At 47.7% G+C, this 144,179-nt stretch overlaps 3 pseudogenes; all 3 read left to right on the top strand.

Annotated features, from left to right (window-relative positions):
* The first annotated feature begins 22,611 nt into the window (after positions 1–22,611).
* LOC149357875 (uncharacterized) lies at positions 22,612–83,743 on the top strand (annotated as a pseudogene).
* A 3,017-nt stretch (positions 83,744–86,760) lies between these two features.
* LOC149357874 (uncharacterized) lies at positions 86,761–103,038 on the top strand (annotated as a pseudogene).
* Positions 103,039–115,342: 12,304 nt separating this feature from the next.
* Positions 115,343–117,582, top strand: LOC149357873 (uncharacterized; annotated as a pseudogene).
* The last annotated feature ends 26,597 nt before the right edge of the window (positions 117,583–144,179 follow it).

Below are 144,179 nucleotides of genomic sequence, written 5' to 3'. Positions count from 1 at the left end.
TGCATACACTAGAAAAGTATGTGTCGGGAAAAAAAAAACTTTGATAACGACAGTAATGACAAATTGTGAGCGCTTAGTGAAAAAAAAAACGCAAAAAATGTGCAAAGCACATAACAGTTTAGCATCACGAACAGAGCAGCCCGTCAGCAATGGTTCTTAGAGCAATTTTACTCTACTCTGTTAAGCGGAAAAATTACCGAAGACACTTTGGAAATTGTAAACTGTGCTTGGCGAAAGCCTTGCGGTCAACCCACTGCCGCTTCACCGAAGCGCTTGGCGCGGAATCACTGGGCCGCTTCGGAGCCATGCGTTTCACTCACTCGACGGCAACGAGACGACTGGCGAAGGAGCGGCGGTGCAGCTGCCGACGGCGACGCGCGCGCTCTCGTTCTACCCCTACTGTGTGACGTCGGCGTTACTATGGACAGCTGCGCTCCCCACCGGCGCGACGGTTGCTAAGTAGGGGAGGAAGTTGCGCCGCTGCGTGGAGGAAAGGCCACAGTTGACCAATGTCTTATCCGGTGGGAGGAAAACCTTCCGGCTCAACTTGATTTGTAATGCCACATTTGAGAGAGAGAGAGAGCATTTTCCCACACTGGCCCCGATAGCAGCCTCATATCGGACAATGACGCCCATCTCGCCCAACACATGGACAATATGGGCGACGACTCCAGGCCTCAGTATAGAGGAGAGTGAAGACAGTTACTGCGCCTTTCATTTCCCCGAAAACTATTTCAGAGCGCAGCTGTTTGGCGCCCGTTTCTGCGTTTCGCGCCGTCGCCGTTGCCGTCGCCATTGTCCGTTGTAACCAGCAGTGGACACCTTAGTCGCGCTTTAAGCTGCGATACGAATGGAACGGGAGCTTGGAAAGCAGAGGGTAAAATTCGTAAATTGGTTTTTGAGGAACGGAAATGGCGTAGTATCTGTCTCACACATTTCGGTGGAGGGCTGACCAGGGGGAAGGCGCATAACTGCCCTCTTTGAACAGTGAACACCTCAATTGGCACGATTCCAGCGATCGGACGGAGACCGCGAGCATGGACGGACATCGCCAGCATGAACGGACACCGCGAGCATGAGAAATTAAAGGCTTTCGCCTTAATATACGACAGAATTTTTTTTTGCATTGCAGTGCGTAATCGACGTGAAAAATTTGCCACGCAGGCTTAGTTCCGGTTTTGCAAAGAACTTGTCCTCATCGACGCACTGCAATCTTTTTTTACTTTCTTCTGAAAGAGATTCTATCAGCTAGCACACGGAAGACAAGTGTGCAACATTTGCTGATTATTGTCAAGTGTGCTTTCTTCCTGTAATATTGCACGTCATTGAACAGTACTTTCCTGCACCCTATTTTTTTGCGTCAAACTGAAGTTCCGCTTTTCCAAGTGGGTGTTAGCTACACGGGCATTGTTTTTCTCTTCCCCAGGGTTGCAATACACGTGGTCTCGTAATGTGTCTCGTGCAGCCAGCGGCCCAGGCTCGGCTCACCGATGTACGGGGAGATGCGCCTGCAGTGCGCCGCCACACGGATCTCCACCTGCGGCGTGGTGGTTCCGCAGAAAGCAGCGTCGGCTCAGCCGACGACAACGTGCACCTCACGCCTGCAGGTGCACTGGCAGTGAGGACGCTCGGACGCAGCAAGCGGAACAGCGTCCGCGGCTCGCGGCTGCCCTATTGCTGCTGCTGCTCACCTGCGCCTCGGTGAGCTTAGCGTCACGTACGCTCACCTTAATTGATACTGCTTCTCATTGTTTCAATACACACTCGCAGAAATAATGAGAGGGAGCAACCCGACGAAGTGCTTTCCATCCTGCACAACCTATAGGAAGGATACGGAGTAGCTCTTGCGCGATCCCGTTGCCTCGAAGGCACAACAAGTGAATGCGTGTATCTCAAGCACATCCCAAAATGAACGGGATGGTTTATCGGACTGAGCTTCTTTTCTATCCTTTGAACATTGTTTTCGTAGCCTTAAGGTGCACGTTAAAGAACCACAGGTGGTCGAAATTTGTGAAGCCCTTCACTACAGTGTCCCTCATAGCCCGAGTCGCTTTGGGATGTTAAACCCCTACAAACCATAAACCTTAATGTGCATATCGCTTCGTGTTTTAAGGCACCTTGATCATTTTCCAGAGAATAGCGCACTTGTTCATATTTATCATGAAGCGATCTCTTCCTGCATAGTTTTATAGATGTTCAAATTCAACGCCTTTCGCATTGAACTTACTCACTTGGCACCCATGTTTTTGGACCCTACGTTTAACCTTCTTGCACATCCCATTCTGGTTTCCTGGAGACTTACTGCATGCGTTTATTTCTTTTCCTCCTCCGCGAATCAACGCACATATGTTCAAAATGTCCGACGCTTTCAACGCCACTTCCTCAGGGTTTCTTCCCACAATTTTTTTTTTTCGCCGTTAGCTTGCTCAACCCGAGTCAGTTCCTCACCGCCTGCACTGTTTGTTGTTCTGCCTTTAGCACCCAAGCCTGATCTTTCAAACGCTAGTTGGTTTACTCTTTGCTACAATAGGACTTCTATCATTGAGCGAAATATGCCGTGCTCAAAAGTATGCCCTGACGCAATTATTCGTTCCCAGATAATCAGCACTAGTTATAAGGAATTTGAGACAACTGCTACCTAGCGCCGCAAAGTTTTGCAGCCCATGCAGCTTCAAGGGGAATTCGTGCATTTGGTAGAATTATTCATACACATAAAAAATTGGGCTTTGCTCATAATTTATGTTCTAGGTGATCTCCAGTACCTCTTAGAAGCAGCGTCGTATTCATGCCTCAGCTAACGTTTGTTCCAAAACCGTTAAATTTTAAGCATTGGGCTCCTGTGGAAGCGGCTTAAATTTAGAGCCCTTTGAGTTAATAAAGACAGTTTTCCAAGAATACATAGCTCCAGTGGTTTGGTAGTGCGATTGCTTAGTAGGGCCATGGAGCCGAACAGCGTCCGGCGGTGTCTTGTGCGGCGGCATCTGTATGAAGCATCCACCTGCTGGGTGGTGTTTAGGGGAGATTTGTCTCTCTCCGTCTTCCACCTGTCACAGAGTCCCTCTCCTCCTGCCCCTCTACCTTCCCCATTGCCACTTGTATGGGAGATAGCCGCCGCGGTGACTCAGTGGTTATGTTGCTCGGCTACTGACCCGAAAGACGTGGGTTGGATACTTAATTAACACCTTAGAAGCCGTTCAAAACCGAGCAGCCCGTTTTATATCTTCAAATTACAATAGACACAGCAGTATCACCAGTATTAAATCTTCACTTAACATCCCGCCACTAGAGCTCCGACGGAAAATCGCACGACTCTGCCTCTTTCATAAGTTATATTACAATTTTCCTGATCTTCGTGACACATTATTACTAGCTCCCATCAGAACATCGCGCCGACTTTTTAACCTCCTCAGCATTCAACGTATACATGGATCGACCTTGGCATTTAATAAATCTTTTCTTCCAACTGCAATAGAAAATTGGAACCTGCTACCCGACTACATTGTTAACGAGCGCGACGCTACTAAATTTCGACAGGCATTAATTAATCATTGTACTGAATAAAAGACACTGCTCAAACTTCACTCAGTTATACTTATTCTTTTTCTTGTTGTTGTTGTTGTTGTTACCGCCTAATTCAGCCTTGCGCCCTTCATTATTGACCAACGTTGTATTGTGATGTATCGTTTTTCATTTTATTGTATTGCATTATGTTTTGTTGTATTAACGTATTATTCTCAGTTGCATTTGCTTTGTCCCCCCCCCCCCCCCCCCCTTATGTAATGCCTCAACAGAGGCATTTAAGGGTAAAATAAATGATGATGATGATGGATCCTGCCGCGGCGGTTGAATTTCTTTGCAGGAGAAATTCTAGAGGCCCGTGTACTGTGCGATTTCAGTGCACTTTAAAGAACCCCAGGTGGTCTAACTTTTCGGAGCCCTCCACTACGGCGTCTCTCATAGCCTTAGTCGCTTTGGGACGTTAAACCCCATAAACTAACCAACCAACTTGTATGGGAGAGGAGGGAGGCGCCGTATGAAGAATGCCACAGCAAAAATCAAAATGAGTACCAAGGTAATGACTCAGTCAATAGCAGGCCTACGTGCAAAATATGCAGTTTCTTGAACTATCTGTGCAGGAACTAGAGGACTGGTGACACTAATTTTTAGGCTCAAGCTGTTTATCCCATTTTGTTTCGTATCTATATCAGAGCAACTGCGCCAAAAATGAACTTCTTTGGTGCAGCGTACAATAAGTAATGAAATTTTTAAAAGTTACCTGCGCCGTGTGGTAGGATTATCAGTAGCTCGCTCGCATTCCATGACCCTCACGTGCTTCCTCGCGGTTGAGGGCTCAACAATTGAACAGCTCACGGCGCGTAGTCAGCGATGGGGAGTCGGTTGTTCGCTTTTCGAGCTAGGGGTGCGGAGGGGTGAATGGGGTTGACACGAGAGAGGGACAAAGGCAGCAAAGGCGCGTGTTCATCCAGTTTATGTCTAACTTCTGCGTGATTTCGGGGGCTCCACCGCAATGAGCCACGGAAGGCCACTGTACGAGCCTGCGGAAGGCAGTTTTTGAGTAGACGACGGCGCTGTCGGTCTATGACGTCACTCAGGCGGCTTCAGTATGGCCGTCGGTGCCAAGGGAAGGGGCTTGGAGCCGATAACTTCTAAATGCAATTTCTACCTGAAATGCGCGCCTATTGCCTGACTTCTTTTTTTTAAGTACGCATAACATCGTCGTGTCTAGTACCTGCAACGTAAAACCGCCATTTGATGGTAGGTCATGTCATGAGTGCTTTACGCTTGACCGAGCTATTTCTTCTGGCATCGCTCGGCAAGAGAAACCTGCCTCTCACAAGACCCACGGATGGCTCTGTTTGGAACAGCCTGTTGCCAGTGCGATTACGCATCGCTTAGCCACTGCGCCTATGTGCCGGTAGTCGTTTGATGAATCAGAATAAAATAGACGGCTTTGGAAAAGTATCGGACTTGCACTGGATTCGGAAGTTAAAGACAAAGAAGACAGGATTGGAGGAGAATCAGATCTGGAATACACTAGGGAGTGAAAGAAGCATGCTATCGCATTATCTTGGGATCAATCCAATTGATAGCCCGTACATTTTTTCTAGCCTATTTATACCAAGCAGTGACTATGTTGTCTGTTATTTGATGCTCTGCTTTGTGTAAACAACAGAAAATGTCTCCAGAATTCCCATTTTCACAACACGGTTAGTCCCATCTCGTGCTGCAAAGCTATAAGTAGCCATCTCGCTAGCTCTCGTTGTGATGCTCAGTGGCGGTGTATTTTCTTTTTTTTTTCGGACGTTTCCTTTCCTTTTTCGCAATTGCGTGCGCGCGGGTAGCGAAAGTATGATGCGCCACATTTCCTTTCGAGCTGATGCGCGCAAAGGTCTGAAAGGGTGCACCACATTTGAGGCGCTCGTATACCGCTTGCATCTCAGCCCGTTCTTTCCTGCTCCGCGTGCAGCCAGTTGCACATCTACGTTGTCGATACTACTTCGCTACACGCTATTCATACGGCAAAGCATCTGGATTCTTCCCAGATCGCGTATATGTACATAGTGCTTTGACAGTATGCTAGTATACGTTAGCATCTTGCTTAGATAGGCGAGCAGCACGCCTTGCGGGTGTTTTCGATTTAATTGTGTTGAATTGCTTGGAGAGAATAAGAGCGTCCTCAAGGACAATTTAAATTGCCGAGGCTGCTGCTGAATGTTTATTATACAAGGATCTGCTTCGGGTCAACAACGTCAGTATGATTTGAATTCGCATGCATAATGTTTCCCTTCCACGCAGAGTTCCTGAGCTGTTGGCGATGCCGTATTTCATGCGTGCTGTCCAAAGCGGCCTCTAGAATTGAGAGTAACCAATTAGACTTAGGTTTCTCACGTTAGTAGTGTCTAGGCATCACCTTGCCACTAAATGCGTTGTGACAAGCGCATTTTTCTTGTGACAGCTCTGGCCTGAGTTATTCTTAACTCGAAACAGTTCACAAAATGGCCGCGAAGGACTGCGCCGTCCAGAAGGGATCACAGCGCGTAAACATAATGCTATGGAAAACTAATAGCTACTTCAATATTCTTTTTTTTATAATCAGCGCTGGCATATCGTTCAAACGTTGAGTTCACATGCGCAATGGTTGGCAACAGATTTAAGGTATTCGAGACTTTAGTTCCGCACATAAGGGCACGATGCGTTAACGTTCATGGCTCCCTGTAGCGGTTATGGTTCTTGGCTGCTGCACGAAAGACGCGGGATAGAACCCGGCCGCAGGGATCGAAATTCGATGGAGGCGAAATTCCAGAGACTCGTGTGCTGTGTGATGTTATTGCATGTTAAAGAACGCCAGGTGCTCGAAATTTCCGGACCACTCCACTACGGCGTCCTCATAGCCTGAGTCACTTTGAGACGTTAAGCCCCCTAAACAATACTAAACGTTCTTTCCTTAGAACTCTTCCACTCTGCAATTTACGCGCATAATGTACCTTTTGTAGACACACACATGGATTAGTACTCACTACACTATACAGGAATTACAAGGCCACAAAATAGGGTTCCACATTGACGCAGGTTTGCGAGGCTCGCGCGCCCTTTTTTTGGTGCGGTGGGGCACGTCAGATAGCGAAGGTTTTCCGATGGCCGCTGCATGTCGGCGTCGGCATGTCGGCGTGAAGCAAAGACGTTATGAAACGCTAACATGCACTTTGCTTCTCGCTTGATAACTATTCCGTAAGTAGAGCTTCTCTACTTAAACCCATACTTTTTAACAAAGACTCGTAAGATGCCACATTACATGAAAGGCCACACGACATAGTAATGCGACACAAATGTTCTTTTTTTGGCCTAGTCGGTAGCTTGCGTTGCTGGAGTCGGAAGCGTCATGGGTTCGAATCCCAACTGAAATATATGAAGGTTTACTTTACGCGAAGCAAGTTACTTTCTAAATATCCGTCCTTTCACGGATGCGCCGACCCGTAAATAACGTTAAAAGTTCAGTTGTATTGTATTTTTATCTCAGATATCAAGCCTAACTAGCGTTGGGACGTTAAACCCCCATCAGCCATGAATATTTCTCAGGAACAGTTCCACAAAGGGTTCCACCCGCTTCCAGCCGCTTATGATTTTAGGCCGCAAACCAAAATTCACATAGATGATCAATCGGGAGCGCCGCCACCGTGGCTGCTGCGGAAGAAAAAAAAATTGGCTGGGGCTTAGCTAAGGTTAAGCCTGGATATCTCGAAGCGAAAAGCTACGGTGATGCTTATGGTTTAGCTTATGGTTATGCTTTATGATCACTTCTGTATCGGTAGGAACACTCTCGTCTCCTTCCATGTTGAATGCGCACGCCTATTCTCTAGCAAGCGGTTATACCTACAGCCGGCCTCCGCGATAAGCACGCGCATGCGGCGAACGTCACACGATGACGCATAGCGCGCGGCAGCATACGCCTGTTCTAAGGGCAAGCGCCCCTTATATACCCCTCCTTTCAAATGCGCACTGCGCACGGCTACGGCGAAAGGTCAAACGGTGGCTGTCAGGAGAAGCGGCGCCGCACATGCTCAGTAGCCTGTGCCGTGCGTGACGTCACTCGTGCTCCGACCTACGCCGGCGCATGCGAAGCGCGGTGTTGACTAGCGCAGTGAAGATTTTCGCTTCAAAATACAACCCGCTGACAGAAATGTTCCGGAGGAAGACTTATCGACTACGCCGGCTGTTCTAAGGGTCGCAGGCTGTTATTTCCGCGGGTGATTTCAGAATATTCTTTGTGCAACCACAGGGGCATTAACTCTACATGTAACGATGCATGCACCATTCTTGACGGTACTCCGGCAGCCTTTGTAACCTGAGCGGCCTGTGTCTGAATGCTGCGACCTTTGTAAGCCAAGACGCTAATTCAGCAACAAGCCCTCTTCTTTCTTTTGTGTGTATTGCGCAGGAGGTCGATCGCCTGGGCGTTCTGAGAGATCCCGACGGGGCCCGGACTGGCGCCTTTGGTGAAGGCGGTACTCTGGGCGTTTTATTTTATTAATTTTTGCTGCACGTTAAAAAACGCGAGTCTCTAATGGTAACCAAAGCGAATAAAATTTATGTGATCAAGCATTAACAGCTTTTGTACTTTATTTAAGGATGTAACATTTTGTTGAGAATTAACCAACCTTGATTTGATAGGCTAGCATCATTATACTTTAACCCCATTTTTCGGACCTTCGTTTTCGGTAACATAACATCAAAAGTAGTTTTGATAGCTTTGATCCGAACCAGTCGATAAAAAGTGTTTTGCTTTAAAAAAAAACTACACCTACGCCAATTTCTCCACAGAACGTCGCCACTGGCTATTGAGCTACTGGGAGCAAGTACTGCATGAGTCGAGCATGAAATTCTCCGAATTAGGAGATTGCTGCCATTTGCCGAGAGATTTCTCCACTTCTATTTAGACTTCCACATCCATTCCGAGAATTTCAGTTCTACGAATTAGGGAAAACTACTATGGAAAGAAAATACTTAGACGTCACAAGCTGGTATCATTCAAACACTTCGCTGCCGAGCACGATGGCGCCGCCACACCTTGGCTGCGTGCCTTCAGTATATCGCTTAAGAGCTTGCGCTTCCAATCTAAATAAAAAGCTGCTGGCTGTTCCTTGCTGTGAGCCGCGTCATGAACACCAAGGTACGCACCACCGCATGGCCTCTCCAGATGGACGTTAGCGTTTAGGATGTAATCTTCATCACTGGCTTGACACTACTTCTTTTCTGGGACTCAGGACTCAGTTCTGCCCGTCAGCCGTTTTATTATTGAGTTCTTGAGTGCACCTGCAATAATAATAAAATATAAATAAACCCCGCGGTGGCGCAGTGGTTATGCTGCTTGGTTGCTGACCCGAAAGTCGCGGGTGGCAAAATGCTTGAAGCCTGTGTACTGTGCGATGTCAGTGCACGTTAATGAACCTCAGGTGGTCGAAATTTCCTGAGGTCTTTACTACGTCGTCAATCATAGCCTGAGTCGCTTTGGGACGTTAAACCCCGCAAACCACCAATCATGATTAATAAAAAATTTCCCTCATATTAGGCTTATTCCTACTTGAACTGTTGGTCTTTCTTGTAATGATGTCCGCAAAGCACAGCGGTCACGCATATGTGCCCAAGAATCTGTGACGGTAGCTGCTTAACCCACGAGTTTCTTCAGTGAACTGGTTAAAAATGCGAAAAACTTCTGTAGCATTAAATATCGCGTCTCTTTGGTAGGGAGGCGTGTCTTCTACACTATATGGACTGCTCTAAAGAAGAAAGACTGCTCTAAAGAAGAAAGTCCTGGTTCATAGGCTGCAAACGGATAACACATGCTCAGGTTTCAACATTAACTCAACCATCTCATCGCACAACAACGCTCTAATTTCTTGAAATAGAAGCGCCGCCGGAAGTAACAACTTGGCATGCAAAATTCGTCGTTGGGCGGGTCATTTCCGCGCCAGTCGGCCGTGGGATAAAGAACCTCGCTATTTTCTGTTCTTTTGGATTGCTTACCCTTCTTCAACTCAAAAGTTATTCGATAACACTGCTTGCTAAAATGGTAGTGTAGCTCCGTTTATGGCAGTTGCTGCGACGGCAGTCGACCTTTCCTAACTCTCCAGGAACTGGCCGATTAAGGCAAAAAGTCAAAAGATTGGAAAACGAGATCCTTTCAAATTACTGATACCGGAATGCAGTACCACAGACAACGTATTTCGAAGATTGCCTGCAATTCATGTCAAGGAAAAAAAATTGCCGAAGTTTACGTTAATTCCTAATGCGAAATTTGAACGCAGCTCATTAGCTGTTTAAGCTTTTCGATAGATTGAGGCAAGGAATTCGAGCAAGACATGTATGTACAATTACAGACAACTTATTTTTCACACATATTCTTTCTTCAAGAAGTACTCCACTAACAGTTATTGTTTGTCGTGAAGGACGCTTCGTGGTGGGAGAAATAGATGGATAAAAGTTCGACTTGCTGCGTCAATGTCTGGTTTTCAAAGACGAAGTGTACGGAAGTATTTGGTGAGGTTGTCAGCCGTGGGAGGCGTTACGAGTGAGAGGAACGGGGTGCTCTCCCGCATAAGTGGTAAGAAATTCCTGTTTGTCTTTATATGTACATTAAAGTTCCCACCCCTCTGCCACCCAGGCAGGTGGCAGTTAATGGTTGATCGCGAAAGTTCGCGCACCGTTCTCAGGGCTCATGCGTGCAGCCCATATCTCTCTGTCATCACCCCACGTACCTATAAGCGTGATTTAGGCGTCCGCTGAACCAGGGAGCTAGTTACGCGCACTTCCTATCCTTAAAATTATCGGAGCGTAAGGCGTTGTCAACGCCAACGCCAATGAACACAACGAACGCCGAAGGGCTGTGACTTCAGCGCCGCGTTTCTGGCACAAGGTTGTGAATCCCAGCGCATGCAGCGCTCATCTTACTCCACCGCCACGTAGCTTAAAGCACGATTGAGGTGTCCAATGTTTCAAGAGGGCAGTTATGTTCCTTTCCTCTGGTTCAGGTGTCCACCTAGATGTGTGAGACATACTGTGCATTTGCGTTCCTCAAAAACCAATTTACCAATTTTAACCTCTGCTTTGCAAGCTCCCAGTCCATTGGTTTCTCAGCTTAAAGGGTGTCCACTGCTGGTTGCGACGGAAAACGGCGACGGCGACGCCGCGAAACGCAGAAGCGGTCGCCAAAGAGCTGCGCTCTAAAATATTAGGAATTATGGGTATGGAAACATTATCGACTGCGAAAGCTACAACACTCGTAAGTAATGGGCCCACGTGGATAACATGAGCACAGATAGCGCACATGACTGAAGAGAGCAGCCAGTCTGAGTTCATGTAACCCAGGCCCACCTTGAGAGCCCACTTGCTCTAGTTTTATTTATTTATTTACAGATACCTTACAGGCCTCCAGGGAGGCATTGTGTAAGGGGGGAGCAATAAATATGTACAACAGTAGTTAGAAAAAACCAAAAATGCATAGAAACAAACACTGTTACGTTCTAAAAGCTGATTAGAAATTATCACGACTGTACAAAATACATGCAGAGGAACATTGAATAAAAAATAAAAAAAGTTAGAATGTAATTAAGACATAATAGTAACGGGAAAAACAGAACATGAGCAAATACACAGGAAGGCAAGTGGGCTGATATACAGGGTGTGACAAAAAAAAAAGGCATGACTCGGGCAAAGAAGAAAACGTGCTAGGTGTTATCGATATAATGTTTGACCAGATGATTATGAAACGTGCCATGGTTGCGCTGCGATGCAATGCAGTTTGGAAGATCGTTTCATAGAGATATAGCACGTGGGAGCGGAGAAAAGTTAAAGGCGTGTGTAGCTGAGGTTATTGTGCGATCTGGTTGATGGATAAGAGTGTCGTTGCAGGTGCGATAACGGTGACCGAGTGGCATGGATTAATTTGTGAAAAAGAGATAAAGGGGCTATGTCTCGACGAGTTCTTAATGGAAGGAGTGAAAGGTCCAGCTTTATTTGGGTAATACTTGATTTAAAACTATAATTTCGTGAAATAAATCGACTAGCCTTATTTTGGATTGCTTCTAGCATGTCAATTAGGTACTTCTGGTGAGGTGACCAAATGGGCGACGCATACGCGAGCTGAGATCTAACAAAAGTTAAATATGCTTGTTTACGCACATTAGCAGTGGTGCTTTGTAAGTTGCGGCGCAGGAAACCTAATGAACTTGAAGCATTGGCAGTAATGGTGGTTATGTGAGCAGTCCACGAAAGGTTTGTTGAGAAGTGAACACCTAAGTATTTGTATTGAGTAGCCCGACCCAATATGTTGTTATTAATGTGGTAAGGGAAGTAAGAGTTTGCTGATTTTTGAGAAAAATTGATTATTTTACAATTGGAAACATTTAGGGTCATTAGCCATGTTCTACACCAATCATGAATTAAATCCAGGTCAGTTTGAAGTGAAATGTGGTCGTCAGTACTCTTTATGGATCGGTATACAATACAATCGTCAGCAAATATTCGTATGCGGGATGAAATGTTGCACGGCAGGTCGTTTATGTAAATTAAGAAGAGTAAGGGACCAAGGACGCTCCCTTGTGGCACACCTGACGTAACATCAGAAAGAGGAGATAAGTGATTATTAATGACTGTGAACTGTTGCCGATTCGAAAGAAAATTACGGAGCCATGACAAAGTTAGAGCATCTAGTTTAAGCGCCGAAAGCTTAGATATTAGGCGACAGTGAGCTACACGATCAAATGCTTTTGCGAAGTCGAGGAATGCACAATCAGATTGTAAATTGTTGTTCATGTTGGAATGAAGGTCAGTAGTGAATTCGAATAACTGTGATTCACAGGAAAAGCCTTTCCTAAAACCACGCTGATTGGGGAAAAAGAAATGAACAGATTCCAAGTGACCGTAAATATGAGACGCAATAATGTGCTCGAGCATCTTGCAGCAGATGCATGTTAGAGAAATCGGTCGATAATTTTCACGTGCATGTTTATTGCCACTTTTTAAACTGGTACCACTTATTCTATTTTCCAGTCATTCGGAAGCATCCCTGTTAATAATGACTGCCGAAAGATATGAAGTAAGATGTTACTAGACGCGGATATGGTGCTCTTTAATATTTTGGAATTAATTTCATCGACGCCACATGAAGAAGACACTTTCAGGTTAGTGATCAATCGGATTATGCCTTCGAGAGTAATATCAATCGGAGCCATGTACGGGTAGTCAAAATCGTGCACGCAAGGAATGTAGGAACTGTCTTCTCTAGTGAATACAGATGTGAAAAATGAGTTAAATGCTGTTGCGCTGTCAGCATCAGAGTAGGGAATGTTGTTGTTGTCATGTATTGAAATATCGTTACTAATGTTACGCCGACCTATTACCTTCCAGAACTTGCTGGGATTGTTCTTGAGCAGTGCTGGAAGGTCTTGTGAATAATATGTATCTTTAGCGTCGCAAATAGCAGAGCAGTAAGTGTTTAGATAGCTTTTGTAATTATTCCAAGCACTTGGAGAACTCACGCGCTTTGCATTTTTGTACAGCCGTTTTTTCTTATTTCTCATTCTGTGATGGAGTTTCCTGAACCAAGGGTTAGATTTATCATTAGTTATAGTGATGAGCGGGACGTATTTGGCTACTAATTCTGACAGCTTTTCTCGGAAGAGAATCCAGTTATCATTGATTGACCTATCTTGAAAGAAAGGCAGTAGTATTTTGTCGGCAAACTTTTCGAGTTCGGTGTTAATAAGGGCATAATCAGCTCTGTTGTAATCGCGAATTTGCTTTCTTGTGACTCCAGTAAAGGGAAGCGGAATGTTAATAGTCACTTGAAGCAAATCATGGTCACTAAATCCATCTAAGTATGAAATGTTACCGATTGTTTCAGGGGCTGTTGTAAAGATGAGATCTAGTATATTGGAACCACGGGTGGGCTTGGTAACTACTTGAAATAGGGTAAAATCTAAAGTCATGTTTATGAATCTTAATGAGGCATTACAAGGGGATGAGAGCTTTGTCCAGTCAATCTGCGGAAAGTTAAAATCCCCAAACAGATAAGTTATATCGGCTGGAAAGAGTTCAAACGCCTTAGCCATGCTGTCATGAAGTTTATTTAAAAAAGAAATGTCGGAATCCGGGGCTCGGTAGCAGTTACCCATTAAAAGTTTTCTAGAAGAAATCATGCTTGCTGCCCAGATTATTTCGAGGTCCGAATCGGTATCAATGACAAAGGAAGCAACTGATTTCTTTATACCTAATAGGACTCCGCCCCTTCGCCTATGCGGGCGATCACGCCTGTATATGTTGAATGGACTGGAGGCTGAAATAACTTCATGATCACCGATATCGGGGTGCAGCCACGTTTCAGTGAATACGATAACGTCAGGATCACTGTCCTCCAGAAAAGATGTGACAAGAGCGCGCTTTGATAGGATACTTCGGATGTTAGCAAATGAAATTGATAAAGGTGAAGAGACGACGGCTAGTTTAGGTTTTTGACAGTTTTGAGCACACGAGATGGGTAGTGACTACCGATCAGACAGGACGACTGAGTCAGTAACGACGACGTAGACATAGGTTTGTGAATTCATATGTAGCTTGTCAACTGATAGCTTGAATTTCATTTTGTGCGTTTTTGCGAACTGAATCAGCTTTGCCCTGGCTTTTCGTGTTCTAACTGAAAAATCTTCACGAATGGCAAAATTTGTTCCCTTCAGTTTATGCCCAAAAGATAGGATGCGTTACTTGTCCTTAAAATACGGGAGCTTAGCTATAAGAGGCCGCTGCTTTTCAGAATCATATTTGCCTAGTCTGTGAACTCGTTCAAATTGTTGGCCAGTTGTAGCGATACCCAGTTTATCCAAGCAGAGATTAATTACTTTATTTTCAGACATTGCCCAGTCTTCCTGTTTGTCATCATCCACTCCAAAGAAGAGTAGATTGGAGCGTCGCATCCTATTTTCAGTGTCGTCACATCTTGACGTAATGGCTGTCAGACGTTCCGAGACACGAAGCACAGCTTCAGCATCAGCATTTGCCCTGTCTTCTGATGCGCCACTCGAGGATATGGATGCTTCCAATGCCGCCACTTTAGCAGTCAGCAGTCGAACTTCATTTTCAGTTGCTACCTGCTTTTCCTTTGCGTTTTTAATTTTCTCGAGTAATGAAGCATGTTCTTCTTCTAGCTTACGGATAGCATCCAGAGCCTCGACAAATGCTTCAGCCTCAGCCTTTGACATTGGGCCAGGGTTTGACTCTACATCACCCGAGAGCATGAGCAAAATGTCAGACAGTGTGAAACAAATACCCGACAAAGATGCTAACACTCGCTTAAACAAATCATTCAACGCTGGGGGGCACGACTCCGCAAAAAGAGAGTAATGGCTACTTCTAACGCAAGTCGCAGTTAAGTCCTATGAACCGAAATCGTTGCATTAAACAGCAGCTTCAAAAAAGGACTTATTCGCCTCTCTAAATTACAGTGCCAGCTCAGCAGCTTCCGGCGATTCGAGAACGCGACGGAACAAGTACTGGCTGAGTGATCCTGCTAATGAAGATGCCAGTTCTAAGAAGGTGTCAAAGTTAGGTTAAAATAGGACCATGTTGGTACAACGAATTTCTTAAAGAAGTTTTCTTTTTATTTTTCGGTTCTTTTGCAATAGGCCACTGAGAGTATGCTTCGCTATTTGTGCAAGTGCGTTCTCGGTCATCCGCTATTGACGTTTTGGAAAGAATGGCCGTTGTGTACGTGTGTCGATGGTCCGTGACCAATAAGCTACGCTTCCGCCGCATGCAGACAGCGGGGTATCTGCCTTGATAAGCTGTGTACTTCAGTGTTACTTCCTTGTAGTCGTGGCAAATTTATCAAATGCTTTCTGCCCCTGTTATTTCCTTTATTTACGCTTTCAGCCACAGGTGCAGTGCTGAAGACGCTGCTACCTGAACCTTTAGGGAAGTAAACCGTGAGCAATACAAGGTCTTTATTTCATGTTTGCCGTCAGTTTTTAGTTTAATTTATATTTCGTGAACAGGTGTAATAGTCAGGAAACATATTCGTGCTACTCAAAGTCAGAGCGTAGAGATATTGTGTGCCATGATGCACTTCTGTCCATTCGCCTGTTTAGAATTTAGCCGCTCTATACTGAAGCTCACGTGTGGTGTTCAAAGTACTTTGCGCTATTTACGAGGTAATGGGCAGAGGATTGTAGCTGCGCTGTTTATCTTTGGGTTTTCTCAAGGAGTTCATTTCGGGTGATACCTGTGCGGATTTCAAACAATTAGCAGCATATAAAAGCTTTTTTTTTTCACCTGGATATCGAGATATCGAGATGTTCCCACACAGGGATAACATTCCCTGTTTATGGAGTAAGAGCTACAAGGGCGGGGCAACGACTTCCAATGGAAGCCTAGCGCCACGCGCGAATCAGGTCAGTTCAGAAGTCATTGCCACATAATGGCAGCTTCTTTTGCATAGCCACTGCGGGTTGTCTCTAGCGTAGAGAATAAAATAAACACCTCTTTAGAGCGCAAACTGTACCCAGGATAGTTGTGGCCTTCTTTGAACCCTCCTCTATCTACGCAAGAGATCGTGTATAAGTGTGAGCTTGTTTGCGCATGCCTTAGGACTGTTTCGAGTTATAGTTGCGTACAGGTGCCGGGCGATGGCAATTTACCTTTATCCGCACTATTTGGAGGCAGGTAGCGAGGATTTTTGAGAATGAACTATTGATGAAAGAATAGTTTTGTGCCTATCTGCGAAGGGAACATTATGGAAGAACGGAACTTTTTTTTTCCCAAAGAGAGTGAATATTTTCAGTATCCCTGCAAAGTTTCTTTCTGGCATGACAAAGTTCTCTTGTGTATTGGCGGCTGTAATTTAGAGCCAAAATGGCGGCCTCCAGCAGTTGCAACCTCGTCGCGAATCACTCTGTGATTCGTTAGCTGGTTTTGGAGGTAGTAATAGAGAGGGAAGGGAGATCAATATAGGAACAGTAACGGAAAATTTCAGGATTGTGCAGGAGATTCACTGCACAACTTGCTCTATGGTTACGCAGTACGGCATATTCGCTTCTGCCGCTGCACTACTCCCTCTATACACCACACGTATTCTTTAAACAATCGAATGTTGCCAGTCCATGCTTTACTCGCAAGCTCTGTAGAGCACCGAAACAATACGCGCAAACTGCAGAACGATCCCGCATAGGCGCGTGTGCCTCAAAAGAAATCGAAAGGTATACAAGTGCATTAGCTTTTTTTTGGAGTTTAGGCAAATATATTGTCACGTAGTGGTTACTGCAGTCCGGCGAGCAGGAGAACAGCGAGAATGGCTTCTAAACGCAACTCTTTATTTGGGCTGACTTGCGCCCACAAACAGCTGAATGACTCGGCGGCGGCCTAGAAACTGTCGTGCTCGCTGGTCGTCTAAAAAAATGCCCGCCGTTCTTGGCCGTACTCTTTTTAAAGCTGATAGCGGAATTTTGATATAAAGCTTGGAAAGTTACTAGAACATTCTGGAACAACGTGGAATGGGCTCCGCCTGGATGCGATCAGTCGAGAAAAATCTAGGCGCGTCTTGCATCCCAAACCAAGCGTCGCTGGCATGCTGCCATTTGGGCAGGAACGACTATACAGTTCAGTTTACCTAGCCCACGAAGAACGTTGTACGGCCCAAAATAGCGTTGCAAAAGCTTTTCACTCAATTCACGGCGGCGAATCGGCGTCCAAACCCAGACTCGGTCTCCTGGCTTGTACTCCGCTTTGCGTCTTCGTAGGTTGTAGCGTCTGGCGTCGGTCCGCTGCTGGTCTTTTATCCGTAATCGGGTAAGTCTTCGGGCTTCTGTGCGTTTGAGATAGGCAGCGACGTCTACATTATCTTCTTCAGTAACTTTGGGTAGTACAGCGTCCAGCGTGGTCGTGGCCTCCCTGCCATGGACAAGCATAACAGGCGTCATCTGGGGTGGTATTCTCCCGGTGTCGCCTTTTGCGACATGTCTCATTAGGGCGGGGCCTAAAAAAGTGCGTACAGTTACTTGAAGAAAAGCAAAACGCCACCGGCACTTTCGTCGGTGATGCTTTCATTTACTCCGAGGAGCGACAATTTACCACTGCTGATTCACTAGCAGCAGTAGTTGTTAATTATAGCAGAGATGATTCTTTTTTATTTCAAGCAGCATAATGTACACACCACAGTCAATGAGTACTTATAATGCCATCTCGTTGCTGCGGGCAACGCCTGCTTTGTCGTCTGTTTACGACGGTGCAAAGTTCGCATGGCGAGCGGCAGCCCGGCTCAGCAGACGGTAATTTGGCCGCGCCGCAAGAATCCCCGCTTCACTACTGCTCGCTCCCATGGAGTGCGAGGAAAGGAGACCCAGTGTTGTCGTGTGCCGACTCGCACGATAGCCGTGGCGACATCGAAAAGCTTCGTCGGTGTGAGGATTTGGAAGATTACAGGTTGAATTTACACATACACTCAAGGTATAAGCAATAAACGAGGCGGCTTTTATAGGAAAGGAAACCAATTTCAGTATGGGCGTGAAAAGAGGAAAGAGACAAGAGAGCAACGCAACAACACACGGAAAAAACACACGGGAGAACAGAACAAAATCCTCGCGCAAAATACATGAAAGAGAAAGTCAAAAAGGAAAGGCACACTACTTGTCTCTCATACGAGACTCGAGCGGGGAGGACTGGCTGGGTGTCGGGCAGTCAGGCAGTCTCTGGGCGTTCCAGGGTCGATGCACTGTTGCGGGCGTTTTCCACGTTGGCCTTCAACGCTACCGCAGCGTCAGCGTCTGTGGGCTCCCAGCACGGTTCCCAGGTCTGGTAGCCCGGGTGCGCCACGTAGGCGCCAGAGGTGGCCTGTGTGGAGCAGCTGACGGATGGACGGAGAAGAGTGGCGCCTGGACCTGGTGGTTGAAGCTCTCGACGACGGATGTCCGGGTCTGGTGTCCCGGACGTCTGCGGCTGAGGCCCAAGCCCGGAACTCGGGGAGCCAGCAGAACTCGCCCACGTCCGGCGCCCACCGCGCTCTTCTCTTCTCTCCCACGTAATCCTCTTCCACCTGTCCCGGCGTACCCCTCCGCACGCGCTCCTCGTGCTTTTTTGTCTTCTGCCTCACAATCGACGCTGGGTGGCGCTATCTCCTTACAGTCGGTCAAAGCAAACGGGCCGCGGTGCCCGCGCATACGGCACTCTTCTTCGCGGCTCAAAAACCAGGCAAGGAGAGTGGGATCCATAGCGTCTAGTATCAATTTCCTAGCCCGTCGCCCGCACGAATCGCTTCAGCACATTCCGTTGTTCGACTAAGCGTAGTAAATTGGGGCGACGTCACGATGACGTAGCAGGAAGGCGGATCCGTGTCCTCACGCCGCCATCACCGCGGCTCGAGCCAATGACCAAAGAGTGAAGGCGACATGTCGCAAAAGACGACACCGGGAGAATACCACCCCTGGATGATCTCCTGCACTGCGGTGTTGCAGGCGAAGGCGATGTAAGGCAGGATGACTTCCCAGGTTTGTGTTCGGCATCAACATACATGGCGAGCATATCGACGATGGGTTTAGGCGCTCGGTCAGTCGGTTGGTCTGCGGATGGTATGCAGTTGTCCTTCGGCGGCTGGTTTGGATGCAACGCAGGGTGGCTTGCGTCAGTTCCGCCGTGAATGCTGTTGCTCTGTCCGTGATGAGCACATCTGGCGCGCCGTGTCGCAGAAGAATGCACCCCACGAAAAATTTGGGATTCTTCTGCTCCTGTTTCGTTCGGTATGGCGTTTGCCTCGCCACAGCGGGTCAGATAGGCGGTCGCTATAATGATCCACTTAATTCCAGACCGTGATTTCGGGAAAGGGCCAAGCAGGTCCATCCCGATCTGCTGAAAGAGCCTTGAGAGGGGTTCAATGGGGTTCAAAAATCCTGCTGGTCGGGTTTGAGGGGCCTTTCGTCGCTGACAATCTCGGCAGGTTTTCACATAATGTGTGACATCGGCAGATAGTCGAGGCCAGTAATACTTCTCTAGAATGCGGCGGAAGTGGAAGAAAACCCGACATTTCCAGCTGTTTGCTCGTCGAGTCAAGCCTGAAGAACGTCTTGGAGCTGATGGGTCCCAGGAAGGCGTACTCATGGTCGTCCGGCGGCGGAGCATCTACAGGGGCTCCTGAGAGGCAGGTGTCAGGCTCCACCGAGCGGGGCGGCCGGAGGGGTTCTTCAAACTGGCAAGCCAGCACAGTGCGTGGTGATTGCTGACCACCTTGAACGGTCGTTCGTACAGGTAGGGGCAGAATTTCCACGTAGCCCAGATAATGGTAAGGCACTCCTTCTCAGTTGTCGAATAATTAGCCTCAGCCTTGGACAGAGAACGGCTAGCGTATGCGATTACCTTTTACAGTCCGTAAACTTTTCTAACGAGGACAGCGCGGGCCTCGTATGCGATTACCTTTTCCAGTCCGTAAACTTTTCGAACGAGGATAGCGCCTAGGCCCGCGCTGCTTGCATCGGTATGAATTGGAGTCTCTGCGTTTTCATCAAAGTGCGCGAGGATTGGAGGAGGGAGGGGGACTGTAAACGACGCTGAAGTTCTTTGTAGGCTTCTACTTGCGGTGCTTCCCATTTAAACGACATGTCTGACTTTTTCAAATGGTTCATAGGCTCAGCCGCCCCGGTGGCTCAGTGGTTACGGTGCTCGGCTGCTGTCTCGAAAGACGCGGGTTCGATCCCGTCCGCGGCGGCTGAATTTCAATGAATGCGAAATTCTAGAGGCCCGTGTGCTGTGCGATGTCAGTGCACGTTAAGGAACCCCAGGTGGTCGAAATTTCCGGACCCCTTCACTACGGCGTCCCTCATAGCCTGAGTTGCTTCGGGACGTTAAACCCCAATAAATCAAACCAACCGACGGTTCATAGGCTCGGCGATGCATGAAAAGGTCTTGACAAATCGTCGGTAATACGCTCACAGTCCGAGGAATCTGCGCACAGCTTTCTTATCGGCTCGCAGTTGAAATAGTGCGATAGCTGCTGTTTTCTGCGGGTCTTGGTGTACTCCCTCCTTGCTCACGATGTCGCCTAAAAACAACAGCTTTTCAGAGGCAAAGTGGCCCTTCTCTCCTTTCAAGGTTAGGCCGATCGCGTCTAATAGCGCTCGACGCCTTTTTAGGTGCTCTTCAAAGTTCGAAGCAAAGACAACAACGACATCTAAATATACCAGATAAATTTGCCACGTCAGATCTGCCAGCACTGTATCCATTTCTTGCTGAAACGTCGCTGGTGCGGAACTGAGTCCAAATGGCATCACCTTGAACTCGAAGAGGCCATCCGGAGTGATGATTGCGGTCTTCTGGCGATCTCTTTCATCGACTTCAATTTGCCAGTGGCCGCTCTTGAGGTCAGTCGATGAGAAGTACTTGGCGTTGCAGAGCCGATTCAGTGTGTGGGATAGGAGGTAGACGTCCTTCTTTGTTATGTTGTTCAAGCGGCAGTAATCGACGCAGAATCGATGTGCGCCGTCTTTCTCACTAGAACGACCGGTGCCGCCGAGGGGCTATTCGAAGGCTGGATAACGTCGTCGGGAAGCATTTCTTCTACTTGGTCCCGGTTGGCTTGTCATTCATCTGGGGCACATGGTAGGGGCTTTGGCGGAGAGGTTGAACGTTCAGGTCGGTTATAATGCGATGCTTTGGAATCGGCGTTTGTCAGACCTTCGACGATGACGATAAACACTCGCTGTAGCTTTGAAGCAGATTGTGGATCTGGTCTTGTCTGTTCGGGGGCAGGTATTGGTTGATGTTTAAAATGGACGTGTTCTCTTGGTGAGGCGAATCTTGTGCAGATGGGTCGGATAGGGCGAAGGAGTCTCGTGCGTCGGATATTTCTTGGAAGAAAGCAATCATCGTTCCTCTGTTAACGTGCCGGTATTCTTCGTTGAAGTTAGTCAGCAGTACTTCGGCTTGGCCTTTGCGGAAATGTGCAATGCCTCTTGCGATGCCGATTCCTCGGTCGAGAAGCAATTGCATGTTCCCCTCGATGATGGCTTCTGTGTTATTTCCTTCCGTGGCACCTGTAGTGATGATGACGCTTTAGCGGGATAGGACACACTTGTTTCTAGAGGGCACAAAAATGCAACGTGATGTTCTAGAGTGCTCATCGAGCGGAAGGCCTCGTCCGTGGAAAGCGTGATCAGCTTGGATCTCATGTCGATGATCGGCTGATGCTCATTAAGGAAATCTATGTTGATGATCACTTCGCAGGAACATTGCTGTAGCACAACGAAGGTCGCGGGATAGGAATGTCCGTTCAGAGTCACTCACGCTGTGCGTCGTCCTGAAGGCGTAATGAGATGGCCCCTCGCGGAGCTAATCTGTGGGCCGACCCAAGCGGTGGTTACTTTCCTCAGCTCCGCAGCGAATGTTCTATTCAGCACCCAATAATCGGCTCCTGTGCTGACTAGAGCCGTAACTTTCCGGCCATAGACAACTTCTATGTCGGATGCCCTGGCTCTGGCTGTGCATGTTGTCCTCGGCGTCTGGTCTCGGCTTCGTCGGGTATGTGAATCGTGAATGGGGCGTGTGGTCGAAGCTGTTCTGGATGGCGGCGTCGTGTTGAAGGCGTTTCGCGTCGTGATCGAGGTTGTCTTACTATGCGGCGTCGGCATGGTGTGTGCGGCGTCTTCGTATGGCGTGGTCGCTTGAGGATCTTCGTCGTTTCCTCGGTAAGCAACCTGACCTCCACAGGTTGCTTTGCTTAGTTTTCATTACGGGGGCTATGGGACCTTCCTCGGACAGCGGCGGCGTACCTGCGGCCCGGCGAAGCAAAGCATGTGGTGAACAGCGACGGGGATCGGGAGAGACGGCTTGACGGGACGGCTCTGCGCAACGAGTCGTGGTCCCATGGTCGCTGGCCGGGGAGCGGTCGTGGGGCGTCGATAGCGAAACCCCGCAGGCCGTTGAGTCTGTACGGGCAGTGGCGAAGAATGTGACCGATGCGGCCACAATAGAAACACATTGGGCGGTTGTCGGGAGTCCTCCACTCGTCGCATTTCCTAAATCTGTTTCGTCGCTCGTAAGGGGGGCTTGCGGGAGCTAGGGGCCATGGTTCTTGCAGAACTGGTGTCCGTCGAAGAGGGCTTGGGGGGCCTCGTCGAGGTGGAGGACTGGGTAGTGCAGCGGCGTAGGTCATGGCTTCAGCTTCTGTTGGTGTCGTCGGTGACGGGGAGCCAAGTGCATGCTGTACTTCTTCTGGAATGATGTCCGTGAGCGACGCCATCTGAGTCTCTTGCGTCTGCTGTGCTGAGGATGGCAGCAGTCTGCGACGTTCTTCGCGAAGAGTTCGGCAAATTAGATTTCGCAGGTTATCCCCGCTTGCAGTGGTATCTTCTGGGTAGCTTGCCGTCAGCAAGTGGTCGGCTGTAGCGACGGGTCCCGGCGTCAAGGGCCCTTTTTATGGTGGAAGCTGCAACTACAAGCTCGGCGATGGTTTTTGGAGGTTTCCGTATCAGCCCGGCAAAGAGTTGCTGCTTCACACCACGCATCAAGAACTAGAGCTTCTTTTTTTCATTCATGTCACGGTTGGCGCGCATGAAAAGGCGTTTCATATCTTCCACATACGCAGTCACGGTCTCGTTTGGGCGTTGAATTCGTGACTGCAGCAGTACCTCTGCTTTTTCCTTCCGTACCACGCTAGGGAATGTACCAAGTAGCTTCTTCTTGAAGGTCGCCCAGGTCGTGAGGGAAGATTCGTCGTTTTCAAACCACGTTCTGGCGGGGCCGTCTAATGCAAAATAATGTTTCGAAGCTTCGCGCTGTCATCCCAGGTGTTGAGCGCTGCCACATGGTCGTAAATGTCCAGGCAGTACTGTACATCTTCATGTGCTTCTCCGCAGAAAGTTGGTGGCTCACGGGGTTGGCGAAGCACGACGGGCGTTGGCTGTGCACCAGGGTCTATCGTGAGGAGCATAGCCAGGGCTGCCATCGTGTGAAGGAGGTGGATGACCCGAGGGTAATCGGTTTATTTACGTCATGCACATAATCCTGGCTTAAGAGAACGATCCACCAGTTCCCGCATTATTCAATGGCATCTTAAACAGTGGGTGTCTTCTGAGTCCACCGAGGGAGGCGTGGCTTGTTGATGAGAGAGTATTTGATAAAGTTCACACGTGCGCAGAATCTAACCTACTCACATTTGCCAAACACTTTGACGAGGAGGTGATTTTATGGGTTAGAAGCGCGTCGATACGTTGACGCGAAGCTGCTAAATTGCCAAGCGTATACAGCACGCGTAAAAATGAATAGCTCATGGCCCGCACAAAGATGTTGCCCAAAGCCTGATGGCGCCTGCTAGATTTTCTTTCTGTTGAAATGAAAATACATGGTCTGTTCTGAAAGTAGTAGGACTCATTTTTTTAAACAAAATTTATTCAAGAGAATAGTACAAACGATTACAATTTTTCCAAGGTAGCACCCTTCCGCACCTACACGCTACTGCCAATGAGTTTTACAGTTTTCGTACGCCTCCAGGAACGCCTGGACTGGAATGCTGTTTAGCTCCCTCGTCACGGCCTTTTGAACCGACTGTACCGAGCGTCGATTTTATTCTCGGGAATAGAAAAAAGTCTGGCGGGGCCAAGTCGAGGCTGTAGGGGGGCTGAGGTAGCGTTGCCGCCTTGTGCTGGGCAAAAAATTGGGTCCTCATTCACATGATGAAGATCATCCTACCGGTTGGCCTTTTCCTCCTCTGACAACACTCCCGGCACCAACTTCGCGCACGCTTTCCTCATGGATAAGTTTTCTGTCACGATCTCAAAAACTTGGGTTTGAGGAATGCTCAAGTCATCAGCAATCATTCTGATACTCAGTCTGCGATCATTGTTAAGTAAATGTTTCACTCGCTACACATTTTCGTTGGTCTTGCTGGTCGAAGGGCGTCTGGAGCAGTCGTCCTCCTCCACTCTTTTCTTACCTTCTCGGAACAGCTTGTGCCACTCAAAAAACACCTTATCTACCAATGGAAGCGTCACCGTAGGCCTCCTTAATCATGTTTTGAGTCTCTTTGCCCGTTTTACCAAGATTTACTCAAAATTTGATCGCGTATCGCTGATTCAGTAAACGCTCGATGATTCTGCGTGACGAGACGTTTGCACAGAGTTTCAGAGTACAAGCGACCTCCTCTCTTCAACGGCCGAGAGCCGACTGCCGATTTTCCCCAGCATTCCCAATATCCCCCTTCAACGATCCTGCACGCGCAGACCACATCTCGTCCGCCCGTTCGCCAGGAAAAAACCAGTCCTACTACTTTCAGAACAGACCCTGTATATCCATCTATCTCTTCGACCACGAAGCTTCCTTAACGACAAACAATAACTGTTAATGGAGTGCTTCTTGAGGAAGGAATATGTGTGAAAAATAAGTTGTCTTTAATTGTACATACATATCTTGCTCGAATTCCTTGCCTGAGTCTATCCAAAAGCTTAAACAGCTAATGAGCTGCGCTCAAATTTCGCATTAGGAAGTAACGTAATCGTCGGAATTTTTTTCTTTATATGAATTGCAGGCAATCTCCAAAATACGCTGTGTATGGTACTGTACTCCGGGATCAGTAATTTGAAAGGATGTCGTTTTCCAATATCTTGACTTTTTGCCTTAATCGGCCAGTTCCTGGAGAGTTAGGAAAGGTCGACTGCCGTCGCAGCAGGTGCCATAAACGGAGCTAAACTATTATTTTAGCAAGCAGTTTTTTCATATATGTTTTGAATTGATGAGGGGTAACCAATCTAAAAGTGCAGAAAACAGCGGGGTTGTTTCCTCCATGGCAGAGCGACATCGAAATAACTAGCGCAACATCGCATTTTACCTACCAAGCGTTCCTCCCGGCGGAACTTCTGTTTCAAGAAATTACAGCGTTGTTTTGCGATGAAATGGTTGAATTAATGTTGAAAGCTGGAGAGTTATCCGTTTGCAGCCTATGAACCTGTACTTTCCTTCTTTTGTACAGTCCATTTAGTGTTAAAGACACCCCTCCCCACCATAGAGACCTGATAATTGAATCATGCAGAAGTGTTTCACATGTTCAAACAGTTCAGTGAGGCGACTCGTGGGTGAAGCAGCTACCTTCCCAGATTCATGAAAACATATGCGTGACAGTCGGGATTTTAGGACATCATAACAAGAAAAACCAGAAGTGCAAGCCGGAATAAGCATACTAGGAGGGAAATTTTTTATTAATGATTTATGGTTTTGGGGGTTTAACGTCCCAAAGAGACTCAGGCTATGATTGACGACGTAATAAAGACCTCCGGAAATTTCAACCACCTGGGGTTCTTTAAAGTGCCGTTACATCGCACAGTACACAGGCCTCTAGCATTTTGCCTCCACCGATATGCAATCGCCGCGGCCGGGATTGAACTCGCGGCTTTCGGGTCAGCAGCCAAGCAGCATAACCACTGAGCCACCGCGGGGGTAATAACCCCCGCGGTGGCCAGGCGCACTAAGAACACAATAATAAAACGGCTGACGGGCAGAACTGAGTCCTGAGTCCTAGAAAAAAACTAGTATCAAGCCAGTGATGAAGATTACATCCTAAACGCTAACGTCCATCTGCATAGGCTATGCAGTGGTGCGTACCTTGGTGTTCATGACGCGGCTCACAGCAGGAAATAGCCAGCAGCTTTTTCTTTTAGATTGGAAGCGCAATCTCCAAAGCTATATACTGAAGGCACGCAACCATGGTGTCGCGGCGCCATCAAGCTCGCCAGCGAAGTGTTCGAATGATACCAGCTTGTGACGTCTAAGTATTTCTTTCCATAGTCGTTTTCCCTATTCTGTAGAACTGAAATTCTCGGAATGGATGTGGAAGTCTAAACAAAAGTGGAGAAGACTCTCGGCAAATGGCAACAATCTTCTATTGCGGAGAATTTCATACTGGACTTATGCAGTATTTCCGACCCAGTAGCTCAATAGCCAGTGGCGCCGTACTGTGGAGAAATTGGCGTAGGTGTAGTTTACTTTTGAAGCAAATCACTTTTGTGCGAAATTTATTATCGACAGGTTGGGATGGAAGCCTTCAAATCTACTTTGATTTTACTTACCGAAAACAGGAAGGTCGGAAAAATGTAGAAAAAGTATAATGACGTTAGTCTATCAAATCAAGGTTGGTAATTCTCAACAAAATGTTACATCCTTAAATAAAGTAGAAAAGCTGTTAATACCTGATCACATTGATTTTATTCGCTTTGGTTACCATTGGAAACTCGCGTTTTTTAACGTGTAACAAAAATTAATAAAAGAAAACGCCCAGAGTACCGCCTTCACCCAAGGCGCCAGTCCAGGCCCCGTCGGGATCTCTCAGAACGCCCAGGCGATCGACCTCCTGCGCAGTACACAGAAAAGAAAGAAGAGGGCTTGTTGCTGAATTAGCGACTTGGCTTACAAAGATCGCAGCAGTCAGACACAGGCCCCTCAGGTTAGAAAGGCTGCCGGAGTACCGTCAAGAATGGTGCCTGCATCGTTACATGTATAGTCAATGCCCCTGTGGTTGCACAAAGAATATTCTGAAATCACCTGCGGAAATAACACTTCGAACAGCCGGCGTAGTCGATAAGTCTTCCTCTTGAACATTTCTGTCGGCGGGTTGTATTCTGAATCGAAAATTTTCACTACGCTAGTCAACACCGCGCTTCGCGTGAGCCGGCGTATGTCAGAGCACGAATGAGGTATTGACGTAATGACGTATTGACGTAGAGCACGAATGACGAATGACTAGGCGCATTTTGCTAGTAAATTGCAGAGTGGAAGAGTTCTAAGAAAAGATGGTTTAGTATAGTTTAGGGGGCATAACGTCTCAAAGCGACTCAGGCTATGAGAACGCCGTAGTGGAGTGCTCCGTAAATTTCGACCACCTGGCGTTCTTTAACATGCAATGACATCCCACAGCGCACGGATATCTGGAATTTCGCCTCCACCGAAATTCAACCCCTGCGGCTGGGATCTAACCCGCGTCTTTCGAGTCAGCAGCCAAGAACCATAACCGCTACAGGGAGCCATGAACGCTAACGCATCGCGCCCTTATATGCGGAACTTAAGTCTCGAATACCTTAGATACGTTGCCAACCATTGCGCATGTGAACTCAACGTTTGCACGTTATGCCAGCGATGATTATAAAAAAGAATATTGAAGTAGCTATTAGTTTTCCACAGCATTATTTTTACGCGCTGTGATCCCTTCGGGACAGCGCTCTCCTTCGCGGCGATTTCGTGAACTGTTTCGATTTACGAATAACTCAGGCCGGAGCCGTAACAAGCAAAAGGCGCTTGTCATAGCGCATTTAGTGGCAAAGTGAGGCCTAGACACCAGTAACGTGAGAAACCTAAGTCTAATTAAGCAGCCAGCAGCCACAGAAACTAAGGGGCACAGGGGATTTTTAATTTATTTATTTCGTGCTGTTGCTCGATTTAGAATATTACTGAATACGTTATCGCTTAAAGCTAATTTATTAGCAAAGGAGAAGAAAAAACAACCACATGCCGCCGGTGGGATCCGAACCCACGACCTCCGAATTACGCGTCCGGTGCTCTACCGCTGAGCTACGGCGACGGCTGTCAAATCTTCTGCTTTCGGGGGTATTTATGTTTACAAATAACCTAACCTTGAGAGTGTACATCAGCGCCACCCACGTTCTTTTTTAAGCGGCGGACGTAGCACGCCCTGAGTTACCGCTGGTGTGACGTAGAACGTCATTGAACGGCGAGGGTGGAAGCTGCGTGAGAACCCTCTTATGCTTCATATGGCATCAAGGCTGCCAGAACCGAGGCCCTCGCTAAGCAATTAAGCAAACAAGGTAAGGGGAATGAGGGGCTCGTTATAAATATGAGAAAAGCCAATAGCCACAGAAACAAGAGGCACAGGGATTTTTAATTAATTTATTTATGTTGTGCAGTTGCTCGATTTAGAATATTACTGAATATATTATCGCTTAAAGCTAATTGATTAGAAAAGCAGAAGAAAAAACAACCACATGCCGCAGGTGGGATCCGCACCCACGACCTCCGAATTACGCGTCCGGTGCTCTACCGCTGAGCTACGGCGAAGCCTGTCAAATCTTCTGCTTTCGGGGGTATTTATGTTTACAAATAACCTAACCTTGAGAGTGTCCATCAGCGCCACCGACGTTCTTTTTTAAGCGGCGGACGTAGCATGACCTGAGTTATCGCTGATGTGACGTAGAACTTAATCGAACGGCGAGGGTGGAAGCTGTGTGAGAACCCTCTTATGCTTCCTATGGCATCAAGGCTGCCAGAACCGAGGCCCTCGCTAAGCAATTAAGCAAACAAGGTAAGGGGAATGAGGGGCTCGTTATAAATATGAGAGAAGCCAACAGCCACAGAAAGCAAGGGGCACAGAGGATTTTTAATGAATTTGTTTATTTTGTGCTGTTGCTCAATTTAGAATATTACTGAATATGTTATCGCTTAAAGCTAGTTGATCAGAAAAGCAGAAAAAAAAAACAACCACATGCCGCCGGTGGGATCTGAACCTAATCCGAGTCTAATTGGTTACTCTCATTTCTAGAGGCTGCTTTGGACAGCACGCATCAAATACTGCATCGCCAACAGCTCAGGAACTCTGCGTGGAACTGAAAAATTGTGCATGCGAATTCAAATCATACTGACGTCGTTAACGCGAAGCATATACTTGTATAGTGGACACTCAGCAGCAGCCTCGGCAATTTAAGGTGTCATTGAGGACGCTCTTATTCTCTTCAAGCAACCCAAGATAATTAAATCGAAAACACCCGCAAGGCGTGCTGCTCGCCTATCTAAGCAAGATGCTAACGTATACTAACATATTGTCAAAGCACTTTGTGCATATACGCGATCTGGGAAGAATCCATATGCTTTGCCGTATGAATAGCGTGAAGGGGAGTAGTATCGACAACGTAGAGGTGCAACTGGCTGCACGCGGAGCAGGAAAGGATGGGCTGAGATCCAAGCGGTATACGAGCGCTTCAAATGTGGTGCACCCTTTCAGACCTTTCCGCGCATCAGCTGGAAAGGATATGTGGCGCATCATACTTTCGCCATCCCCGCGCACGCAACTGCGAAAAAGAAAAAGGAAACGTGCGAAAAAAAGAAGAAAATAGACCTGCACTGAGCATCACAACGAGAGCTAGCGAGATGCCTGCCTTATAGCTTTGCAGCACGAGATGGGACTCACCGTGTTGTGAAAATGTGAATTCTGGAGAATTTTTCTGTTGCTTAGAGAAAACAGAGCATCAAATAACACAAAACATAGTCACTGCTTGGTATGAATACGCTAGAAAAAATGTACGGGCTATCAATTGGATTGATGCCAAGATAATGCGATAGCATGCTTCTGTCACTCCCCAGTCTATTCCAGCTCTGATTCTCCTCCAATCCTCTGTTCTTTGTCTTTAACTTCCGAATCTAGTGCAAGTCTGATACTATTCCAAATCCGTCTATTTTATTCTGATCCATCAAACCACTACCGGCACATAGGCGCAGTGGTTATGCGATATGTCATTGCTCTGGCAAGTGGCTGTTCCAAACAGAGCCATCCGCGGGTCTTTTGAGACCCAGGTTTCTCTTGCTGAGCGATGCCAGAAGAAATAGCTCGGTCAAGCGTAAAGCACTCATGACATGACCTACCATCAAATGGCGGTTTTTTGTGCAGGTACTAGCCACGACGATGTTTTGCGTACTTAAAAACAAAAGTCGGGCAATAGGCGCGCGTTTGAGGTAGAAAATGCATTTAGAAGTTATCGGCTCTAAGCCCATTCCCTTGGCACCAACGGCCATACTGAAGCAGCCTGAGTGACGTCATAGACCGACAGCGCCGTCTTCTGCTCAAAAACTGCCTTCCGCAGGCTCGGTACAGTGGCCTTCCGTAGCTCATTGCGGTGGAGCCCCCGAAATCACGCAGAAGTTAGACAGAAACTGGATGAACACGCACCTTTGCTACCTTTGTCCCTCTCTCGATACAACCCCATTCACCCCTCTGCACCCCTAGCTCGAACAACGAACAACCCACTCCACATCGCTGACTACGCGCCGTGAGCTGTTCAATTGTTGAGCCCTCAGCCCTGGGGAAGCACGTGAGCGTCATGAAATGCAAGCGAACTATTGTTGATAATCCTACCACACGCCTCAGGGTAACTTTTAAAAATTTCATTACTAATTATTCGCTGCACCAAAGAAGTTCATTTTTGGCGCAGTTGCTCTGAGATACATACCAAACAAAATGCAATGAACAGCTTGAGCCTAAAAATTAGTGTCACCGGTCCTCTAGTTTCTGCACAGATAGTTCTTCAAGAAACTGCATATTTTGTACGCAGGCCTGCTGTTGGCTGAGTCATTTCTTTTGACCCATTTTGATTTTTTCTGTGGCATTCTTCATACGGCGCCTCCCTCCTTTCCCATACAAGTGGCAATGGGGAAGGTAGAGGGGCAGGAGCAGAGGGAGACGGTGACAGGTGGAAAGTGGAGACAGACAAATCTCCCCTAAACACCACGCAGCAGGTGGATGCCTCATACAGATACCGCCGCACAGCACACCGCCGGACGATGATCGGCTCCATGGCGCTACTAAGCAATCGCACTACCAAACCACTGGAGCTATGTATTCTTGAAAAATTGTCTTTATTAACTCAAAGGGCTGTAAAATTAAGCCGTTTCCACAGGAGCCCAATGCTTAAAATTTAACGGTTTTGGAACAAACTTTAGCTGAGGCATGGAGACGACGCTGCTTCTAAGAGGTACTGGAGATCACCTAGAACATAAATTATGAGGAAAGCCCAATTTTTTATGTGTACGAATAATTCTACCAAATGCACGAATTTTCCCTTGAAGCTGCATGGGCTAAAAAACTTTGCGGCGCTACGTAGCAGTTGTCTGAAATTCCTGATAACTAGTGCTGATTATCTGGGAACGAATAATTACGTCAGGGCATACTTTTGAGCACGGCATATTTCGCTCAATGATAGAAGTGCTATTGTAGCAAAAAGTAAACCAACAAGCTTTTGAAAGATCAGGCTTGGGTGCTAAAGGCAGAACAACAAACAGTGCAGGCGGTGAGGAACTGACTCGGGTTGAGCAAGCTAACGGCGAAAAAAAAATTGTGGGAAGAAACCCTGAGGAAGTGGCGTTGAAAGCGTCGGACATTTTGAACATATGTGCGTTGATTCGCAGAGGAGGAAAATAAATAAACGCATGCAGTAAGTCTCCAGGAAACCAGAATGGGATGTGCAAGAAGGTTAAACGTAGGGTCCAAAAACATGGGTGCCAAGTGAGTAAGTTCAATGCGAAAGGCGTTGAATTTGAACATCTATAAAACTATGCAGGAAGAGATCGCTTCATGATAAATATGAACAAGTGCGCTATTCTCTGGAAAATGATCAAGGTGCCTTAAAACACGCAGCGATATGCACATTAAGGTTTATGGTTTGTAGGGGTTTAACATCCCAAAGCGACTTGGGCTATGAGGGACACTGTAGTGAAAGGCTTCAGAAATTTCGACCACCTGTGGTTCTTTAACGTGCACCTTAAGGCTACGAAAGCAATGTTCAAAGGATAGAAAAGAAGCTCAGTCCGATAAACCATCCCGCTCATTTTGGGATGTGCTTGAGATACACGCATTCACTTGTTGTGCCTTCGAGGCAACGGGATCGCGCAAGAGCTACTCCGTATCCTTCCTATAGGTTGTGCAGGATGGAAAGCACTTCGTCGGGTTGCTCCCTCTCATTATTTCTGCGAGTGTGTATTGAAACAATGAGAAGCAGCATCAATTAAGGTGAGCGTACGTGACTCTAAGCTCACCGAGGCGCTGGTGAGCAGCAGCAGCAATAGGGCAGCCGCGAGCCGCGGACGCTGTTCCGCTTGCTGCGTCCGAGCGTCCTCACTGCCAGTGCACCTGCAGGCGTGAGGTGCACGTTGTCGTCGGCTGAGCCGACGCTGCTTTCCGCTGAACCACCACGCCGCAGGTGGAGATCCGTGTGGCGGCGCAGTGCAGGCGCATCTCCCCGTACATCGGTGAGCCGAGCCTGGGCCGCTGGCTGCACGAGACGCATTACGAGACCACGTGTATTGCAACTCTGGGGAAGAAAAAAACAATGCCCGTGTAGCTAACACCCACTTGGAAAAGCGGAACTTCAGTTTGAGGCAAAAAATAGGGTGCAGGAAAGTACTGTTCAATGACGTGCAATATTACAGGAAGAAAGCACACTTGACAATAATCAGCAAATGTTGTACATTTGTCTTCCGTGTGCTAGCTGATTGAATCTCTTTCAGAAGAAAATAAAAAAAGATTGCAGTGCGTCGATGAGGATAAGTTCTTTGCAAAACAGGAACTAAGCCTGCGTGGCAAATTTTTCACCTCGATTACGCACTGCAATGCAAAAAAAATTCTGTCGTATATTAAGGCGAAAGCCTTTAATTTCTCATGCTCGCGGTGTCCGTTCATGCTGGCGATGTCCGTCCATGCTCGCGGTCTCCGTCCGATCGCTGGAATCGTGCAAATTGAGGTGTTCACTGTTCAAAGAGGGCAGTTATGCGCCTTCCCCCTGGTCAGCCCTCCACCGAAATGTGTGAGACAGATACTACGACATTTCCGTTCCTCAAAAACCAATTTACGAATTTTACCCTCTGCTTTCCAAGCTCCCGTTCCATTCGTTTCGTAGCTTAAAGCGCGAATAAGGTGTCCACTGCTGGTTACAACGGACAATGGCGACGGCAACGGCGACGGCGCGAAACGCAGAAACGGGCGCCAAACAGCTGCGCTCTGAAATAGTTTTCGGGGAAATGAAAGGCGCAGTAACTGTCTTCACTCTCCTATATACTGAGGCCAGGAGTCGTCGCCCTTATTGTCCATGTGTTGGGCGAGATGGGCGTAATTGTCCGATATGAGGCTGCTATCGGGGCCAGTGTGGGAAAATGCTCTCTCTCTCTCAAATGTGGCATTACAAATCAAGTTGAGCCGGAAGGTTTTCCTGCCACCGGATAAGACATTGGTCAACTGTGGCCTTTCCTCCACGCAGCGGCGCAACTTCCTCCCCTCCTTAGCAACCGTCGCGCCGGTGGGGAGCGCAGCTGTCCATAGCAACCCTGACGTCACACAGTAGGGGTAGAACGAGAGCGCGCGCGTCGCCGGCGGCAGCTGCACCGCCGCTCCTTCGCCAGTCGTCTCGTTGCCGTCGAGTGAGTGAAACGCATGGCCCCGAAGCGGCCCAGTGATTCCGCGCCAAGCGCTTCGGTGAAGCGGCAGTGGGTTGACCGCAAGGCTTTCGCCAAGCACAGTTTACAATTTCCAAAGTGTCTTCGGTAATTTTTCCGCTTAGCAGAGTAGAGTAAAATTGCACTAAGAACCATTGCTGACAGGCTGCTCTGTTCGTGATGCTAAACTGTTATTATGTGCTTTGCACATTTTTTTGCGTTTTTTTTTCACTAAGCGCTCACAATTTGTCATTACTGTGGTTTTTAAAGTTTTTTTTCCCGACACATACTTTTCTACTGTATGCAACGTCCTCCATTCGCAATGTTGCCAACTTTCACCAAGAAATACCTCTGACAATTCCAACTTTTCTGGCTTCAAGAAATAAAAGTGGGCAAAATAGCTTCTACACTTGGTGCACTACAAAAGCTAGATTTCCTACTATATAATCAGGATGTCAGCTTCGTTGCCGTCGTACAGAATGACATCTTCCCCTATAGTACTGGCCCCGCCGTGGTCGCTCAGTAGTTACGGCGCTTGGCTGCTGACCCGAAAGACGTGGGTTCGATCCCGACCACGGCGGCCGAATTTCAATGGAGGCGAAATTCTAGAGGCCCCTGTACTGTGCGATGTCAGTGTGCGTTGAAGAACCCCAGGTGGTCGATATTTCCGGAGCCCTTCACTACGGCGTCTCTTATACCATGAGTAGCTTTGGTACGTTAAACCCCCATAAACCAAACCAAACTATAGTACTGGGCCAACCCTGGTCCACCTACGGTCGCACATTGCTGCTAAAGAATTGACCGGGTGTGTACGCAATGCTACGTCGCTGAGTTTTTCCAGTCATCCCTCACATGCTAGCATGTAACCACTAGTGGTTAAGCATCGGAATGGGAGCCGACGGTGCCTTGCTTCACGCTGAGGACAGAAAAAAAAAATTCTTAGGGCACTTAAGTCCGCTTACGTGGATAAATGCGAAAAAATGTATTTTGAGGAAAGGAACCGTTTTTGAGGAAAGGAAATTGGGCAGTAGCTGCCAAATCTTGACATCTCGGTGGATACTTCAACCGCGCATTAAAGCATGCAACTAAAGTTGCATACGTCATCGCTGCGAACCCCGGAATTGAGTTAGCCTCCAACTTCACATCTGTACATCTCGGTGAGCACCTCAACCGCACCCTAAGAGAAAATGCACTTTCAAAAAACGTGCAATCGAATTGTGCGTATGTCATAGGTCGGAACCCCTGTCGCAAGTTAGCCTACAAATGGACTAAAACATGTACGCTATATATGCAAAGAGAAATGCCATGACGCCACCCAGAATGCTGAAAGACTGACCGTTGCTCAAAATTTTCATGAATATATTCACGAATACACCCTCCCCATTGAGCTCATCCTGTGGTGACATCACTGGCATTTCTTCGGCACCTGCGATATCTGATGCACAAACCAGCGTCGTCGCTTCGGTGGAGGCATTTTTGGTTGGTTGGAATTTTTCGGCGCACGCATCACTCAGCGGACGCATCACTCGTTCTCTCTCCTGTCTGATGATTTTTATTCTTATTTTTATTCTCCGTGATTTTGGTTCTTAGCGCAGAAAGCACCTCTCCTGAACCCAGCATATGCTTGCATGAGGTTGGCGAGAGATCGCTTCCATACACTTAGAATGGCGAAATGCCTAACATACTTCATGCATGTTGAACAGCTAAGCGGCAGCTTCATATCCAAGTCCTAAACGCGGTAAGGCATCTCTACAGAGCGTGGCTTCTTAATTAGTTTTGAATAACGTATACGCGAGAGCTACATTTGAAAAATAAGCCTATATTCTAAGCGCGTTTGCGTATGCTATACGACTCAAGTGAACCCTTTTACTAATAATTATCCGAGCCGGAGAAAAGCTGCCACAAGCCAAGCTTCATTTCAAAGCGTCAGCGATGGCTTGATTCGCTTCTGGTGTGCACCAAGCCATAGGCATTCAAAGGTTGCCTGCGCAGTGAAAATTCTTAGAACAAATCAGGGTAGGTTGTGCCGCGCATTGAAGAGAACGTTGCGTTCGGTCGGGTTTGTTTTGGCCGACGCCTTCAAGTCGGGAGGCACGCTCTAAGGAAAGGAAGGCTAGAACCGTGGTACAAAACAATCAAAACAAATCTCGATATTTGTCGACAATCGTGACTGTCGGCAAAACTCACCAGAGAAGCTTTCGACGTCAGATCGCCGTGCTGGTAGCTGGAAGGACGCCTCACAGCACTGACAAGTGGGGTGCACTTCCCGTGCATGCGGACTCGGTGGCCGTCAATCTGGAGGGCTGTGCAGGCGGCCGTCATCAGCTCCTTGTCCTCTGAGTTTGCTGTCGTAGCGCCGGACCACGGTGACGGAGCGATGGGCGAGCTCGGCGACCGGCGTCCTTCCAGGTGAACGATTCGCACAGGCTGCAGCATGGCCTCTTTTGCCGTGGCAGCACCCCACTTGCTGTCAAAACGTGCCAAGCCAGGCACGTTGCAGTCGGTAGCCACAGCAGTCCCTCTGTCGCAGCGGGCAGAGGGCCAGTGAGGATGGCTATGAGAGAAACGCAGGGTATGGCCGCAGATCCCAAAAGAACGGCGCTGCAGCGTGCGCGTGCCGGGACGAAAATCCTCGCGGCTATTCTTTATTTTTTCTCCTCTTCTTTCCTCGTGTAGAAGGAACAATGCTGGCTGGACTTCGGAAGGCCAAGTACACGTGAGCAGCTCTATAAACACAACGCCTCAGGCACAAAATATTGAGCGGAGAAAATATTCAACCTGCAGAGTGTACAAGTAAAAAAAAAATGTTTTGATATTTAAATGTGTTCGCGCTCATTTCATTTTTTGTGCACGAAACGCGAACACTTCAAAAACGTACCCCGACCACAAAAAGACTGGAAAAATCCCTCAAACCTTTCACAAGCGGAAAGAATGGAAAGCTTAATGAGCTCCTGTTTCCTTTGACTGAGCTGACTTTCCCGCCTGATTATGAACAACACAAGGTAGCTCAGCTCGACAAAGTAAGCCTACATCATGTCTCATCCATTGCGCTCTCCTTTTCTCTTTCGAAATTAAAGCTTTACCTACAAACATGAAGGCCAACGCTCCCTTTGAGTGGCTACTTGGTGTATAACCTTCAGTCTTCTCTCCTTTCTCCATTTGCTCCTTTCGTGTGGTGATTCGCCGCTCTATGCTTGTTCTGAATTACGCTTAACCACACGGCGTAATTTTGACCACTCAGGTTGCTTTGATGGTTTTGGGGCTCTCATCTCGACAAAGTGACAGGAAAATGCCTCGCGCCGACCAGATTTCTTTTCTTGAATTAAAACAACTACGGTGCCTATGTTTTACCTTTTTCTTGTGTCAAAACTTAATGCCCCCTGATCAATCCTTGTCTTGTTCTTGTTACGTCCTCGAAGCCGTGTGCTCCTTTTTTAATTACTGGTCTATCGCAAAAATTTAATTTTAATTTTGAAGCTGATTACGCCACTCCCTACTCCACCCTATACGCGGTAAATTCTTCAAGCCGGGAAAAGCAACTTTCACTCCTCTGACAAGCAAAAAGTCACTCGAGTATTCTTCTTGTGTCTCGTAGTGCAGCCTTTGGGCGTAATCACATTTATTAGCGACTGATTACCGAACTCCGTTCCACAAAACGGCGCCAAACGAAACCGGTGACACAATAAAGAGAAGAGAAAGAAGTGGCTCTTTTCCGCTTTTATGCTGTAGAAGTCCACAAGATCTTGAAAATAACGGGGCAGATGGAGCTGTCGTGCAAACGAGGCGACCACTTAGCGCTTGACTGCGAATGGCCTCATAGTTATTGTCTTTACGCATGGGTGCTGCAGGCAAATCTGCACGGCGCTGTGCGCTGCCAAGGAACTGTGATCTGGATGCTGCCACCGGACACACAGCAAGTGCAGCAAGAAAAATCTTGGAAGAACTTGATGAAGAAGCAAATGCTGAAGAACACCTCCAGCAGCATCCAGAGAAATAAACTATTTGTCTCAACGCTTAGATTCCCGTTTAGAGCGCCACAAAAAAGTCGCAATAATTCTATGAATTGCATGTACTTTTTTTTGCACAATGCAACACCGACATGACATATATAAGCTTGGAAACCAAGAAGGTACTGCAAACATATGCTCGTGCGAATAGAGACACCTCCCTGTCCAATCAAACCTGGGTTTGTCGGCTAACTAACGATACCTGAGAATCTCAGTCAGACCCAGTATTACGATACTGATGCAAATTAATCCCGAAATACTCTAAAGCTTTGGAATCCAATCTGATACCCTAAAAAAAAAAATCTTGATTTTGTTCCCCAGTGCCTACCCAGAACCCTTCATTTATTAAAATTAACAGACGCACCTGATGAAAAAAAATTCTTCAGTGACACGCAACGCCTCCAGCACTCGCGTTTTATTAGAAAAGAATAGGGCAGCGTCATCAGCTCTAGCAAAAATCGTAATTTCACATTGCGATAGTGACAAGCCACAGGTTGCTGTGTTCTTGATGATACCGCAAGCCTAACTCTGCCGCTCTATAATGACAGTGACCACCAAGTATGTTAAGCGCAGAGTAAACGCTGCAATTCGCACCATCCTTGAACGCCAATCGCAGTACAGCCACACAAATTGTAACGGGTCACAAAAAACGTTCGAGATCACTGCGGTATCCGCACTCGAGTAATGCGAAAGCATTGACGCTTCCGCGGCACCAGTCGCCCTTCTTTGCCTTTCTTTGACACCAATAATTCGCAACCATCACACATTAATTCGCCTATATTTCACCCATAATTAACTTTATATGGTACTTTTCACCCTTATTTCACCTTACTTCACCCTTAATTCACCTTAATTCCCCTAATTCACCTTAATAGATCTTACTTCACCAGTAAGGCGTTGCTTGTTTCATTTGTATTTTTAATTTCTGTAATTAATTCATTTAACCATAATTTCCGCTCTCTACCCATTTCGGGCTTTCAAATTGGCGCTAGGGTTTCGCTACGCTCACACATCCGATCACGCGCTCTCACACTTCCGGCGTTTTCAAATTTGGCGCTACAAGCTGCCCTAACTCCGTCCACTTTTTGGACACTTTGGGCTGTAATTGATGAACCATTCATCTGATTTCAAAAATTATTCTTTTTCGTAGCATGCTTGTATCATCCTCTTTAGAATAAAGCCTCTCGTATAAATTTATCTCTTCAGAGTCTCCACAGCTACTGCCGACACGTTTTGATGACACGCTGTGGAAACACGAGCCCGCGAACATAGTCCAGTAACGCCTTCGCATTAAAAATTGACGTTCAAACGCCCGACTGGTTCGCATGTCTCTTGTGCCTGGGTGAAGTGGACTGAACTGATTCGCGGTGCTCGATGAGTAGTACGAGTTTCTTGAAAATGCATAATTTGGTTGCGAACGGAACACTGGGAATAAAACGAGTTATCACTCTAGTGATAACGGAGCGCCTCTGTAGGCGCTCTTTTAAGAGGTCGTACTTCAGGATCGTTTTGTCGGTGACCGCTTCCCATCTGCTTCATAGACAGCTATCCCAGAGTATTTTTGCCGTGGACGCACGCGCTCATGGGCACGTTCACGCCTCCGTCATTGCCGGCATCGAATCTCATCCGGGTAGAGTTTGGGGCGAACCATCGACGGTCAATCAACCCAGCTTGCAGGCGCCGCTGTTACCGAGCCAACTGAAAGTGAGTCCCATATTTGCCTCTGTCGCCCACCTTCCCTTATATCATCGTGGTCTGTGTGCGTGTCCAGTAATTTGGCGGTGACGTAATAACGAACTCGAAAAGCGGAGAACTCCGACGCGGTCGGCATGCAAGTATGCAGCGCATGCAAGTATGCATATATCTACGTGCTTCCGCTAACTAAATGTAGATTCTCAACATGTTTGTAACGTCACTTGAGTCCCGAGCTGCAAACAATTATACTCGTTTTGACTTTAGGTGTAAAAAACGAAATTTGAATTTAAGCTTGGTTCTAAGCGCCTAAAAACATCAGTCACTTCGTCAGCTCGATGCTTACCAAACTTGCCTCCTGAGGTGAGTATTTTAAGACCAAAGCCTTTAATGCCTCATCTTTGTAAGCAGCAGTTGTTGACAGAAATGTCACGCTTTTCAATTGGTCAAAACGGTCGTGACGTCACAGTGCGCGAATTTCAAACGGGGCCAATTCTACTTTGGCTACTAACCATGCAACCAATTACAGGGACCGTATAGTGATGCTTCAAATAAGTTGGTCTGAGTTTAGATAATTCCTTACTTAACCAATTAGCCTAATTAACCTTTCTAGTCAGACCAGATAAATAAATAAAACAGAGAAGGAAATTGGCCGAGCTCGGGAATCGAACCCGGGTCTCCGGAGTGCGAGACGAGCACGCTACCACTCCGCCGTTCCAGCTCTTTTTTTTTCCTTATTGCATGGAAGAACTTCAGCAAAAAGGGGAAAAACTTCATTCAAACTGGTTCGCGTCTCAAGTTACCGGGCTGCTTAATACGAGCCTGTCATAGCCCTAACTCAACACTGCATCCCCATCAAAACATCAAACTTCAGGGAGGCACACACATGCATCTAGACATGGCAGCCAGCTTGGAGATTCTTCGCGTGCAGCATATACACTCCTCACCAATGCACACTGTTCACGAAACACAGATTTGGACGATCTTGGTGGCTCGGCATGTCTGTCCATCATACGGCTTTTCCAAACACTGAATAGTCCCATCAACACAAACAGATCATAAGGCACAACAGAGTTTTTGCCAACAGGCAGAAATCTAATAGTGTATGGTGTAATTTAAATGTCCTTCTTAAGAGTTCGTTGTAGTATGTCCGAAAAGAACATGGCATCACGGCACAGGATGAAGCAATGATCAATTGTCTCAGGCACGTTACAAAGACGGCAATTATCATTCCAGGGTACAAACATCTCCTTGTCATTAAGAAATGTCTTGACAGGCAGCGTCGCTGTGTGTAGTTTGAAAAAGAACGTTTTAGCGGCTGCCTGAATGCACATCCGCCTAACACGCTTTAGAACACTGATGTCCAAAGACCCCAGATAAGGCTGCCGATACAATGGTGTAGGGAACAAAGACTCAGTGAGAGCCTGGGTCATCTGTTTTCTCGAGAGGCTACAGAGGTAATCTAAAGAGAAGTGCACAGTGAGTAAATTGAAAGTGTCAGCAACCTCCTTAAGGAATTCCCTTATAGTCCCCTCACGAGCCTGCACAGTCGGTGCGAATAAGTAAGGCGAATGAAAACTAAGCCGCCTAATCAGCACAGCTACCAGAAACGGGTGGTTTGCCGATTTGAAAAAGAAAAAACGGGAAACAAGTTGATGCACGAACAGGTGAACAAGGCCCACTCCACCACCCTCTAAGGGAAGGAACAAGTTGTCACGCCTCATGGGCTCCCATTGAGAGCGCCACACGAATGTTGCAAATACGCTGTGTATTGCTTGCACCTTCCTCCTCGCACAATGCAGGACTTGAAGGACATACGCGAGCTTTGCAAACAAAAATATGTTACAGACCTGTGCCCTCGCAAACATTGAGAGTTCCCTACCCATCCAAGCCTGTGTTTGCCGCCGTAGAGTTACAATTTGTGAATCCCAGTAGGCTGTACTGTTGCGAACTTTGTGCAGCGGAACGCCTAGGTGCTCAAGAGGGCTACAGTCCCAGCATATGCCACCGAACTGGCTTGGCCTAGTTCCCCAATGACCCAACCAAAAGCGCTGGCAGCGTTGCAAGAGGCTGTCGCGTTCCGCTCTTTGAAGCGCGTTGGTCGGTTGCGACTGAGAGGAGGACCAAAAGGAAAGTGCACGAGGCCTGCCTGCCAACTGGCTCAAGCCAAGCCACCACCTCTGCCACGTGCAGAAAGAAGAGAGTTGAAAGATAAGAAGAAAGAGAAAAACAGAGAGAGTAAAGACACGCGTCGCAACAACCGCATCCGCCGAAGCGGACGCTGGCTGAAAAAACAGATAAGCGGCCGTAGCCCGAAGGCTGCAACTCCCTCTTAGAGGCGAAGCTTAACGTCTTAACCACACATCAGTGACACAAGCAGCAACACCACGCTTAAGGCTTTCGCCTCACCGCACTTTAGGTCAACGAAGTGCCCCCCTTACTTTTTTTTCTGTTGTTTTCGCTTATGAATGCACTCACGTCAGTACTAACGTGAACAAATTAAACAATTGAAGGGCAATGTTGTATAAATATTTTGCTGTATCACTCCGACACTTAGTACCAGATTTGTGGTACGATGGGATTGTCGTAACTGGGATGCGAGCGGCCCGTCGACTAATAAGTCGGACAAAACAGCACAGCGCCAGCACCGTGCTAGTTTACACTGGACTGCTGCGTGCGTTGACCAGAGACATTCATATCGGTGGTGTTTTAGAGGCACAGAATAATCGGCCGCCTTGAATTGCATTCTTTGTCTATAGGATCGCCGCTGGGCCTAAGCTCCTTTCAACTGTGTACTAAAGACGTATTTCATTTCATGTTTTCTGTTACAGCTGGTTTGGGATCGCAAGAAGAAAGTGGTTTCGACTCAATTTTAAGTACCTACCACACGGCGCTGCAACCCATGCCTGGCCCCAAGAGCAAACATCATTTCAATTCACTGGCGGCTGCTTTATTCTCGATTTTACCATGCTGGTGTTTTTCAGCGGCCAGCAAACGTACACATATATCGCACACATAGACGGTGCTACTCGCAAAGAGCAGGCGCAGGCAAACGGCGCTTCCTGCCTATGTAAAATAAGAGACCTTGTAAATTAATGTTGTACAATGCACTGGTGGTATCTGTCATGCAGTATTGCATTGTGGTGTGGGGCACAACTGGCGTGACAAACTTGCAGAAACTACATTTGCTACAAAAAAGAGCTGTACGTTACATAGCTGATGTCCATTATACATACTCCACAAAACCACTTTTTCCAAAATATGAAATTCTTCCTGTGTTTTGTTTTTATAATTACAGGTTGATGTTGTGCTACAAAGGTTTTGTAAAGTTTGGCATTGATTACGTAACTCATCTGGCAAAACTCCAAGAAAACACAAATATTCGTCAGACCCGACATAAAGAAATGTGGTTTGTACACACCCCGAGAACCTCCTATGATGAACAATCTGTATCTTATACATTACCTTCGCTGTTAAACTTACTAGACCGACAAAATTTTGATCCCTCCAGAAACCGAAACTGTCGCATTAAACGTTTTTGTCAACTTCTTCATTCGCAAGACTAAACCATGCCTTCCTATTCGCCTAATTTTGTTCACTAATGTTGCTTATGTGTGTTGATTTATCTGTATTACCTTTTGTTGCTTCTCCGATTGATTGCCGTCTTGTTTCATTCTGTATTACCCGTTGCTTTGTGATATTTTTTCATTTTTGTGTAAGACTGGCCATCATCCTGTTGTCATGCCAACTAACAAGGGGTCGGGACCTCGTCAAGCTGTTCGAGCTTTTAGTCCCGTACTCCTCCTTTTCTAAGGAAATAAAATGATTGATTGATTGATTGATTGATAATAAAGGCGGTTATGAATAAAATCTTAAATACTTTAAGGCATCCACATCTATGATACATGAGTACACCATGTCTTTGCTTACCGGAGTGTGGAAAAGCTCCAGTGCGCTGCAGTTTTGGTGCACCTTTACGAACCTCTGGCAGTGAACATGACTTTTACGCTTCAACGCGAAACTTATCATTTAATTTCGCATTTGAAAAAAAAAAAAACTCCTTTCAAATGATATTCTTTTCATTTTACTCCTTCCAAGAGGCGTAATTATCACACAGATGCAGATCGTTGTATTAACCATTATTTACGCACATTCATTCGAACACACCTTTAATATTCTCCCAGGTGTCCAATATACTGTAGTTTATCAGAATTACTTTTATTTTGTAAAATCTGCACCGCCGCGGTACCTGAGTGGTTACGGCGCTCGGCTGCTGATCCGAAAGACACGGGTTCGGTCCCGGCCGCGGCGGACGAATTTATATGGAGGCGAAATGGTACAGGCCCGTGTACTGTGAGATGACAACGCACGTTAAAAAACCGGAAGTGGTCGAAATCTCCGAAGTCCTTCACAACGGCGCCTCTCAAAGGTCATGTAGCTTTGGGACGTTAAAACCCGATAATCCAATTTATAAAATTTTGAAGCTATGCTGCGCAGGGTGACCTCAGCAGACTGTTGAATAAACCCATTTTTCTATTTTGACAGAATACATGCTGTTGGTATCCCCGAAGCGAAGGATACCGTGCCCGAAATATGCCAGGAGAAGTTGAAACAAAAATTTAAGGGCGGAGAAAATGTTCCTTAGGACAAAGAAAGTTGCAATTAGTGAGTGTCCAGCGCCGTTTGGATCGACTAAAACCAAGATATATTTCGCCAGTATAATGGGCGCTTCCATGGGTAACATATGTTGCACAATAAATGTGCCTAATGCACTCGTAATTATTTTAGTCCGCTTTCAGTGAAAGTAGTAAGAACGGTGGGTTAATGTACAATGATTATCTGAATAATTCTACATGCGGAAAACTGATGTTCAGTTCGGTTGAGAACCTTCCATGTCAGGACGGTTGTCGGTACTTTCCTCGAACGACAGGTCCCATAGTGGGTGCGCATCTACAAGCTTACACCCCAAATTCTGCCACTCTTTTAGAAACAAGAGGATTCATGCCAGATTAGTCAAATGGTAGAGATATATTTTCCAAATTCCACTCTAGACACGGCGATGTCTGGGGATGGTTATCGGTTATTTCGAGAGTAGAGACCACACATACGGAACAGAGCAAGGAAGAGCCAGATCTGCACGCCGATTGCTCGTGTCCGAATTGCTTCTTGCGGCCACCTTCCGACACGAGACCAAAATATTCAACTAAGAAGAATGAAAAAAAAAAAAACTAGTGGGACACAGTGATCTCATGAAGACAGCCTGCGGAAGCGAAGGTCTCTTCAAGCTTGGTGTGTTTCTCTTTTTCTGACCAGGGCTGCAAACGTTGGCGAAGCATGATGGCCGGCACTCTGTCTTGGCGAACAGAGTGCGCCACGTGCCGTCACAGGGAGCCTGGGAATCTGGGAATCGAACCCAGCTATTTAGGATTTCGTGGTGAGCACGCGTTGAATAGCCTACAGGAGTGATTAAAAATGCCGCCACCGTCTGGAAGACGCTGAAGTAACGAGCGTTAGCTGTTCTGTAGCGCCATCTATCGCCCATGAGATGTATTGCGACGTGATTAGGCTACTTTTCTATTCCTTACAGCGAGTGGATGCCTACCGCCTTGAATTCGGATATTTTTGACCAATTTGGTCCGAAAAAGTTTTTCGACTCTTTAGAGGGCTATTTTTCCATGTGCTGACGGCATGGCCGCCGTGTTAAGCCTAACCATAAGTAAATATTAACTTAATTAGACAATATTAGGTGTCTAACATGTCCTACTCATATAGACGATTCAAAAACTCTGATTTGTTTTATGATCCCTCATCAATTACTGAGTTCAAAGCGAGTAAACATAGACATGTGACTGGTCGGTTATGCAGCCACAAAATCAGTGACGTCACCAATCACAAATTCGATATACTAATGACGTCATGAATAAATCACCAAATGGGTTGCTATATTGATTTACTATGGGGGCCACCCTCCTGATGGTAGCAGATCTTAAGAAATCAAGAAACGGGATGAATACGAGCTAACGCTCTTAAAAATGAACTTATTGAATGCGTTGTGGTCTTTGACTTCGTAATGTGTCTTTGTGCACTGATGTGTGCACGAGTAATCATGTGAACTTTTAAACGGCGCATGATAACAATAGTATTTTACTCCATCAAGTTTTTAAACTAGCTTTCACGTTGTAGAAATTAAAATAACTGCGAAAAGCTTGCGCTCAGCTACGGCAGTTGGTATTCTTACCATGTTATGTTTACGTTTAAATTTTAGGAGTTTACGTTCCTACATGACTCAGGCTATGACGGAGGGACGCTGTAGTGGAGGGCTTCGGTAATTTCGGTGACCCGGGGTACATTATCCTGGACTATACCCGCACAGAGGTTGTGGATTTGAATTGGCAGTATCGGCAGAAAACTTTTGAAGACGCCAACTGATCCGAGCGCAGAGCCCAGTGCTAACACGATGGTCTCGTCCCTGCAGGAGGCAGCCTGGGTGCAACCGTTTGCGACCTATTCGGTCTTCAGACGGGCAAACAGCGGCGACCGGACCTGCGTGCGTCATTTTTGTGCGGATGTCAACAACTGCGATGTCATCGAACCCGTGCCGCCCAAACGCATGTCAAGTACGCGTCTGTGCGTTGTTGTGGTCAACGATTCCGAAGCCAACGGAGATGCATATCTCTATTACGGCCTCTATTCCTGTTTTTTTCTTTTTCACTTCAAACTTCCTCCCTTCTCTTAGAGCGTGGTTGATAGGTCCATCTATATGTGAGAAAGTTACTGCGCCTTTCCTTTCCTATAAAGTTACAATCCCAACGGAGATACACAACGGCCAAATCAGGAAGGAGGAGGAGGAGGAAAACTTTTATTTCTATTTACAGTGAGAGGTCGATGGGGCGAGCCGGAAGGACCCGCCCCTTACAAACACTAGGAGGGATCCCTAGTCCGGGATCCCTGTAGCTTCCGCAGCGGCCCGGGCTCTAGCTACCAATGCCTGTTGGGCATGGAGTTCGGAGCAGCCGCGCAGGGCACCTTCCCAGTCCTCTCGAGTGGGGTGGAGGTGGGGTGGGTAGGCAGGATTGGAAGGGTATGCCCACACCATGTGGTAGGTGTCCGAAAACTCCTCGTCACAGTGTGGGCACGCGCCCGAGAAAGAAGAATTGAAGTGCTTAAGTACTGCCGGGCACAGTACAGTATTGGTATAGAGGCGGAGAAGCTAGCGCTCCTCCACTCTGGTGAGGCCTTTACAGGGAGGGGGATAGAGACCATGAAAATTTTGATAAAGAGAGGTGATCTCTTTAAAGGTGATGGCCGGATTGAAATTGAATTCCGGATCAGGCTGCGGATGAGGCGACGCCCGGTGAGTAAGCGCGCGGGCGGCAGCGTCGGCTGCCTCGTTCCCCTCAAGACCCGCATGAGCCGGAGCCCACACGATGGTACGATGGGTCGGAAACCCCGTGTATTCGCATGCGTGGAGAATTTTGAAAGCACGGTCTGGAATATACCCTTGCTCAATATTGCGGCAGGCGCCCCTGGAGTCCGTAATAATGACTCGGGACTCTGGATCTGCGGCGGCCAGTGCAATGGCGATCTCTTCCGCAAATGTAATGTTTGGGGCACGGAAAGTAAGGCCCTGAACTGTAGTGTTTTGGTGGATGACGGCCGCCGTGTACCAACCCCCATGGTGTGGGCCGGCCGCATCCACATAGAAGACACCTGGCTTATGGCCATATTGTTGAGAAATAGCCTCCGCCCGCGCGAGATGGCGACCATCATGGGTGTCTGCAGTCATGTTCTTCGGAAGGGGTCGCACCTGGAGTGCAAAGCGCCAGGCTTCAGGGATGCGGACCCGTTCTTCTGTATGTGTTGCGTAGGATATGTGTAAGCGGGTCAGAAGGCGGCTCCCCGCAGGTGTTTTGCTTAGGCGCAAGTATTGATTGTTAAGATGAGCTTCTCGTAACTCCCCAAAGGTGTTGGTCATCCCCAGACCGAGGAGACGCTTGTTGGACGTCGTTATGGGGAGGTCGAGCGCTCTCTTATAAATCTTGCGGAGAACTACTTCTAAGGCATTCTCATCGCATTTGCGTAGGTGGAGGTAGGGAGCCGAATATAAAATCCGGCTGGTCACGAATGCATTGGCCAGCCGCAGGGCATCTTTGCATCGTAGTCCCCCCCTTTTATTGGACACCCGGCGGAGCATCCGACCCACCTGGTCCCCCACCTTACGTAGCTTGTTTAGGGTAGTGTCTATCTTGCGCCTATGATGAATGAAAAGCCCCAGTACCCAGATCTCCTCGTGTTCAGGTATCGGTCCGCTAAGTAGGGAAAGGGCAATTTTGGTTGTGCACTTTGAGTTGGGGCGTATGTGCACAAATTCCGATTTGCTCGGGGAGCATTCAAGACCACAGCGACGAGCGTATTCGTCCACAATAGCTGCCGCTTGTTGCAGGTTGGCCTCGATTTCTCCAACCGATTGTTGTGTTGCCCAGAGGGTGATGTCGTCCGCATACAGAGCGTGCTGCACACCGGCGACCTCTGCCAGCTGGGTAGGGAGCTTCATCATGGCCAGATTAAATAGTAATGGCGAGAGGACAGCTCCCTGTGGGGTCCCTCGTGTGCCAAGTTGATATGGGCCATATTCTGTGTCTTGCAGCCGGATATAGGATTGGCGATCTGTAAGGAATTGTTTGATATAATTGAAAGTATTGCGCCCACAGTCTGTTTGCGACAAGTGGGATAGGATGATCTCGTGGGTCACATTGTCGAAAGCCCCCCGCAGGTCAAGTGCGACGACTACTTTATCATTGCTGGGGTGCTCGATGGGGTCGAGAATATCCTTGTGAAGTTGCAACAGGACATCTTGTGCGGACCGGTGTGGGCGGAAACCGTACATGGTGTCTGCGAAAATGTTTTGCTGTTCCAGGAAAGCCGACAATCTGTCGCGGACCATAGTCTCCATCAGCTTCCCCACACACGAAGTGAGGGAGATGGGCCGGAGGTTGTCGGTGTTAATGGCTTTACCTGGCTTGGGAATGAAAGTTACTAGTGCCGTTTTCCAATCTATGGGGAGTGGTGTGCTTCCAATCCAGATAGTGTTGAAGTAATCGAGGAGAGTTTCGTAGGCGGGATCTGGGAGGTTGGCAATAAGCTTTACCGTCACCTTGTCCCGGCCTGGTGCTGTACCTCGCTTCATTTTAGCCAGGGCCGCTTTTAGGTCATGGAGCTGGAACGGTTGATCCAAATCCGCGTTCTCGGAACCTGCATACGAGTACGCCTGACCACGGGGATCCTGGTGTACACTCAAATATTTGTCGCGGAGCGCATCGGCCAGTTTGGCCGTGGCTCCAGTGAAGTTATGTATAGCCCTTTGAAGCTGTTTTTGTGTCTCAGTACGGGTTTGTGCCGGATAAATAAGGGCGCGGAAGAGGCGCCACGTACTCCGACTCGACATTTGCCGAGCTGCAGTGTTGCATCGGTGCACCCAATTGGAGTCGGCGAGTTGGGCCGCGTATTGTGCCGCCTGTTGGGTGATATCCGCGATGCGAATTTTGAGTTTCCGATTGTGTTTTTGACGACGCCAGCGGCGGACTAGGCTGTGTCGTGCCTCCCAGAGGTGGAGGAGGTGGTTTTCCACCGCCGGGCTCGCCTTTGAGAGTTGAACATTTTGCTCGACTGATTTCAAGTGGGATACTAGGTGTTGGGACCACGTTGAGTATCCTTGGTCCATTATCGATTGAGGATTGGTGTAACTGCTCCTAAATTTGGTCCAGTCGGGTAGTTTTGCATTGGCCTGTGGTCTTGTGAGTGGCTTGGTATGGATTGTAGTGGTAATTATGCAGTGGTCGCTACCGAGGGATTCCTCGGTGTTCCTCCAGTCTGCATAGCGAATATTTTTCGTAAAGGATGAGGTCCGGACACGTGTCGCGTGTAACGGAGTTACCTATACGAGTGGGTTGCGCGGGATCCGTGTGAAGAGTAAGGCCCAGTGTGGAAACAAGCTCCGCCAACTTGCGTCCGCGTTTCTCTTCACGTGTGTACCCCCATAAGGTGCTGGGAGCATTAAAGTCCCCAACGATTATGAGGGGATCCCGATTCGCGACCTTCAAAGCTCGGCTGAAGACATCTGCGAATGTAACATTTGGTAGCTTTGGGGGACAGTAAATGTTGAGTATGTGCAATGGGGGGTCCTGTTTGCGTAGCGGAAGGATCGTCACCATTACATAGGAGAAATTAGCGCTAAGATCCAGGTCAACCTGGGAGGCCGTGTAATTTTTATGTACGCAGAGGCAGCTCTGCGCATCCTGCTGGTACACCGTGTAACTGGCAAGGGTGGCGCCATTTCCTGGCTCCTGAGGGCCACCACAGCAGGTAATTCTGGGAAAGTTGTAAGGAAAAGGCATAGATCGGCTCGCTTTGTGCGTGCCTTGAATCCGCGACAGTTCCACTGTACAATTTGAATAGGGATCGAATTGCTTCGCAGATGCTTCCTATTTCTAGGGGCGCCCGCCATGATCAAGGGTAGAGTTGTGAGTTTGGAGAGAGGAGGCTTGAGAGCCAGTGGCTCCAAAGAGAGGAGCGTTCTCTATACTGGGGATGGCACAGGGGACCTCTTCTTCTCCGGCGATTCGACGCCTAGACGCTTTGAACTGCCGGCCTGCGAAGGTTTTGAGCGGGCCAGCGCGCTTGGGAGCGCGGGTGAGTTGAGCGAACTGAGCGGTTATGAGGTTTGGGATAGATGCCGCAAGGAGGCTAATTTTGTTGAGTGCCGCCGTAAGTGTGGCATTGATCTGCGTTTCCAATGCGGATATTCTGTTGTTAACTTGAGTTTCGAGCGCGCTCACTCTCGCCTCGAGTGCCGTGAGGGCATGCGCAGCCTGTCCTGAAGGGGTTGCGTCGCTTTCCATTGCCTCTGCTGCGGGTGAGGCAGAGGTGTGGTTGGGGGAATTTTGGCGGGCCTCCGCTATTGCGAGGCGCTTTTGAAAATTTGCTACCTGCTCGCGGAGAGCAGATATTTCTTTTTGTTCGGCAGAGATTGTCCGTGGTTGGGATTGGGAAGGGGGAGGGAAGGGAGAAGCTGCCCTGCCCGCGCCGCTCACCTGGGAGTGTTGCTTGACAACGTTTGCCCACGTTTTGGAGCCGCCGTTCTGGGGAGGCCCGAGTGGCTTCGCTGCACCGGCTTGAGGCGGCGGTGGCGCAGCTGGAGGTTTTCCCTGGCTCCCGGTAGAGGAATTCACAGGCTGGTCCATGGCTTGGTCGGCAGCCTTGGCCTTCAGCTTGTCCGGGCGACGCTTGCTACGCCTGCGTCGGTTCCGCTTCGATTTACGCCCGCGCTCGGCATGCGGGGGCTGGATAGCGCGATATTTAGCCGTACACGCAGGGCCCGCCGTGGCATGGGCCCCGCCGCACACTGAACACTTTGGGTTGCACTGGTGAGGGGCCCGCACCCCCTCAACGAGTAGAGCCTGCTGTCCGCACAGGCCACACCGTTCCAGCCTCTGGCCGGGGCAGCCGTCCACGCGGTGGCCGACCACACCGCAATGTCGGCAGGCTGGAATGGTTCGCTGGTAAGGCATAACTTGTACAAGTTCTGAGTCGTATAGCACGAAACGTGGCTTCTCTGTTCCGGCGAAAGTCAGTCTCGCTTTGTTGGATGTCCCAAATTTACGCACTTCCACGATGGTGCCGTAGCGCCATTGGAGCCTAGTACGGAGCGAGTCCGTAGTTTCAGAGTTACGGACGGTAATGACGCCGTAGCAGACATCCTTGCCGTCTTGGCGCAGGTGCCCCACAAGGGGGACCCTCCCGTCGGGTCCATTAAGTTCAAATTCGCCGATGATACGGTCGGCTAGCTCAGGTTTCGCAGTCTGAACAATAATGAGGTTTTGATCTCTTACCGGTATTATGGTAAGGTCTGTTGCGGGTTGCGTGCCCAGGAGAGCCGTGAACGCCCGGCCGTAGCCGGTCTCCTGGAAAGTCTCGTACAATGAGACGCGGGTCCGGGGCTTGATGACGACGACGTAGTCGTCTGGAGCAGGCTTGGGAATAACAGGCGGTTTCCACTTCGTGAGCAGTCGCCGACTGCGGCCCGCCGCGCGCGGGGCGGGTGACTGCTGGTTTCCGGCGTGAACGCCGGCCGCGTCTACGGACGCCGGCTTTAAGGCTTCGTCTTGCGCTCGGCGCAGCACTGCGGCGTTCAACGCGGCGCTGCGAAATCTTGCCGAATCTGGGCCTCCGGTTGCCGCTGGGGTAACCGTTGCCGAAACTGGGCCTTCGGTTGCCGCTGGGTTAGCCGTTGTCCAGTGCATGTTTTCGGGGTCGTAGCCTCGGCAGGAGATTTGCCCAGCAGCCATACTGGCGTCAGTGGCCAGAAGCCCCGATGTGCCGGGTGCCGGTTCGGCCGCTAGGCCTAGCCGCGCCACCGGCCCAATCGGGCCATGTGTTGCCCGAAAAAGGGGTTTAACCGGGCCCACCTTGGAAAAAACTGGTGTCCAGATGTTCCCGACAGCTTTCGGTGCACGTTGGGGATGATTTTGCTAGGGTCTGGCGGAAGGAGCGTCACTGCATCCCGTTCCTGATCTCTTCGGGCGGCGAATGGTCTGTTTAAGAGGCCTCCTAGAGGCTCCGAACGATTTGACCAACGGGCAAGGCGTCGCGCCGAGCGGGCGATGGCGTTTAGTGGACTCCCTGGCAGCGCTGCAACACGCTGCCGCGTTCCACGCTTAATGGCGAAGCTGAAGCGTGCTCCAATGTTTTTTTTCTATTTGCCTCAGAAGGCAGAAGACGCCTGTTGTCGCAGCATTTTGCGGCGAAGCTGCTCCTGGCCCGTTTGGAGATTTAGCGGCGACGACGATGGCGCAGGGTGTGGCGCAACCAGATCTCGTGACCAGACAGAAAGGCAAAGCTACTCGCGACTGTCACCGAACAAGGCGCTTTGTCGTGGAGAAGAGAAAGACGAAAAGGGACACTTAATCTGCCTTTTAAGGTAGCGACGCTATGGTGTTAATGGGTTAATGCCCATAAATGCGTAATGGGTCATTTTCCAAGCATTCACTGATCTCTGCCAGTTCTCATACGAATCCTGGCGCACTGGTGCAGTGGTTAATTAAGCGATGTGCCAATATCCTGCGGTGGAAGGTGCTGCCATCAGTGGGGCTTCAAGACCAGAGTTGCAGACAATTTTTCGGCCCTTCATTAAGTTAAGTGCCACCTGCCACGGTGGTCAGTTTTTCGCCTCCATATAAATTCGTCCGCCGCGGCCGGGACCGAACCCGTGTCTTTCGGACCAGCAGCCGAGCGCCGTAACCACTCAGGTACCGCGGCGGTGCAGATTTTTCAAAATAAAAGTAATTCTGATAAACTACAGTATATTGGACACCTGGGAGAATATGAAAGGTGTGTTCGAATGAATGTGCGTAAATAATGATTAATACCACGATCTGCATCTGTGTGATAATTACGCCTCTTGGAAGGAGTAAAATGAAGAGAATATCATTTGAAAGGAGTTTTTTTTGTTTTTCAAATGCGAAATTGAATGATAAGTTTCGCGTCTGAAGCCTAAAAGTCATGTTCACTGCCCGAGGTTCGTAAAGGTGTACCAAAGCTGCAGCGCACTGGAGCTTTTCCACACTCCGGTATGCAAAGACATGGTGTACTCATGTATCATAGATGTGGATGCCTTAAAGTATTTAAGATTTTATTCATAACCGCCTTGATCAGTTTACAAGGTCTCTTATTTTACATAGGCAGGAAGCGCCGTTTGCCTGCGCCTGCTCTTTGCGAGTAGCACCGTCTATGTGTGCGATATATGTGTACGTTTGCTGGCCGCTGAAAAACACCAGCATGGTAAAATCGAGAATAAAGCAGCCGCCAGTGAATTGAAATGATGTTTGCTCTTGGGGCCAGGCATGGGTTGTAGCGCCGTGTGGTAGGTACTTAAAATTGAGTCGAAACCACTTTCTTCTTGCGATCACAAACCAGCTGTAACAGAAAACATGAAATGAAATACGTCTTTAGTACACAGTTGAAAGGAGCATAGGCCCAGCGGCGATCCTATGGACAAAGAATGCAATTCAAGGCGGCCGATTATTCTGTGCCTCTAAAACACCACCGATATGAATGTCTCTGGTCAACGCACGCAGCAGTCCAGTGTAAACTAGCACGGTGCTGGCGCTGTGCTGTTTTGTCCGACTTATTAGTCGACGGGCCGCTCGCATCCCAGTTACGACAATCCCATCGTACCACAAATCTGGTACTAAGTGTCTGAGTGATACAGCAAAATATTTATACAACATTGCCCTTCAATTGTTTAATTTGTTCACGTTAGTACTGACGTGAGTGCATTCATAAGCGAAAACAACAGAAAAAAAAGTAAGGGGGGCACTTCGTTGACCTAAAGTGCGGTGAGGCGAAAGCCTTAAGCGTGGTGTTGCTGCTTGTGTCACTGATGTGTGGTTAAGACGTTAAGCTTCGCCTCTAAGAGGGAGTTGCAGCCTTCGGGCTACGGCCGCTTATCTGTTTTTTTCAGCCAGCGTCCGCTTCGGCGGATGCGGTTGTTGCGACGCGCGTCTTTACTCTCTCTGTTTTTCTCTTTCTTCTTATCTTTCAACTCTCTTCTTTCTGCACGTGGCAGAGGTGGTGGCTTGGCTTGAGCCAGTTGGCAGGCAGGCCTCGTGCACTTTCCTTTTCGTCCTCCTCTCAGTCGCAACCAACCAACGCGCTTCAAAGAGCGGAACGCGACAGCCTCTTGCAACGCTGCCAGCGCTTTTGGTTGGGTCATTGGGGAACTAGGCCAAGCCAGTTCGGTGGCATATGCTGGGACTATAGCCCTCCTGAGCTCCTAGGTGTTCCGCTGCACCAAGTTCGCAACAGTACAGCCTACTGGGATTCACAAATTGTAACTCTACGGCGGCAAACACAGGCTTGGATGGGTAGGGAACTCTCAGTGTTTATTGAGGGCACAGGTCTGTAACATATTTTTGTTTGCAAAGCTCGCGTATGTCCTTCAAGTGCTGCATTGTGCGAGGAGGAAGGTGCAAGCAATACACAGCGTATTTGCAACATTCGTGTGGCGCTCTCAATGGGAGCCCATGAGGCGTGACAACTTGTTCCTTCCCTTAGAGGGTGGTGGAGTGGGCCTTGTTCACCTGTTCGTGCATCAACTTGTTTCCCATTTTTTCTTTTCAAATCGGCAAACCACCCGTTTCTGGTAGCTGTGCTGATTAGGCGGCTTAGTTTTCATTCGCTTTACTTATTCGCACCGACTGTGCAGGCTCGTGAGGGGACTATAAGCGAATTCCTTAAGGAGGTTGCTGACACTTTCAATTTACTCACTGTGCACTTCTCTTTAGATTACCTCTATAGCCTCTCGAGAAAACAGATGACCCAGGCTCTCACTGAGTCTTTGTTCCCTACACCATTGTATCGGCAGCCTTATCTGGGGTCTTTGGACATCAGTGTTCTAAAGCCTGTTAGGCGGATGTGCATTCAGGCAGCCGCTAAAACATTCTTTTTCAAACTACACACAGCGACGCTGCCTGTCAAGACATTTCTTAATGACAAGGAGATGTTTGTACCCTGGAATGTGAATTGCCGTCTGTGTAACGTGCCTGAGACAATTGATCATTGCTTCATCCTGTGCCGTGATGCCATGTTATTTTCGGACATACTACAACGAACTCTTAAGATGGACATTGAAATTACACCATACACTATTAGATTTCTGCCTGTTGGCAAAAACTCTGTTGTGCCTTATGATCTGTTCGTGTTGATGGGACTATTCAGTGTTTAGAAAAGTCGTATGATGGACAGACATGCCGAGCTACCAAGATCGTCCAAATCTGTGTTTCGTAAACAGTGTGCATTGGTGAGGAGTGTATATGCTCCACGCGAAGAACCTCCAAGCTGGCTGCCATGCCTAGATGCATGTGTGTGCCTCCCTGAAGTTTGATGTTTTGATGGGGATGCAGTGTTGAGTTAGGGCTATGACAGGCTCGTATTAAGCAGCCCGGTAACTTGAGGCGCGAACCAGTTTGATTGAAGTTTTTCCCCTTTTTGCTGAAGTTCTTCCATGCAATAAGGAAAAAAAAAGAGCTGGCATGGCGGAGTGGTAGCGTGCTCGTCTCGCACTCCGGAGACCGGGGTTCGATTCCCGAGCTCGGCCAATTTCCTTCTCTGTTTTATTTATTTATCTGGTCTGACTAGAAAGGTTAATTAGGCTAATTGGTTAAATTAGGAATTATCTAAACTCAAACCAACTTATTTGAAGCATCACTATACGGTCCCGGTAATTGGTTGCATGGTTAGTAGCCAAAGTAGAATTGGCCCCGTTTGAAATTCGCGCACTGTGACGTCACGACCGTTTTGACCAATTGAAAAGCGTGTCATTTCTGTCAACAACTGCTGCTTACAAAGATGAGGCATTAAAGGCTTTGGTCTTAAAATACTCACCTCAGGAGGCAAGTTTGGTAAGGATCGAGCTGACGAAGTGACTGATGTTTTTAGGCGCTTAGAACCAAGCTTAAATTCAAATTTAGTTTTTTACACCTAAAGTCAAAACGAGTATAATTGTTTGCAGCTCGGGACTCAAGTGACGTTACAAACATATTGAGAATCTACATTTCGTTAGCGGAAGCACGTAGATATATGCATACTTGTATGCGCTGCATACTTGCATGCGCTTCATACTTGCATGCCGACCGCGTCGGAGTTCTCCGCTTTTCGAGTTCGTTATTACGTCACCGCCAAATTACTGGACACGCACACAGACGACGATGATATAAGGGAAGGTGGGCGACAGCGGCAAATATGGGACTCACTTTCAGTTGGCTCGGTAACAGCGGCGCCTGCAAGCTGGGTTGATTGACCGTCGATGGTTCGCCCCAAACTCTACTCGGATGAGCTTCGATGCCGGCAATGACGGAGGCGTGAACGTACCCATGAGCGCGTGCGTCCACGGCAAAAATACTCTGGGATAGCTGTCTATGAAGCAGATGGGAAGCGGTCACCGACAAAACGATCCTGAAGTACGATCTCTTAAAAGAGCGCCTACAGAGGCGCTCCGTTATCACTAGAGTGATAACTCGTTTTATTCCCAGTGTTCCGTTCGCAACCAAATTATGCATTTTCAAGAACCTCGTACGACTCATCGAGCACCGCGAATCACTTAAGTCCACTTCACCCAGACACAAGAGACATGCGAACCAGTCGGGCGTTTGAACGTCAATTTTTAATGCCAAAGCGCTACTGGACTATGTTCACGGGTTCGTGTTTCCACAGCGTGTCATCAAAACGTGTCGGCAGTAGCTGTGGAGACTCTGAAGAGATAAATTTATACGAGAGGCTTTATTCTAAAGAGGATGATACAAGCATGCTACGAAAAAGAAGAATTTTTGAAATCAGATGAATGGTTCATCAATTACAGCCCAAAGTGTCCAAAAAGTGGACGGAGTTAGGGCAGCTTGTAGCGCCAAATTTGAAAACGCCGGAAGTGTGAGAGCACGTGATCGGATGTGTGAGCGTAGCGAAACCCTAGCGCCAATTTGAAAGCCCGAAATGGGTAGAGAGCGGAAATTATGGTTTAATGAATTAATTACAGAAATTAAAAATAGAAATGAAACAAGCAACGCCTTCCTGGTGAAGTAAGATCTATTAAGGTGAATTAGGGGAATTAAGGTGAATTAAGGGTGAAGTAAGGTGAAATAAGGGTGAAAAGTACCATATAAAGTTAATTATGGGTGAAATATAGGCGAATTAATGTGTGATGGTTACGAATTATTGGTGTCAAAGAAAGGCAAAGAGGGGCGACTAGTGCCGCGGAAGCGTCAATGCTTTCGCATTACTCGAGTGCGGATACCGCAGTGATCTCGAACGTTTTTTGTGACCCGTTACAATTTGTGTGGCTGTACTGCGATTGGCGTTCAAGGATGGTGCGAATTGCAGCGTTTACTCTGCGCTTAACATACTTGGTGGTCACTGTCATTATAGAGCGGCAGAGTTAGGCTTGCGGTATCATCAAGAACACAGCAACCTGTGGCTTGTCACTATCGCAATGTGAAATTACGATTTTTGCTAGAGCTGATGACGCTGCCCTATTCTTTTCTAATAAAACGCGAGTGCTGGAGGCGTTGCGTGTAACTGAACAATTTTTTTTCATCAGGTGCGTCTGTTAATTTTAATAAATGAAGAGTTCTGGGTAGGCACTGGGGAACAAAACCAAGATTTTTTTGAGGGCATCAGATTGGATTCCAAAGCTTTAGAGTATTTCGTATTAATTTGCATCAGTATCGTAATACTGGGTCTGACTGAGATTCTCAGATATCGTTAGTTAGCCGACAAACCCAGGTTTGATTGGACAGGGAGGTGTCTCTATTCCCACGAGCATATGTTTGCAATACTTTCTTGGATTCCAAGCGTATATATGTCATGTCGGTGTTGCATTGTGCAAAAAAAGTACATGCAATTCATAGAATTTTTGCCACTTTTTTGTGGCGCTCTAAACGGGAATCTATGCGTTGAGACAAATAGTTTCTTCCTCTGGATGCTGCTGGAGGTGTTCTTCAGCATTTGCTTCTTCATCAAGTTCTTCCAAGATTTTTCTTGCTGCACTTGCTGTGTGTCCGGTGGCAGCATCCAGATCACAGTTCCTTGGCAGCGCACAGCGCCGTGCAGATTTGGCTGCAGCAGCTATGCGTAAAGACAATAACTATGAGGACATTCGCAGTCAAGCGCTAAGTGGTCGCCTCGTTTGCGCGACAGCTCCATCTGCCCCGTTATTTTCAAGATCTTGTGGACTTCTACAGCATAAAAGCGGAAAAGAGCCACTTCTTTCTCTTCTGTTTATTGTGTCACCGGTTTCGTTTGGCGCGGTTTTGTGGAACGGAGTTCGGTAATCAGTCGCTAATAAATGTGATTACGCCCAAAGGCTGCACTACGAGACACAAGAAGAATACTCGAGTGACTTTTTGCTTGTCAGAGGAGTGAAAGTTGCTTTTCCCGGCTTGAAGAATTTACCGCGTATAGGGTGGAGTAGGGAGTGGCGTAATCAGCTTCAAAATTAAAATTAAATTTTTGCGATAGACCAGTAATTAAAAAGGAACACACGGCTTCGAGGACGTAACAAGAACAAGACAAGGATTGATCAGGGGGCATTAAGATTTGACACAAGAAAAAGGTAAAACATAGGCACCGTAGTTGTTTTAATTCAAGAAAAGAAATCTGGTCGGCGCGAGGCATTTTCCTGTCACTTTGTCGAGATGAGAGCCCCAAAACCATCAAAGCAACCTGAGTGGTCAAAATTACGCCGTGTGGTTAAGCGTAATTCAGAACAAGCATAGAGCGGCGAATCACCACACGAAAGGAGCAAATGGAGAAAGGAGAGAAGACTGAAGGTTATACACCAAGTAGCCACTCAAAGGAGCGATGGCCTTCATGTTTGTAGGTAAAGCTTTAATTTCGAAATAGAAAACGAGAGCGCAATGGATGAGACATGATGTAGGCTTACTTTGTCGAGCTGAGCTGCCATGTGTTGTTCATAATCAGGCGGGAAAGTGAGCTCAGTCAAAGGAAACAGGAGCTCATTAAGCTTTCCTTTCTTTCCGCTTGTGAAAGGTTTGAGATATTTTTCCAGCCATTTTGTGGTTGGGGTACGTTTTTGAAGTGTTCGCGTTTCGTGCACAAAAAAATGAAATGAGCGCGAACACATTTAAATATCAAAACATTTTTTTTACTTGTACACTCTGCAGGTTGAATATTTTCTCCGCTCAATATTTTGTGCCTGAGGCGTTGTGTTTATAGAGCTGCTCACGTGTACTTGGCCTTCCGAAGTCCAGCCACCATTGTTCCTTCTGCACGAGGAAAGAAGAGGAGAAAAAATAAAGAATAGCCGCGAGGATTTTCGTCCCGGCACGCGCACGCTGCTGCGCCGTTCTTTTGGGATCTGCGACCATACCCTGCGTTTCTCTCATAGCCATCCTCACTGGCCCTCTGCCCGCTGCGACAGAGGGACTGCTGTGGCTACCGACTGCAACGTGCCTGGCTTGGCACGTTTTGACAGCAAGTGGGGTGCTGCCACGGCAAAAGAGGCCATGCTGCAGCCTGTGCGAATCGTTCACCTGGAAGGACGCCGGTCGCCGAGCTCGCCCATCGCTCCGTCACCGTGGTCCGGCGCTACGACAGCAAACTCAGAGGACAAGGAGCTGATGACGGCCGCCTGCACAGCCCTCCAGATTGACGGCCACCGAGTCCGCATGCACGGGAAGTGCACCCCACTTGGCAGTGCTGTGAGGCGTCCTTCCAGCTACCACCACGGTGATCTGACGTCGAAAGCTTCTCTGGTGAGTTTTGCCGACAGTCACGATTGTCGACAAATATCGAGATTTGTTTTAATTGTTTTGTACCATGGTTCTAGCCTTCCTTTCCTTAGTGCGTGCCTCCCGACTTGAAGGCGTCGGCCGAAACAAACCCGACCGAACGCAACGTTCTCTTCAATGCGCGGCACCACCTACCCTGATTTGTTCTAAGAATTTTCACTGCGCAGGCGAGCTTTGAATGCCTGTGGCTTGGTGCAGACCATAACCGAATTAAGCCATCGCTGACGCTTTGAACTGAAGCTTGGCTTGTGGCAGCTTTTCTCCGGCTCGGATAATTATTAGTAAAAGGGTTCACTTGAGTCGTATGTAGCATACGCAAACGCGCTTATAATATAGCCTTATTTTTCAAATGGAGCTCTCGCGTATACCCTATTCAAAACTAATTAAGAAGCCACGCTCTGTAGAGATGCCTTACCGCGTTTAGGACTTGGATATGAAGCTGCCGCTTAGCTGTTCAACATGCATGAAGTATGTTAGGCATTTCGCCATTCTAAGTGTATGGAAGCGATCTCTCGCCAACCTCATGCAAGCATATGCTGGGTTCAGGAGAGGTGCTTTCTGCGCTAAGAACCAAAATCACGGAGAATAAAAATAAGAATAAAAATCATCAGACAGGAGAGAGAACGAGTGATGCGTCCGCTGAGTGATGCGTGCGCCGAAAAAATCCAACCAACCAAAAATGCCTCCACCGAAGCGACGACGCTGGTTTGTGCATCAGATATCGCAGGTGCCGAAGAAATCCCAGTGATGTCACCACAGGATGAGCTCAATGGGGAGGGAGTATTCGTGAATATATTCATGAAAATTTTCAGCAACGGTCAGTCTTTCAGCATTCTAGGTGGCGTCATGGCATTTCTCTTTGCATATATAGCGTACATGTTTTAGTCCATTTGTAGGTTAACTTGCTCCAGGGGTTCCGACCTTTGACATACGCACAATTCGATTGCACGTTTTTTGAAACTGCATTTTATCTTAGGGTGCGGTTGAGGTGCTCACCCAGATGTACAGATGTGAAGTTGGAGGCTAACTCAATTCCAGGGTTCGCAGCGATGACGTATGCAACTTTAGTTGCATGCTTTAATGCGCGGTTGAAGTATCCACCGAGATGTCAAGATTTGGCAGCTACTGCCCCCTTTCCTTTCCTCAAAAACGGTTCCTTTCCTCAAAATACATTTTTTCGCATTTATCCCCGTAAGCGGACCTAAGTGCCCTCAGAATTTTTTTTTCTGTCCTCAGCGTGCAGCAAGGCACCGTCGGCTCCCATTCCGATGCTTAACCACTAGTGGTTACATGCTAGCATGTGAAGGATGACTGGAAAAACTCAGCGACGTAGCATTGCGTACACACCCGGTCAATTCTTTAGCTGCATTGAGCGACCGTAGGTGGACCAGGGGTTGCCCAGTACTATAGTTTGGTTTGGTTTATTGGGGTTTAACGTACCAAAGCTACTCAGGCTATGAGAGACGCCGTAGTGAAGGGCTCCGGAAATTTCGACCACCTGGGGTTCTTCAACGCACACTGACATCGCACAGTACAGGGGCCTCTAGAATTTCGCCTCCATCGAAATTCAGCCGCCGCGGTCGGGATCGAACCCACGTCTTTCGGGTCAGCAGCCAAGCGCCGTAACCACTGAGCGACCACGGCGGGGCCAGTACTATAGGGGAAGATGTCATTCTGTACGACGGCAACGAAGCTGACATCCTGATTATATAGTAGGAAATGTAGCTTTTGTAGTGCACCAAGTGTAGAAGCTATTTTGCCCACTTTTATTTCTTGAAGCCAGAAAAGTTGGAATTGTCAGAGGTATTTCTTGGTGAAAGTTGGCAACATTGCGAACGGAGGACGTTGCATACACTAGAAAAGTATGTGTCGGGAAAAAAAAACTTTGATAACCACAGTAATGACAAATTGTGAGCGCTTAGTGAAAAAAAAAACGCAAAAAAATGTGCAAAGCACATAATAACAGTTTAGCATCACGAACAGAGCAGCCCGTCAGCAATGGTTCTTAGAGCAATTTTACTCTACTCTGCTAAGCGGAAAAATTACCGAAGACACTTTGAAAATTGTAAACTGTGCTTGGCGAAAGCTTTGCGGTCAACCCACTGCCGCTTCACCGAAGCGCTTGGCGCGGAATCACTGGGCCGCTTCGGAGCCATGCGTTTCACTCACTCGACGGCAACGAGACGACTGGCGAAGGAGCGGCGGTGCAGCTGCCGCCGGCGACGCGCGCGCTCTCGTTCTACCCCTACTGTGTGACGTCAGGGTTGCTATGGACAGCTGCGCTCCCCACCGGCGCGACGGTTGCTAAGGAGGGGAGGAAGTTGCGACGCTGCGTGGAGGAAAGGCCACAGTTGACCAATGTCTTATCCGGTGGCGGGAAAACCTTCCGGCGCAACTTGTGATTTGTAATGCCACGTTTGAGAGAGAGAGAGAGCATTTTCCCACACTGGCCCCGATGGCAGCCTCATATCGGACAATTACGCCCATCTCGCCCAACACATGGACAATATGGGCGACGACTCCTGGCCTCAGTATAGAGGAGAGTGCAAGACAGTTACTGCGCCTTTCATTTCCCCGAAAACTATTTCAGAGCGCAGCTGTTTGGCGCCCGTTTCTGCGTTTCGCGCCGTCGCCGTTGCCGTCGCCATTGTCCGTTGTAACCAGCAGTGGACACCTTAGTCGCGCTTTAAGCTGCGAAACGAATGGAACGGGAGCTTGGAAAGCAGATGGTAAAATTCGTAAATTGGTTTTTGAGGAACGGAAATGGCGTAGTATCTGTCTCACACATTTCGGTGGAGGGCTGACCAGGGGGAAGGCGCATAACTACCCTCTTTGAACATTGAACACCTCAATTGGCACGATTCCAGCGATCGGACGGAGACCGCGAGCATGGACGCACATCGCCAGCATGAACGGACACCGCGAGCATGAGAAATTAAAGGCTTTCGCCTTAATATACGACAGAATTTTTTTTGCATTGCAGTGCGTAATCGAGGTGAAAAATTTGCCACGCAGGCTTAGTTCCGGTTTTGCAAAGAACTTGTCCTCATCGACGCACTGCAATCTTTTTTTACTTTCTTCTGAAAGAGATTCTATCAGCTAGCACACGGAAGACAAATGTGCAACATTTGCTGATTATTGTCAAGTGTGCTTTCTTCCTGTAATATTGCACGTCATTGAACAGTACTTTCCTGCACCCTATTTTTTGCCTCAAACTGAAGTTCCGCTTTTCCAAGTGGGTGTTAGCTACACGGGCATTGTTTTTTTCTTCCCCAGGGTTGCAATACACGTGGTCTCGTAATGTGTCTCGTGCAGCCAGCGGCCCAGGCTCGGCTCACCGATGTACGGGGAGATGCGCCTGCACTGCGCCGCCACACGGATCTCCACCTGCGGCGTGGTGGTTCAGCAGAAAGCAGCGTCGGCTCAGCCGACGACAACGTGCACCTCACGCCTGCAGGTGCACTGGCAGTGAGGACGCTCGGACGCAGCAAGCGGAACAGCGTCCGCGGCTCGCGGCTGCCCTATTGCTGCTGCTGCTCACCAGCGCCTCGGTGAGCTTAGCGTCACGTACGCTCACCTTAATTGATACTGCTTCTCATTGTTTCAATACACACTCGCAGAAATAATGAGAGGGAGCAACCCGACGAAGTGCTTTCCATCCTGCACAACCTATAGGAAGGATACGGAGTAGCTCTTGCGCGATCCCGTTGCCTCGAAGGCACAACAAGTGAATGCGTGTATCTCAAGCACATCCCAAAATGAGCGGGATGGTTTATCGGACTGAGCTTCTTTTCTATCTTTTGAACATTGTTTTCGTAGCCTTAAGGTGCACGTTAAAAAACCACAGGTGGTCGAAATTTCTGAAGCCCTTCACTACAGTGTCCCTCATAGCCCGAGTCGCTTTGGGATGTTAAACCCCTACAAACCATAAACCTTAATGTGCATATCGCTGCGTGTTTTAAGGCACCTTGATCATGTTCCAGAGAATAGCGCACTTGCTCATATCTATCATGAAACGATCTCTTCCTGCATAGTTTTATAGATGTTCAAATTCAACGCCTTTCGCATTGAACTTACTCACATGGCACCCATGTTTTTGGACCCTACGTTTAACCTTCTTGCACATCCCATTCTGGTTTCCTGGAGACTTACTGCATGCGTTTATTTCTTTTTCTCCTCTGCGAATCAACGCACATATGTTCAAAATGTCCGACGTTTTCAACGCCACTTCCTCAGGGTTTCTTCCCACAATTTTTTTTTTCGCCCTAGCTTGCTCAACCCGAGTCAGTTCCTCACCGCCTGCACTGTTTGTTGTTCTGCCTTTAGCACCCAAGCCTGATCTTTCAAAAGCTAGTTGGTTTACTCTTTGCTACAATAGCACTTCTATCATTGAGCGAAATATGCCGTGCTCAAAAGTATGCCCTGACGCAATTATTCGTTCCCAGATAATCAGCACTAGTTATCAGGAATTTGAGACAACTGCTACCTAGCGCCGCAAAGTTTTGCAGCCCATGCAGCTTCAAGGGGAAATTCCTGCATTTGGTAGAATTATTCATACACATAAAAAATTGGGCTTTGCTCATAATTTATGTTCTAGGTGATCTCCAGTACCTCTTAGAAGCAGCGTCGTCTCCATGCCTCAGCTAACGTTTGTTCCAAAACCGTTAAATTTTAAGCATTGGGCTCCTGTGGAAGCGGCTTAAATTTAGAGCCCTTTGAGTTAATAAAGACAGTTTTCCAAGAATACATAGCTCCAGTGGTTTGGTAGTGCGATTGCTTAGTAGGGCCATGGAGCCGAACAGCGTCCGGCGGTGTCTTGTGCGGCGGCATCTGTATGAAGCATCCACCTGCTGGGTGGTGTTTAGGGGAGATTTGTCTCTCTCCGTCTTCCACCTGTCACAGAGTCCCTCTCCTCCTGCCCCTCTACCTTCCCCATTGCCACTTGTATGGGAGATAGCCGCCGCGGTGACTCAGTGGTTATGTTGCTCGGCTACTGACCCGAAAGACGTGGGTTCGATCCTGCCGCGGCGGTTGAATTTCTTTGGAGGAGAAATTCTAGAGTCCCGTGTACTGTGCGATTTCAGTGCACGTTAAAGAACCCCAGGTGGTCTAACTTTTCGGAGCCCTCCACTACGGCGTCTCTCATAGCCTTAGTAGCTTTGGGACGTTAAACCCCATAAACTAACCAACCAACTTGTATGGGAGAGGAGGGAGGCGCCGTATGAAGAATGCCACAGCAAAAATCAAAATGAGTACCAAGGTAATGACTCAGTCAATAGCAGGCCTACGTGCAAAATATGCAGTTTGTTGAAGAACTATCTGTGCAGGAACTAGAGGACTGGTGACACTAATTTTTAGGCTCAAGCTGTTTATCCCATTTTGTTTCGTATCTATATCAGAGCAACTGCGCCAAAAATGAACTTCTTTGGTGCAGCGAACAATTAGTAATGAAATTTTTAAAAGTTACCCTGCGCCGTGTGGTAGGATTATCAGTAGCTCGCTCGCATTCCATGACCCTCACGTGCTTCCTCGCGGCTGAGGGCTCAACAATTGAACAGCTCACGGCGCGTAGTCAGCGATGGGGAGTCGGTTGTTCGCTTTTCGAGCTAGGGGTGCGGAGGGGTGAATGGGGTTGACACGAGAGAGGGACAAAGGTAGCAAAGGCGCGTGTTCATCCAGTTTGTCTAACTTCTGCGTGATTTCGGGGGCTCCACCGCAGTGAGCCACGGAAGGCCACTGTACGAGCCTGCGGAAGGCAGTTTTTGAGTAGACGACGGCGCTGTCGGTCTACGACGTCACTCAGGCGGCTTCAGTATGGCCGTCGGTGCCAAGGGAAGGGGCTTGGAGCCGATAACTTCTAAATGCAATTTCTACCTGAAATGCGCGCCTATTGCCCGACTTCTTTTTTTTAAGTACGCATAACATCGTCGTGGCTAGTACCTGCAACGTAAAACCGCCATTTGATGGTAGGTCATGTCATGAGTGCTTTACGCTTGACCGAGCTATTTCTTCTGGCATCGCTCGGCAAGAGAAACCTGCCTCTCACAAGACCCACGGATGGCTCTGTTTGGAACAGCCTGTTGCCAGTGCGATTACGCATCGCTTAGCCACTGCGCCTATGTGCCGGTAGTCGTTTGATGAATCAGAATAAAATAGACGGCTTTGGAAAAGTATCGGACTTGCACTGGATTCGGAAGTTAAAGACAAAGAAGACAGGATTGGAGGAGAATCAGATCTGGAATACACTGGGGAGTGAAAGAAGCATGCTATCGCATTATCTTGGGATCAATCCAATTGATAGCCCGTACATTTTTTCTAGCGTATTTATACCAAGCAGTGACTATGTTGTCTGTTATTTGATGCTCTGCTTTGTGTAAACAACAAAAAATGTCTCCAGAATTCACATTTTCACAACACGGTTAGTCCCATCTCGTGCTGCAAAGCTATAAGTCAGCGATCTCGCTAGCTCTCGTTGTGATGCTCAGTGCCGGTGTATTTTCTTTTTTTTCGGACGTTTAATTTTCCTTTTTCGCAGTTGCGAGCGCGCGGGTAGCGAAAGTATGATGCGCCACATTTCCTTTCGAGCTGATGCGCGCAAAGGTCTGAAAGGGTGCACCACATTTGAGGCGCTCGTATACCGCTTGCATCTCAGCCCGTTCTTTCCTGCTCCGCGTGCAGCCAGTTGCACATCTACGTTGTCGATACTACTTCGCTACACGCTATTCATACGGCAAAGCATCTGGATTCTTCCCAGATCGCGTATATGTACATAGTGCTTTGACAGTATGCTAGTATACGTTAGCATCTTGCTTAGATAGGCGAGCAGCACGCCTTGCGGGTGTTTTCGATTTAATTGTGTTGAATTGCTTGAAGAGAATAAGAGCGTCCTCAAGGACAACTTAAATTGCCGAGGCTGCTGCTGAATGTTTATTATGCAAGGATCTGCTTCGGGTCAACAACGTCAGTATGATTTGAATTCGCATGCATAATGTTTCCCTTCCACGCAGAGTTCCTGAGCGGTTGGCGATGCCGTATTTCATGCGTGCTGTCCAAAGCGGCCTCTAGAATTGAGAGTAACCAATTAGACTTAGGTTTCTCACGTTAGTAGTGTCTAGGCATCACCTTGCCACTAAATGCGTTGTGACAAGCGCATTTTTCTGGTGACGGCTCTGGCCTGAGTTATTCTTAACTCGAAACAGTTCACAAAATGGCCGCGAAGGAGTGCGCCGTCCAGAAGGGATCACAGCGCGTAAACATAATGCTATGGAAAACTAATAGCTACTTCAATATTCTTTTTTTTATAATCAGCGCAGGCATATCGTTCAAACGTTGAGTTCACATGCGCAATGGTTGGCAACGGATTTAAGGTATTCGAGACTTAAGTTCCGCACATAAGGGCACGATGCGTTAACGTTCATGGCTCCCTGTAGCGGTTATGGTTCTTGGCTGCTGACACGAAAGACGCGGGATAGAACCCGGCCGCAGGGATCGAAATTCGATGGAGGCGAAATTCCAGAGACTCGTGTGCTGTGTGATGTTATTGCATGTTAAAGAACGCCAGGTGCTCGAAATTTCCGGACCACTCCACTACGGCGTCCTCATAGCCTGAGTCACTTTGAGACGTTAAGCCCCCTAAAAAATACTAAACGTTCTTTCCTTAGAACTCTTCCACTCTGCAATTTACGCGCACAATGCACCTTTTGTAGACACACACATCGATTAGTACTCACTACACTATACAGGAATTACAAGGCCACAAAATAGGGTTCCACATTGACGCAGGTTTGCGAGGCTCGCGCGCCCTTTTTTTGGTGCGGTGGCGCACGTCAGATAGCGAAGGTTTTCCGATGGCCGCTGCATGTCGGCGTCGGCATGTTGGCGTGAAGCAAAGAGGTTATGAAACGCTAACATGCACTTTGCTTCTCGCTTGATAACTATTCCGTAAGTAGAGCTTCTCTACTTAAACCCATACTTTTTAACAGACTCGTAAGATGCCACATTACATGAAAGGCCACACGACATAGTAATGCGACACAAATGTTCCTTTTTGGCCAAGTCGGTAGCGTGCGTTGCTGGAGTCGGAAGCGTCATGGGTTCGAATACCAACTGAAATATATGAAGGTTTACTTTACGCGAAGCAAGTTACTTTCTAAATATCCGTCCTTTCACGGATGCGCCGACCCGTAAATAACGTTAAAAGTTCAGTTGTATTGTATTTTTATCCCAGATATCAAGCCTAACTAGCGTTGGGACGTTAAACCCTCATCAGCCATGAATATTTTTCAGGAACAGTTCCACAAAGGGTTCCACCCGCTTCCAGCCGCTTATGATTTTAGGCCGCAAACCAAAATTCACATAGATGATCAATCGGGGGCGCCGCCACCGTGGCTGCTGCGGAAGAAAAAAAAATTGGCTGGGGCTTAGCTAAGGTTAAGCCTGGATATCTCCAAGCGAAAAGCTACGGTGATGCTTATGGTTTAGCTTATGGTTATGCTTTATGATCACTTCTGTATCGGTAGGAACACTCTCGTCTCCTTCCATGTTGAATGCGCACGCCTATTCTCTACCAAGCGGTTATACCTACAGCCGGCCTCCGCGATAAGCACGCGCATGCGGCGAACGTCACACTATGACGCATAGCGCTCGGCAGCATACGCCTGTTCTAAGGGCAAGCGCCCCTTATATACCCCTCCTTTCAAATGCGCACTGCGCACGGCTACGGCGAAAGGTCAAACGGTGGCTGTCAGGGGAAGCGGCGCCGCACATGCTCAGTAGCCTGTGCCGTGCGTGACGTCACTCGTGCTCCGACCTACGCCGGCTCATGCGAAGCGCGGTGTTGACTAGCGCAGTGAAGATTTTCGCTTCAAAATACAACTCGCTGACAGAAATGTTCCGGAGGAAGACTTATCGACTACGCCGGCTGTTCTAAGGGTCGCAGGCTGTTATTTCCGCGGGTGATTTCAGAATATTCTTTGTGCAACCACAGGGGCATTAACTCTACATGTAACGATGCATGCACCATTCTTGACGGTACTCCGGCAGCCTTTGTAACCTGAGCGGCCTGTGTCTGAATGCTGCGACCTTTGTAAGCCAAGTCGCTAATTCAGCAACAAGCCCTCTTCTTTATTTTGTGTGTATTGCGCAGGAGGCCGATCTCCTGGGCGTTCTGAAAGTTCCCGACGGGGCCCGGACTGGCGCCTTGGGTGACGGCGGTACTCTGGGCGTTTTATTTTATTAATTTTTGCTGCACGTTAAAAAACGCGAGTTTCTAATGGTAACCAAAGCGAATAAAATTTATGTGATCAAGCATTAACAGCTTTTGTACTTTATTTAAGGATGTAACATTTTGTTGAGAATTAACCAACCTTGATTTGATAGACTAGCATCATTATACTTTAACCCCATTTTTCGGACCTTCCTGTTTTCGGTAACATAACATCAAAAGTAGTTTTGATAGCTTTGATCCGAACCAATCGATAAAAAGTGTTTTGCTTTAAAAGAAAACTACACCTACGCCAATTTCTCCACAGAACGTCGCCACTGGCTATTGAGCTACTGGGCGCAAGTACTGCATGAGTCGAGCATGAAATTCTCCGAATTAGGAGATTGCTGCCATTTGCCGAGAGATTTCTCCACTTCTATTTAGACTTCCACATCCATTCCGAGAATTTCATTTCTACGAATTAGGGAAAACTACTATGGAAAGAAAATACTTAGACGTCACAAGCTGGTATCATTCAAACACTTCGCTGCCGAGCACGATGGCGCCGCCACACCTTGGCTGCGTGCCTTCAGTATATCGCTTAAGAGCTTGCGCTTCCAATCTAAATAAAAAGCTGCTGGCTGTTCCTTGCTGTGAGCCGCGCCATGAACACCAAGGTACGCACCACCGCATGGCCTCTTCAGATGGACGTTAGCGTTTAGGATGTAATCTTCATCACTGGCTTGACACTACTTCTTTTCTGGGACTCAGGACTCAGTTCTGCCCGTCAGCCGTTTTATTATTGAGTTCTTGAGTGCACCTCCAATAATAATAAAATATAAATAAACCACGCGGTGGCGCAGTGGTTATGCTGCTTGGTTGCTGACCCGAAAGTCGCGGGTGGCAAAATGCTTGAAGCCTGTGTACTGTGCGATGTCAGGGCACGTTAATGAACCTCAGGTGGTCGAAATTTCCTGAGGTCTTTACTACGTCGTCAATCATAGCCTGAGTCGCTTTGGGACGTTAAACCCCGCAAACCACCAATCATGATTAATAAAAAATTTCCCTCATATTAGGCTTATTCCTACTTGAACTGTGGTCTTTCTTGTAGTGATGTCCGCAAAGCACAGCGGTCACGCATATGTGCCCAAGAATCTGTGACGGTAGCTGCTTAACCCACGAGTTTCTTCAGTGAACTGGTTAAAAATGCGAAAAACTTCTGCAGCATTAAATATCGCGTCTCTTTGGTAGGGAGGCGTGTCTTCTACACTATATGGACTGCTCTAAAGAAGAAAGACTGCTCTAAAGAAGAAAGTCCTGGTTCATAGGCTGCAAACGGATAACACATGCTCAGGTTTCAACATTAACTCAACCATCTCATCGCACAACAACGCTCTAATTTCTTGAAATAGAAGCGCCGCCGGAAGTAACAACTTGGCATGCAAAATTCGTCGTTGGGCGGGTCATTTCCGCGCCAGTCGGCCGTGGGATAAAGAACCTCGCTATTTTCTGTTCTTTTGGATTGCTTACCCTTCTTCAACTCAAAAGTTATTCGATAACACTGCTTGCTAAAATGGTAGTGTAGCTCCGTTTATGGCAGTTGCTGCGACGGCAGTCGACCTTTCCTAACTCTCCAGGAACTGGCCGATTAAGGCAAAAAGTCAAAAGATTAGAAAACGAGATCCTTTCAAATTACTGATCCCGGAATACAGTACCACAGACAACGTATTTCGGAGATTGCCTGCAATTCATGTCAAGGAAAAAAAATTGCCGAAGTTTACGTTAATTCCTAATGCGAAATTTGAGCGCAGCTCATTAGCTGTTTAAGCTTTTCGATAGATTGAGGCAAGGAATTCGAGCAAGACATGTATGTACAATTACAGACAACTTATTTTTCACACATATTCTTTCTTCAAGAAGTACTCCACTAACAGTTATTGTTTGTCGTGAAGGACGCTTCGTGGTGGGAGAAATAGATGGATATAAGTTCGACTTGCTGCGTCAATGTCTGGTTTTCAAAGATGAAGTGTACGGAAGTATTTGGTGAGGTTGTCAGCCGTGGGAGGCGTTACGAGTGAGAGGAACGGGGTGCTCTCCCGCATAAGTGGTAAGAAATTCCTGTTTGTCTTTATATGTACATTAAAGTTCCCACCCCTCTGCCACCCAGGCAGGTGGCAGTTAATGGTTGATCGCGAAAGTTCGCTCACCGTTCTCAGGGCTCATGCGTGCAGCCCACATCTCTCTGTCATCACCCCACGTACCTATAAGCGTGATTTAGGCGTCCGCTGAACCAGGGAGCTAGTTACGCGCACTTCCTATCCTTAAAATTATCGGAGCGTAAGGCGTTGTAAACGCCAACGCCAATGAACACAACGAACGCCGAAGGGCTGTGACTTCAGCGCCGCGTTTCTGGCACAAGGTTGTGAATCCCAGCGCATGCAGCGCTCATCTTACACCACCGCCACGTAGCTTAAAGCACGATTGAGGTGTCCAATGTTCCAAGAGGGCAGTTATGTTCATTTCCTCTGGTTCAGGTGTCCACCTAGATGTGTGAGACATACTGCGCATTTGCGTTCCTCAAAAACCAATTTACCAATTTTAACCTCTGCTTTGCAAGCTCCCAGTCCATTGGTTTCTCAGCTTAAAGGGTGTCCACTGCTGGTTGCGACGGAAAACGGCGACGGCGACGCCGCGAAACGCAGAAGCGGTCGCCAAAGAGCTGCGCTCTAAAATATTAGGAATTATGGGTATGGAAACATTATCGACTGCGAAAGCTACAACACTCGTAAGTAATGGGCCCACGTGGATAACATGAGCACAGATAGCGCACATGACTGAAGAGAGCAGCCAGTCTGAGCTCATGTAACCCAGGCCCACCTTGAGAGCCCACTTGCTCTAGTTTTATTTATTTATTTATTTATTTACAGATACCTTACAGGCCTCCAGGGAGGCATTGTGTAAGGGGGGAGCAATAAATATGTACAACAGAAGCTAGAAAAAACCCAAAAATGCATAGAAACAAACACTGTTACGTTCTAAAAGCTGATTAGAAATTATCACGACTGTACAAATTACATGGAGAAAAACATTGAATAAAAAATAAAAAAAGTTAGAATGTAATTAAGACATAATAGTAACGGGAAAAACAGAACATGAGCAAATACACAGGAAGGCAAATGGGCTGATATAGAGGGTGTGACAAAAAAAAAGGCATGACTCGGGCAAAGAAGAAAACGTGCTAGGTGTTATCGATATAATGTTTGACCAGATGATTATGAAACGTGCCATGGTTGCGCTGCGATGCAATGCAGTTTGGAAGATCGTTTCATAGACATATAGCACGTGGGAGCGGAGAAAAGTTAAATGCGTGAGTACTGCCATAAATGCGTGTGTAGCTGAGGTTATTGTGCGATCTGGTTGATGAATAAGAGTGTCGTTGCAGGTGCGATAACGGTGACCGAGTGGCATGGATTAATTTGTGAAAAAGAGATAAAAGGGCTATGTCTCGACGAGTTCTTAATGGAAGGAGTGAAAGGTCCAGCTTTATTTGGGTAATACTTGATTTAAAACTATAATTTCGTGAAATAAATCGACTAGCCCTATTTTGGATTGCTTCTAGCATGTCAATTAGGTACTTCTGGTGAGGAGACCAAATGGGCGACGCATACGCGAGCTGAGATCTAACAAAAGTTAAATATGCTTGTTTACGCACATTAGCAGTGGTGCTTTGTAAGTTGCGGCGCAGGAAACCTAATGAACGTGAAGCATTGGCAGTAATGGTGGTTATGTGAGCAGTCCACGAAAGGTTTGGTGAGAAGTGAACACCTAAGTATTTGTATTGAGTAGCCCGACCCAATATGTTGTTATTAATGTGGTAAGGGAAGTAAGAGTTTGCTGATTTTTGAGAAAAATTGATTATTTTACACTTGGAAACATTTAGGGTCATTAGCCATGTTCTACACCAATCATGAATTAAATCCAGGTCAGTTTGAAGTGAAATGTGGTCGTCAGTACTCTTTATGGATCGGTATACAATACAATCGTCAGCAAATATTCGTATGCGGGATGAAATGTTGCACGGCAGGTCGTTTATGTAAATTAAGAAGAGTAAGGGACCAAGGACGCTCCCTTGTGGCACACCTGACGTAACATCAGAAAGAGGAGATAAGTGATTATTAATGACTGTGAACTGTTGCCGATTCGAAAGAAAATTACGGAGCCATGACAAAGTTAGAGCATCTAGTTTAAGCGCCGAAAGCTTAGATATTAGGCGACAGTGAGCTACACGATCAAATGCTTTTGCGAAGTCGAGGAATGCACAATCAGATTGTAAATTGTTGTTCATGTTGGAATGAAGGTCAGCAGTGAATTCGAATCACTGTGATTCACAGGAAAAGCCTTTCCTAAAACCATGCTGATTGGGGAAAAAGAAATGAACAGATTCCAAGTGACCGTAAATATGAGACGCAATAATGTGCTCGAGCATCTTGCAGCAGATACATGTTAGAGAAATCGGTCGATAATTTTCACGTGCATGTTTATTGCCACTTTTTAAACTGGTACCACTTATTCTATTTTCCAGTCATTCGGAAGCATCCCTGTTAATAATGACTGCCGAAAGATATGAAGTAAGATGTTACTAGACGCGGATATGGTGCTCTTTAATATTTTGGAATTAATTTCATCGACGCCCCATGAAGAAGACACTTTCAGGTTAGTGATCAATCGGATTATGCCTTCGAGAGTAATATCAATCGGAGCCATGTACGGGTAGTCAAAATCGGGCACGCAAGGAATGTAGGAACTGTCTTCTCTAGTGAATACAGATGTGAAAAATGAGTTAAATGCTGTTGCGCTGTCAGCATCAGAGTAGGGAATGTTGTTGTTGTCATGTATTGAAATATCGTTACTAATGTTACGCCGACCTATTACCTTCCAGAACTTGCTGGGATTGTTCTTGAGCAGTGCTGGAAGGTCTTGTGAATAATATGTATCTTTAGCGTCGCAAATAGCAGAGCAGTAAGTGTTTAGATAGCTTTTGTAATTATTCCAAGCACTTGGAGAACTCACGCGCTTTGCATTTTTGTACAGCCGTTTTTTATTATTTCTCATTCTGTGATGGAGTTTCGTGAACCAAGGGTTAGATTTATTATTAGTTATACTGATGAGCGGGACGTATTTGGCTACTAATTCTGACAGCTTTTCTCGGAAGAGAATCCAGTTATCATTGATTGACCTATCTTGAAATAAAGGCAGTAGTATTTTGTCGGCAATCTTTTCGAGTTCGGTGTTAATAAGGGCATAATCAGCTCTGTTGTAATCGCGAATTTGCTTTCTTGTGACTCCAGTAAAGGGAAGCGGAATGTTAATAGTCACTTGAAGCAAATCATGGTCACTAAATCCATCTAAGTATGAAATGTTACCGACTGTTTCAAGGGCTGTTGTAAAGATGAGATCTAGTATATTGGAACCACGGGTGGGCTTGGTAACTACTTGAAATAGGTTAAAATCTAAAGTCACGTTTATGAATCTTAATGAGGCATTACAAGGGGATGAGAGCTTTGTCCAGTCAATCTGCGGAAAGTTAAAATCCCCAAACAGATAAGTGATATCGGCTGGAATGAGTTCAAACGCCTTAGCCATGCTGTCATGAAGTTTATTTAAAAAAGAATTGTCGGAATCCGGGGCTCGGTAGCAGTTACCCATTAAAAGTTTTCTAGAAGAAATCATGCTTGCTGCCCAGATTATTTCAAGGTCCGAATCGGTATCAATGACAAAGGAAGCAACTGATTTCTTTATACCTAATAGGACTCCGCCCCCTCGCCTATGCGGGCGATCACGTTTGTATATGTTGAATGGACTGGAGGCTGAAATAACTTCATGATCACCGATATCGGGGTGCAGCCACGTTTCAGTGAATACGATAACGTCAGGATCACTGTCCTCCAGAAAAGATGTGACAAGAGCGCGCTTTGATAGGATACTTCGGATGATAGCAAATGAAATTGATAAAGGTGAAGAGACGACGGCTGGTTTAGGTTTTTGACAGTTGCGAGCACACGAGATGGGTAGTGACTACAGATCAGACAGGATGACTGAGTCAGTAACGACGACGTAGACATATGTTTGTGAATTCATATGTAGCTTGTCAACTGATAGCTTGAATTTCATTTTGTGCGTTTTTGCGAACTGAATCAGCTTTGCCCTGGCTTTTCGTGTTGTAACTGAAAAATCTTCACGAATGGCAAAATTTGTTCCCTTCAGTTTATGCCCAAAAGATAGGATGCGTTCCTTGTCCTTAAAATACGTGAGCTTAGCTATAATAGGCCGCTGCTTTTCAGAATCATATTTGCCTAGTCTGTCAACTCGTTCAAATTGTTGGCCAGTTGTAGCGATACCCAGTTTATCCAAGCAGAGATTAATTACTTTATTTTCAGACATTGCCCAGTCTTCCTGTTCGTCATCATCCACCCCAAAGAAGAGTAGATTGGAGCGTCGCATCCTATTTTCAGTGTCGTCACATCTTGACGTAATGGCTGTCAGACGTTCCGAGACACCAAGCACAGCTTCAGCATCAGCATTTGCCCTGTCTTCTGATGCGCCACTCGATGATATGGATGCTTCCAATGCCGCCAGTTTAGCAGTCAGCAGTCGAACTTCATTTTCAGTTGCTACCTGCTTCTCCTTTGCGTTTTTAATTTCCTCCAGTAATGAAGCATGTTCTTCTTCTAGCTAACGGATAGCATCCAGAGCCTCGACAAATGCTTCAGCCTCAGCTTTTGACATTGGGCCAGGGTTTGACTCTACATCACCCGAGAGCATGAGCAAAATGTCAGACAGTGTGAAACAAATACCCGACAAAGATGCTAACACTCGCTTAAACAAATCATTCAACGCTGGGGGGCACGACACCGCAAAAAGAGAGTAATGGCTACTTTTAACGCAAGTCGCAGTTAAGTCCTATGAACCGAAATCATTGCATTAAACAGCAGCTTCAAAAAAAGGACTTATTCGCCTCTCTAAATTACAGTGCCAGCTCAGCAGCTTCCGGCGATTCGAGAACGCGACGGAACAAGTACTGGCTGAGTGATCCTGCTAATGAAGAAGCCAGTTCTAAGAAGGTGTCAAAGTTAGGTTAAAATAGGACCATGTTGGTACAACGAATTTCTTAAAGAAGTTTTCTTTTTATTTTTCGGTTCTTTTGCAATAGGCCACTGAGAGTATGCTTCTCTATTTGTGCAAGTGCGTTCTCGGTCATCCGTTATTGACGTTTTGGAAAGAATGGCCGTTGTGTACGTGTGTCGATGGTCCGTGACCAATAAGCTACGCTTCCGCCGCATGCAGACAGCGGGGTATCTGCCTTGATAAGCTGTGTACTGCAGTGTTACTTCCTTGTAGTCGTGGCAAATTTATCAAATGCTTTCTGCCCCTGTTATTTCCTTTATTTACGCTTTCAGCCACAGGTGCAGTGCTGAACACGCTGCTACCTGAACCTTTAGGGAAGTAAACCGTGAGCAATACAAGGTCTTTATTTCATGTTTGCCGTCAGTTTTTAGTTTAATTTATATTTCGCGACCAGGCGTAATAGTCAGGAAACATATTCGTGCTACGCAAAGTCAGAGCGTAGAGATATTGTGTGCCATGATGCACTTCTGTCCATTCGCCTGTTTAGAATTTAGCCGCTCTATACTGAAGCTCACGTGTGGTGTTCAAAGTACTGTGCGCTATTTACGAGGTAATGGGCAGAGGATTGTAGCTGCGCTGTTTATCTTTGGGTTTTCTCAAGGAGTTCATTTCGGGTGATACCTGCGCGGATTTCAAACAATTAGCAGCATATAAAAGCTTTTTTTTTCACCTGGATATCGAGATATCGAGATGTTCCCACACAGGGATAACATTCCCTGTTTATGGAGTAAGAGCTACAAGGGCGGGGCAACGACTTCCACTGGAAGCCTAGCGCCACGCGCGAATCAGGTCAGTTCAGAAGTCATTGCCACATAATGGCAGCTTCTTTTGCATAGCCACTGCGGGTTGTCTCTAGCGTAGAGAATAAAATAAACACCTGTTTAGAGCGCAAACTCTACCCAGGATAGTTGTGGCCTTCTTTGAACCCTCCTGTATCTACGCAAGAGATCGTGTATAAGTGTGAGCTTGTTTGCGCATGCCTTAGGACTGTTTCGAGTTATAGTTGCGTACAGGTGCCGGGCGATGGCAATTTACCTTTATCCGCACTATTTGGAGGCAGGTAGCGAGGATTTTTGAGAATGAACTATTGATGAAAGAATAGTTTTGTGCCTATCTGCGAAGGGAACATTATGGAAGAACGAAACTTTTTTTTTTCCCAAAGAGAGTGAATATTTTCAGTATCCCTGCAAAGTTTCTTTCTGGCATGACAAAGTTCTCCTGTGTATTGGCGGCTGTAATTTAGAGCCAAAATGGCGGCCTCCAGCAGTTGCAACCTCGTCGCGAATCACTCTGTGATTCGTTAGCTGGTTTTGGAGGTAGTAATAGAGAGGGAAGGGAGATCAATATAGGAACAGTAACGGAAAATTTCAGGATTGTGCAGGAGATTCACTGCACAACTTGCTCTATGGTTACGCAGTACGGCATATTCGCTTCTGCCGCTGCACTACTCCCTCTATACACCACACGTATTCTTTAAACAATCGAATGTTGCCAGTCCATGCTTTACTCGCAAGCTCTGTAGAGCACCGAAACAATACGCGCAAACTGCAGAACGATCCCGCATAGGCGCGTGTGCCTCAAATGAAATCGAAAGGTATACAAGTGCATTAGCTTTTTTTTTTTGCAGTTTAGGCAAATATATTGTCACGTAGGGGTTACTGCAGTCCGGCGAGCAGGAGAACAGCGAGAATGGCTTCTAAACGCAACTCTTTATTTGGGCTGACTTGCGCCCACAAACAGCTGAATGACTCGGCGGCGGCCTAGCAACTGTCGTGCTCGCTGGTCGTCTAAAAAAATGCCCGCCGTTCTTGGCCGTACTCTTTTTAAAGCTGATATCGGAATTTTGATATAAAGCTTGGAAAGTTGCTAGAACATTCTGGAACAACGTGGAATCGGCTCCGCCTGGATGCGATCAGTCGAGAAAAATCTAGGCGCGTCTTGCATCCCAAACCAAGCGTCGCTGGCATGCTGCCATTTGGGCAGGAACGACTATACAGTTCAGTTTACCTAGCCCACGAAGAACGTTGTACGGCCCGAAATAGCGTTGCAAAAGCGTTTCACTCAATTCACGGCGGCGAATCGGCGTCCAAACCCAGACTCGGTCTCCTGGCTTGTACTCCGCTTTGCGTCTTCGTAGGTTGTAGCGTCTGGCGTCGGTCCGCTGCTGGTCTTTTATCCGTAATCGGGTAAGTCTTCGGGCTTTTGTGCGTTTGAGATAGGCAGCGACGTCTACATTATCTTCTTCAGTAACTTTGGGTAGTACGGCGTCCAGCGTGGTCGTGGCCTCCCTGCCATGGACAAGCATAACAGTCGTCATCTGGGGTGGTATTCTCCCGGTGTCGCCTTTTGCGACATGTCTCATTAGGGCGGGGCCTAAAAATTGCGTACAGTTGCTTGAAGAAAAGCAAAACGCCACCGGCACTTTCGTCGGTGATGCTTTCATTTACTCCGAGGAGCGACAATTTACCACTGCTGATTCACTAGCAGCAGTAGTTGTTAATTATAGCAGAGATGATTCTTTTTTATTTCAAGCAGCATAATGTACACACCACAGTCAATGAGTACTTATAATGCCATCTCCTTGCTGCGGGCAACGCCTGCTTTGTCGTCTGTTTACGACGGTGCAAAGTTCGCATGGCGAGCGGCAGCCCGGCTCAGCAGACGGTAATTTGGCTGCGCCGCAAGAATCCCCGCTTCACTACTGCTCGCTCCGATGGAGTGCGAGGAAAGGAGACCCAGTGTTGTCGTGTGCCGACTCGCACGATAGCCGTGGCGACATCGAAAAGCTTCGTCGGTGTGAGGATTTGGAAGATTACAGGTTGAATTTACACATACACTAAATGTATAAGCAATAAACGAGGCGGCTTTTATAGGAAAGGAAACCAATTTCAGTATGGGCGTGAAAAGAGGAAAGAGACAAGAGAGCAACGCAACAACACACGGAAAAAACACACGGGAGAACAGAACAAAATCCTCGCGCAAAATACATGAAAAAGAAAGTCAAGAAGGAAAGGCACACTACTTGTCTCTCATACGAGCATCGAGCGGGGAGGACTGGCTGGGTGTCGGGCAGTCAGGCAGTCTCTGGGCGTTCCAGGGTCGATGCACTGTTGCCGGCGTTTTCCACGTTGGCCTTCAACGCTACCGCAGCGTCAGCGTCTGTGGGCTCCCAGCACGGTTCCCAGGTCTGGTAGCCCGGGTGCGACACGTAGGCGCCAGAGGTGGCCTGTGTGGAGCAGCTGACGGATGGACGGAGAAGAGTGGCGCCTGGACCTGGTGGTTGAAGCTCTCGACGACGGATGTCCGGGTCTGGTGTCCCGGACGTCTGCGGCTTAGGCCCAAGCCCGGAACTCGGGGAGCCAGCAGAACTCGTCCACGTCCGTCGCCCACCGCGCTCTTCTCTTCTCTCCCACGTAATCCTCTTCCACCTGTCCCGGCGTACCCCTCCGCACGCGCTCCTCGTGCTTTTTTGTCTTCTGCCTCACAATCGACGCTGGGTGGCGCTATCTCCTTACAGTCGGTCAAAGCAAATGGGCCGCGGTTCCCGCGCACACGGCACTCTTCTTCGCGGCTCAAAAACCAGGCATGGAGAGTGGGATCCATAGCGTCTAGTATCAATTTCCTAGCCCGTCGCCCGCACGAATCGCTTCAGCACATTCCGTTGTTCGACTAAGCGTAGTAAATTGGGGCGACGTCACGATGACGTAGCAGGAAGGCGGATCCGTGTCGTCACGCCGCCATCACCGCGGCTCGAGCCAATGACCGAAGAGTGAAGGCGACATGTCGCAAAAGACGACACCGGGAGAATACCACCCCTGGATGATCTCCTGCACTGCGGTGTTGCAGGCGAAGACGATGTAAGGCAGGATGACTTCCCAGGTTTGTGTTCGGCCTCAACATACATGGCGAGCATATCGACGATGGGTTTAGGCGCTCGGTCAGTCGGTTGGTCTGCGGATGGTATGCAGTTGTCCTTCGGCGGCTGGTTTGGATGCAACGCAGGGTGGCTTGCGTCAGTTCCGCCGTGAATGCTGTTGCTCTGTCCGTGATGAGCACATCTGGCGCGCCGTGTCGCAGAAGAATGCACCCCACGAAAAATTTGGGATTCTTCTGCTCCTGTTTCGTTCGGTATGGCGTTTGCCTCGCCACAGCGGGTCAGATAGGCGGTCGCTATAATGATCCACTTAATTCCAGACCGTGATTTCGGGAAAGGGCCAAGCAAGTCCATCCCGATATGCTGAAAGAGCCTTGAGAGGGGTTCAATGGGGTTCAAAAATCCTGCTGGTCGGGTTTGAGGGGCCTTTCGTCACTGACAATCTCGGCAGGTTTTCACATAATGTGTGACATCGGCAGATAGTCGAGGCCAGTAATACTCCTCTAGAATGCGGCGGAAGTGGAAGAAAACCCGACATTTCCAGCTGTTTGCTCGTCGCGTCAAGCCTGAAGAACGTCTTGGAGCTGATGGGTCCCAGGAAGGCGTACTCATGGTCGTCCGGCGGCGGAGCATCTACAGGGGCTCCTGAGAGGCAGGTGTCAGGCTCCACCGAGCGGGGCGGCCGGAGGGGTTCTTCAAACTGGCAAGTTGCGTGGTGATTGCTGACCACCTTGAACGGTCGTTCGTACAGGTAGGGGCAGAATTTCCACGTAGCCCAGATAATGGCAAGGCACTCCTTCTCAGTTGTCGGATAATTAGCCTCAGCCTTGGACAGAGAATGGCTAGCGTATGCGATTACCTTTTACAGTCCGTAAACTTTTCTAACGAGGACAGCGCGGGCCTCGTATGCGATTACCTTTTCCAGTCCGTAAACTTTTCGAACGAGGACAGCGCCTTGGCCCGCGCTGCTTGCATCGGTATGAATTGGAGTCTCTGCGTTTTCATCAAAGTGCGCGAGGATTGGAGGAGGGAGGGGGGACTGTAAACGACGCTGAAGTTCTTTGTAGGCTTCTACTTGCGGTGCTTCCCATTTAAACGACATGTCTGACTTTTTCAAATGGTTCATAGGCTCAGCCGCCCCGGTGGCTCAGTGGTTACGGTGCTCGGCTGCTGTCTCGAAAGACGCGGGTTCGATCCCGTCCGCGGCGGCTGAATTTCGATGAATGCGAAATTCTAGAGGCCCAGGTAGTCGAAATTTCCGGAGCCCTTCAGTACGGCGTCCCTTATAGCCTGAGTTGCTTCGGGACGTTAAACCCCAATAAATCAAACCAACCAACGGTTCATAGGCTCGGCGATGCATGAAAAGGTCTTGACAAATCGTCGGTAGTACGCTCACAGTCCGAGGAATCTGCGCACAGCTTTCTTATCGGCCGGCAGTTGAAATAGTGCGATAGCTGCTGTTTTCTGCGGGTCTTGGTGTACTCCCTCCTTGCTCACGATGCCACCTAAAAACAACAGCTTTTCAGAGGCAAAGTGGCCCTTCTCTCCTTTCAAGGTTAGGCCGATCGCGTCTAATAGCGCTCGACGCCTTTTTAGGTGCTCTTCAAAGTTCGAAGCAAAGACAACAACGACATCTAAATATGCCAGATAAATTTGCCACGTCAGATCTGCCAGCACTGTATCCATTTCTTGCTGAAACGTCGCTGGTGCGGAACTGAGTCCAAATGGCATCACCTTGAACTCGAAGAGGCCATCCGGAGTGATGATTGCGGTCTTCTGGCGATCTCTTTCATCGACTTCAATTTGCCAGTGGCCGCTCTTGAGGTCAATCGATGAGAAGTACTTGGCGTTGCAGAGCCGATTCAGTGTGTGCGATAGGAGGTAGACGTCCTTCTTTGTTATGTTGTTCAAGCGGCAGTAATCGACGCAGAATCGATGTGCGCCGTCTTTCTCACTAGAACGACCGGTGCCGCCGAGGGGCTATTCGAAGGCTGGATAACGTCGTCGGGAAGCATTTCTTCTACTTGGTCCCGGATGGCTTGTCATTCTTCTGGGGCACATGGTAGGGGCTTTGGCGGAGAGGTTGAACGTTCTGGGCGGTTATAGTGCGATGCTTTGGAATCGGCGTTTGTCAGACCTTCGACGATGACGATAAACACTCGCTGTAGCTTTGAAGCAGATTGTGGATCTGGTCTTGTCTGTTCGGGGGCAGGTATTGGTTGATGTTTAAAATGGACGTGTTCTCTTGGTGAGGGGAATCTTGTGCAGATGGGTCGGATAGGGCGAAGGAGTCTTGTGCGTCGGATATTTCTTCGAAGAAAGCAATCATCGTTCCTCTGTTAACGTGCCGGTATTCTTCGTTGAGGTTAGTCAGCAGTACTTCGGCTTGGCCTTTGCGGAAATGTGCAATGCCTCTTGCGATGCCGATTCCTCGGTCGAGAAGCAATTGCATGTTCCCCTCGATGATGGCTTCTGTGTTATTTCCTTCCGTGGCACCTGTAGTGATGATGACGCTTTAGCGGGGTAGGACACACTTGTTTCTAGAGGGCACAAAAATGCAACGTGATGTTTTAGAGTGCTCATCGAGCGGAAGGCCTCGTCCGTGGAAAGCGTGATCAGCTTGGATCTCATGTCGATGATCGGCTCATGCTCATTAAGGAAATCTATGTTGATGATCACTTCGCAGGAACATTGCTGTAGCACAACGAAGGTCGCGGGATAGGAATGTCCGTTCAGAGTCACTCACGCTGTGCATCGTCCTGAAGGCGTAATGAGATGGCCCCTCGCGGAGCTAATCTGTGGGCCGACCCAAGCGGTGGTTACTTTTCTCAGCTCCGCAGCGAATGTTCTATTCAGCACCCAATAATCGGCTCCTGTGCTGACTAGAGCCGTAACTTTCCGGCCATAGACAACTTCTAAGTCGGATGCCCTGGCTCTGGCTTTGCACGTTGTCCTCGGCGTCTGGTCTCGGCTTCGTCGGGTATGTGAATCGTGAATGGGGCGTGTGGTCGAAGCTGTTCTGGATGGCGGCGTCATGTTGAAGGCGTTTCGCGTCGTGATCGAGGTTGTCTTACTATGCAGCGTCGGCGTGGTGTGTGCGGCGTCTTCGTATGGCGTGGTCGGTTGAGGATCTTCGTCGTTTCCACAGGTTGCTTTGCTTAGTTTTCATTACGGGGGCTATGGGACCTTCCTCGGACAGCGGCGGCGTACCTGCGGCCCGGCGAAGCAAAGCATGTGGTGAACAGCGACGGGGATCGGGAGAGACGGCTTGACGGGACGGCTCTGCGCAACGAGTCGTGGTCCCATGGTCGCTGGCCGGGGAGCGGTCGTGGGGCGTCGATAGCGAAACCCCGCAGGCCGTTGAGTCTGTACGGGCAGTGGCGAAGAATGTGCCCGATGCGGCCACAATAGAAACACATTGGGCGGTTGTCGGGAGTCCTCCACTCGTCGCATTTCCTAAATCTGTTGCGTCGCTCGTAAGGGGGGCTTGCGGGAGCTAGGGGCCATGGTTCTTGCAGAACTGGTGTCCGTCGAAGAGGGCTTGGGGGGCCTCGTCGAGGTGGAGGACTGGGTAGTGCAGCGGCGTAGGTCATGGCTTCAGCTTCTGTTGGTGTCGTCGGTGACGGGGAGCCAAGTGCATGCTGTACTTGATGCTGGAATGATGTCCGTGAGCGACGCCATCTGAGTCTCTTGCGTCTGCTGTGCTGAGGATGGCAGCAGTCTGCGACGTTCTTCGCGAAGAGTTCGGCAAATTAGATTTCGCAGGTTATCCCCGCTTGCAGTGGTATCTTCTGGGTAGCTTGCCGTCAGCAAGTGGTCGGCTGTAGCGACGGGTCCCGGCGTCAAGACCTTTTTGATGGTGGAAGCTTCAACTACAAGCTCGGCGATGGTTTTTGGAGGTTTCCGTATCAGCCCGGCAAAGAGTTGCTGCTTCACACCACGCATCAAGAACTAGAGCTTCTTTTTTTCATTCATGTCACGGTTGGCGCGCATGAAAAGGCGTTTCATATCTTCCACATACGCAGTCACGGTCTCGTTTGGGCGTTGAATTCGTGACTGCAGCAGTACCTCTGCTTTTTCCTTCCGTACCACGCTAGGGAATGTACCAAGTAGCTTCTTCTTGAAGGTCGCCCAGGTCGTGAGGGAAGATTCGTCGTTTTCAAACCACGTTCTGGCGGGGCCGTCTAATGCAAAATGATGTTTCGAAGCTTCGCGCTGTCGTCCCAGGTGTTGAGCGCTGCCACATGGTCGAAAATGTCCAGGCAGTACTCTATATCTTTATGTGCTTCTCCGTAGAAAGTTGGTGGCTCACGGGGTTGGCGAAGCACGACGGGCGTTGGCTGTGCACCAGTGTCTATCTTGAGGAGCATAGCCAGGGCTGCCATCGTGTGAAGGAGGTGGATGACCCGAGGGTAATCGGTTTATTTACGTCATGCACATACTCCTGGCTTAAGAGAACTATCCACCAGTTCCCGCATTATTCAATGGCATCTTAAACGGTGGGTGTCTTCTGAGTCCACCGAGGGAGGCGTGGCTTGTTGATGAGGGAGTATTTGATAAAGTTCACACGTGCGCAGAATCTAACCTACTCACATTTGCCAAACACTTTTACGAGGAGGTGAGTTTATGGGTTAGAAGCGCGTTGATACGTTGACGCGAAGCTGCTAAATTGCCAAGCGTATACAGCACGCGTAAAAATGAACAGCTCATGGCCCGCACAAAGATGTTGCCCAAAGCCTGATGGCGCCTGCTAGATTTTCTTTCTGTTGAAATGAAAATACATGGTCTGTTCTGAAAGTAGTAGGACTCATTTTTTTAAACTAAATTTATTCAAGAGAATAGTACAAACGATTACAATTTTTCAAGGTAGCACCCTTCCGCACCTACACGCTACTGCCAATGAGTTTTACAGTTTTCGTACGCCTCCCGGAACGCCTGGACTGGAATGCTGTTTAGCTCCCTCGTCACGGCCTTTTGAACCGACTGTACCGAGCGTCGATTTTATTCTCGGGAATAGAAAAAAGTCTGGCGGGGCCAAGTCGAGGCTGTAGGGCGGCTGAGGTAGCGTTGCCGCCTTGTGCTGGGCAAAAAATCGGGGCCTCATTCACATGATGAAGATGATCCTACCGGTTGGCCTTTTCCTCCTCTGACAACACTCCCGGCACCAACTTCGCGCACGCTTTCCTCATGGATAAGTTTTCTGTCACGATCTCAAAAACTTGGGTTTGAGGAATCCTCAAGCCATCAGCAATCATTCTGATACCCATTCTACGATCACTGTAAAGTAAATGTCTCACTCGCTACACATTTTCGTTGATCTTACTGGTCGAAGGGCGTCTGGAGCGGTCGTCTTCCTCCACCCTTTCCTTACCTTCTCGGAAAAGCGTGTGCCACTCAAAAAACACCTGATCTACCCATGGAAGCGTCACCATAGGCCTCATTAATCATGTTGTGAGTCTCTTTGCCCGTTTTACCAAGATTTACTCAAAATTTGATCGCGTATCGCTGATCCAGTAAACGCTCGACGATTCTGCGTGACGAGACGTTTCGACAGGGGTTCGCAGTACAAGCGACCTCCTCTCTACAACGGCCGAGAGCCGACTGCCGATTTTCCCCAGCATTCCCAATATCCCCCTTCAACGATCCTGCACGCGCAGACCAACTCTCGTCCGCCCGTTCGCCCAGGAAAAAACCAGTCCTACGACTTTCAGAACAGACCCTGTAGTGCCGCATTTCCTTTTAACTCTCGTTGACCCACAGGTACAGCGTAATCGTACCTTGTGTGCTGGGAGGCTATACAGTTATGTCAGCTATTAGGCAGAAGGAGAACTAACGATGCGATCAGATTGCAGTTTGGCACACCATTTATTACGGTTTCAATAGTATGCGGCGAATAATTTTGAAATTACGGCTCACAATAAACAGGGATAGACTCCACGGCCTGTGCCTGTTTCCTTTTCGTGGAGCCAGGATTGCATCGATAAAGGTTAGGAGAAGCACCTGCTTAAATAACATTCAGAAAGAAAGGGGTAATAGGTGCCAAAGGGAAACAGGAGCTCATTAAGCTTGCCTTTCTAATCACTTGTTGCAGGTTCGAGGCATTTATCCAGTCATTTTGTGGTACATACAGCCAAATCCTTAGCTGGCGTGCGCGACGGCCGCTTTTTCCACGCTCGTGCGCTTTGTGACGAAGCAAACTTAGGGAAAGCTCATTTTTAAGCACAGGTTTAGTGAGCCTCTGCTTAAATTTGAGATTTTAACAAGTTTACGCCGTCACAAGCTGCAGGAGCACGGAAAACGCGGCCGTCGCGCACGTCGGCTAAGGATTTGGCTGGCTGTACATGCTTGAAGTGTTCACGTTTCGTGCCCAGACAACAAAACGAGGGCTCAAACATTTAAAAAACAAATATTTTTGGTACTTGAAGTCTCTTCAGGCTGAACACCTTCTCCACACAAAATTTTTGCTGCCTGGGGCAGTGCGTTTATACAGCTGCTGGAGTGCACAGGGCCTTCCCAAGTCCCGACAGAATCGTTCCTTCCGCACGAGGAAGAAAGGGGAGAAAAAAACGAAGAATAGCCCCGTGGCTTTCGTTGCGGCACGCGCACGGCGCAGATCCCTTCTTTTTCGATGAGCGGCCATACCCTGCGTTTCTCGCATAGCCATCCTGACTGGCCCTCTCCCGCTACGACATAAGCACTGCCATGGCTACCGACTGCAACGTGCGTGGCTTCGCGCGTTTTTACAGGAAGTGGGGTGCAGCCACGGCAAGAGAGGCCATGCTGCAGCCGGGGAGTATCGTTCACCTGGAAGGACGCCGGTCGTCGAGCTCGCCCATCGCTCCGTCATCGTGGTCAGGCGCTAGGACAGCAAACTCGGAGAACAAGGAGCTCATGACGGCCGCCTGCACAGCCTTCCAGGTTGACGGCCACCAAGGCCGCATGCACGGGAAGTGCACCCCACTTGGAAGTGCTGCGAGGCGTCCTTCCAGCTACCACCACGGCGATCTGACATCGAAAGGTTCTCTGGTGAGTTTTGCCGGCAGTCACGAACGTCGACAAATATCGAGATTTGTTGGTTTTTTTTTAGCATGGTCCTAACTTTCCTTCCCTTTGCCTTTCTGTCTGGTCACGAGATCTGGTTGCGCCACACCCTGCGCCATCGTCGTCGCCGCTAAATCTCCAAACGGGCCAGGAGCAGCTTCGCCGCAAAATGCTGCGACAACAGGCGTCTTCTGCCTTCTGAGGCAAATAGAAAAAAAAATTGGAGCACGTTTCAGCTTCGCCATTAAGCGTGGAACGCGGCAGCGTGTTGCAGCGCTGCCAGGGAGTCCACTAAACGCCATCGCCCGCTCGGCGCGACGCCTTGCCCGTTGGTCAAATCGTTCGGAGTCTCTAGGAGGCCTCTTAAACAGATCATTCGGCGCCCGAAGAGATCAGGAACGGGATGCAGTGACGCTCCTTCCTGATTTGGCCGTTGTGTATCTGTTGGGATTGTAACTTTATAGGAAAGGAAAGGCGCAGTAACTTTCTCACATATAGATGGACCTATCAACCACGCTCTAAGAGAAGGGAGGAAGTTTGAAGTGAAAAAGAAAAAAACAGGAATAGAGGCCGTAATAGAGATATGCATCTCCGTTGGCTTCGGAATCGTTGACCACAACAACGCACAGACGCGTACTTGACATGCGTTTGGGCGGCACGGGTTCGATGACATCGCAGTTGTTGACATCCGCACAAAAATGACGCACGCAGGTCCGGTCGCCGCTGCTTGCCCGTCTGAAGACCGAATAGGTCGCAAAGGGTTGCACCCAGGCTGCCGCCTACAGGGACGAGACCATTGTGTTAGCACTGGGCTCTGCGCTCGGATCAGTTGGCGTCTTCAAAAGTTTTCTGCCGATACTGCCAATTCAAACCCACAACCTCTGTTCGGGTATAGTCCAGGATAAAGTACCCCGGGTCACAGAAATTACCGAAGCCCTCCACTACAGCGTCCCTCCGTCATAGCCTGAGTCATGTAGGAACGTAAACTCCTAAAATTTAAACGTAAACATAACATGGTAAGAATACCAACTGCCGTAGCTGAGCGCAAGCTTTTCGCATTTATTTTAATTTCTACAACGTGAAAGCTAGTTTAAAAACTTGATGGAGTAAAATACTATTGTTATCATGTGCCGTTTAAAAGTTCACATGATTACTCGTGCACACATCAGTGCACAAAGACACATTACGAAGTCAAAGACCACAACGCATTCAATAAGTTCATTTTTAAGAGCGTTAGCTCGTATTCATCCCGTTTCTTGATTTCTTGAGATCTGCTACCATCAAGAGGGTGGCCCCCATAGTAAATCAATATAGCAACCCATTTGGTGATTGATCCATGACGTCATTAGTATATTGAATTTGTGATTGGTGACGTCACTGATTTTGTGGCTGCATAACCGACCAGTCACATGTCTATGTTTACCAGCTTTGAACTCAGTAATTGTTGAGGGATCATAAAACAAATCAGAGTTTTTGAATCGTCTATATGAGTAGGACATGTTAGACACCTAATATTGTCTAATTAAGTTAATATTTACTTATGGTTAGGCTTAACACGGCGGCCATGCCGTCAGCACTCGGAAAAATAGCCCTCTAAAGAGTCGAAAAACTTTTTCGGACCAAATTGGTCAAAAATATCCGAATTCAAGGCGGTAGGCGTCCACTCGCTGTAAGGAATAGAAAAGTAGCCTAATCACGTCGCAATACATCACATGGGCGATAGATGGCGCTACAGAACAGCGAACGCTCGTTACTTCAGCGTCTTCCAGACGGTGGCGGCATTTTTAATCACTCCTGTAGGCTATTCTACGCGTGCTCGCCACGAAATCCTAAATAGCTGGGTTCGATTCCCAGATTCCCAGGCTCCCTGTGACGGCACGTGGCGCACTCTGTTCGCCAAGACAGAGTGCCGGCCATCATGCTTCGCCAACGTTTGCAGCCCTGGTCAGAAAAAGAGAAACAAACCAAGCTTGAAGAGACCTTCGCTTCCGCAGGCTGTCTTCATGAGATCACTGTGTCCCACTAGTTTTTTTTTTTTTCATTCTTCTTAGTTGCATATTTTGGTCTCGTGTCGGAAGGTGGCCGCAAGAAGCAATTCGGACACGAGCAATCGGCGTGCAGATCTGGCTCTTCCTTGCTCTGTTCCGTATGTGTGGTCTTTACTCTCGAAATAACCGATAACCATCGCCAGACATCGCCGTGTCTAGAGTGGAATTTGGAAAATATACCTCTACCATTTGACTAATCTGGCATGAATCCTCTTGTTTCTAAAAGAGTGGCAGAATTTGGGGTGTAAGCTTGTAGATGCGCACCCACTATGGGACCTGTCGGTCGAGGAAAGTACCGACAACCGTCCTGACATGGAAGGTTCTCAACCGAACTGAACATCAGTTTTCCGCATGTAGAATTATTCAGATAATCATTGTACATTAACCCACCGTTCTTACTACTTTCACTGAAAGCGGACTAAAATAATTACGAGTGCATTAGGCACATTTATTGTGCAACATATGTTACCCATGGAAGCGCCCATTATACTGGCGAAATATATCTTGGTTTTAGTCGATCCAAACGGTGCTGGACACTCACTAATTGCAACTTTCTTTGTCCTAAGGAACATTTTCTCCGCCCTTAAATTTTTGTTTCAACTTCTCCTGGCATATTTCGGGCACGGTATCCTTCGCTTCGGGGATACCAACAGCATGTATTCTGTCAAAATAGAAAAATGGGTTTATTCAACAGTTTGCTGAGGTCACCCTGCGCAGCATAGCTTCAAAATTTTAGAAATTGGATTATCGGGTTTTAACGTCCCAAAGCTACATGACCTTTGAGAGGCGCCGTTGTGAAGGGCTTCGGAAATTTCGACCACTTCCGGTTTTTTAACGTGCGTTGTCATCTCACAGTACACGGGCCTGTACCATTTCGCCTCCATATAAATTCGTCCGCCGCGGCCGGGACCGAACCCGTCTTTCGGATCAGCAGCCGAGCGCCGTAACCACTCAGGTACCGCGGCGGTGCAGATTTTACAAAATAAAAGTAATTCTGATAAACTACAGTATATTGGACACCTGGGAGAATATTAAAGGTGTGTTCGAATGAATGTGCGTAAATAATGATTGATACAACGATCTGCATCTGTGTGATAATTACGCCTCTTGGAAGGAGTAAAATGAAGACAATATCATTTGAAAGGAGTTTTTTTTTGTTTTTCAAATGCGAAATTAAATGATAAGTTTCGCGTCTGAAGCGTAAAAGTCATGTTCACTGCCCGAGGTTCGTAAAGGTGCACCAAAGCTGCAGCGCACTGGAGCTTTTCCACACTCCGGTAAGCAAAGACATGGTGTACTCATGTATCATAGATGTGGATGCCTTAAAGTATTTAAGATTTTATTCATAACCGCCTTTATTAGTTTACAAGGTCTCTTATTTTACATAGGCAGGAAGCGCCGTTTGCCTGCGCCTGCTCTTTGCGAGTAGCACCGTCTATGTGTGCGATATATGTGTACGTTTGCTGGCCGCTGAAAAACACCAGCATGGTAAAATCGAGAATTAAGCAGCCGCCAGTGAATTGAAATGACGTTTGCTCTTGGGGCCAGGCATGGGTTGTAGCGCCGTGTGGTAGGTACTTAAAATTGAGTCGAAACCACTTTCTTCTTGCGATCACAAACCAGCTGTAACAGAAAACATGAAATGAAATACGTCTTTAGTACCCAGTTGAAAGGAGCTTAGGCCCAGCGGCGATCCTATGGACAAAGAATGCAATTCAAGGCGGCCGATTATTCTGTGCCTCTAAAACACCACCGATATGAATGTCTCTGGTCAACGCACGCAGCAGTCCAGTGTAAACTAGCACGGTGCTGGCGCTGTGCTGTTTTGTCCGACTTATTAGTCGACGGGCCGCTCGCATCCCAGTTACGACAATCCCATCGTACCACAAATCTGGTACTAAGTGTCGGAGTGATACAGCAAAATATTTATACAACATTGCCCTTCAATTGTTTAATTTGTTCACGTTAGTACTGACGTGTATGCATTCATAAGCGAAAACAACAGAAAAAAAAGTAAGGGGGGCACTTCGTTGACCTAAAGTGCGGTGAGGCGAAAGCCTTAAGCGTGGTGTTGCTGCTTCTGTCACTGATGTGTGGTTAAGACGTTAAGCTTCGCCTCTAAGAGGGAGTTGCAGCCTTCGGGCTACGGCCGCTTATCTGTTTTTTCAGCCAGCGTCCGCTTCGGCGGATGCGGTTGTTGCGACGCGCGTCTTTACTCTCTCTGTTTTTCTCTTTCTTCTTATCTTTCAACTCTCTTCTTTGTGCACGTGGCAGAGGTGGTGGCTTGGCTTGAGCCAGTTGGCAGGCAGGCCTCGTGCACTTTCCTTTTCGTCCTCCTCTCAGTCGCAACCAACCAACGCGCTTCAAAGAGCGGAACGCGACAGCCTCTTGCAACGCTGCCAGCGCTTTTGGTTGGGTCATTGGGGAACTAGGCCAAGCCAGTTCGGTGGCATATGCTGGGACTGTAGCCCTCTTGAGCACCTGGGCGTTCCGCTGCACCAAGTTCGCAACATTACAGCCTACTGGGATTCACAAATTGTAACTCTACGGCGGCAAACACAGGCTTGGATGGGTAGGGAACTCTCAGTGTTTGCGAGGGCACAGGTCTGTAACATATTTTTGTTTGCAAAGCTCGCGTATGTCCTTCAAGTCCTGCATTGTGCGAGGAGGAAGGTGCAAGCAATACACAGCGTATTTGCAACATTCGTGTGCCGCTCTCAATGGGAGCCCATGAGGCGTGACAACTTGTTCCTTCCCTTAGAGGGTGGTGGAGTGGGCCTTGTTCACCTGTTCGTGCATCAACTTGTTTCTCGTTTTTTCTTTTTCAAATCGGCAAACCACCCGTTTCTGGTAGCTGTGCTGATTAGGCGGCTTAGTTTTCATTCGCCTTATTTATTCGCACCGACTGTGCAGGCTCGTGAGGGGACTATAAGGGAATTCCTTAAGGAATTCCCTTATAGTCCTTATAGTCCTACACTTCCAATTTACTCACTGTGCACTTCTCTTTAGATTACCTCTATAGCCTCTCGAGAAAACAGATGACCCAGGCTCTCACTGAGTCTTTGTTCCCTACACCATTGTATCGGCAGCCTTATCTGGGGTCTTTGGACATCAGTGTTCTAAAGCATGTTAGGCTGATGTGCATTCAGGCAGCCGCTAAAACGTTCTTTTTCAAACTACACACTGCGACGCTGCCTGTCAAGACATTTCTTAATGACAAGGAGATGTTTGTACCCTGGAATGTGAATTGCCATCTGTGTAACGTGCCTGAGACAATTGATCATTGCTTCATCCTGTGCCGTGATGCCATGTTCTTTTCGGACATACTACAACGAACTCTTAAGAAGGACATTGAAATTACACCATACACTATTAGATTTCTGCCTGTTGGCAAAAACTCTGTTGTGCCTTATGATTTGTTTGTGTTGATGGGACTATTCAGTGTTTGGAAAAGCCGTATGATGGACAGACATGCCGAGCCACCAAGATCGTCCAAATCTGTGTTTCGTGAACAGTGTGCATTGGTGAGGAGTGTATATGCTGCACGCGAAGAACCTCCAAGCTGGCTGCCATGCCTAGATGCATGTGTGTGCCTCCCTGAAGTTTGATGTTTTAATGGGGATGCAGTGTTGAGTTAGGGCTATGACAGGCTCGTATTAAGCAGCCCGGTAACTTGAGACGCGAACCAGTTTGATTGAAGTTTTTCCCCTTTTTGCTGAAGTTCTTCCATGCAATAAGGAAAAAAAAAGAGCTGGCACGGCGGAGTGGTAGCGTGCTCGTCTCGCACTCCGGAGACCGGGGTTCGATTCCCGAGCTCGGCCAATTTCCTTCTCTGTTTTATTTATTTATCTGGTCTGACTAGAAAGGTTAATTAGGCTAATTGGTTAAGTAAGGAATTATCTAAACTCAGACCCACTCATTTGAAGCATCACTATACGGTCCCTGTAATTGGTTGCATGGTTAGTAGCCAAAGTAGAATTGGCCCCGTTTGAAATTCGCGCACTGTGACGTCACGACCGTTTTGACCAATTGAAAAGCGTGACATTTCTGTCAAAAACTGCTGCTTACAAAGATGAGGCATTAAAGGCTTTCGTCTTAAAATACTCACCTCAGGAGGCAAGCTTGGTAAGGATCGAGCTGACGAAGTGGCTGATGTTTTTAGGCGCTTAGAACCAAGCTTAAATTCAAATTTCGTTTTTTACACCTAATGTCAAAACGAGTATAATTGTTTGCAGCTCGGGACTCAAGTGACGTTACAAACATGTTGAGAATCTACATTTAGTTAGCGGAAGCACGTAGATATATGCATACTTGCATGCGCTGCATACTTGCATGCGCTGCATACTTGCATGCCGACCGCGTCGGAGTTCTCCGCTTTTCGAGTTCGTTATTACGTCACCGCCAAATTACTGGACACGCACACAGACGACGATGATATAAGGGAAGGTGGGCGACAGAGGCAAATATGGGACTCACTTTCAGTTGGCTCGGTAACAGCGGCGCCTGCAAGCTGGGTTGATTGACCGTCGATGGTTCGCCCCAAACTCTACTCGGATGAGCTTCGATGCCGGCAATGACGGAGGCGTGAACGTGCCCATGAGCGCGTGCGTCCACGGCAAAAATACTCTGGGATAGCTGTCTATGAAGCAGATGGGAAGCGGTCACCGACAAGACGATCCTGAAGTACGATCTCTTAAAAGAGCGCCTACAGAGGCGCTCCGCTATCACTAGAGTGATAACTCGTTTTATTCCCAGTGTTCCGTTCGCAACCAAATTATGCATTTTCAAGAACCGCGTACTACTCATCGAGCACCGCGAATCAGTTCCGTCCACTTCACCCAGACACAAGAGACATGCGAACCAGTCGGGCGTTTGAACGTCAATTTTTAATGCGAAAGCGTTACTGGACTATGTTCGCGGGCTCGTGTTTCCACAGCGTGTCATCAAAACGTGTCGGCAGTAGCTGTGGAGACTCTGTAGAGATAAATTTATACGAGAGGCTTTATTCTAAAGAGGATGATACAAGCATGCTACGAAAAAGAAGAATTTTTGAAATCAGATGAATGGTTCATCAATTACAGCCCAAGGTGTCCAAAAAGTGGACGGAGTTAGGGCAGCTTGTAGCGCCAAATTTGAAAACGCCGGAAGTGTGAGAGCGCGTGATCGGATGTGTGAGCGTAGCGAAACCCTAGCGCCAATTTGAAAGCCCGAAATGGGTAGAGAGCGGAAATTATGGTTTAATGAATTAATTACAGAAATTAAAAATACAAATGAAACAAGCAACGCCTTACTGGTGAAGTAAGATCTATTAAGGTGAATTAGGGGAATTAAGGTGAAATAAGGTTGAAGTAGGGTGAAAAAAGGGTGAAAAGTACCATATAAAGTTAGTTATGGGTGAGATATACGCGAATTAATGTGTGATGGTTGCGAATTATTGGTGTCAAAGAAAGGCAAAGAGGGGCGACTAGTGCCGCGGAAACGTCAATGCTTTCGCATTACTCGAGTGCGGATACCGCAGTGATCTCGAACGTTTTTTGTGACCCGTTACAATTTGTGTGGTTGTACTGCGATTGGCGTTCAAGGATGGTGCGAATTGCAGCGTTTACTCTGCGCTTAACATACTTGGTGGTCACTGTCATTATAGAGCGGCAGAGTTAGGCTTGCGGTATCATCAAGAACACAGCAACCTGTGGCTTGTCACTATCGCAATGTGAAATTACGATTTTTGCTAGAGCTGATGACACTGCCCTATTCTTTTCTAATAAAACGCGAGTGCTGGAGGCGTTGCGTGTAACTGAACAATTTTTTTTCATCAGGTGCGTCTGTTAATTTTAATAAATGAAGGGTTCTGGGTAGGCACTGGGGAACAAAATCAAGATTTTTTTGAGGGCATCAGATTGGATTCCAAAGCTTTAGAGTATTTCGGTATTAATTTGCATCAGTATCGTAATACTGGGTCTTACTGAGATTCTCAGATATCGTTAGTTAGCCGACAAACCCAGGTTTTGTTGGACAGGGAGGTGTCTCTATTCGCACGAGCATATGTTTGCAATACCTTCTTGGTTTCCAAGCTTATGTATGTCATGTCGGTGTTGCTGTGTGCAAAAAAAAAGTACATGCAATTCATAGAATTTTTGCGACTTTTTTGTGGCGCTCTAAACGGGAATCTATGCGTTGAGACAAATAGTTTCTTCCTCTGGATGCTGCTGGAGGTGTTCTTCAGCATTTGGTTCTTCATCAAGTTCTTCCAAGATTTTTCTTGCTGCACTTGCTGTGTGTCCGGTGGCAGCATCCAGATCACAGTTCCTTGGCAGCGCACAGCGCCGTGCAGATTTGCCTGCAGCACCCATGCGTAATTGCATGGCCATTCACAGTCAAGCGCTAAGTGGTCGCCTCGTTTGCACGACATCTCCATCTGCCCCGTTATTTTCAAGATCTTGTGGACTTCTACAGCATAAAAGCGGAAAAGAGCGACTTCTTTCTCTTCTGTTTATTGTGTCACCGGTTTCGTTTGATGCGTTTTTGTGGAACGGAGTTCGGTAATCAGTCGCTAATAAATGTGATTACGCCCAAAGGCTGCACTACGAGACACAAGAAGAATACTCGAGTGACTTTTTGCTTGTCAGAGGAGTGAAAGTTGCTTTTCCCGGCTTGAAGAATTTACCGCGTATAGGGTGGAGTAGGGAGTGGCGTAATCAGCTTCAAAATTAAAATTAAATTTTTGCGATAGACCAGTAATTAAAAAGGAACACACGGCTTCGAGGACGTAACAAGAACAAGACAAGGATTGATCAGGGGGCATTAAGATTTGACACAAGAAAAAGGTAAAACATAGGCACCGTAGTTGTTTTAATTCAAGAAAAGAAATCTGGTCGGCGCGAGGCATTTTCCTGTCACTTTGTCGAGATGAGAGCCCCAAAACCATCAAAGCAACCTGAGTGGTCAAAATTACGCCGTGTGGTTAAGCGTAATTCAGAACAAGCATAGAGCGGCGAATCACCACACGAAAGGAGCAAATGGAGAAAGGAGAAAGACTGAAGGTTATACACCAAGTAGCCACTCAAAGGGAGCGTTGGCCTTCATGTTTGTAGGTAAAGCTTTAATTTCGAAATAGAAAAGCAGAGCGCAAGGGATGAGACATGATGTAGGCTTACTTTGTCGAGCTGAGCTGCCATGTGTTGTTCATAATCAGGCGGGAAAGTCAGCTCAGTCAAAGGAAACAGGAGCTCATTAAGCTTTCCTTTCTTTCCGCTTGTGAAAGGTTTGAGGGATTTTTCCAGTCATTTTGTCGTCGGAGTACGTTTTTGAAGTGTTCGCGTTTCGTGCACAAAAAAATGAAATGAGCGCGAACACATTTAAATATCAAAACATTTTTTTACTTGTACACTCTGCAGGTTGAATATTTTCTCCGCTCAATATTTTGTGCCTGAGGCGTTGTGTTTATAGAGCTGCTCACGTGTACTTGGCCTTCCGAAGTCCAGCCAGCATTGTTCCTTCTGCACGAGGAAAGAAGAGGAGAAAAAATAAAGAATAGCCGCGAGGATTTTCGTCCCGGCACGCGCACGCTGCAGCGCCGTTCTTTTGGGATCTGCGGCCATACCCTGCGTTTCTCTCATAGCCATCCTCACTGGCCCTCTGCCCGCTGCGACAGAGGGACTGCTGTGGCTACCGACTGCAACGTGCCTGGCTTGGCACGTTTTTACAGGAAGTTGGGTGCTCCCATGGCAACAGCGGCCATGCTGCAGCCTGTGCGAATCGTTCACCTGGAAGGACGCCGGTCGCCGAGCTCGCCCATCGCTCCGTCACCGTGGTCCGGCGCTACGACAGCAAACTCAGAGGACAAGGAGCTGATGACGGCCGCCTGCACAGCCCTCCAGATTGACGGCCACCGAGTCCGTATGCACGGGAAGTGCACCCCACTTGTCAGTGCTGTGAGGCGTCCTTCCAGCTACCAGCACGGCGATCTGACGTCGAAAGCTTCGCTGGTGAGGTTTGCCGACAGTCATGATTGTCGACAAATAATGAGATTTGTTTTGATTGTTTTGTACCATGGTTCTAGCCTTCCTTTCCTTAGAGCGTGCCTCCCGACTTCAAGGCGTCGGCCGAAACATACCCGACCGAACGCAACGTTCTCTTCAATGCGCGGCATCACCTACCCTGATTTGTTCAAAGAATTTTCGTTGCACAGGCAACCTTTGAATGCCTATGGCTTGGTGCACACCAGAAGCGAATCAAGCCATCGCTGACGCTTTGAACTGAAGCTTGGCTTGTGGCCGCTTTTCTCCGGCTCGGCTAATTATTAGTAAAAGGGTTCACTTGAGTCGTATGTAGCATACGCAAACGCGCTTAGAATATAGGCTTATTTTGCAAATGGAGCTCTCGCGTATACGCTATTCAAAACTAATTAAGAAGCCACGCTCTGTAGAGATGCCTTACCGCGTTTAGGACTTGGATATGAAGCTGCCGCTTAGCTGTTCAACATGCATGAAATATGTTAGGCATTTCGCCATTCTAAGTGTATGCAAGCGATCTCTCGCCAACCACATGCAAGCATATGCTGGGTTCAGGAGAGGTGCTTTCTGCGCTAAGAACCAAAATCACGGAGAATAAAAATAAGAATAAAAATCATCAGACAGGAGAGAGAACGAGTGATGCGTGCGCTGAGTGATGCGTGCGCCGAAAAATTCCAACCAACCAAAAATGCCTCCACCGAAGCGACGACGCTGGTTTGTGCATCAGATATCGCAGGTGCCGAAGAAATCCCAGTGATGTCACCACAGGATGAGCTCAATGGGGAGGGAGTATTCGTGAATATATTCATGAAAATTTTGAGCAACGGTCAGTCTTTCATCATTCTGGGTGGCGTCATGGCATTTCTCTTTGCATATATAGCGTACATGTTTTAGTCCATTTGTAGGCTAACTTGCGACAGGGGTTCCGACCTATGACATACGCACAATTCGATTGCACGTTTTTTGAAACTGCATTTTCTCTTAGGGTGCGGTTGAGGTGCTCACCGAGATGTACAGATGTGAAGTTGGAGGCTAACTCAATTCCGGGGTTCGCAGCGATGACGTATGCAACTTTAGTTGCATGCTTTAATGCGCGGTTGAAGTATCCACCGAGATGTCAAGATTTGGCAGCTACTGCCCCCTTTCCTTTCTTCAAAAACGTTTCCTTTCCTCAAAATACATTTTTTCGCACTTATCCACGTAAGCGGACTTAAGTGCCCTCAGAATTTTTTTTCTGTCCTCAGCGTGAAGCAAGGCACCGTCGGCTCCCATTCCGATGCTTAACCACTAGTGGTTACATGCTAGCATGTGAGGGATGACTGGAAAAACTCAGCGACGTAGCATTGCGTACACACCCGGTCAATTCTTTAGCAGCATTGTGCGACCGTAGGTGGACCAGGGGTGGCCCAGTACTATAGTTTGGTTTGGTTTATTGGGGTTTAACGTACCAAAGCTACTCATGCTATGAGAGACGCCGTAGTGAAGGGCTCCGGAAATTTCGACCACCTGGGGTTCTTCAACGCACACTGACATCGCACAGTACAGGGGCCTCTAGAATTTCGCCTCCATCGAAATTCTTCCGCCGCGGTCGGGATCGAACCCACGTCTTTCGGGTCAGCAGCCAAGCGCCGTAACCACTGAGCGACCACGCCGGGGCCAGTACTATAGGGGAAGATGTCATTCTGTACGACGGCAACGAAGCTGACATCCTGATTATATAGTAGGAAATGTAGCTTTTGTAGTGCACCAAGTGTAGAAGCTATTTTGCCCACTTTTATTTCTTGAAGCCAGAAAAGTTGGAATTGTCAGAGGTATTTCTTGGTGAAAGTTGGCAACATTGCGAACGGAGTACGTTGCATACACTAGAAAAGTACGTGTCGGGAGAAAAAAAACTTTGACAACCACAGTAATGACAAATTGTGAGCGCTTAGTGAAAAAAAAACGCAAAAAAATGTGCAAAGCACATAATAACAGTTTAGCATCACGAACAGAGCAGCCCGTCAGCAATGGTTCTTAGAGCAATTTTACTCTACTCTGGTAAGCGGAAAAATTACCGAAGACACTTTGGAATTTGTAAACTGTGCTTGGCGAAAGCCTTGCGGTCAACTCACTGCCGCTTCGCCGAAGCGCTTGGCGCGGAATCACTGGGCCGCTTCGGAGCCATGCGTTTCAATCACTCGTCGGCAACGAGACGACTGGCGAAGGAGCGGCGGTGCAGCTGCCGCCGGCGACGCGCGCGCGCTCGTTCTACCCCTACTATGTGACGTCAGGGTTGCTATGCACAGCTGCGCTACCCACCGGCGCGACGGTTGCTGAGGAGGGGAGGAAGTTGCGACGCTGCGTGGAGGAAAGGCCACAGTTGACCAATGTCTTATCCGGTGGCGGGAAAACCTTCCGGCGCAACTTGTGATTTGTAATGCCACGTTTGAGAGAGAGAGAGCATTTTCACACACTGGTGCCGATAGCAGCCTCATATCGGACAATTACGCCCATCTCGCCCAACAAATAGACAATATGGGCGACGACTACTGGCCTCAGTATAGAGCAGAGTGCAAGACAGTTACTGCGCCTTTCATTTCCCCGAAAACTATTTCAGAGCGCAGGTGTTTGGCGCCCGTTTCTGCGTTTCGCGCCATCGCCGTTGCCGTCGCCGTTGTCCGTTGTAACCAGCAGGGACACCTTAGTCGCGCTTTAAGCTGCGAAACGAATTGAGCGGGAGCTTGGAAAGCAAAGGGTAAAATTCGTAAATTGGTTTTTGAGGAACGGAAATGGCGCAGTATCTGTCTCACACATTTCGGTGGACGCCTGACCAGAGGGAAGGCGCATAACTGCCCTCTTGGAACCGTGAACACCTCAATTGGCACGATTCCGGCGATCGGACGGAGACCGCGAGCATGGACGCACACTGCCAGCATGGACGGACACTGCCAACACGGACGGACACCGCAAGCATGAGAAATTATAGGCTTTCGCCTTGATATACGACAGAATTTTTTTTGCATTGCAGTGCATAATAGAGGTGAAAAAATTGCCACGCAGGCTTAGTTCCGGTTTTGCAAAGAACTTCTCCTCATCGACGCACTGCAATTTTTTTTTACTTTCTTCTGAAAGATTCTATCAGCTAGCACACGGAAGACAAATGTGCAACATTTGCTGATTATTGTCAAGTGTGTTTCGTCCTGTAATATTGCACTTCATTGAACAGTACTTTCCTGAACCCTATTTTTTGCCTCAAACTGAAGTTCCGCTTTTTCCAAGTGGGTGTTAGCTACACGGGCATTGTTTTTTTCTTCCCCAGGGTTACAATACACGTGGTCTCGTAATGTGTCTCGTGCAGCCAGCGGCCCAGGCTCGGCTCACCGATGTACGGGGAGACGCGCCTGCATTGCGCCGCCACACGGATCTCCACCTGCGGCGTGGTGGATCCTTAGAAAGCAGCGTCGGATCAGCCGACGACAACGTGCACCTCACGCCTGCAGGTGCATGGGCACGGAGGACGCTCGGACGAAGCACGCGGAACCGCGTTCGCGGCTCGCGGCTGCCCTGCTGCTGCTGCTGCTGCTCACCTGCGCCTTGGTGAGCTTAGCCTCACGTGCGCTCACCTTAATGGATACTGCTTCACATTGTTTCAATACAAAATCGCAGAAATAATGACAGGGAGCAACCCGACGAAGTGCTTTCCACCATCCTGCACAACCTATTGGAAGGGATACGGAGTAGCTCTTGCGCAATCCCGTTGCCTCGAAGACACAACAAGTGAATGCGTGCATCTTAAGCACATCCCAAAATGAGCGGGATAGTTTATCGGACTGAGCTTCTTTTCTGTCCTTTGAACATTGTTTTCGTATCCTTAAGGTGCACGTTAAAGAACAACAGGTGGTCGAAATTTCTGAAGCCCTTCACTACAGCGTCCCTCATAGCCCGAGTCACTTTGGGATGTTAAACCCCTACAAACAATAAACCTTAAGGTGCATGTCGCTGCGTGTTTTAAGGCACCTTGATCGTTTTTCAGAGAATAGCACACTTCTTCATATTTATAATGAAGCGATCTCGTCCTGCATGATTTTATAGATGTTTAGATTCAAAACACTTCGGATTGAACTTACTCCTTTGGTACCCATGTCTTTTGGACCCTACGTTTAACCTTCTTGCACATCCCATTCTGGTTTCCTGCAGACTTACTGCATGCGTTTATTTCTTTTCCTCCTCTGTGAATCAGCGCATATCTGCTCAAAATGTCCGCCGCTTTCAACCCCACTTCCTCAGGCTTTCTTCCCACAATTGTTTTTTTCACCGTTAGCTTGCTCAACCCGAGTCTGTTCCTCATCTCCTGCACTGTTTCTTGTTCTGCCTTTAGCACCCAAGCCTGATCTCTCAAAAGCTATTTGGTTTACTTTTTGCTCCAATAGCACTTCTATCATTGAGCGAAATATGCCGTGCTCAAAAGTATGCCCTGACGCAATTACTCGTTCCCAGATAATCAGCACTAGTTATCAGGAATTTCAGACAACTGCTACCTAGCGCCGCAAAGTTTTGCAGCCCATGCAGCTTCAAGGGAAAATTCGTGCATTCGGTAGAATTATTCGTACACATAAAAAATTGGGCTTTCCTCATAATTTATGTTCTAGGTGATGTCCAGTACCTCCTAGAAGCAGCGTCGTCTCCATGCCTCAGCTAAAGTTTGTTCCAAAACCGTTAAATTTTAACCATTGGGCTCCTGTGGAAACGGCTTAATTTTACAGCCCTTCGAGTTAATAATGACAATTTTTCAAGAATACATAGCTCCAGTGGTTTGGTAGTGCGATTGCTTAGTAGCGCCATGGAGCCGAACATCGTCCGGCGGTGTGCTGTGCGGCGGTATCTGTATGAGGCATCCACCTGCTGCGTGGTGTTTAGGGGAGATTTGTCTCTCTCCACTTTCCACCTGTCACCGTCTCCCTCTGCTCCTGCCCCTCTACCTTCCCCATTGCCACTTGTATGGGAAAGGAGGGAGGCGCCGTATGAAGAATGCCACATCAAAAATCAAAATGGGTCAAAGGAAATGACTCAGCCAACAGCAGGCCTGCGTACAAAATATGCAGTTTCTTGAAGAACTATCTGTGCTGAAACTAGAGGACCGGTGACACTAATTTTTAGGCTCAAGCTGTTCATTGCATTTTGTTTGGTATGTATCTCAGAGCAACTGCGCCAAAAATGAACTTCTTTGGTGCAGCGAATAATTAGTAATGAAATTTTTAAAAGTTACCCTGAGGCGTGTGGTAGGATTATCAACAATAGTTCGCTTGCATTTCATGACGCTCACGTGCTTCCCCAGGGCTGAGGGCTCAACAATTGAACAGCTCACGGCGCGTAGTCAGCGATGTGGAGTGGGTTGTTCGTTGTTCGAGCTAGGGGTGCAGAGGGGTGAATGGGGTTGTATCGAGAGAGGGACAAAGGTAGCAAAGGTGCGTGTTCATCCAGTTTCTGTCTAACTTCTGCGTGATTTCGGGGGCTCCACCGCAATTAGCTACGGAAGGCCACTGCACCGAGCCTGCGGAAGGCAGTTTTTGAGCAGAAGACGGCGCTGTCGGTCTATGACGTCACTCAGGCTGCTTCAGTATGGCCGTTGGTGCCAAGGGAATGGGCTTAGAGCCGATAACTTCTAAATGCATTTTCTACCTCAAACGCGCGCCTATTGCCCGACTTTTTTTTTTTAGGTACGCAAAACATCGTCGTGTCTAGTACCTGCACAAAAAACCGCCATTTTGATGGTAGGTCATGTCATGAGCTCTTTACGCTTGCCCCAGCCATTTCTTCTGGCATCGCTCAGCAAGAGAAACCTGGGTCTCAAAAGACCCGCGGATGGCTCTGTTTGGAACAGCCACTTGCCAGAGCAATGACATATCGCATAACCACTGCGCCTATGTGCCGGTAGTGGTTTGATGGATCAGAATAAATTAGACGGATTTGGAATAGTATCAGACTTGCACTAGATTCGGAAGTTAAAGACAAAGAACAGAGGATTGGAGGAGAATCAGAGCTGGAATAGACTGGTTAGTGACAGAAGCATGCTATCGCATCATCTTGGCATCAATCCAATTGATAGCCCGTACATTTTTTCTAGCGTATTCATACCAAGCAGTGACTATGTTTTGTGTTATTTGATGCTCTGTTTTCTCTAAGCAACAGAAAAATTCTCCAGAATTCACATTTTCACAACACGGTGGGTCCCATCTCGTGCTGCAAAGCTATAAGGCAGGCATCTCGCTAGCTCTCGTTGTGATGCTCAGTGCAGGTCTATTTTCTTCTTTTTTTCGCACGTTTCCTTTCTCTTTTTCGCAGTTGCGTGCGCGGGGATGGCGAAAGTATGATGCGCCACATATCCTTTCCAGCTGATGCGCGGAAAGGTCTGAAAGGGTGCACCACATTTGAAGCGCTCGTATATCGCTTGGATCTCAGCCCATCCTTTCCTGCTCCGCGTGCAGCCAGTTGCACCTCTACGTTGTCGATACTACTCCCCTTCACGCTATTCATACGGCAAAGCATATGGATTCTTCCCAGATCGCGTATATGAACAAAGTGCTTTGACAATATGTTAGTATACGTTAGCATCTTGCTTAGATAGGCGAGCAGCACGCCTTGCGGGTATTTTCGATTTATATCTTGGGTTGCTTGAAGAGAATAAGAGCGTCCTCAATGACACCTTAAATTGCCGAGGCTGCTGCTGAGTGTCCACTATACAAGGATATGCTTCGCGTTAACGACGTCAGTATGATTTGAATTCGCATGCACAATTTTTCAGTTCCACGCAGAGTTCCTGAGCTGTTGGCGATGCAGTATTTGATGCGTGCTGTCCAAAGCAGCCTCTAGAAATGAGAGTAACCAATTAGACTCGGATTAGGTTCAGATCCCACCGGCGGCATGTGGTTATTTTTTTTTCTGCTTTTCTGGTCAATTAGCTTTAAGCGATAACATATTCAGTAATATTCTAAATTGAGCAACAGCACAAAATAAACAAATTCATTAAAAATCCTCTGTGCCCCTTGCTTTCTGTGGCTGTTGGCTTCTCTCATATTTATAACGAGCCCCTCATTCCCCTTACCTTGTTTGCTTAATTGCTTAGCGAGGGCCTCGGTTCTGGCAGCCTTGATGCCATAGGAAGCATAAGAGGGTTCTCACACAGCTTCCACCCTCGCCGTTCGATTACGTTCTACGTCACATCAGCGATAACTCAGGTCGTGCTATGTCCGCCGCTTAAAAAAGAACGTCGGTGGCGCTGATGGACACTCTCAAGGTTAGGTTATTTGTAAACATAAATACCCCCGAAAGCAGAAGATTTGACAGGCTTCGCCGTAGCTCAGCGGTAGAGCACCGGACGCGTAATTCGGAGGTCGTGGGTGCGGATCCCACCTGCGGCATGTGGTTGTTTTTTCTTCTGCTTTTCTAATCAATTAGCTTTAAGCGATGATATATTCAGTAATATTCTAAATCGAGCAACTGCACAACATAAATAAATTAATTAAAAATCCCTGTGCCCCTTGGTTTCTGTGGCTATTGGCTTTTCTCATATTTATAACGAGCCCCTCATTCCCCTTACCTTGTTTGCTTAATTGCTTAGCGAGGGCCTCGGTTCTGGCAGCCTTGATGCCATAGGAAGCGTAAGAGGGTTCTCACGCAGCTTCCACCCTCGCCGTTCAATGACGTTCTACGTCACATCAGCGGTAACTCAGGACGTGCTACGTCCGCCGCTTAAAAAAGAACGTGGGTGGCGCTGATGTACACTCTCAAGGTTAGGTTATTTGTAAACATAAATACCCCCGAAAGCAGAAGATTTGACAGCCGTCGCCGTAGCTCAGCGGTAGAGCACCGGACGCGTAATTCGGAGGTCGTGGGTTCGGATCCCACCGGCGGCATGTGGTTGTTTTTTCTTCTCCTTTGCTAATAAATTAGCTTTAAGCGATAACGTATTCAGTAATATTCTAAATCGAGCAACAGCACGAAATAAATAAATTAAAAATCCCCTGTGCCCCTTAGTTTCTGTGGCTGCTGGCTTCTCTCATATTTGTAACGAGCCCCTAATTCCCCTTACCTTGTTTGCTTAATTAGACTTAGGTTTCTCACGTTACTGGTGTCTAGGCCTCACTTTGCCACTAAATGCGCTATGACAAGCGCCTTTTGCTTGCTACGGCTCCGGCCTGAGTTATTCGTAAATCGAAACAGTTCACGAAATCGCCGCGAAGGAGAGCGCTGTCCCGAAGGGATCACAGCGCGTAAAAATAATGCTGTGGAAAACTAATAGCTACTTCAATATTCTTTTTAATAATCATCGCTGGCATAACGTGCAAACGTTGAGTTCACATGCGCAATGGTTGGCAACGTATCTAAGGTATTCGAGACTTAAGTTTCGCATATAAGGGCGCGATGCGTTAGCGTTCATGGCTCCCTGTAGCGGTTATGGTTCTTGGCTGCTGACTCGAAAGACGCGGGTTAGATCCCAGCCGCAGGGGTCGAATTTCGGTGGAGGCGAAATTCCAGAGATCCGTGCGCTGTGGGATGTCATTGCATGTTAAAGAACGCCAGGTGGTCGAAATTTCCGGAGCACTCCACTACGGCGTTCTCATAGCCTGAGTCGCTTTGAGACGTTAATCCCCCTAAACTATACTAAACCCATCTTTTCTTAGAACACTTCCACTCTGCAATTTACTAGCAAAATGCGCCTAGTCATTCGTCATTCGTGCTCTACGTCAATACGTCATTACGTCAATACCTCATTCGTGCTCTGACATACGCCGGCTCACGCGAAGCGCGGTGTTGACTAGCGTAGTGAAGATTTTCGCTTCAGAATACAACCCGCCGACAGAAATGTTCAGGAGGAAGACTTATCGACTACGCCGGCTGTTCGAAGTGTTATTTCCGCAGGTGATTTCAGAATATTCTTTGTGCAACCACAGGGGCATTGACTATACATGTAACGATGCAGGCACCATTCTTGACGGTACTCCGGCAGCCTTTGTAACCTGAGGGGCCTGTGTCTGACTGCTGCGATCTTTGTAAGCCAAGTCGCTAGTTCAGCAACAAGCCCTCTTCTTTCGTTTGTGTGTACTGCGCAGGAGGTCGATCGCCTGGGCGTTCTGAGAGATCCCGACGGGGCCTGGACTGGCGCCTTGGGTGAAGGCGGTACTCTGGGCGTTTTCTTTTATTAATTTTTGTTACACGTTAAAAAACGCGAGTTTCCAATGGTAACCAAAGCGAATAAAATCAATGCGATCAGGTATTAACAGCTTTTCCACTTTATTTAAGGATGTAACATTTTGTTGAGAATTACCAACCTTGATTTGATAGACTAACGTCATTATATTTTTTCTACATTTTTCCGACCTTCCTGTTTTCGGTAAGTAAAATCAAAGTAGATTTGAAAGCTTCCATCCCAATATGTCGATAATAAATTTCGCACAAAAGTGATTTGCTTCAAAAGTAAACTACACCTACGCCAATTTCTCCACAGTACGGCGCCACTGGCTATTGAGCTACTGGGCGGAAATACTGCATAAGTCCAGTATGAAATTCTCCGCAATAGAAGATTGTTTCCAATTGCCGAGAGTCTTCTCCACTTTTGTTTATACTTCCACATCCATTCCGAGAATTTCAGTTCTACGGAATAGGGAAAACGACTATGGAAAGAAATACTTAGACGTCACAAGCTGGTATCATTCGAACACTTCGCTGGCGAGCTTGATGGCGCCGCGACACCTTGGTTGCGTGCCTTCAGTATATAGCTTTGGAGATTGCGCTTCCAATCTAAAAGAAAAAGCTGCTGGCTATTTCCTGCTGTGAGCCGCGTCATGAACACCAAGGTACGCACCACCGCATAGCCTATGCAGATGGACGTTAGCGTTTAGGATGTAATCTTCATCACTGGCTTGACACTACTTTTTTTCTAGGACTCACCACTCAGTTCTGCCCGTCAGCTGTTTTATTATTGAGTTCTTGAGTGCGCCTCCAATAATAATAATAATATATAAATAACCCCCACGGCGGCTCAGTGGTTTCGCTGCTTGGCTGCTGACCCGAAAGTCGCGGGTCCAAGCCCGGCCGCGGCGATTGCATATCGGTGGAGGAAAAATGCTAGAGGCCTGTGTACTGTGCGATGTAAGGGCACTTTAAAGAATCCCAGGTGGTTGAAATTTCCGGAGGTCTTTATTACGTCGTCAATCATAGCCTGAGTCTCTTTGGGACGTTAAACCCCCAAAACCATAAATCATTAATAAAAAATTTCCCTCCTAGTATGCTTTTTCCGGCTTGCACTTCTGGTTTTTCTTGTTATGATGTCCTAAAATCCCGACTGTCACGCATATGTTTTCACGAATCTGGGAAGGTAGCTGCTTCACCCACGAGTCGCCTCACTGAACTGTTTGAACATGTGAAACACTTCTGCATGATTCAATTATCAGGTCTCTATGGTGGGGAGGGGTGTCTTTAACACTAAATGGACTGTACAAAAGAGGGAAAGTACAGGTTCACAGGCTGCAAACGGATAACTCTCCAGCTTTCAACATTAATTCAACCATTTAATCGCAAAACAACGCTCTAATTTCTTGAAACAGAAGTTCCGCCGGGAGGAACGCTTGGTAGGTAAAATGCGATGTTGCGCTAGTTATTTCGATGTCGCTCTGCCATGGAGGAAACAACCCCGCTGTTTTCTGCACTTTTAGATTGGTTACCCCTCATCAATTCAAAAGATATATGAAAAAACTGCTTGCTAAAATAATAGTTTAGCTCCGTTTATGGCACCTGCTGCGACGGCAGTCGACCTTTCCTAACTCTCCAGGAACTGGCCGATTAAGGCAAAAAGTCAAGATATTGGAAAACGACATCCTTTCAAATTACTGATCCCGGAGTAGAGTACCATACACAGCGTATTTTGGAGATTGCCTGCAATTCATATAAAGAAAAAAATTCCGACGATTACGTTACTTCCTAATGCGAAATTTGAGCGCAGCTCATTAGCTGTTTAAGCTTTTGGATAGACTCAGGCAAGGAATTCGAGCAAGATATGTATGTACAAATAAAGACAACTTATTTTTCACACATATTCCTTCCTCAAGAAGCACTCCATTAACAGTTATTGTTTGTCGTTAAGGAAGCTTCGTGGTCGAAGAGATAGATGGATATACAGGGTCTGTTCTGAAAGTAGTAGGACTGGTTTTTTCCTGGCGAACGGGCGGACGAGAGGTGGTCTGCGCGTGCAGGATCGTTGAAGGGGGATATTGGGAATGCTGGGGAAAATCGGCAGTCGGCTCTCGGCCATTGAAGAGAGGAGGTCGCTTGTCCTCTGAAACTCTGTCTAAACGTCTCGTCACGCAGAATCATCGAGCGTTTACTGAATCAGTGATACGCGATCAAATTTTGAGTAAATATTGGTAAAACGGGCAAAGAGACTCAAAACATGATTAAGGAGGCCTACGGTGACGCTTCCATTGGTAGATAAGGTGTTTTTTGAGTGGCACAAGCTGTTCCGAGAAGGTAAGAAAAGAGTGGAGGAGGACGACTGCTCCAGACGCCCTTCGACCAGCAAGACCAACGAAAATGTGTAGCGAGTAAAACATTTACTTAACAATGATCGCAGACTGAGTATCAGAATGATTGCTGATGACTTGAGCATTCCTCAAACCCAAGTTTTTGAGGTCGTGACAGAAAACTTATCCATGAGGAAAGCGTGCGCGAAGTTGGTGCCGGGAGTGTTGTCAGAGGAGGAAAAGGCCAACCGGTAGGATCTTCTTCTTCATGTGAATGAGGACCCCGATTTTTTGCCCAGAACAAGGCGGCAACGCTGCCTCAGCCCCCCTACAGACTCGACTTGGCCCCGCCAGACTTTTTTCTATTCCCGAGAATAAAATCGACGCTCAAGGGGAAACATCACGCATCGGTAGAGGTGGTTCAACAGGGCGTGACGAGGGAGCTAAACAGCATTCCGGTCCAGGCGTTCCTGGAGGCGTACGAAAAGTGTAAAACTCATTGGCAGCAGGGTGTAGGTACGGAAGGGTGCTGCTACCTTGAAAAATTGTAATCGTTTGTAGTGTTCTCTTGAATAAATTTTGTTTTGAAAAAATGAGTCCTACTACTTTCAGAACAGACCATGTATGCTCGACTTGCTGCGCCAATGCCTGGTTCTCAAAGACGAGGTCTGCGGAAGTATTTCGCGAGGTTGTCAGCCATGGGAGGCGTTACGAGTGAGAGGAACGGGATGGTCTCCCGCAAAAGTAAGAAATTCCTGTTTGTATTTATATCTACATTAAAGTTCCCACCCAGTCTCCCACCCTGGCAGGTGGCGGTTGATGGTTGATTGCGAAAGTTCGCTCACCATTCTCAGCGCTCACGCATGCAGCCTACATCTCTCTGTCATCACCCCACGCACCTATAAGCGCGATTCAGGCGTTCATTGAACCAGGGAGCCAGTTATGCGCACTTCATTTCCTTAAAATTATCGGAGAGTAAAGCATTCTGGCACAAAGATGTCAGTCCCAACGCGTGCAGCGCTCATCTTTCACCACCGCCGCGTAACTTAAAGCACAATTGAGGTGTCCAATGTTCCAAGAGGGCAGTTATGTGTCTTTCCTCTGGTTCACGCGTCCACCTAGATGTGTGAGACAGATACTGCCCATTTCCGTTCCTCAAAAACCAATTTACCAATTTTACCCTCTGCTTTCGAAGCTCCCGATCCATTGTTTTCGCAGCTGTGTGAGATAGATACTGCGCATTTCCTTTCCTCAAAAGCCTATACCAATTTTACCCTCTGCTTTACAAGCTCCCACTCCATTGGTTTCGTAGCTTGGTTTCGCACTCCTGGTTGCAACGGAAAACTGCGACGACGACACCGCGAGGGAAAACTGCGACGGCGACACCGCGAGAGGCAGAAACGGTCGCCAAAGAGCTGCGCTCTAAAATATTACGAATTATGGGTATGGAAATATTATCGACTCCGAAACCTCCATCACTCGTAACAGGCCCACGTGCATCACATGAGCACAGATCGCACACATGACTTCATAGAGCAGCCAGTCTGAGCTCGCGTAACCCAGGGCTACCTTGAGAGCCCACTTGCTCTAGTTAAGTCCTATAAACCGCAATCGTTGCGTTAAATAGCGCCCTCAAAAGGGTTTATACGCCTCTCTAAATTTCGCTGCCAGCTCAGCAGCTTCCGGCGATTCTAGAAGGCGACGGAAGAAGTACTGGCTGAGTGATCGCGCTAATGAAGATGCCAGTTCTAAGGAGGTGTCAAAGTTGAATTAAAATAGGGCCATGTTAGTAGAACGCACTTCATAAAGAAGTTTTCTTTTTATTTTTCGTTTCTTTTGCAATCGGCCACTGTGAGTATGCTTCGCCATTTGTGCAAGTGCGTTCTCGGTCATCCGTTATTGACGTTTCGAAAAGATTGGCCGTTGTGTACGTGTGTCGATGGTCCGTGACTAATACGCTACGCTTCCGCCGCATGCAGACAGCGGGGTATCTGCCTTGATAAGCTAAGTACTTCAGTGTTATTTACCTGAAGTCGTGGCAAATTTATCAAATGCCTTCCACCCCTGTTATTTCCTTTATTTGCGCTTTCAGCCACAGATGCTGTGCTAAACACGCTGCTGCCGGAAACTTTAGAGAAGTAAACTGTCAGTAATACGAGATCTTTATTCCATGTCTGCCGTCAGATCTTGGTTTAATTTGTATTTCGTGAACAGGTGTAGTAGCCTGGAAATATATTCGTGCTACGAAAATCAGAGTGTAGAGATAGTTGTGTCATGATGCACTTCTGTCCATTTGCCTGTTTAGAATTTAACCGTTCAATACTGAAGCAAACGTGTGGTGTTCAAAGTACTCTGCGCTATTTACGAGGTTATGGACAGAGAGAGGATTGTAGCTGCGCTGTTCGTCTTTGGGTTGTCTGAAGGAGTTCGTTACGGGTGATACCTGTGCGCATTTCAAACAATTAGCAGCGTATGAAAGCTTTTTTTTTCACCTGAATATCTACATATCGAGATGTTCCCACACAGGGATAACGTTCCGTGTTTATGGAGTAAGAGCAGCAAGGGCGAGGCAACGACTTCCACTGGAAGACTAGCGCCTAGCGCGAATCGGGTCAGTTCAGAAGTCATTGCCACATAATGACAGCTTCTTTTGCATAGCCACTGCGAGTTGTCTCTAGGGTAGAGAATAAGAGAAACACCTCTTTAGAGCGCACGCAAACTGTGCCCAGGATAGTTGTGACCTTCTTTGAACCCTGCTCTATCTACACAATAGATCGCGTATAGGTGTGAGCGTGTTTGCGCATGCCTTAGGAGTGTTTCGAGTTATAGTTGCGTACAGGTGCCGGGCGATGGCAATTTACGACACCCGCACTAATTGCAGGCAGGTAGCGAGAATTTTTGAGTATGAACTATTGATGAAAGAAAAGTTTTGTGCCTAGTTGTGAATGGAACATTATGGAAGAAGGAAACTTCTTTTTTTCCAGAGAGTGGAAATGTTTTCAATATCCCTGAAATGTTTGTTTCCGGCATGACGACGTCCTGCTGTGTATCGGCGGCCGTGAACGAGAGCCAAAATGACAGCCTCCAGCAGTTGCAACCTCGTCGCGAATTACTCTGTGATTCGTTAGCTGTTTTTGAATATGTGAATGGACAGGGAGCTCAGTATAGGAAAAGTAAAGGAAAATTTCAGGTTTGTGCAGGAGATTCACTGCACAACTTGCTCTACGGTTACGCAGTACGGCATATTCGCTTCTGCCGCTGCACTACTCCCTCTGTACACCACAGGTATTCTTTAAACAATCGAATGCTGCCAGCCCATACTTTACTCGCAAGTCTATAGAGCACCGAAACAATACGCGTAAAGTGCAGAACGAGCCCGCGTAGGCGCGTGTACCTCAAAAGAAATCGAAAGTGATACAAGTGCAATAGCTTTTTTTGCAATTGAGACAAATATATTGTCACGTAGGGGTGACTGCAGTATGGCTTCTAAACGCAACTCTTTATTTGGGCTGACTTGCGCCCACAAACAGCTGAATTATTCGGCGGTGGCCTAGCAACTGGCGTGCTCGGTGGTCGTTAAACACAACGCCCGCTGTTCTCGGCCGTGCTCTTTTTAAAGCTGACAGCGGTCTTTCGAGATAAAGCATGGAAAGCTACGAGAACATTCTGGAACAACGTGGAATCGGCTCCGCCTGGATGCGATCAGTCGAGATAAATCTAGGCGTGTCTTGCACCAACCAAGCGATAAAGCGGCGTGCCGGAAGCTTTGAAGAATGAACAAACAAACAATACAAAGATTCGTGGCATTACTTCCCTTTCAAAGAAGCATCAACACGATGCTTTAAAACATAAGACGACTAAAACAATTGAAAACAGATTGTAGAAAAATATACGCTGAGTGTGGAAACAAAGTGCCCTTAGGGCGCGTAATATGGCTTTAAACGGATGACATGGACAACTTCTGGTAGTACACGGCGTCGCTGGCATGCTGCCATTTGGTCAGGGACGACTATACAGCCCAGTTCATCTAGCCGACGAAGAACATTGTACGGTCCGAAATAGCGGTGCAAAAGCTTTTCACTCAATCCGCGGCGGCGAATGGGCGTCCAAACCCAGACTCGGTCTCCTGGCTTGTATTCCGCCTTGCGTCTTCGTAGGATGTAGCGTCTGGCGCCGCTGCTGGTTTGATCCGTAATCGGGCAAGTCATCGGTCTTCTTCCGCGCGTTGAAGTTAGGCAGCGGCGTCTACAATATCTTCAGTAACTTTGGGTAGTATGGCGTCCAGCGTGGTCGTGGCCTCCCTGCCATGGACGAGCCTAACAGGCGTCATCTGGGTGGTATCCTCCACTGCGGTGTTGTAGGCGAAGACGATGTAAGGCAGGATGACTTCCCAGATTTTGTGTTCGGCATCAACATACATGGCGAGCATATCGGCGGTGGTTTTGTTCAGGCGCTCGGTTAGTCCGTTCGTCTGCGAATGGTATGCATTTCTCCTATTGTGAGACATTCCAGCGGCTAAAATGACAGGGACGAAGGAAGACTAGAAAGGGCGAACGCCGTAATTCGACTGAGGTTTATTTCACAAACAGCTATTATATACAAAGGGGCGCAAAGAAAAGTAATCTATGACAAGATAAAAACCCATTATCCAAAAAATGCAAAAGGAGCCAGTGCCATGCCACTCAAGTTTGCCACATCGGCGCACCTTCTATTTATCGCCTACCTGGCTGAATCAACCCGTTTGCCTTCAGGTAATCTATTTCTTTTTTGCGTAGCGCCACAGAAGGGCTGCTGACGCAGTTTTCTTTATCATTGATAATGCTGAACGCTTCAAAATTTTCTCGGCCCTTTTGAGTCTTAAACTACGCATCACACTTGTTTTTTTCTAAAAACGCCTTGCATGCTGGTTTTTGTGAGCAACGGCGAATGTGGTCAGCTAGGTGACCTCCGTAAGATAACGATTGAGCTGTTCGGCGATGCTCTAGCACGCGTTCGTTGAGGCAGCGTCCCGTCTGTCCGATGTATCGTCTGCCACAGGCGAGGGGCATGCTGTATAACACACCAACTTTCCATTCAACCAGAGGTTTGATGCGCTTAATTTTGCACATAGGCCTCTTTTTGGCATCAATCACCAAGCGGCACATGCGTCCCAGCTTTTCTGGGGACGAAAAATGCAACACGCACACCATACTTGCCGCCCACCTTCTTGAGGCGGTGTGAGACCTGATGCCAATAGGGCACAACGACAGGTCGCTGTTTGGTACGTGCGTTTTCGCTTGGCATGCACCGCCCCCCAGATTTCATCTCGCGAATCTGGGTTTACACCGCTGATGCCACAATTTCTCTTGGATACCCAGCCTTATCCAATCACCTTAGTTCTGGAAATATTTGCTTATAACGCATTCGGAATGAAGTTCACTCACGAATTACCGCAGGAAGGTCGCATCCAGTTCCTTGATGCGTGCTTTATATTTGAAGAAACGCGTGTGTGTGCTGCAGTATAAGCCACGGTCTAAGAAACAAATTCTTAACTATGATTCCGCCCATTCCAAGCTCGTGAAAAGAGCTGTAGCAAAAACTTGCGTCCGGTCTGGTCTTGCCAAGTTGTCCGAGCATCAAGTGCGTGACAGCGTCCATGCCCAACTAAGGTGATTGGATAATGCTGGGTATCCAAGAGAAATTGTGGCATCAGTGGTGGGAACCCAGATTCACGAGGTGAAATCTGGTGGCCGGTGCAAGCCAAGCGAAAACGCACGTACCAAACAGCGACCTGTCATTGTGCTCTACTGGCATCAGGTCTCACAGCACCTCAAGAAGGTCGGCGACAAGTGTGGCGTGCGTGTTGTCTTTTCTGCCCCGGAAAAGCTGGGACGCATGTGCCGCCTGGTGAAGCATGCAAAAAAAAGAGGCCTATGTGCAAAATTAAGCACATCAAACCTCTGGTTGAATGTCAAGTGGGTGTGGTATACAGCAACCCCCTCGCCTGTGGCAGACGGTACATGGGACAGACGGGACGCTGCCTCAACGAACGCTTCCTAGAGCATCGCCCGACAGCTCACTCATTATCTGGCGGTCATCTAGCTGACCACATTCGCCGTTGCTCACACAAACCAGCATGCAAGGCGTTTTTAGAAAGAACAAGTGTAATGCCTAAGTTTAAGACTGAAAGGAGCCGAGGAATCTTTGAAGCGTTCAGCATTATCAGTGATAAAGAAAACTGCGTCAGCAGCCCTTGTGTAGCGCTACGCAAAAAAAAAAAAGAAATCGATTACCTGAAGGCAAACGGGTTGATTCAGCCAGGTAGGCGATAAATAGAACGTGCGCCGATGTGGCAAACATGAGTGGCATGACATTTGCGCCTTCTGCATTTTTTTGGATAATGGGTGTTTACCTTGTCACAAATTATTTTTCTTTGCGCCCCCTTTTTATATAATAGCTGTGAAATAAACCACAGTTGAAGTCCGGCGTTCGTTTTTTCTCGTCTTCCTTCGTCCTTGTCTTTTTAGCCGCTCGTATGTCTCACAATAGTACTATCAACCAACTAGCCCAACTTTCTACGCTTAATATACATTTGTCCTTCGGTGGCTGGTTTGGATGTAACGCAGCATGACTTGCGTCTATTCCGCCGTAAATGCTGTTGCTCTGTCCGTGATGAGCACATCGGGGTCGCCGTGTCGCAGGCTCGCCGTGTGGTGGGCTCGGTGGCTGTGCCACGATGCAGTCGCTTAACCCGTTCTGCCTCGCTACGCAGGTGATCGCTCCCCTCTGGATTACCATGCTTTTCCCCGCTCCTCTGGCTACCTGTCCAACGGACATCTCGCCGGAACGGACGCCCGCTCCCAACCGAACCGATGTGTGCCATCCGTGCGCCATCACCGCTTCGACCGATCGTGCGCTGACCTCACCAGTGCACTGCACCCTCGACAGACAATTGGAAACACCATCGCCATCGACATCTTCCGCTCTAGCCTTTAAGCAGCTGCGGCCACCGGCGTGGCTTTGTCAAGGTCAATTGAAATAGGTCGCGAAGCCGGAGCCTGATGGCGGTCCAGAACCAAGTGCTAGCGACATCAAATTAGTGGTGGAACTAAAGCTCCGAAATGAAATGAGTAGACAAACACGACTAGAAGAGGAAAATAATTAAAACATATTTTGTGTTTCGAAAGCATTCGAAAACAATTGCAGTAATTCCTTTTTAAAATGTTTTAGTTGTGTGCATTTTGTTAGAAAGTATAGCGCTTGCTTTGTAAAAATTTTTATGACAGCGTTCGCTGAGAGCAGCGGCAATGGCAGCGGGACGACGCCAAGGTTGACGGTGCTCTGATGTCATACCCTTGTCATATCTTTTGACCATTTTGCTTGCTTTTGTTTGAAACTCGATTCTGCTAGCCCTAGTTTTTCCTCGTTGCTTGTTGCTCGAGTTCTTGGTGTGCATCGTTCGTGTACAGTTTCCGTTTTTCCCTTTTGCCAGCGCTTCTGCGTAGTTTCGTTGGGTTGGGTGCGGTTCTGTCGCTTTTGCCCCAAAAGGGCATCGTCTGTGGCCATGGGGCCCCCGTACGCAATAAAGATGTGTGCGGTTGCACGATGTGCGAGCGATAACCTGTCTGGCGGCGTCACATTTCATCGCTTAAGCGCTACACGTGCGACATTCAGCGCGACACCTGAGGCGAGGACGAAGGAAAAAGGCACAACGAGAACTGACTACCTAAAAATAGCGTTGGTGGTCGGCACTCGTCGTGTCTTCTTTCTTCGTTCTCGTGTCGGGTGTCGCGCTGAAGCGTCGCGGCGTTCAGCAGTTTATTTTTTCCGCCAAGCAACATGTGACGCTGACGTCACGAATATGACGTCACTAAAACACGTGACTTCAACGTCGCGTTTTTGTTTTAATTATGAAGTCACTTATTAGTTGTCCACGCATTTCGAAGACGGTGCTGGTTGCGCACCATGAGTCGCCATGTTTTGAACGTATGGGCTTCTAGGCAGCCTACGCTACCATAGTACATCTACCTTGGCTTTGTGGGCTCGGTGGCTGCACCACGATGCAGCCGCTTAACCCGTTCTGCCTCGCTACGCAGGTTAGTAAGCCATGTTGTCTTTACGCTAAGAAATCTAGTGATTACTTTTTGATACAGCTGCCGAGCCCGCAGTGCTGTCCTGCCATTGCCACTGAGTGTTCTGATGTCATTATTTCCTTGTGTTTGTTGTCCGGCGACATAGAGACTAAACCCGGCCTTGCCTCACTCGAAACTGCAGTTACGGAACTTTAAAAATTGTCCGCCCGTCTGTCGACATTAATCGCGGAAGTTACAGACCTCAAAAACCAGTTACAGACAACAGACAACTTTATTTCTGATCTAAGCAGGCGCATCAGCGCGCTTGAACGTCATTACCGAACCATACAGCCACTACGCACAGAGATAGAAGGTCTAAGCACACACACCACCCAGGCAGCTCGCCAGCTCTATGATCTCGAGGATCGTATACATGAATCAGAAAACCAATCACGAAGAAAGAGCCTCATATTCTATAATATTCCGGACCCTGACCCATCTGAAACGTGGGCCGACTCTGAAAAGCTACTAATTCGCCATTGCTCCGAATGTTTGGACATCATCCTCGACCCCAAAACAACAGACCGCACTCACCGTCTTGGGCGCCACGAACCTGAGCGCTGCCGTTCGTTAATTGCCAAAATTCGCACTCTTCAAAACGAGGGATAAAATTCTAGCTAATGGCCGCAAATTCAAGGACACTGACTACTCCGTCGGTGAAGATTTTTTACGCCGCGTTCGCAATGTGCGCAAGCACCTAGTTTTCTTTGCCAAAAGCAATAATAACCGTTTTTCTTTGCTATACAAAACCCTGTTCATCGGTTCCCGACGATATATCTTCGACAAGCCATCGCAATCTGTAAAACAGATAACATAGCGGTTGCTGCGCCGCCAGCTCCCAGCCGCTCACGTACCTGCCACCCCCCAGCCTAATATTTCCTTCTCGGCGATTTTCACAAACATATGTAGTTTTCTTCCGAAACGCGAAATCATCTCCAATCTTGTGTGTTCATCTGCTAGTAACTTGCTGATACTTACCGAAACATGGCTTACTAATGACGTCACCGATGCTGAAGTTCTTGCTGACTTGCCGAATTTTAACCTTTTTCGCAAATATCGTATATCCGCTTGAGGCGGAGGCGTCTTAATCGCAGTTAACAATCAGTTCTCGTGTACAGTATTAATATTCAATCAGACCTTGAGATTGTACGGCTACTTTGTCGCGCTACACCTCAAACCGTACTGCTGGGCGTTTGTTATAGAGCGCCAAATACCAACTCTGATTTTTCTCGAATTTTTTACGACGTGATCAGCCAATTATCGATTAAATACCCAAAAGCGCATATCATTCTTTTTGGAGACTTCAATTTTCCAGAAATCAACTCGCAGACAGACAGCAGTCGGCAACAGGGAAGCAAATGATTTTATCGAGGCCTGCCTAAACATCAGCTTAACTCAAGTGGTATCTGAACCGACCCGCGTTGCAAACATGCTAGATCTAATCCTGACTACCCACCCGGAAGCCCTCTCACAAGGTCAATTGAAATAGGTCGCGAAGCCGGAGCCTGTATGCGGTCCAGAACCAAGTGCTAGCGACATCAAATTAGTGGTGAAACTAAAGCGCCAAAATGAAATGAGTGGACAAACACGACTAGAAGAGGAAAATAATTAGGACATATTTTGTGTTTCAAAAGCTTTCGAAAACAATTGCAGTGATTTCTTTTTAAAATGTTTTAGTTGTGTGCATTTTGTTAGAAAGTATAGTGCTTGCTTTGTAAAATTTTTTATGACAGCGTTCGCTCAGAGCAGCGGCAATGGCAGCGGGACGATGCCAAGGTTGACGGTGCTCCGATGTCATACCCTTGTCATATCTTTTGACCATTCTGCTTGCTTTTGTTTGAAACTCGATTCTGCTAGCCCTACTTTTTCCTCGTTGCTTGTTGCTCGAGTTCTTGGTGTGCATAGTTCGTGTACAGTTTCCGCTTTTCCCTTTTGCCAGCGCTGCTGTGTAGTTTCGTTCGGTTGGGTGCGGTTCTGTCGCTTTTGCCACAAAAGGGCATCGTCTGTGGCCATGGGGCCCCCGTACGCAAAAAAGAGGTGCGCGGCTGCACGATGGGCGAGCGATAACCTGTCTGGCGGCGTCACATTTCATCGCTTCAGCGCTACACCTGCGACATTCAGCGCGACACCTGAGGCGAGGACGAAGGAAAAAGGCACAACGAGAACTGACTACCTAAATATAGCGTTGGTGGTCGGCACTCGTCGTGTCTTCTTTGTTCGTTCTCGTGTCGGGTGTCGCGCTGCAGCGTCGCGGCGTTCAGCAGTTTATTTTTCCCGCCAAGCAGCACGTGACGCTGACGTCACAAATATGACGTCACTAAAACACGTGACATTAACGTGGCGTTTTTGTTTTAATTATGACGTCACTTTTTAGTTGTCCACGCATTTCGAAGACGGCGCTGGCTGCGCACCACGAGCCGCCATGTTTTGAACGTATGGGTTTCTATGCAGCCTACGCTACCATAGTACATCTACCTTGCCTCTCATCTATCACTTATCTACGCGAAATCAGCGACCATAAAGTGATCCACGCCACATTTGAGTTCCACCCATCACGACGCCCCAATCAAAACAAAACTATTCGCCTCTACGACAAAGGAAACTATGAAGCCTTTAGTCTTGAATTAAGCCAATATCGCACAACATTTGAGGCATCTTTTCACGATCCTTCAGTAAATAATAATTGGTCCCGTTTTAAGAAGAAGGTTAGAGAACTAACCGATAGATACTTCCCCAAAATAAGCTTCCACTTGGACCGCCAGAAACCATATACCAAAACTATAGAAAGGCTCGAGAATAAAAAGAAACGCCTTCTCCGTGCGGCAAAATTAAAGCAATACGACGAGAGCGCGCGGGAAAAATACTATGTGCCGAACACACGTGCCTATCTCCAATCCGTAACCCAAAATACTCTTTCCTTCACAGCGACCTCCCCAAACTGTTGACTTCCAATCCCAGAAAGTTTTGGCAGGTAATAAGTGAGCACCCAGCACATACCATCACTGTAACTAAAGAATCTAGAGAAGAAGCTGATGACAATGAGTGCGCTGACATTTTTAATAATGCCTTTTAATGTGTATTCACTAATGAAATTCACCCACCAACTGCAGCTTTCGCCGTAAGTGTAGAGTCCAGCATGCCTGCTATCGAGTTTTCTGAAGCCGGCATTTCCTCGGTCATTGAACACCTTAAAACTTCATCATCGGCCGGCGTCGATGAAATTGACTCCAAAATACTGCGCAACACTAAGAATATTTCTGCAACGTACAGTGCAGTGGTGAGCAGCTTTGTCTAGAGCGCTTGAGCAGTGCGCACTTGGTAACAAAAACCGAAATTAGAGAGCAGCCCCTCATTACAGGGCAAAGTTTTCGTGCCTGCTTTGTTTACGAGGCTATCTGGCGCTACTTCCGTGCAAGCGTTGCAGCTGGACCCTAGAGGCTGCCACAAAATCACAAAATCTGGATTTGTTTGCAAGGAAGTGCACCACCCGAGCGCTCTAGACAAGGCTGCTCACCACTGTACTTATTGTTATTGTTTTCACAGTCGCTTTCTACAGGTGCCATTCTGGATGACTGGAAAGTGGGAAAGGCCATTCCCGTCTTTAATTCCGGTAGCAAATATACTCCTTGAAATTGCCGTCCGATATCATTAACCAGCGTACCTTGCAAAATCATGGAACACGTCATCTATTCCCAAATCATGGACATGCTTGACGCTAACAGCTTCTTTCATCCCTCACAGCATGGGTTTCGCAAGGGTTTGTCATGTGAAACTCAACTGGTCGTCTTTCCTCAGGACGTTCACTCCAACCTCGACCTAAATTTACAAACTGACGCTATTTTTGTAGACTTTGCTAAAGCATTTGATAAATTTTCCCATAGGCGTTTACTGCTAAAACTAACCATGCTAAAACTGCATCCTAACGTCTTATTGTGGATCGAAGAATTCCTTTCTAACCGCTCCCAGTTTGTTCTCGTTAACAGCCACAGTTCCAACCCACTTCCATTAACATCAGGCGTACCCCAAGGTTATGTACTTGCTCCCCTCCTATTTTTAATCCATATAAACGACTTACCCTCAAACGTGGTTTGCAATGTTCGTCTGTTTGCAGACGACTGCGTTATTTACCGCACAATTGCCAACACCTTTGACCAATCACAGCTCCAAAACGACATTGACACAGTGCATGCCTGGTGCGATGACTGGTTAATGTCGCTTAATCCTAATAAATGAAAACTCGTATCTTTTCAACGCCGGCGTAACCCCCATATTTTCACCTACTCGGTTGCTAACGTTCCACTAGAATCCGTATACTCATACAAGTACCTAGGCGTCACCTTGGGCCAGGATCTCTCCTGGCGCTCTCATGTAACGAACATCGTCGGATCAGCTAACCGGTCATTGGGTTTTTTTTAAACGTCATCTACGGCACGCCCCTGAAAGAATTAAACTTCTCGCCCAGCAATCACTCATACGACCAAAGCTAGAATACGCATCTGCTATCTATAGCCCGCAACAAGCATATCTCATCAGCTCACTAGAATCTGTTCAAAATCGCGCCACGAGGTTCATTCATTCTGCCTATACGTACCACATCAATGTATCGTCACTTAAACGACAATCAGGTTTATCAACTCTTGCCCATTGTCATCGCATTGCTTCTCTTAGTCTGTTCCATAAGTTTTTTTACAGTTCCCTCGGCCAACTACCATACATCACACCACCAGCTCGCATATCTCATCGCACCGGCCATCCACTGCAAGTTTCAGGCCAACGCGCCCACACCGTCAGTTTTTCCGCATCCTTTTTTATTCGCGCTGCTAAAGACTGGAATGACCTTAACCACGACGTTGATGCCATCACCTGCCAATCAAGTTTTGTTAACAATTTAAATATGCTCTTTATGAATATCATCTAAGCCATGATATTCAATCTATATTTGTACTCCCACCTCTTATGTGATACCCCCAAAGTGGGGTCTTTAAGGTAATAAAGTGAAGTGAAGAATGCACTCCACGAAAAATTTGGGCTACCTCTGCTCCTGTTCCTTTCGGTATTGCTTTTGCCTCGGCATAGCTGGTCAGATAGTCGGTCGCTATAATGATCCACTTAAATCCGGACGTTGATATCGGGAAAGGGCCAAGCAAGTCCATCCCGATCTGCTGAAGGGGCCTTGAGAGGGGTTCAATGTGGTTCAGAAATCCTGCTGGTCTGGTTGGAGGGGCCTTTCGTCGCTGTCAATCTCGGCAGGTTTTCGCATAATGTGCGACATCGGCAGACAGTCCAGGCCAGCAATACTTGTCTCCAATGAGGTGGAGGGGCGAGAAAACCCGAGATTTTCAGCTGTTTGCTCTTCGTGTGAAACCTGAATAACGTCTTGGAGCTGGTGGGTCCCAGGAAGGCGTCCTCATGGTCGCCCGGAGGCGGTGCACCTACAGGGGCTCGTGAGAGGCAGTAGGCGTCAGAGTGCTTGCGTCCCCGACTTGTAAACGACGTCAACGCCGAACTCCTGGAGGCGTAGGCTCCACCGAGCGGGGCGGCTGGAAGGGTTCTTCAAACTGGCGAGCCAGCGCAGTGCTTGGTGATTGCTGACCACCTTGAACGGTCGTTCGTACAGGTAGGGGCGGAATTTCTACGTAGCCCAGATGATGGCAAGGCACTCCTTCTCAGTTGTCGATTAGTTAGCCTCAGCCTTGGACAGAGTGGCTAGCGTATGCGATTACCTTTTCCAGTTCATAAACTTTTGAACAAGGACAGCGCCTAGACCCACGCTGCTTGCGTCAGCATGAATTTGAATATCTGTGTTGTCATCAAAGTTCGCGAGGATCGGGGGAGGGAGTGGGGACTGTAAACTGCGCTGAAATTCCTTGAAGGCGGTGGTTCCCATTTAAATGACACGTCTGCCTTTCTGAAATGGTTCATAGGCTCGGCGATGCGTGAAAAGTTCTTGACAAATCATCGGTAATACGCGCAATGTCAGAGAAATTGCGCACAGCTTTCTTATCGGCCGATAGTGGAAATAGTGCGATAGCAGCTGTTTTCTGCTGGTCTTTGTGTACTCCTTCCTTGCTGACGATGTGGCCTAAAAACAGCAGCTCTTCATAGGCAAAGTGGCACTTCTCTGCTTTCAACGTTAGGCCGGACGCCTTGATTGCGTCTAGTACTGTTCGAAGCCGTTTTAGGTGCTCCTCAAAGTTCGAGGCGATGACGACGACGTCGTCTAAATATACAAGACAAATCTGCCATTTCAGGCCTGCCAGCACTGTATCCATTACTCGCTGAAATGTCGCTGGTGCGGAACACAGACAAAATGGCATCACCTTGAACTCGAAGAGGCCATTCGGAGTGATAAATGTGGTCTTCTCGTAATCTCTTTTATCGAAACACATGCACATATAAACAGGAAAAAAAGAAAAACAAAACTAATCTTGTCTTTGCTTCGTCCTCTTTTATCGACCTCAATTTGCCAGTAGCCGCTTTTGAGGTCCATCGATGAGAAATACTTGGCGCTGCAGAGCCGATTCAGTGAGTTGGATAGGGGGTAGACGTCCTTCTTTGTTATGTTGTTCAAGCAGCGGTAATCGACGCAGAATGACGTGCGCCGTCTTCCTTTTTCACTAGAACAACAGGTGCCGCCCAGGGTCTCTTCGAAGGCTGGACGACGTCGTCGCGAAGCATTTCTTCCACTTGGTCCCGGATGGCTTGTCGTTCTCGGGGTGACACATGGTAGGGGCTTTGGCGGATAGGTCGGACATGCTAGGCGGTTATAATGCGATGCTTGGCAATCGGCGTTTGTCATACCTTTGACGATGACGATAAACACTCGCTGCAGCTTCGAAGCAGATTGTGAACCTGGTGTTGTCTGTTCCGGGGCAGGTATGGGTTGATGTCGAAAATGGGCGTGTTCTCCTGGTGAGGCGAATCTTCGGCGCATGGGTCGGGTAGGGCGAAGGAGTCTCGTACGTCGGATATTTCGTCGAAGAAAGCAATCGTCGTTCCTCTGTTAACGTGCCGGTATTCTTCGCTGAAGTTAGTCAGCAGTACTTCGCCTTGGCCTTTGCGGAAATGTGCAATGCTTCTTGCAAATGCTGATTCCTCGCTCGAGAAGCAATTACGTGTTCCCCTCGATGATGGCTTCACTGTTATTGGCTTCCGTGGCGCCTTCAGTGATGATGACGCTTGGGCGGGGTGGGACACTCATTTGTTTCTAGAGGAGACAAGAATGCAACGTGATGTTCCGGAGTGCTCAACAAAGGGATGGCCTTGTCCGTGGAAAGCGTGATCAGCTTGGATCGCAGGTCGATGATCGCCTTATGCTCATTGAGGAAATTCATGTCCAAGATCACTTCGCGGGAACATTAGTGTAGCACAACGAAGGTCGCGGGATAGAAATGTCCGTTCAGAGTCGCTCGCGCTGTGCATCGTCCTGAAAGCGTAATGAGATGGCCCCTTTGCGGTGCTAATCTGTGGGCCGTCCCAAGCGCTCGTTAATGTCCTCAGCTCCACAGCGAATGTTCCATTCATCATCGAATAATTGGCTCCTGAACCCACTAAAGCGGTAAATTTCCGGCCGTAGACAACTTCCAAGTCGGATGTCCTGGCTCTTGCGTTGCACGTTGTCCTCGGCGTCTGGTCTTAGCTTCGTCGGGCATGTGAATCAAGAATGGGGCGTGTGGTCCAAGCTTTTCTGGATGGCGCCGTTGTTTTGAAGGCATTTCGCGTTGTTGTCGAGGTTGTCTTACTATGCGGCGTCGGCGTGGTGTGCGCGGCATCTTCGTATGGCATGGTAGCTGGGGATCTTCGTCGTTTCTTCGGCAAGCAACCTGACCTCCACAGATTGCTTTGCTTAGTTTCCCTTACGAGGACTATGGGACCTTCCTCAGACAGCCGCGGCGTAGCTGCGGCCCGTTGAAGCAAAACGTGTGGTGGACAGCGACGGGGTGCGGAAGAGACGGCTGTACGGCATTTACTTCCCTCTGCGCAGGGAGTCATGGTCCTGTGTGGATGGTCGTGGCGCGGTTGTGGGATGTCGATGGCAAAACCCCGCAGGCCATTGCGTCTGTACGGGCAGTGGCGAAGTATTTGCCCGGTGTGGCTACAATGGGAACACATTAGGCGGTTGTCGGGAGTCCTCCGCTCGTCACATTTTCCTAAAGCTGTAGCGTCACTCGTAAGGGGGGCATGCGGGAGCTAGGGGCCGTCGTTCTTGTAGAGCTGGTGCCCGTCGAAGTGGGCTTGGGGGGCCTCGTCGAGGTGGAGGACTGCGTAGTGCTGCTGCGTAGGTCATGGCTTCAGCGTCTGTTGGTGTCATCGGTGACGGGGAGCCAAGTGCATGCTGTACTTCTTCACGTATGATGTCCGTGAGCGACGCCATCTCAGTCTCCTGCGTCTGCTGTGTTGAGGATGGCAGCAGTCTGTGAAGTTCTTCGCGAACAGTTTCCCATATCAGACCTCACAGGTTGTCCCCGCTTGCAGGGGTGTCTTCTGGGTAGCTTGCCGTCAGCACTTTAATCGGTCGGTTGTAGTGACGGGTCCGGGCGTCAAGGGCCTTTTCGATGGTTGAATTTAACTACTAGCTCGGCGATGGTTTTTGGAAGATTCGGATTAGGCCGGCAAAGAGTTGCTCCTTAACGCCACGCATCAGGAACGCGAGCTTCTTTTCTTCATTCATGTCACGGTTCTCGCATAAAAAAGGGGTTTAATTTTTTCCACATACGCCGCCACGGTCTCGTTTGGGTGTTGAATTCCTGACTGCAGCAGGATCTCCGCTGTTTGTTTCCGTACGACGCTAGGAAACGTACCAAGTAGCTGCTTCTTGAAGGTCGCCCAGGTCGTGAGGGAAGAATTGAGGTTTTCCAACCACGTTCTGGCAGGACCGTCTAATGCAAAAGAACGTTTCGAAGCTTCGTGCCGTCGGCCCAAGCGTTGAGCGCTGCCACATGGTCGTACATGTCCAGCCAGTCCTCTACATCTTCGCGTGGTTCTCCGCAGAATGTTGGTGGCTCACGGGGCTGGCGAAGCCCGACAAGCGTTGGCTGTGCACCAGGGTCCATCGTGAGGAACATAGTAGGATAGTAGTTCAGTATCTCTATCAGATGTCACGTAGTGGTGACTGCAGTCCGGCGAGCAAGAGAACAGCGAGGATGGCTTCCAAACGAAACATTATTTGGGATGACTTGCACCTACAAAGAACGGAATGACTTGGCGGCGGTGTTCGGAACTATCGTGCTGGGTGGTGGTCGAACAGAATGCCCGCCGCTCTCGGCCGTGCCCTTTTTTTTAAAGCTGTCAGCGAACTTTCGAGATAAAGCTTGGAAAGGTCCTGGAACATTCTTGAACAAAGTAGAATCGGCGCCGCTTGGATGCGATGAATGAAGATGAATCTAGGCGTGTCTTGCATCACAAACGAAGCGATAAAGCGGTGTGCTGGCAGCTTTGAAGAATGAAGAAACAAACCCTGGAAAAATTCACGGCAAAATTTCTATTATTTTCTCTTATTCCCGATAGAAGACGATTACAAGCGGCTCCTTGTCGCTATAGCCTCTTCTGGACGAAAGTGCGGCTAGAACGGAAGGGAAATTGTATGGTTCCTGAGCAGGAGAGAACGCAAAAAGGCACCAGTGTGCAGTTCGACGTCAGTGCACATTAAATGTCACCAGGTGACCAAAATTATTCAGGAGCCCTCCACTACGGCACTTCTTTCTCTCTTGCTTCCTTGAATCCCACCTTCCTCCGTTCCCATACTCCCTTGTTAGGGTGTCCACCGAGATATGCGAGACAATTACTGCGCCATTTCCTTACATTACAAACCGATTTTCATTTTTCTCTTTCAACGCCTCCTTGAGTTAAGGAAGCATGAATGGCTCTTCATTTGAGGTAAGGAGACCATGTAAGCTAAGCGATGTTCTCAAATTTCTACCCAATAGAAAAGTAAAAGGTTCTGTGTCTAGTTGGAGAGGAAAGGGAATGAAATATACGTACTAGCTAGAATGAAAGGAAATTTAGTTTCTCGTTTACGTGCAGCACGCAAATCGCATACATGCACGTTAGAAAAGATTCAGATACATAACACCGCGTTCTCAGTTGCCGATTCTCCAATGCACCTTGGCCTGTATTCAGGAGACAGTTTTGGCTTACGCACTTGCTGCGATGGGGCTCTTGTTCATGAACAAACTTATCTCATAATTAATTTCGCTTGCTGACTACTGTTGCGTGGTTCGATTATAAAAGTGCGTTATTTCATCATCAGCAAACACTACGTCAAAGTTGGTCAGTTACAACGGAGTAGAGCATGAAAGCGAGCACTAAAAACGATGTGGTTCTTTCCTCCGTTTCTGCCTTTGCAGCATACGGCTAAACATTTAGTCCAAGTGCTATTCACATGGCTGCCTCGTTCGGACTTAGTATTTTTGCTGACCAAACATCGTTTCCGGGGACTGCGTATCGTGTTTATTTCCGAAAGGGCGAAACATCTCTCAGTGTAGGCCGTCTATGGCAATTGTCCTGTGAGTTTAATTTCTTTGTTTTGCAATCGCGGTCAAACTTCCGCATCTTCATCCAAATGAAGTGTCAGTGTGCATTTTACAACGATCGCAGTGTGCGTTGTTCCGCATATGAAGGGAAGAAGGAGGCGCGCTTGGAGAGGGAAGCAGGCGCGTTAAAGCGAGGGCGGAAAGGCTCCCGTTCTGCAGAATATTTGTAAACGAAAAATCTCCGGAGAAGCCACCTAGGTGGGCCATAGGGATCTTGTCACCTTGTGGCGTGATCAGAACCCGCCCGCCGGATTCTGAGGAAACTGACCACCGTGGAAGGTCGCAGTTAACTTAATGAAGTGTCGAGAAAGGTGTCCTGGCGAGAGCTCTTCGGAGCTCATAGCCCCACCGAATGCAGCACCTGCCACTGCAGGACATTGGCGATTCGCTTAGCCGCTGCACCGCTGCCCCAGGATCGGTATTTGACAGCCGTCGCCGTAGCTCAGAGGTAGAGCACCGGACGCGTAATTCGGAGGTCGTGGGTTCGGATCCCACCGGCGGCATGTGGTTGTTTTTTCTTCTGCTTTTCTAATCAATTAGCTTTAAGCGATAACATATTCAGTAATATTCTAAATTTGTCAACACCACAAAATAAATAAATAAATAAAAAATCCCCTGTGCCCCTTGGTTTCTGTGGCTGTTGGCTTCTGTCATATTTATAACGAGCCCCTCATTTCCCTTCCCTTGTTTCCTTTATTGCTTAGCGAGGGCCTCGGTTCTGGCAGCCTTGACGCCATAGGAAGCATAAGAGGGTTCTCACGCAGCTTCCACCCTCTCCGTTCGATGACGTTCTACGTCACACCTGCGGTAACTCAAGACGTTCTACGTCCGCCGCTTATGAACGTGGGTGGCGCTGATGAACACTCTCAAGGTTAGGTTACTTGTAAACATAAATACCCCCGAAAGCAGAAGATTTGACAGCCGTCGTCGTAGTTCAGAGGTAGAGCTCCGGACGCCTAATTCGGAGGTCGTGGGTTCGGATCCCACAGGCGGCATGTGGTTGTTTTTTCTTCTGCTTTTCTAATCAATTAGCTTGAAGCAATAACATATTCAGTAATATTCTAAATTTATCAACACCATGAAATAAATAAATAAATTAAAAATCCCCTGTGCCCCTTGGTTTCTGTGGCTGTTGGCTTCTGTCACATATATATATATATATATATATATATATATATATATATATAGATAGATAGATAGATCTTTATTTCAGACAACAAGGTCTCGGATACAGGGGCAAAAGGCAGATGCATTCTGCCTGACGGGGCCCAAGCACCCTACACAATGATCAGGACAAGCGCGCGCGCGCCTGTGTGTGTGCGTGTTTGTGCGTGTGCGTGCGTGTGTGTGTGCGTGTGTGCGTGCGTGTGTAGTGTGTGCGTGCGTGTGTGTGTGTGCGTGCGCGCGCGTGCGCGTGTGTGTGTGCGCGTGTGTGCGTGCGTGTGTGCGTGTGTGTGTGTGTGTGTGCGTGTGCGTGCGCGTGTGTGTGTGTGCGCGCGCGCGTGTGTGTGTGTGTGTGCGCGTGCGCGCGCGTGTGTGTGCGCGCGTGTGTGTGCGCACGTGTGTGTGCGCACGTGTGTGCGCGCGCGAGCGTGCGTGCGTGCGCGCGTGTGCGTGCGTGCGTGCGTGTGCGTGCGTGTGCGCGTGTGTGCGTGCGTGTGCGCGCGTGCGCGCGTGTGCGTGTTGCGAGAGCATGAAGTACTCGACTGCTTACAGGTGAATATAGCGAAGTATACGCTTCGTTAAAGGAAATATTGATTCGATTCGACGTTTCGATCGGAAGACCGATCTTCTTCAGGACTCCTGATGAAGATCGGTCTTCCGATCGAAACGTCGAGTCGAATAAATATGTTTCCTTGAACGAAGCGTATACTTCGCTATATACATATGCATATACATAGAAGGCAACGGCCACAGAAACCAAAGAACACAGGGTTTTTTTTATTTATTTATTTTGTGGTGTTGATCAATGAAGAATATTACTGAATACGTTTTCGCTTACAGATAATTGATTAGAAAAGCAGAAGAAAAAACAACCACATGCCACCGGTGCGAACCGAACCCACGACCCCCGAATTACGCGTCCGGTGCTCTACCAACTGAGCTACGGCGACGGCTGTCAGATCTGCTTTCGGGGCTATTTATGTTTTACAAGTGACCTAAACTTGAGAGTGTTCATCAGCGCAACCTACGCTCTTGAGCGGCGGACGTAGTACGTCCTGATTTACCGCAGGTGTGGAAGGGATGATTTGCTGTTTTCATCAATGAAGACCGTGGAATAAGCTGATGAACAAAAAACTGCTGGAGACCCTATCATCCCTATTTTAGTTGCGCCCTCTGGTCGTAGGAGTGCGGGGCCTATGTGGGGTTTTCTTAAATAAGTCGGCGACACATTTCATTTCCTCACTTTACGGTTTTCTTTGCAATGATTGTACAGTCCGTCCAGAGGACAGGTGACAAAAATCCCGATTCAAACGTTGTTTCCTGTGTCGGTGTATTAACAGCCTTACCTCTCCTTTCAAGACAACAGTGCAGTAAAGCGGATGCGGGGTCCGGTGGCAGCAACGAGCTCACAGTTCCTTGGCAGCGCGGTGCGCCGGGTAGTTCGGTAGCAGGCGTCAGGCATGAAGACAGTATCCATAACTGACGCCATTCGCAGTCAAGCGCGAAGTGGTCGCCTCTTTTCCATAACAGCTCCATCTGGCTCGTTACTTTCGAGATCTCGTGGACTGCTACAGCATAAAAGGTGAAAAGAGCGAATTCTTTCTCTCCTGTTATTGCATCACCGGTTTCGTTTGGCGCGGATTTGTGGAACGGAGTTCGGTGATCAGTCCGTAATAAAAGCGATTACGTCTGAAGCCTGCATGACGAGACGCAAGAAGACTACACGAGACTCATTGCTTGCCAAAGGAGTGAAAATTGCTTTTCCCGGAGTGAAGAACTTACCACGAATAGGGTAGAGAAGGGGTGGCTTAATTAAATACAAAACTAAAATGAACTTTTGGAGGGATAGACTAGCAATTAGATAGGCGCAGATAGCTTCGATGACGTAACAGGAAGAAGACAAGGGCTGTTAAGGGGGCATTAAGTTTAGATAAAAGAATTAAGTAATATATTAGCAAGGTCTTAATCCCAGAAAAAAAAATCTGTTACGCGCAGGGTATTTCCTTGTCACCATGTCGAGATGACAGCCCCAAAACCATGAAAGCAACCTGAGTGATCAAAATTACGCCGTGTGGTTAAGCGTAGTTCAGAACAACCACAGAGCGGCGAAGCACCACACGAAAGGAGGGAACGGAGAAAGGAGAGAAGACTGAAGGTTATGCAGCAAGTAGCCATTCAAAGGTAGTGTGAGCCTCGATCTTTCCAAGCAAGCGTTTAATTTCGGAGTACAAAAGGTGAGCGCCATGAATGAGACATGATATAGGCCTAACTGGTCGAGCTGCCATGTGTTGTTGATAATGAGGCAGGAAAGTCAGCTCAGATTAAGGCTAATTCTAGCATTAGCCTGAACCTCTCATACATCGCCATAGATGTGTAGGATGAAAACATTAGAGAAGTTAAGAAATGCTGTAGCCAGCGTTTCAGCAGGACAATTTTGGAAACTGCCGTACGTTGATATTCGAAATCAAAGAACTCAGCGCACATCTACGATGTTGGAAGCAGGGTTTGGGCGTGGCTGGGCGCATCCTGCGCCCAGGTCATTGGCCATCCTACCACGTCTGCCGTCGTGTGAAGGAGGTGGATGATCTGGGGGTAAGCGATTTATTTACGTCATGTACATAATTTTGGCTTAAGATAAGGACTTCCAAGTTCCCGCAACATTCAATAGAGTCTTAAAGAGTCGGTGTCTTAAGAGTCTACCGAGGGAGGTGTGGCTTGTTGATGAGAGGGTATTTGATAAAGTTCACACTGGCGCAGAATCTAACGTACTCATACTTGTGGGCACGTCTTAATGCGGATGCGAGCTTCTCGGTTAGAAGTGCCTCGATGAATTTACGCAAAGACGTTAAATTACCACGCGGATAGCACGCGCACAATTGATTAGCACATGGCCCGCACAAAGACATTGCCCAAGGTCAGATGGCGTATGCTGATTTTTTTGTTATTTCTCGTGAACTGAAAGTAGTGCCTTATTTCGTATTAACTGCAATTGACCTACAGGTATAGCGTAACCGCACGTTGTGCGCTGTTTGGCCATAGAGTTATAATAGCTAACATGCAGAACGAGAACTGAAGATGCGATATGATTCTAGTTTGGCGCACCAATTATTGCGGTTTGAATAGTATGCGGCGAAGAATTTTAAAATATTGGCGCACAAAAACTGGGATAGATTCCATCGTCTGTGCCTACTTTTTGTTTTGCACTGCAAGGAATGTATCAATACAATGTTAGGAAAATTCCCTTCTTAAAAACTATGATAAAGAAAGCGGCGACAGGCGCCAAAGGGAAACATGTGCGTATTAAACTTGCCTTTTTTGTCGTTTGTGATAGGTTCGAGCCATTTAACCAATCATTTACAATACATGCTTGAAGTGTTCACGTTTAATGCCCAAAGAACAAATTGAACGTGGACACATTTAAAAATAAAATAATTTTGTTACTTAAGGCTCTGCAGGTTCAATGCAGTCTCCACTCAATATTTTCTGCCAGAGGTGCATGCGGTGTTTATACAGCTGCTCAAGTACACTGGGCCTTCCGAAGTCCAGCCTACAATGCTCCTTCCGGACGAGGACGAAGAGGAGAAAAAAAAAACGAAGAATAGCCAAGAGGTTTTCATATAAAAATTCACGTATGGCTCCGATATTTTGTCGTAATCCTATGCAAATTTCCTTATGTATACCACTATACCTTGGCCAATCCCCCATGTGGGTATGTGCCATTATAAAGAGGATGAAGAAGAAGAAGAAGAAGAAGAAGAAGGTTTTCGTTCCGGCACGCGTACGGTACAGATTCCTTCTTTTGCGATGAGTGACCATACCCTGTGTTTCTCTCAAGGCCATCGTGACTGGCCCACTGCCCGCTACGACAGAAGCACTGCCGTGGCTCCCGTCTGCAACGTGAGTGGCGTGGCACGTTTTGACAAGAAGCTGGTTGCTCTCACGGCAAGAGCGGCCATGCTGCAGCTTGTGCGAATCGTTCACCTGGAAGGGCGCTGGTCGTCGAGCTCGCCCATCGCTCCGACACCATGGTCCGGCACTAGGACAACAAACGCGGATAACAAGGAGCTGATGACGGCCACTTGCACAGCTCGCCAGGTTGACGGCCACCGAGGCCGCATGCGCAAGAAGTCCACCCCACTTGGCAGTGCTGTAAGGCGTCCTTCCAGCTACCACCACGGCGATCTGACGTCGAAAGCTTCTCTGGTGAGTTTTACCGACAGTCACGAACGTCGACAAATATCGAGATTTGTTTCGATTGTTTTTATTAAGGTCCTATCCTTCCTTCCCTTAGTGCGCGCTTAACGACTTGAAACAGTTGGCTGAAAAAAACCCGACAGAACGCAACGGCCTATTAACTGGGCGGTGCCACCTACCCTGTTTTGTAATGAGATTTTTTACTGCGCCATGCTTCGCAATGAAGAAGAAGGCCGTCTTTGGATGGCTATTGCTTACTAAACAGCAATAGCCAATGGGGCCTTCGCTGACGCTTTGAACTGAAGCTTGGCTTGTGGCAGCTTTTCTCCGACTTGGCTAATTAGCATTAATACGGTCGCTTGAGTCGTATATAGCATATGCAAACGCGCTTCGAATAAAGTTCGGAAATAGATCTCTCATATACGATATTCACAACCAAGTCGTAAGCGACGCTCTGCAGAGATGCCTTTCCACCGTCAAGACTTGGATATGAAGCTGGCAACAACATACATAAAATAGCGGAGGCATTTCGCCATTCTCAGCGTATGCAAGCAACCTCGTGCCAAACTCATGCAAGCTTACGGTGGATTCAGAACATGCATTTTCTTCGCCACGAAAAAAAGTAACGGATGCGCGCTGGTTCAGCCACTACCTCACGGTACCAAAAAATTTGCGGTCGTTGAAGCTTAAATTACATGAACAAGAGCGTGCCCAGTAGCTCGGAGGGAAAGGTCCTGCAAACAAGGAATTTGAACAGGAGTGCGGGATGTGCACATTCAACCGCGTTCTTCAGCTCGAGGCAGATCATGCGCGCCTGTCAGTGGCGACCGATAAGCCAAGGAGTACTTTTGATGGGTTACAAGTCATGCACAAAATCAAGAGTGTGGACCATGCTTCTCTGCATATATATTAATGCGAAAGCATTGAATAGCTCAGTTGTATCTGTAGATCTTGTCCGCAAAATGTTTCCGCAAAATCTGTCCACACGATGACGCACTCCAGATAAATGAATCTGTAAAAGTTTAATCAAATTAAACAAGAAATTGCTGTGATATACCGTGATGAAGAAATGGTCTTCGCACCGTTAATTAGTAAATCGATTATATAAAACATTGCAATTAGGTAAAAATGAGTTAATATTAAAGTTCAAAATAACCAAATGGAAACGATGACGTCATCACTAACTAACGTGACTAAATAAGTGAAGCAATTTGTGGGTCACATGACAACAATACTTTCAAAAACGAGTTACGTGTCAAGGTTATTACGACGTACCAAATCCACATGACAAGATAACTTGCAAAAAATGAGTTGAGTGTCAAGGTAATCACGTCACACCGAAGTCGCGAGACTTGACATGCAAAATTTCGAGTTATCGCGTCACGCCAAGGTCACGTTACAGGATGACGCATATTTAAAAAGCGATGACGTCAAATCGACGTGATGACGTCACACCCGAGATGAGTCACAGTTGCTGCCACGTTTAGGCAGGAGAGAGGAATAATGATGGAAACAGCGCGCAGAGTGAAAATGCGTCCGCCGAAGCGACGGCGCTGGTTGAAGCAATAGATATCGCCGGTGCGGACGAAATCCCAGCAGTGTCATGACTGGTTGGCCTCAATGCAGCGGCAGTATTCCCGAAAACATTGGCCGAAATTTTGAGCACACGTTCGTCTTACAGCATTAATTCCGAGTTGTCTCATAGCATTTCTCGTTGCATATAGTTTGCATGTTTTAGTCAAGTTGGAGGCTAGCTTGCGATAGAAGTTCCGACCAATGACTTACGCAACTTCAATGACATGTTTTCTGAGACTACATTTTCCTTCAAGGCGCGGTTGATTTGTTCGCTGACATGTTGAGATGTGAAGTTGAAGGCTAACTTCTGGCGATGACATAGTCACCTTCAGTTGCTAGCTTTAAGGTGCTGCTGAGGCGTCCACCCAGATATTGTCATTTGAGTGCTACTGCGCCCTTTGCTCAAAAACCTTTCCTTTCCTTAAAATAGATGCTTTCGGATTCCTCCACGCAAGCACGCTTAAGTGCCCTCAGAATGTTTTTCTGTCCTCTACGTGAAGAAGGACATCGTTGGCTCCCATTCCGATGCTTAAGCACTAGCGGTTACAGTCCAGCATGTGAAGGACGACTGGAAAAACTGGGCGACGTAGTATTGCGCACTCACCCAGCCAATTCTTTAGCAGTATCGCGCGAACGTAGGTGGACCAGGGGTGGCCCAGTGCTATAGCGGAAGGCGCCATTTTGCACGACGGCAACGAAGCTGTCATTCTGATTTTGTAATAAGAAATGTAGCTTTTGTGGTGCACCAAGTGTAAAAGCTATGCTGTCCAGTTTTATTTCAGGAAGCGAGAAAGGTTGAAATAGTCACTGGTATTTCTTGGTTAGAGTTGGCAACATTGCGAACGGAGGACGTTGAACACACTACCAAAGCATGTGTCGGGAGAAAGAACTATATAACCACAATAATGACAAATTGTGAGCGTTTTGTTCACAAAAGGGGAAAAATTCTGCGAAACGCTTATTTACAGTTCAGCACCACGATCAGAGCAGCCCGTCAGCAATTGTCGTGACAGCGAGTTTACTCGGCTCTGCTAAGCGGAACATACGACAGCATTTTTTTGCATTGCAGTGCATAATCCAGATGAAAAATTTCCTCTCATGCTCAGCTCCAGATTTGGAGTACAGTTGTCCTGATCGATTACTGCAATTTCTTTTACTTTCCACTAAAAGAATCTGGAAACGATTCTATCAGATAGCACACGGAGGAGAAATGTGAAACATTAGCTAGTTATTGTTAAGTGTGTACTTTTCTTCCTGTAGTATTGAGAAAATGTCGACTGCCTGCATCCTATCTTTGCCGCAAAACTGAAGTTCCGCTTTTCGGAAGCGGGTGGTAGCTACACGGACATTGTTTGCGTCTTTCCAGGGTTACAATACACGTGGTCTCGTAGCGTGTCTCGTGCAGCCAGCGGCCCAGGCTCGGCTCACCGATGTACGGGGAGACGCGCCTGCACTGCGCCGCCGCACGGATCTCCACCTGCGGCGTGGTGGTTCCGCAGAAAGCAGCGTCGGCTCAGCCGACGACAAAGTGCACCTCACGCCTGCAGGTGCACGGGCACAGAGGACGCTCGGACGAAGCAGGCGGAACCGCGTCCGCGGCTCGCGGCTGCCCTGCTGCTGCTGCTGCTCACCTGCGCCTCGGTGAGCTTAGCCTCACGTACGCTCACCTTAATGGATACTGCTTCACATTGTTTCAATACAAAATCGCAAGGATCGCGACAGGGAGCAAACCGACAAAGTACCGGTCCCTTGCAGCCAGCCCATTTTATATGGAGTGTAAAGAGTAGCTGTTCCGTGATTCCGTTCTCACGAAGGCACAACAAGTGAATGCACGCATCTTGAGTGCCTCCCAGTTGAAGAGGGATGGTTTATCGGACTCAGCATTTTTCCTGTCCTTTGAGCATTTTTTCCTTCGCCTTAAGGTGGAGATCGCTGCGAGTTCTAAGGCACCCTGATTATTTTGCAGACAACAGGGCACGTCTTCATTTTTATCACGAAGTGATCTATTCCTGCATGGATCTATTCCTTCCCAATTCTATGGCTGTTCAAATTCAACACCTTTTGGGTTTAATTTACACACTTGGTGCCCCCTCCCTTTTAGAACCTGCGTTTAACCTTCTTAAACATCTCATTGTGGATTCGTGCACACTTACTGGTAAGCGTTGTAGTTATTTTCCTCCTCTGTGATTCACCGTGCATCTGTTTAGCAGTCCATCCTTTTCAGCCCATCTTCCTCAGGCATTCTTCAAAGGTTTTTGTTTGTCTGTCGGTCACCTTCCTGCACTGCTGTTTGTAGTTTTGCCTTGAGTACCTATGCCTGATCTCTAAAAAGCTTGTTGCTTTACTTTTTGCTCCAACAGATTTTTCCGCCAATAGCTAATTCGCAGATAATCAGCACTCGTTATCAGGAATTTGGGACTACTGCTACTTAGCGCCGCTAAGTCTTCCAGCCCATGCAGCTTAAAGAGGAAATTCGCGCATTTTGTATAGCTATTCGTGCAAATAACGAAATTGCGTTTTGCTCAGAATTTATGATAGGCGATCTCTATGCCTCACCCAACGTTCGTTCCAAAGCGTTCAAAGTTTAACATGGGACTCCTGTGGAAACGACTTAAATTGAGAGCCCTTTGGGTTAATAAAGACAGTTTTTCAAGAATACATAGCTCCAGTCGTTTTCTAATGCGATTGATTAGTAGGGTCATGGAGGCGAACATTTGCCGGCGGTGTCTTGTGCGGCGGCATCTGTATGAAGCATCCACCTACTAGGTGGTATTTAGGGGGGATTTGTCTCTCTCCACCTCCCACCTGTATGCCTTCTCTCTCCTGTTGTCTCTACCCTCTCCCACTGCCACTTGTAGGGGAGAGGAGGAAGGCGCCGTATGAAGAATGACAGCAAAAATGGAAATGACTAAAAAGAAATTGTCTCAGCCAACAGCAGGCCTGGGTGAAAAATATGCAGTGTGTTCAAGAACTATCTGGGCAGAATCTAAAGGGGAAGTGACACTATTTTGCTGAATCAAGCTGTTCATCGCATTTTCTTCGATATGAAACGGAGATCAAGTGGGCAAGATATCACCTCACTGGGTGCAGCCAGTAATTATTAATTAAGTTTTTAAAAGTTCCCTTAACCCGCCTTGTAGTCAATCAGCAATAGCTCGCTCGCATTCCATGACGGTCACGTGCTTCCTCGCGGCTGAGGACTGATCAATTGAACTGCTCACGGCGCGTAGTCAGAGAAGGAGAACAGGAGTCAGTTGTTCGTTGTTCGAGCTAGGGGTGCGGAGGGGTGCGGAGGGGGGGGGATTTTCACGACAGGGGGACAATGGCAACAAAGGCCCATGTTCATCCCGTTTCTGTCTAGTTTTCGCCCGATTTCGGGGGCTTCACAACAACGTGGCACGGATGGCCACCGCACCGACCGTCCGCGTGGCACTTTTGCAGCATAAGACGGCTCTGTCGGTTTATGACTTCACTCAGGCTGCCTCAATATTGCCGTCGCTCCTAGGGGGAGGGGCTTAGAACCGATAGCTTCTAATTATCATTTCGAGCCCAAATGCGCACGTATTGCCCGACTCCTTTTTTAAGTACACGTAATAACGTCGTCGATATTACCTGCAACGTTAAACCAAGATTTGACGGTAGGTTATGTCAAGACCCCTTTAAGCTTTACCGAGTCATTCCTTCTCGCATCGCTCGGGAAGAGAAACCTTGTTCTCACAAGTCCCATGGGTGGCTGTGTTTGAAACAGCCACTTGACAGTGCAATGGCGCATCGCGTAGCCACTGTGTCTATGTGCCGGTAGTGGTATGAGGAATCAGAATAGAACAGTCGCAGTTGGCATAGAATCAGCATTGCAATAGATTAGGGAGTTAGACAATGAACTCGGAATTGAAGTAGAATCAGAGCTGGAATAGATTGGCGAGTGAAAGAAGCATGCTATCTTATCATCTTCGCATCGATCGAATTGATCTCCCATATGTATATTTTCAATGGTAGCCATGTGAGACTGTGACAGTGTTTTATGTTATTTGATGCTTTGTTTTTTCTAACGATAGAGGAAAATGGTCCAAAATTCAAATTTTTCACAACATGGTTGACCCGTCTCGTGCTGCAAGGCTCTAAGGCAGGCTTTGTGTCGAGTTATCGTTGTCACGCTCAATGCGGCCTATTTTACTTTCCTTTCTTGCGTTTCCTTTTCTTTTTTCGCAGTTGAGTGCGCGGGGGTAGCGAAAGTATGATGCGCCTCATTTCCTTTCAGGCTGATGTATATATCTGTACATTTTGTTCTGTACATTTGTTTCTGGATTGTGTTGCTTCGTTAATGTCAATGCCAGGGGGGACCAAGATTTTTTTTCAAGCCGTAAAGGAACGGTTTTTCTTCTTGGCCCCTTTCACAATGTGTACGTCATGTTGTGAAAAACAAATAGAATGAATGAATGAATGAATGTGCGGAGAGGTCTGAAAGGGTGCACCACATTTGAGGCGCTCGTATACCGCGCGCATCTAAGCCCGCTCCTTCCTGCGCCGCGTGCAACCAATGACAGCATTACGTTGTGGATAGTAGTTGGTTTTGGTTTGGTTTATAGGGTTTAACGTCCCAAAGCGACTGAGGCTATGAGAGACGCCGTAGTGGAGGGCTCCGGATATTTTGACCACCTGGGGTTCTTTAACGTGCACTGACATCGCACAGCACACGGGCCTCGAATTTCTCCTCCAAAGAAATTCAACTGCCGCGGCCGGGATCGAACCCGCGTCTTTCGGGCCAGCAGCCGAGCACCATAGCCACTGAGCCACCGCGGCGGCTGTGGATAGTAGTCCGCTTCCTGCTAATCATACTGCAAATCATCTGTATTCTTCCCAGATTACGTATATGCACATAGTGTTTCGACAATATTGTTACGCGACGGCAAGCCGAAGAACTAGACGTGATCACAGATGGCGATGATATGATTTTAATGGCGGTGGGCCTAGCGCGAGTGCTTCGTGCCGCGCCACTGCCCACTTTGTCGTCTTCAAGTCCGTAACAATATGCGAGTATACGTTGGGATCTTTCTTAGATAGGCGAGCAGCACGAAGGGTAGGTATTTTTAATTTCATTATGTCAGTGCGCGTTAAAGAACCCCAGGTGGTCGAAGTTTCCGGAACCCTCCACTACGGCGTCTCTCATAGCCTTAGTCGCTTTGGGACGCTAAACCCCATAAACCAACCAACTATCATTATGTTGGACTCCTTGAAGAAAATGAGAAATTCCCGAAGGACACCTTAAATCGCTGAGGCTGCTGATGAATGTTCATTACACAAGGACCTGCTTCGTGCTAGCGACGTGAGTATGATATGAATTAGTATGTACACACTTTCCCTTCCACACAGAGTTCATGAGCTGTTTGTGATGCAGCATTTTTTAATCGTGTGGTCAGAACACCCTCTACAAAGCAGAGTAACCAAGTAGATTTCATTGCCTCAAGTTAAGGGTGTCTAGGCATTACCTTGCCGCTAAATGCGCTGTGACAAGCACCCTTTCTTGTCACGGCACTGGCTGGAGTTTTTCTGAACACGAAACAGTGAGCGAAATCGCCCCGTATATGTGCGCTGTCCAGGATGGATCAGAGAGCATAAAAGTAAGGTTTTGGAATATTCTGCAATATTCTATTTTTTTTTCATAATAATTGCTGATATAACTTACAAACGTTCAGTCCGCAGGGGCACCTTATTTACAGATTGAACATGTAGCTGACGCTAGCTGTAACTTGTAGCATAGTTTTGTGCCTTTTCCGATGGCTTAGCTGCCTCAGAGAAAACAAATTTGATGAAAAGAAAAAAAAACTGAAGTCAGGCAAGCATGCTGGAATGCGAAATTTCGATCAGGAATGGATCTTCAGGTTAAACCATTACATTACATTAAAAACAAAATAAGACATCTGAGACCTAAGCTCCGCTTATAAGGGCACGAAGCGGTAGCTTTGATGGCTCCCTACAGCGGTTTATATCTATTTGAAAACAGCAACTATTTTTGTTCGGATTCACACATATATCACAATTGTCACTAGTCCACGTTCTTGTCTTAGAACTCTTGCACTCTGCAGTTTACGCACACAATGTACCTTTTGTAGACACATACATTGGTCAGCACTCACTGCACCACAAAGATAATTAGAATGCCACAAAACAGGTTTCCACACTGGCGAAGGTTTCACATTGAGATTTCATTATACTGCTCGCATGCCATCTCTTCTGGCGGCGGGGCACATCACATAGCGAGGATTCTCCTGCGGCTTCTGCATGCCGGCGCCACTTTCGCACGTTAAACAAGGAGGTTATGAAACTCTAACGTGCACTTTGCTACTCGCTTAATTACTACTTCCCTGATTAGAGCTTGTTGAATTACACACATTTATTAGTATACACTCGTAAGATATTATAAGTTAAAGGCCACACGACATACATATAAATCGCACCTGTACTCAGGCTGCACAAATGTGCCTTTGCGGCCTAGTCATAGCGTGTCTTGCTGTCGAGGGAAGGGTCATGGGTTCCAATCCTGACTAAAATATATCGAAATTTTTCTTTGCGCTAAACCACTTACTTTCTAAGTTTCCATCGTTTGAGGCATGCGACGCCCTCTACTTCGCGTTAAACATTCTTTAAGAAATTGTTTTCTTCCCAGACATCCACACTTCAGGTGCATTCCTCGACAGGCCGCAGACGCTGCCTTGCATATTCAAATCTATCGCTTGAAATGCAAGTCTTGCAAATTGTACAAGCTTAGGCACATTTGCATCATCGTGTCCCTCATAACCCGCGTGTCAATTCGTGATGTTAAAACCTGCTATAGACAATTGTTTCAGTACCGTGAGATGTCAGTTCACAATAAACAACCCCGCATGGTCAAATTTTTTCTAGCCCTTCACTACGGCGTCCCTCATAGCCTGAGTAGCTCTGGGACGTTAAACTCCCATCAACAATGGCATGTTTTTTTAGGAACTATTGCGCAAGTAGTCCTTTCTGCTTCAAGCCAATAATGATTTTTGGCCGCAAACAGATATTTTGCGCAGATGAGCACTCGTTCCTCTACGGAGCGCAACCACCGTGGATGCCGCGGGGAAGAATGATCCACGCCGGCAGCAACGTTCATTCACAAGCCTTATCGACTACAGCGGGTATTCCAAGGGCCGCAGGCTGTTATTCCCGCAGGGTCTTTCAGAATGTTCCTTGAGTAGCTACACGGGCATTCACCTCACATTAATTAAGCAGGCACCTTCTTCACGGTACTCCGGGAGCCTTTGTAGCCAGAGCGGCCTGTGTCGGACTGTTGCGGCCTGTGTAGGTCGAGTCATTAATTCAGCAAGAAGCACTCTTGTTTCTTTGTGTACTGCGCAGGTGGTGGATCGGCTGGCCGTTCTGAGCGTTCCCGACGGCACCTGGACTTGCGCCTTGGGTGAAGGCGGTACTCTGGTCCTCTGCTGTGATTAATTTATATTATTTGTGAAACAATGTGAGTTTCGAAAGGTAACCTAACCGAATAAAACCGATATGATCAGGCATTAACAGCTTTTGTAGTTCTATTCAAGGTTGTGACGGCATTTTGCGGAGATATTACGTAACCGCGTTTAATAGAACGGCGACAATATATTTCAACACCATTTTTTCGCAGCATCCTGTCAGCGGTAACGGAAAATTAAAGTACATTTAAGAGCTTCGATCCAAACCTGTCGATAAAAAGTTCTAAAAGAAGTACCTTCATTGAAACGAGAATTACACATACGCTGATTTCTCCACAGAACTTCGCCACTGGTTATTGAGTTACTGAGTGCAGATACTTTATGAGTAGAGTATGAAATTCTCAGCATTAGAACTTTCTACCATTTCCCGAGAGCCTTATCCACTGTTACGGAAACTTCCAGATCTATTCAGAGAATTTAAGTTCTACGAAAGAGGGAAAATGACAACGAAAATAAAATACTTTGACGTCACAAGCTGGTCTCATTCAAACACTACGCCCCCGAGCACGTTGGCGCCGCAACACCTTGGCTCCGTGGCTTCAGTATATCTCTTTTGAGCTTGCGCTTCCAATATAAAAGAAAAAGTTGCTGGCGATTCCCTGCTGTGAGCCGGCTCATAAACACCAATGTTCGCACCTCCGCGGGGTGTATGGAGCTGGACGTTAGCGTTTAGCAAGTGAACTGGACAACTGGCTTGAAACTACTTTTCGAGGACTCCGGACTCAGTTGTGTCCGTGAGCCGTTATATTATTGAGTTCTTGAGGGCTCCTTCAATAATAAACAATAAAGGGCCGCCGCAGCGGCTCACTACTAATGGCGGTTGGTTGCTGACCCGAAAGCCGCGGGTTCGATCCCGGCCGCGGCGATTGCATATCGGTGGAGGAAAAATTATCAGACCTGTGTACTGTGCAATATAAGTGCACGTTAAAGAACCCCAGGTGGTTCAATTTTCCTGAGGCCTTCACCATGGCGTCTCTCATAACCTGAGTCGCTTTGGTACGTTAAACCCGCATAAACCACAAATCATCACTAATAAAAATTCCCCTTGTAGTATGCTTCTTCCGGCTTGCACTGCTGGTTTTTGTCGTAATAATGTGCGAAAAACACACCGGTAACGCATATGTTTCCAAGAATCTCGGGCGATAGCTGTTTCACCCACGAGTCGCCTCAGTGAACATGTGAAACACTTCTGCCTTACTAAATGTGAGGTCTCTATGGTGGGGAGGGGCGTGTTCAACATTAATTGGACCGTTCTAAAGAAGAAAGTCCAGGTTCATAGGCTGCAAACGGATGACACTTGCCCAGTTTTCAACTTTTGCTAAATCATTTCAACGCACAACCACGCGCTGATTTCATGAAATGGAAGTGCCGGCCGAAGGAACGTTTGGTGTGTAAAATGCGTCGTTGCGCTGGTTATTTTGGCACCGGTCGAACTTGGAGGCAAGAAACTCGCTATATCCTGTTCTTTTCGACTGGTTACATCTCATGAACCCAAGAGTTATTCGATAACACTGCTTGCTAAAAATTGTAGCGTAGCTGCATTTATGGTAGTGGCTACGATAGGAGTTGACCTCTCCTAGCTCACCAGGAACTGGCCGATCAATGGCAGAGTCAAATGATTGGAAAACGAAATCCTTTCAAATTACGGCCCCTGAAGTACGGTACCACAGATGCGCATTCCGGACATTGCCTTCAATTCGTTTAAGGAAAAAGATCAGGATTAAAAGGGCAAGGAAGCATTTTATACTCCGTAAGCCACATTACTGGTATTTCACAGGTCCACGTAGATCACATGAGCACAGATGGCACACATGAGCACCGATGGCACACATGACCGAAGAGAGCAGACCGTCTTAGCTCACGCAAGCAAGGCCCACCTTAAAACCTCCCTTGCTTGAGTGAAGCCCAATAAACAGCAAGCATTGTGGGAAACAGCAGCCTCAAAAATGGGTTTATACGCCTCTCAAAATTTCGTTGCTAGCTCATGAGCTTCTGCTCATTCGAGATGGCCACGCAGCAAGTACTGCCTGAAGGAGTTCACTCCCGGTGACATCGGTGCTTATTTGAAACAAATAATAGCAGCATAGAAATGCTGTTTTTTTTTTTCGCTTGAATGTGCACATACTGAGATGTTCCAACCCCTAGATAACGTTGCGCGTTTATGCAGTAAACGCTAAAAGGGCGGCGCAACGGCTTCGAACGAAAGGCTAGTACCCCGGGCGAATCAGGTCAGTTCAGAAGCCATTGCCTTATAATGATAGCTTGTACTATGTAGCCACTGGAAGTTTTGTCTAGCGTATAGAATAAGAGGAGACACCTCTTTAAAGCGCTTGCTCCACCCAAGATGGCTCTGACGTTCTTTGAGCTTTCTTTATATACGCAAGAGATCGAGTATTGGTAATGTGTACTGTTTCGAGTAATTGTTGCGTACAGGTGCCGGGCAATGGCAG

The sequence above is a fragment of the Amblyomma mixtum genome, chromosome 3, assembly GCF_055824585.1.
Source record: "Amblyomma mixtum isolate Tamu chromosome 3, ASM5582458v1, whole genome shotgun sequence".
Classification (NCBI taxonomy): Eukaryota; Metazoa; Arthropoda; class Arachnida; order Ixodida; family Ixodidae; genus Amblyomma; species Amblyomma mixtum.
This window is presented reverse-complemented; position numbering and strand designations above follow the sequence as displayed.